Source organism: Peromyscus leucopus, chromosome 19 (assembly GCF_004664715.2).
Source record: "Peromyscus leucopus breed LL Stock chromosome 19, UCI_PerLeu_2.1, whole genome shotgun sequence".
Taxonomy (NCBI): domain Eukaryota; kingdom Metazoa; phylum Chordata; class Mammalia; order Rodentia; family Cricetidae; genus Peromyscus; species Peromyscus leucopus.
In genome coordinates this window covers 40761640-40905818 of record NC_051079.1, presented here as the reverse complement: position 1 = coordinate 40905818, position 144179 = coordinate 40761640, and the positions used below count along the sequence as shown (strand labels likewise).

The window sequence follows — 144179 nt, the reverse complement described above, 5'->3', positions numbered from 1 at the left end:
TGACATACTTAAAGGCATTAGAATGTTTTGCTCTTTTAGATAAAATTTCACTGGAGGCTTCGAACGAAAGTTTTCCCATCTTCAGGATTAATCTTCACCAAATACATTTCTGACGGAGAGTAATATGCTGGCATGTTGCTCCTATTATTTATACGACTATTTAAAGTCCATAATTGTGTTTAAGTAGACTCTTTACCCCTGCCCTGGGGAGCATTCACTCAGTTGCTGGAGAAAAAAGAAAAAGAAAAAAAGAAATGCTTCCAGGAAGAGGGTGGATAATTCCAGCCTTTCAGGGGATTCCTTTTTTGAAATGTCACCACTTGTAGGTAAATCACATCGTATTATTACCCTATTCTTTCCCAAGTTCAGGATTTCCATGTTCCGCTTTGAGAACACTAGGGCTTGATCTGGTGTTTAGTGGAGAAAGAGGAACTCATTAAAAACCTAAGAGAAAAAGAGACAAAGAAAGCCCTGGGGTGGGGGCAGTTAGCATTATTTATGTGGCAAGAGCTGAGTGATTTCACTTTGCTTTTGCACCATTGTGTTATACAGGTCCAGGAACATGACACCAGGGTGTGGGAATGTGAGCGCACAGATTTCACATCTGCCTGGCCATGTGAACGTGACCACACTAGGAGTCTCGATGTTGCTGTCCTTCACAGAAATCATGGTGAAGAGAATTAGCGCCTCAGTAACTGTAAGGAAGGTTCCAGAGGGGGCATGCTCAAGAATGGCTTAGAAATTATAGACCAGATCACCCCACTGTCATAAAGCTATCAGCAGTTAATAAAATAAAGTTTTCTTTTCATTGAAAAATAGTTGGCGGTTCTCCCCCTTGGAAAAAAATATTGACGTTGGAGGCATTTGGAGCTGTGTCTAAGCTTCTTTCTGCTGACTTTTTCATTTCCTGTTTCTTTCTTTCTTTTTTGCATACAGTGAGGCCTTGGAGACAAGTTCCAAATATGCTCAGAACAAATGTACATTCCCTAAGAGTAGTGTAATGTCAATGTCGCGGCTGCTCCTAGAGTCCTGCTGTTACAGGGTCCACTGAAGTCTCACACGCGGCACCCCCACCCCAAGGATCCCAGGGAACTTAGGATGTGGAGACATTTGTAGGAAGAGTTCCAAAAACAATGAGAATGTTCTGAATGAAAAGCAAGTTTCTAGCAAGGAGGAATCAAATGGTATCTGTAGAGAGCTTCGTGAGTGTGCTTGGTTAAATGCAATCCTTGTTTATCCTGACACAGGGAAGGAAGGGGCGTTAAAAAATCCAGAATGGCTACCCACTACAATCTCTGTCTCTGTCTGTCTGTCTGTCTGTCTGTCTGTCTGTCTGTCTGTCTGTCTCTCTCTCTCTCTCACACACACACACACACACACACACACACACACACAAATATCCCAAATTACCCAGCAGTAAGATGTTATGCTAGAATTTTATCTAAGATGCCAAGAAAGTCCTTATGAAGCCACCAAGACCCATGCTGTGTACCTGTAACAGGTTGACAAAAAAGACATACCACCACTACGGTTCTGCGGAACTTACAACTTACCCAGCACATAAATAGTTTTGAATAAACACAGGGGATGGGAGGAGAAGTAAGGGTATCATATGAGATCACAGAACAGGAGATCCAGCTGTCCAGGGAAGTGTTTTTAACTCTAGTAAGAGTATATATAGCAGGTAGGCAGGTGGAGAAATGGATGGGGAAGAGTTTTCCAGGACCTATGTATTTGAAGACTCTGAGTGAGCAGAGATCATAGCGGTGCCCCCAAGATGACAAGAGACATTTTGACTTGATCATAAAAACAATAATAAATCGGGGGCCAGGACCTGGGAGCTATGAGTTTTTTGGAATGTTTCAGCCTTTCTCCCCCGCACCACCCTCCACTCACACCCCCCTCCCCGTATTTTTCCTTCATCATTTTGCTCTGCAAACAGATATGTGACTTTAGTTTTTATTACTTCAAAAGCAGTATGTGTCAAGGAAGAAGGCATATGGTAAGAAGATGTACATTGTGAAAAAAAAACATTGGGCCTTGATTTCCAAAGTTCTTAAGGGAGCACGGAAATTAACAAAAGCAGAAAGGGGATGTGGAGAGAAGGTGGGCAGAGGGTCTAGTTAGAAAAATAAAATCCTTTGGAACTAGGGAAGAGTGGAGAGTGATGGTCCATCTTTGACAGATATAAAACTCTTCAGGAGACAAAACTTGGTTCATACAGTAAGTGCACTAGGGAGATTTGGGAACCCATGGTTTCACGAGGAGAAAAACGAATCAACACAGATCCACACCATGAAGATATCCATGCCGACTGCCCATAACCAAAGAACTGAGCGTTATCATAGAGAAGATATGGTGCCTATAGGTTGAGAAGGCTTGAGTTGAAACCCAGTACAAATACCTGACTCTAACACAGTGGTGGGTATTGACCTTTGTACATCAACATTGAATAAATATCATGGTAGTAGGTGAAGGTCACAGATGTGGGCCCTTCATAATTTCCAGTGAAACAGATGATAAAGGATGCCATGTAAAGCAGGTGATGAGCCCTGGCAGTCTCTCCTCAGTGGTTGGCATTTGTCCTTAGGACTTTCCCTCAGGTTTACCACTGCCTAAGTCATTCCTTACTCCTCTGCCCCTGTCTCTTCCACAACTGCTTCTTTCTGAGTCGGTTTCTCCTTTGACTATTTCCTCCCTATAGCTGTCCCTCCAGTACTTCTTTTCTTTATTTCTTCTCTATCTCTTTTTAAAAAATGAATTTATTATGTGTGTGTGTACATGTGTGTGCACACACGCAACTTAGTATGTGTCTTAAGAAGTCAGAGGGAGTCAGTACTCTCCTTCCATCCTGTGGGTCTCAGGCATCTTCCGTTTGAGTCTATATTCTCTTTTCTATGACACTGTGATCTATAGGTCTCTCTCTGTCTGGAGGACAGTGGAATTTGGAAGCCCTAAAGAGGAGTTAAGCACTTCCTGGTCCTTGCTTTAGAAGCTGACGGCAGAGCTGGCAGGAAACAGCGACTGTAGGAACCGCCATTCACAGACTCCACCCCATTTCCTGCTCACAAGCCTACCAGCCACGCTGTTCACATGCTGTCACTCCAGGCAGGATTGTTTATCCATCACATAATGTTAGTCTATGTTGTGTCTGTTAGGGCTTTGGCGAGGACTCTGGCTTGGATTGGACAGTTGGACCCAGGCACATGGTCAACACAAAATACGAGAGATCCATATTTGGGCATGAGCAAGCCTTAGACATGAATAGGGGTTGGGACAACTGTGGCCCTGGAAATCCAGCCCACAAATCAGGTCACACATCAGGGAAAATCAAAACAGAATTCAGTTGGCTGCTTTTTCTCTGCAGAGACTTGAGAGGCATTCTGTGAAGCCTTTTTTTTTTTAATGTTCAAGTCAGTTTTTGGCATGGCTAAATGTTATCAGCGCCCTATTTTATACAAGTTTTTCTCACACACCAATGAAAGAGTTCCAGAAACCCATCCAAAGCATGGATTCAGCCGCAGCACACAATCAAATGGAATTTTCTTCCTAAAGAGCGGAGAGATCCTGCTGACTGGGACAACACACGCATTGCTTCCCGGGGAATGGACAAGAAACTACCATTGCATAGAAGGACACAGATCTCTGACCTCCATGGCTGACATTCCTTGGACTCTGAAATTTAGAATCTTTCCGATTTACCCTTTTCTGCATCTCCCGTGAGCTCAAGACTTCCCTGCAGCCCGCTCTTAGTTCGCCTGCCTTTGTTTCTGGATAGCAGTTAGGATGATCGTTCCAGTTTCCCACTGTTCTTCTACGAGTCATCCTTCAAGTCCTGGGTCATAGTGTCCAAATGGATCTCCCTCACCATCTGGCTGCCTCTTTAAACCAACTGTGTATTCCAGTTGTGACCTGAGGGAATTCTGGTTTCCCTAGAGTTTCTTGCTGCTTCCAACTTGCCCCCCTGCCCCGCCCCCACCACCATCTATTCTTTACCTAAAACACAAACTTTTTTTTTAATCTATTATTGGTTTGAAAGGAGAGGAAATGTTCAGTGGGACTGGAAGGAGGAAAACGCAGCAACAGCTCAGGAACCTAAACCTGAGTTCTCTTCCAACTGCGTGCGCAGGCTTGCATGCCTAATAGCCAATTTAGGGAATTAAACCTTTCGTGCTGTCTAGAGACAAGTGCAGACTTAGAGGAGATCGTCATGGTAACATCAGACACTTGAGGCAATCTGGAAAAATCGGGAGACTTGCAGACCCAAACTCCAGAGCTCTTAAATAGGAACCGTGGACAGAAAGACTCCCCATCCAGCAGATGGTGAATAAGGCTGATAATTATTTAAATTCTGAGACCTCTGAGTCCCCTTGTAGTCCAAAGACACAGTGTTGAGAACTGTATCCATGCACATGTTCTGTTAATTAAACACATTTCTTTACCCAAGGTTAGTACGTGTTGATAGTAAGGTGTGGAGAAAGGAAGACATAATGGTATCTCGGGAATAGGCAGACCTTTGAGTCCTACCTGGGAGATGACCTCTAAATGCTTGAAATTGACAGAGGGATAGGAGTGTCTTTGTTGTTCTCAGTGGGTCCTTGGAACCACTTAGAATTTATGCCAATGAGATGGCTCAGCGTGGGACCATCATACAGAAAGACCAACCACGTGGTTAGTGGGCTGGAGCTGTGAATCACAAGATGGAAAGCATGTGGACAATGAGTCAATCCGTCATGCTTACATGGTCAAAATGCAGTAAATGTCTGGATTTTGAGGTTGTGGCACGCTGGTCTAATTGGCATTATTCTGCGTATTGTCACACATTGATGTGCTGAGATGGTGACACATGCCCAGATTTTGCATTTGGGATCCTCTCAGATCTTTTCTTGCACATGAATTGTTTTGGCCGATTCTAGTTTTCCATTCCTTTGCTATCTAAAATTGTACTTGGAGCTGGGAATGTAACTCAGGGATAACAGAGTACTTGCCTAGCATATATAAAGCCCTAAGTTAAATTCCCAGGGCCCCTCCCCCAACAAAAACCCAAAACCCTTAGAATATATGAATAGCACTTCCCTGAGTTGTAATTTGGAAAAATATCAAATGTGAGGGGATATTGGGAACCTGCAGGTTTAAAGCCAGTTGGTCATAAATGTGCAAGTTCTGGGACTCCTGGGCTTCAAGCTCTTGCCTAAAGTGAGGAAGTCTCGTGGAGGGTTGTGCCCTGTGGGGTCAGGTGTCCTTACAGCAGGACAGCAGATATCCCCAAGGCAAGATTTGCTCCTCAGTGACCTGGGTTTCCAAGGAAAGAGCCGGGACGCAGTGAGAACTCCAGGCTTGCATATGCCAGCGAGAGGGCTGTGTCTTCCACAACCTTATGGCTCCAAGTATAGTTAGTATGAAATCTTAATTTGTGTTTGTTGAAAGAAGAAATTGCGTGACTAACACTATTAAAAAAAAAAAAAAAAACCCTAGTTTTTGCAGTTTTGTACCAAGTTGTGTGTTTTCTATGCCAAAGTTAAAAGGAAGTAAGAAAGAAACGAGTGTATGCCATGAAATATCAACAATGCTTTGGTTCTGTTTGAACAGATGATATATCCCAAAGCATATATTACTTTTTTTTGCACTTATGTTTGCTTATCTTATGCTTTGCTTTTATAATCTAGGAAAGTAAGTGAAGAGGGAAATCCAGCAAGCTTGGAGGAAGGAGAGATGGTTGCCAGAGACTGGAGAAGGCTCCTTCTAGACCTGCTTATGCGTAACTTACATCATAGTAGTTTTTTCCCTGTGGGTATCATTTTGGCTCAGTGGTCTTGGAAACATCATTTCACCATATGTTAAACTGAGGCTTAAACAAGATGACTTAATATTTCATTCCATTTGATAACTGTCAGTGTACCTCTAAAGTTTATTAGTTGTGTTTATTTACCCACATCTTAAAAAAAAATATTCACAGATGTTGGAGGTAAGGGAGCAGGGTTCTGAAATAGGTGAGCCCTGCCATGGTAAGATTTGCATAAAGCTGATTTAGCAAGTGAAAAATGGACTGTGACAGATGAATGCTGGGAGACGTCGTCTGCTCAGTATCTGGCCCACACAGCCTGGTCTGATCAGATCTTCAAAGTCATATGGTCCCTATTTGGTTTTACAATAAATAACTCAGACTTATGAGTTAGACACCAACTAATGGAATCATCTAGCCTAGAGGAGCACAATCCTCCTGGGCAGTCGTTTGCAAATGTAGCCCATTCATTAGGTTTGCCAAGTGTGCCCCTGGTACAAATAATAGGATCCTGCCCAATGCCACAAGACCTTTGCTCTGAAATCTCCCAATGGCTGCTGGGGAGTCAGGGCAGGACTGATACAGATTCACTAATGACATGGGGTGCTCTCATTTTAATCAGAGGGTTGACTGGATAATGGGAAGTACTTAGGCTACCTTGGACAAGGGACTCCTGCTCAATTACATTTCCTTACTCTGTGTGCATGCACACATCTTGAAAGGCTATAGGATCGATTTCAGGTAAGAAGCATTTTATAAACTACTTTAGGAAGCATCGTGTTTCTGGTTGGGGAGAAAAAGTATTGATGTATTCATGAATATTGAGAACCAAACCCTCCATGAGTGCTCAATAAATATCAAGCAATCAATCCATTCTCCAGCCACAGAGATGCTTCCTGTGCCAAATATGTAGTCATGGAAGGGAGGTTGGCCCAAGACCTACCTCTCTCTTCCAAATGATGTGACTCCAAACTCCAGGGAAAGTTCTGGGTGTTCGTTTCCCTCTCCTTTATCCTGCAGCACCTGATGGCACAGTCCTTGGTATTGCTGGAAGGAGCAGTTACCAAATCAGACATGGAAGCCATGGGATCCTGCTACAAGATGGTCAACCATCTACAACTACATGGAAATATAACCTCAGATTTATCCAGGCAGCTCACTGGAAGTCGCTGTACCTTCTTTCCATTAAGATAAATGTGATTTTGAAAATGTAGACCTATTGTATGGAACTGTCCAGCATGGAAAGCACCGGCTGGAAGACAGCCACTCACTGCATTTATTTGGGTCAATTTTGCATCAATCAACATGCCTCAAAGGTGACAGTCTGCATTTCTTTAAATTTAGTAATCCTTATAAATTTCTCCTCTAAGTGTTATGAAAGAACATTTAAAATGCACTCTCATGGCTGACAAGTAGCTAAGAATTTTTAAACAGAGTTACCATGAATAATTACCACTGAGGTCCGATCTGTTTCCACAAATATGAAATGCACTTCTGGGGTTCAAGCTTACCCTGTCCTTTAAAATGCTGCATGTTTTAATGGTTCCTTGGACACGTATGATTTGTAAGACTGTTTTAGTCATAATTTTACAGATCTTTCTATGGGCCGTTGCCTTTGGCTTTAAGGGATCTAAAGTTACAGGATCATTTATGTTTTCTATTAAATAGCCACGTGTCAAATATCTACACAGTTATTAGCAATACGGGATAATAATTTGGTATATTAGTCATGTGAGGTTCTTTTTTCTTGCCTTGTGAGTCCAAGCCTCTCCCCTTAGGACTGTCAGACATACAGCTTCCATGGGAAGGCTATTTCAGAGAAGACAGGTGAACAAAAGACACATTGTGTATTTTTAAATTCAAAAGCTGATTTCCCTGGAGTGTGACAGAAGAGTAAGGAACCAGTGTCCCTGGGGTTCCAACCCTAACCTATTCCAGTGGTCCTCAGAGCTGGCAAATGAAAGATTACTAAGGATTTACTAGCAGTCAAAAACTGAGGTAGATCCTTTGCCCAGGTTGGGAAATGGATGGAGTTTGTTTTCCTTTAGGGGTGCTGAGAGATGACCAACCTTCACAGGATTCCTTCTTTCACTGTGCCTCAGGAAAGCAAGCTAGATGAGGTGCAGCCATCACAAATATGGAAGAGGAAGGAAAAAAGAAAGTTTCAGGATGTCTTAAGGCAAGGGTAACTAGTCACTGAAGGCAGGGGGGTCATTTAGGGTGTCCAGCCAGGGGTCTAACATGGCACTCTTTCTCACAGTACAAGCCAACTTTGGCAGAGTGGCCAAGATTCAAATAGATGGCACATCCCACAAAAGCCAGCAGATATGGACAGAGAGAGGCCTTGTGCTTCCTGATCCCCGAGTTGTCCACCCTCGATGCTCATTCTAGCTGCTTTGTTGATAAAGAGGGTACCTAGATGTGTACCACATACTTTGTCAGAAAAGATGTCCAGCTGAAATCTATAAGCCCTCACAAAGGAAAGAGAGAAAGAAGAAATGCTCAGGTGAGCGCCCTTAATATCCAAATTACAGATTAAAAAATTGGTGGGGTAGTTCAGTGGGCAGAGGTGTTACATGGCCAAATCTTGTGATCTGCGTTCAATCCTCAAGACCCACGCAGTAGAAGGAGAGAACTGACTCCTCCCACAAGTTGTCCTCTGACACCCACAAGTCTGCTGCGCGCAAGTGCGTGTGCATGTGTGTGCGCGTGCACATTAATACATTAAAACTTTTAAACCAAGAGTACAATGTTAGAATTAATCAGATCATGTTTGACGAAGAGAGAAATTAAATCCAAGGATGAAGCCATGATTCTTCCCAGTTTGTGACTTGACAAATGAACATTCTTGGTGTAGCGTAAAGCACTTTCCTTATTGTCTGCCCAAACATAAATAATATACCCTACAGTCAGGAGGCAAAATAAACACTGGGTTAGTAAGGTCAGGTCATCAGCTAAAGTTTGCTTAGAGCATAAAGAGTCACCAGAAGGATCAGTCCCAGTCAGGCCATTCAGAACCTTAGTGAGCAAATTTACATACGTCATTGCTCTTTCTGTGCTTGTTATCTTATGTCAAAAATGGAGATAGCATTGCTCTGCTGTGACTCACACAAGGTCATGGTAAAAGTCAAGTAAGCCGAATACGTGGACATGCTTCTTAGATGGCAAAGCATTGCAGAAATGCGAAGTATCTTGACCATTTCTTTCTGGTGACAGAAACAGAGGTCAGCTCTAAGAAACAACCTCCAGCAGACAAAGCAACTGCCCTCAAGACCTGAGCTATGAAAATAATTCTTCTTAATGGGTATAGAAGGACATGGCTGGAAGTGTATGTTCAGACACATCTGAAAGACGATTTTAACCATGTCTGAATCCAGGAAGTGTGGTGGGCACAGCACCTTCTCATCCACACGTGGAGAAAAAAACAATCAGAATTTGATACAAACTTACTTGCTTTTGATCTAAACTTTATGTTCACTTTTATTTTACGAGGCTTGTTTCTGAGTCTATAATACTGATCCTTTACTCCAGAGGAATTACTAGATACATGACGACGACTCTAATTAAAACTGTAGATTTTCTTAGGTTTCATCTCTAGGAAAGTAAATCAGAGGCCAAGAAGCTACAAGATCCAGCAAAGCAATGAGAACATTAAGAACGGGCCCCAGTGGGTGGATAAACAGACTCTGGGGGTGAAGGTATGTGAATACAAAGGCATTATTCAGCACTGGCCTGGTGCCTGTGTGGCCATGCAGTCCCTCTCCGGTGAGAGGAGACCAACCATACACATATACACTTAACTTACAACATCAGCTTAGCTACATATATTCAGATGGAGTCTACTCATCATGTCATGCAATTAGAAATATTATAAATTGTTTCTTGCATATGTAATATTTATTATGCATTGCCTTTTCTATATAATTGAGATTTTTGTATATGTATATATATATACATATATATAATATATATTTCTGTACTGTGTGCTGTGAGGGTTTATAAAAATAGTTGCATTATATGCACTTATTTCTATAAATACTGATCCTGAAATCAGATCTATACAAACAATGGCACTTCATTACATATCTTAGTAACCATTTCTCACTAAGTTAAACAAATTGTTTTACTATGAAAGAATCATGCGCAGCCCTAAGACAGAGTCATCCCATCCATAGCTACCTACCTTTGGGGATAGACACCAACAAATAAATTTCACTCCAAATTGATTTGGAAGTAAACACCCACACTGGATGTATAAACCTGAAGATAAGATTTGTACCTCTTTGGCTAATCTGTTTATTTTACCCACAGCTAACCAATTCCAAGAGTAACTACCACTGTATTTCTAAACTCCATAGGAACTTGGCTTTAAGAGGTCCTGGCTTTAGACACGGGACAGCAGGTGACTAATCCATCACACACTCAATCCAAGACCCAACAAGGGGCAGAAGTATCTGATTTTTAAGCGAATTTATTTGAATCGCATCCAAACTTACAAATCTAGACATGCAGTCCTCATAACAGGCATGCAAGAAACAAGGAAAGACTCTTCCAGTGTTCCCGTCTGCTTTCATTAACAGTTTCTGGAGACACATGAATTTGTGTTCGGAATAATCCCATGAATGAAACCTTATCAAATTATGACTGGCTTCTTCAATATTCAAAATTATAATAAAATCCTCTTTTCCTATTCCTTTCGGACTGGGTACCTCAAAACATCAGCAGACCCGGAAATGAGAGTGATAAACAGTAGGTATTCCAACACAGGAGAGATTGTCGAAGAGTGATGTCATCATAGCCTTGTGACAGTGCTGTTTAAAGTCACCACTGAACTGAAAGGGAAGTTGTAGATGATAGTAGCTGTAGAGATACTCCTATTGATAATATCATTCACAGCCAAGCCAGGCCTCGAGTCTCCGTCTCCATCCCTGCTTGGAGCTCTGTTAGCTTCTTAGCAATGCTTGCCAAGGATGCCTGGTCCAGTGTTTCAACGGTGATTAGTTTTTAGAATAATTTCCTAGAACGCGCATTTTCATCCTCTGACCTCTGAAGCCCTGGTTATTTCATGGGGTGAATTCCGGTGGGGTAGGGGAGAGCCCTGGACTGAAACATTCCTTCTTGAAATTGTTTTGTGTATTACAATCTTATGATTATGTTTATTTTTATTTCCACCATTAGAAGAAAATTTGAAAAGTTCTGATTTAAATAAACTGCAGTCCCCAGTTAGGTGAGGTGGTAGACACTTTTAATTCCAGTACTTGGGAGGCTGAGGCAGGAGGCTCACTGCAAGTTCAAGGCCAACTTGGCCAACATAGTGTGATCTTGTTACAATTAGGTAGTTAAAAGCACAGACTGCAGTCAATATAATTCTTTCCATGTATATTCGGAGCTAAATAATATTTCCGGGGGATGAAGTTAATGACCCATGAATAGTAATAGGTGTGAATCAATGTTTTTATTTAATTGATCACTGTCTGGACTCGAATCATGAAAACAAACCAGAAACACCTGCACTACTGTGTGTCTTTCAGCACCTGTCCCTCTCTGACATGCCTTACCTGATTAAACACTGTTCACCAATTTCCTCTCACCCATCTTCTGTATCCTTTTGCTGTCTACATCATTTTGTGTCCCTCTTGTATAAGACAAAAAGGTAGGCTTTTTGGAATACCTCTTCTTGCTGGTTGGCCTTGCTGTCTGGAGCCTCCTTTTTTATCCATTCTGGATGGAGAATTAGAGCAAGAAGGGAACCGTGGGGCTTTGTGCATGCAATGTCATTCTGGTGTTTGACGTTGACGCCAATCAGTTGTGGGCCAAGTTTTGACCCACTGTTAGCTTTTAGTTCCTAACACGTTCACTGCCTGTGATGCGTCATATTTATTGTTGAGTCTCATCGTTTGGCTGAGGGACCTAACGAAAGCCAGAAAACTTGCCCTTAGAGGAGAGCTTCATCTCAGGGATTCAGAGTCTTATAAAGGAAATGCTTTCTAGTGTTCGTGAGGGTCATTTGGACTTTGCTCGGAACTAAGTCACTTAGAAGACCCATGCCCTGGGTCCTCTTCAAGAAGGTTTTATGCCAACTACCGTAGGAAGATAAACCAATGGACTGTCCACAGCAGGTCATAAGGAAACTAAAAATGTGGTGGGGCAGTTGAGGAGGGATACCTATCACAAAGGCCCCTTGGGTGCAGTCAAGTACATTTGCCTTGTTGATGAACCCCAAGCCTTTCAGGGCCAAACCCAGCCCAAACCAGGTCTCCTAACTGTCTAAGAGGGCCTGGGCAGAGAGACCCCACGAAACCAGAAATGTAACACCCCCAGTGCCCTGCCAGTTACCAAGATGATCAGCACCTGAGGCTCTGCAAGGACCACAGATGACAAGCTTCAGATATGGTTAAAAAAAAAAAAAAAAAAACAAAAAACACTGAGAGGAGGCTGGCCCACCACCCTCCAAAAGCCAGGCTTCTGGCCTTATCAGAGACAGAACCATCCAAGTTCTTTCCACCCACCAGTCCAAACCCAGAAACAGCGTTTGGCTGGACGTGGTGTTGAGTTTTCCTGTTGTCTTCCCGTGTTGATCCACTGACCAAAGACGATACCCACACAGCTCAGGATTTTTGTAAGTTTATAATCCACACAGAAGAAACATTGTTATATAAACCTTGCCAAGACTATAGGCCTTTTAAATTCCCAACTAAGAAGCCGAAGAAATTCATGACAGCGTTGCTAGACGGGGAGGCCAAGTAAACTCACAATGTTGATCTTAGGTCTGTTTAAATTTCTCTTGCCTCCTGGCACTTTAAGTAAGAGTGGAAAGAAATCATTTACTCCTAGGAGCATTAAGCATTTGGAAACACAGGGTACCAGGGAAGGGCATTAGGGACATAATTGATGTGTCACATTGTGGTCCTGGCCTGTGGAGGGCAGGATTTCATTCCAATGTTGTAGCCATTTGTACCCCTGGTGACATAAGAACCACAGGGTACCGTCATGTAATAAACAGTGAGCTATATGGAGGCTCAGTTTTCCTTGACCATTAACCCATGTGAAAGGGCATGATGCTGAGAGAGAGAGAGAGAGAGAGAGAGAGAGAGAGAGAGAGAGAGAGAGAGAGAGAGAGAGAGACATCATGTAAGGACAATCCAGTTGGCTCCCAAATACAAGAAAGGAGTGGATTTTCCCATGCAGGCTTCCTTTGGTCCTCTGAAATTATTTCTGGTTCCTCTCTCATGCCTTTTCTGTCTCTGAGGACTGCAGGATTCACAGCAGGAGTCATACAAATTCTGACCCTTTTAGGACTGTAGCCGGAGGAGAATGAGTCGATCCCTGAAGAGAAAAATCAGCATTTAGCATAGGGCCCAGACTTCATTTGCCAATCACGTGCTTGTGGGAGGGTGTGGGATCTGATCAATCATGACACCAGGTTCTTGCAAAGTGTTATGATTCTGTGGAGGCGGGTAAGACAGAATACTGTTGGAATCTCCCCTCCTGGGGAGAGCCGAGAAGGAGAAGAGGGAGCCGAGGTTTCCTCTCCAGGGCACTTTGATCTAATTTAAGATGAAAAGCAATCTGATATGCGCAGTAGTAACGGACTAACAGATGACTCAAGTGAAAAGACATTTTAATGTGCACTCCTGGACGTGATAGATAGCCTTCTGGGGAGCTGCTAGAGCCGCCCCTCTGGCTTGTGTGGCTACGGGAATTTTCCAGAGGTGATGCCTACGGTTACCTCCCCCCTGCCCACCACCTCCCCTTTAGTGCTTATGCGTGTGTGTAATCCGAGTCCTGTAGACAGGAAAATCTGGCTGAAACTGGAACTGGAGAGAAACACGGCTTAAGACAATTTATAATTTAACAAGCTAATAATTCAGACTAGAATTTTTTTTTTGGAATAACATCTCCTAAGAACCCTCCATATCCCAACTTTCACAACCAGTAACCTGGGTCTTTAGAAGAAAGAATGCTTGACGTTGTCCTTAAGCTGAAGGAGTGAAGGAGTTGAATGTACTTCGAGTCTCTAGGGCTCTTTATAGACGCTGTGAATGATGAAGGAAAGAGAGCGGAGGGAGGGAGAGACTGGAAGGGAAGGAAGGTCGCGCTTCCCACTTTCCCTGCACCTGCACCCCTGCACCGGGAATCACTGGTTTTGCCCCCCCCCCCCCCCCCCCCCCCCCCCCCCCGCTAGGCTCCACCCTTCTCCCATTAAGTTCTGGGATTTGTGTATCTTTCGATGCAGACACTCAAATGCTCTCTTTACTCAGGAAGTTATCCTCCTCACGCCTTGTGAGGTCTTGGAACAAAAATTAGTTCAGAAAGAAACAACTGCTTCTCCTCTGTCCAGGAAAAAAAAAAAATCACATTGCATCCTGTAGCTCAAAAAAGCTGGGGTGTTTGTGGGGGAGATAATTGGCGGGGGTGGGGGATGGGGGGTGGATCTTATTCCCACATGTGTCATTTTTCTCCTTAAGGGAACACAAGAGCCAAGAGGCAATGTCTGCTAACGTGGTTTAGAGGAGAACAGAACAGACATAAATAGAGAGCATGTAACTGGGGACAACCTCTTAAGCCACGATGTATAGTGTTGATCCCAGGAGGATTGTACTCAACTTCTCTCTCTCTCTCTCTCTCTCTCTCTCTCTCTCTCTCTCTCTCTCTCTCTCTTCTCATTTCTGCCCACCATTCCTAGTTCACACTTTGACCCCTAATGCTAAGGCTTAAAAAAAAAAAAGCAGAAATATTTAATTAAAAGTACTTTTCACACCCAGAGAGCTGATAACTCACTCCCGTGAGTAAGGGAAACTGTGGTTTGGGAAAGCTCTGTTTATTGATCTATAAATCATAGTAGCCATGTCTGACCCAGCTGCTAGGGCGGTTGGGGTCAAGGAAACCTTTCAGGGTTAAGAAGCCTTGAAGCCTCTCTCTTTGCAGGACTCTCAATCAACCGTCCCAAGGCATAAAGAACATTAAACAACCAAGACCCCTGAGCAGGAAGGATGGGACAAATGAGCCCATGTCTGCAGGCTAAGAATGTCTTTGAGATTCTTCCTCACTGTGAGCCAATGTTTCCCAGTTATTTGGAAGCAAGACTGTCAGGAGACAGCAGAGATCACCGCAATTAACACCAATGGTTTGAAGCAAAGATCAAAGACAGTGACTATCATCATCTCTTGCCCAGTCCCCTCCCTTACAGTAGAGATAACCACTTCCTGGTATCTGTGACAGGACCCAGGGGACAGGGCACCCAGGCCCAGCATAGTGGCTGTCTTGTCTTGCTACTCAGTTTGCTATAGTGAGATCCTACTCTTTCAGACTCCATTTCTCTTGTTTATAAAACGATAATAATTGTAGGACTACTTTATAGCGCTGTTATGACAATTTAGTGATGAAAGGCACACAAGGATCTTGTAGAATAGTATGCTATATGGTATAGGCTCAGATCATAACTGTTGTCAATTCCTCACATGTCTAGACCCATCACTAAAGCTGGTCTCCCTGTTTGCAACTGTGGATCAGATAGTATGTTCAAAATGAAACAGTAATGAAATGCCCATAAGAACATGACTTTTAATGTCATTAGATTTGAGTTCAAATACTTGCTTATCATTGTCTCTGTGACTTTAGCCAAAGAGTTTCTCTCTTCCCTGGCAAGGCCTAGCTCACACAGTAGCTATGGAGTCAACATCAGAGACCTACATAGAAACATTTGATAGTGCTGTGTGGATTAGAAGCTGGCAAAACCCAAGAATGCTAGTTCAGCATTCACAGGGTCTGATAACAAAAGCATTTGCTACATTCTCACCATGCAGGCCTAGGCCAGAAGATACAGAGGTAAGAATCATAGAATCTTGCTCTCAAGGTAGTCTAGGGAGGGAAAACACTTCAGTTTCTTCCTGTGTGGTTCCTACCACGGTCAAAGCACACTAAAGAGACTAAGAAAGGCTTGGTGACATGGTATTCCCAGCCTGATGTATCCTCCTCCAATTCTCCATGGGATCCAGTTCTCTTCACCCTTCAGCTTTCAGAAGACACTTGCCAAGGCAGCTTCCTCAAATCTCAGGGTGATATACATATATGTGGGCTTAGGTCATCATATTGCCTCTTATCTCAGCCTGCTAGTGTTTTCAGAGTTCCATGACTTCATTCTCTTTGAATATGCAGTTCACACATTTAGCATAGGAAGAACAGATGTGTCCCCAAAGCTTCTCGTGGTCCAATGAACTAATTCCAAGAGGTAGGTTAAGTATTGTAGGATGCTCTGGAGGTCTCTTGTCTAAACTGTGGTTGACAGGAGCCAGAAGTGATTGCATGGTCGTTAACACATTGCAATGGGTTAAAGAGCCTAGAGCCTAGACATACATCTGGGGGTATAATTCAATGGAAAAATACATGTTTAGCATACACAAAGCCATGAGTTCATCCTCCCAAACACACACACACACACACACACACACACACACACACACACACACACGAGAGAGAGAGAGAGAGAGAGAGAGAGAGAGAGAGAGAGAGAGAGAGAGAATTAATTCTATAATATACAGTCCAATAATTTTCAGTAAGGATTCCAAACCCATTCAAGGGTGGAAAAGATAGTCATTCAAATCACTGTTGCAGGGAAATCTGGAGACCCACATACACAAGACTGATATTGGACTTGACCTTCCATCATATACACAAATTACCTCAAAATGGATCAAAGACACATATAAGAACTAAATCTATAAAACTCTTACCAACACATATGGGAAAACCCTCATGATATTGGACTTGGCAATAACTTCTTGGATCTGACACCAAAGGCAATGGTAACAAAAGAAAATAGATAAATCAAACGACATCAAAATTAAAAACTCTTGCACATCAAAGAACACTGTTAGCAGAGTGAAAAGGCAAACCGTGGACTAGGAGAAGACCTGCAAATTGTACAACTGATATGAACTTAATATCCACAAGATATAAAGAAGTGCAATTCAATGTCAACAAAACTAAAAGAACCCAATTTAAAAATGAGCCAAGAACTTGGACAGATGTTTCTCCATGGAAGCCTTAACCAATGTCTAAAGGATTCACAAAAAAATTAAGGGAACACAGGAAAATGAAAGCCACAGTAAGATAGTACGTCACGCTGCTAAGGTGACTTAGTTTTATGTCAACTTGGCACAAGCTAGAGTCCTCTGAAAGGAGGGAACCTCACCTGAGATCTGGCTAGGGGGCATTCTCCTAATTAGTGATTGATGCGGGAGGGCCCAACTCATTTTAGGTGGTACCTTCCCCGGGCTAGTGGTCCTGGGTTCTCTAAGAAAGCAGGCTGTGCAGAACTGTAGCCACAGGATCTCCATGGGTCTGGGCAGTAGCAGGATATCTGGGAGGAGTCTTAGGGAGGGTCCAGTACCGGTGGTGTAGCAGAAGCCAGAGGCCTGAACCAGACCAATGCCATGCAAAGCTGTTTGGGCAAAAGGGTATTCTGCGTGACACACCACCCCACCCAAGCCATTATGACAGACATATATATGATGGAGAGGCAGGAAAGACAGGAGCAGAGTGGTACACATATGTCAACAGCCATGACTGGTGTGAGAGAAGCTGCAGCTGATGGAGGAGCGGATCATTGCCCAGAGGGTCAGTGAGATGTGCTTTTTTTTAGTATCTTAATTTTTTTTTAATTTTATTTTCTGGGGTTACAAGAGTAGAAGGCAGATATAGAAGGACTGGGAAATGTGTGGGGTTGGGATGCATGATGTGAAATTCCCAAAGAATCAATAAAAAAATACGTTCAGAGAAGAAAAAGAAAGAAAGCAGGCTGAGCAAGCCAGTAAGTAGCACCCCACCATGGCCTCGACATCAGGTCCTGTCTCTAGGTTCCTGCCCTGACTTCTTTCCATGATGAATAGTGATCTGGAAGTATAAATCAAATAAATTCTTTCCTCTCCAACTTGCTTTTGGTTATGATATTTCATCATGACAATAGAAACCCTAAGTAAGACAGTGGCTATCATTTAGAAGAAGGAGGAGGAGGAGGGGGAGGAGAAGGAGAAGGAAGAGGAGGAGGAGGAGGAGGAAAGAAACAAGTAGATGATAGGAAATAAGGCCATAGAAAAATCAGGATGCTTACGCAATGTTGGCAGTAATATAAAAGTGAATACTGTGGAAAAATATGAATATTCCTCAAAGAATTAAAATTAGCACTATCTCATGATGTAGAAAGATCACTCCTGAGAACCTACCCAAAGATGTCAAAGTAGAATCCTGAAGCCAAATGTGCGCAGCTGTGTTCATGCCTGATGCATTTACAACATCCAACAGGAGGAAGCCACGAAGAAATGGATGGATAAATAAAATATAGCAGACTCATACAACAGGATTTCAGTAGCTCTCAAACAGAGGAGGGAAGTCTAATACATTTCAACATGTACCTGACTCAAATACATCATGCTGAGTGACAAAAGGAAAAATACTATATGATTTCATATACTAGGGTCCCTGGAGAAGCAACACCAACTAAATCAGAAAGTAGAATGGTGTTGGCCTGGACTGGCGGAGTGAAAACTGGGGTCACTACACAAAAGTGCCAGTTGGGGAAGATTAAAAAGAATCTTCTAGGGATGGGTTGGTGGGTGGCTGCATAACCATGCATTTAGTACCACTGAACCGTGTGTGCAGCTACGATGGTAATTGTATGTTCTTTCTGTGTTTCCCGCAATTACAAAAAGAAGAGAATCGTTCTGAACAGAAGCCAGTTGGTAATGAACAGTCCATGGCTCTCACTGCAGGACTGAAGTCTGAGGTGTTCTTCCCCAGTTCAGTTGGGGTTCTCTGCAAGGCTGAAGAGCGGCAACATTACCGGTAGAGGGAACAGGCAAGAAGGTGGGGTGCTGGGTCATGTTTGAAGCTGGGGAAAGACTCTGGCCTGCTTGGCTATGTGTATTTAACTGAAAGTTCTTTCAAGCAGAATTTACTCCCTTTTCTTTGGCCACCATCTTTTTGGAAAAATGGCGACCATCTGGGCTTAGAGATTAGTATGTTTAAAAAGGTTGCTTTGAAGAGCCTTTCTCAATCCCTTCATTTTCAGTCAAAACGGCTTCAAGACTGGCCAAGAGTTCACACAGCCAGTGAGAGCAGGCTTTGTATCTAAGGCTCTGGCCTGTGGAGCTGAAGCCCATCCAAAACATGGCTCAGAGGAAGGGGGCTGTATGGAAACGCTTCAGAATGAGCTCTGCACAGTGCCAGTTACCTAGAACGTGAACTATGACACACAACTCTGATTCCTTAGGGATCCTTCCAACAAAAGCAGGAGGAGGCAGGAAGGCTGGGATCCAGGAGGGGCCTTATGGCTATGTGGCTCATGCTCTCAGAGACACAACTTATAGAAGAGTGACATGTCTCACCAGGCTCAGCCCCCACCCCACCCCCAGGTGCGTGTGAACATGCCTTCCAGGAAAGCTGACTCAGATGGAAAAAGCAGCTTCAAGTTGGAGGAAGACCAGGATGTAAGAAGATGCTCTTAGCCATGGGAGACAGGGTTTGAACAGAAGCCGAGCCAAGTCTGTCCTGCTTCTTCTAACCTTATTCTGAGAGATTCAAAGTACCTCCACCCTAGATTCAGTCTTCTGGCCTCATCTGAGGGTTTCAGTATCCTTCTCTTCTTATTTGGCCCAACGCAGAGTCAACAAAGGTGACCCTAATCAGTAGCAATGGGAGATACCAAATGTACTTGCCTCATGGATAGTGTCAACTTTTAGAAAGCAAATGGTTTGCAAACCTGGAAACAGATCTCCTCCAGCTGTGGATTCTGGCCCATTTCCATATGGATTCATTTAAGAACAATCTCTCTTAGACTAGTTTCTTGTGGTCTGTTTTCTGTGGGTGGTGCTCTCACATTGGACACTCTGCATTGGCTCCTTCCCTGCTGATAAGAAAGGAAGGCCCAGGCAAAGGATGCTTCAAGTGCAGGGCCAGGCCAAGTCTTCCCATGACAGGTCTCTGAAGGGGAACTGGCAGGAAGGCAGAGTGAAGAGGGAACGGTTTTTCCAGGTTCACGTACAAAGTTTTCTTGAACAAGTAGCAGGGCCGTTAAAAACAAAACAAAACTAGCAATTAATTTTCTAAGCCTCAGGAAAGGCTGAGTGGACCTGAGGCTGCCAGAGAAGAGCTGTTCAAATATTCTGTGGCTTCAGAGCAGGGAGAGTGCACAGTCTTAAGGGAAACCAGCATGGCTGTCCTTAGCTTTCAACAAACTTCAACCAACTCTCCACTTTCCTTTGACTTATTTGTGAGCTCTCTTGGTTCTGACACTGTATTGTTTCTCTTACAAAGGCTTAAGATAAGCATTCATGGATGGCGCAGAGGTTAGCATAGGAGATCTTTAAGATACCATTCAAGAGACTGAGGAAGAATAATTTCAATACACACATCACAGAGGAATGTGTCCGCAGATCTCCGGTGGTGCTGGGAATTCTATGATCCTTTAAATATTTAGCCCAGAATTCTTGGTCTTTCTTCTCTAGACAGGTTTGTGGTGGCTTCAACAGAGAAGGTATGGTGGGAGGGGTGTTAGAGATTCCCCTAGGGTTGCCATATTGGAGCAGCCATGGCTGAACACCCTGGTCCACAGCCCCAGCTCAGCTCTCAGCTAGAAGAGGATCAAATGCCAGCTGCACAAGAGGGCTAGTTATTGTAATTGCTGTTGTTGACGAAGAGGGAGTGAGGGAAACAGGGAGGGGAGAAGGGTCGAGGGAGAGAGAGAGGATCTTCATTATATTGAATGCATAATACATACTGAAGTTTTATATTGGTTTCCAATTACGCCTTCTAGCAACTATTGAACAATCTCTGGCCCATTTTCTCTTCCTTTGAATGTTGATCTTAAGGTCTGCTGATCCTCTTATGTTTTATGCTGTTCTTTCCTTCTGCAGGAATATTACAATGCATAGGTCCCTGTGGAAGACTGAGGCAGGGGTCGGGGAGTTACCTTGGACACCCAGCCCCACTGAGCTTTCAGATGATCTGGCTCCAACCAACTGCTCTGGCATCTGCTTGACAGATTCTGAACAAGAACCATCCAGATGAGCTCTTTCCAAATTCCTTATCTTCAAATTTTGAAGAGAACACGGAGATTGTTTTAAGCTGTTAATTTGGGGAGTAATTGGTCATACTGCAATAGCAACCTATGTGGTCTGTTGTAGTTTGTGGTTTCCAAAGAAAGGGTCAGGAGAAAACTTTGTATGCATGTTACAAATTGGATTTGCAAGTTGAGCTTGGTTATGGCTTTTCAAAATTCCCATTCTGTCCTTGACAGCTATTATGTTCTTTAAAAACTGTTTTTAAAAGATTTACTTAAAAATCATGTATGTAGGTGCATATAGTGCCTGAGAGGCCAGAGAGGGTGGCATTAGAACCCAAGGAAATGGAGTTAGAGATGGCTGTAAACCACCATGTGGGTGCTGGGATTTGAACCTAGGTCCTCTGGAAGAACAGCCAGTGCTCTTAACTGTAGAGCTATCTCTCAAGCCATGCTATTATGTTCTTAAAAATTACTCATGTGTTACAAGGATTCCGGTAGTCCTGGTTAGCCTTCAAACAGCAGTCTTCATTATGTTTGATTGTTACTATTTACAATAGTTAAATTTCACTTTTTATTTTCCTACACATATTTTCAAATCTTATGTGGAAAACATTGACTAAGCACCTATTATATGCTATTATTTTAAGTGAACACATTTAATCTTCACATCGATTATACAGGATAGGTGTTATCACTGCTAATCTCATTTTATAGATAAGAAAACTGAGTGAGAAAGTTAAGTACAAATTGAAATGTCAATGAATATGTAGTAAGAGTGAATATAATATGTATACATACGTGTATACAGGTCATCATAATTACAGGTGTTGGATTTGGGATTGACTACAGACAACCTGATGCAAATCCCTCAACCTTGACCCTCTACTGCCTCTCCACTTTGCAACATTTTACCTCATTTCTCGATTTTCTTTCACACACACAAATGGTACACTGCAGCATGAAAGGAGCAAAAGTAATGATAACAATAAAATAATTAATGTTTTAAGTATTAACCAGAAATCACATACGAATATAAAATATGAGCCTGTGTGGGCTAGGATAAGTGATTTAGTATATAACATCTGAAAAGTAGATGTGGTAAGATTATTTACCCATCACCCATCTCTTACAGATTATGTTATGAAACTGTCACATTGGGTCAAAAAGCATCTTACGCCTTCCTCTTATTTTTAAACACAGCATAACCACACTCCTGATAAATCGACAGACTTTCTCTAGACCAAGTACAAACTAATACTTTCCAATTAAAGCACTTGGCAAGTTGTGTAGCTAAGACCAAGAGTGTGGAGATGTGACTTGAAGTGTTGCTCTCTACAGTAAAGCAGCCACACCATTGCCAGTTGGCTTTGGAAGCCAGTTACGTGTTTGCTTATTGGCAAGAAAGCCCTTGAAGCCATTTGAGAATCTCCTTTTCCAAATGGCCCTGTCGGTGCCGCCTAACCACCGTGGCATGACGTGTAGATGAGTAATTACTATCCTGTGTCATGATTAAGAACGTGGACCCTGGAGCCAGAAGGCCAACATCCACATCCCAGCTCTGCCACTCGCTAGCAAGGTGACCTTCAGCAAGGTTCTCAGCCTCTCAAGGCCTCCGTTCCCTCCTGTGTAAAGTAAGGGCACTAACAGAGCTCACCATAGAGCTGTGGAAGGAACTCGGTAAATCAGCGTTATGAAGCACTTAGGACAGTGCCTGGCACAGGGAACCGGCTGTATAAACATTTATCCAATAAGTAAATGAAATGTGTTACCAACAGATATTTCATCCTGCGGTCATACACAGCCACCGGTGTATAGTACACAAATGCAGAATGCGAGAAACATATACGTCAGAGGAAACGTGGAAGGATTTTTATGCTGATGTTGGGAGCTAATACTACAGATGAGATATTTTTAGGTTATTATTATTGTTGTTGTTGTTGTTTGTTTTTTTCGAGACAGGGTTTCTCTGTGTAGTTTTGGTGCCTCTCCTGGATCTTGCTCTGTAGACCAGGCTGACCTCGAACTCATAGAGATCCGCCTGCCTCTGCCTCCCGAGGGCTGGGATTAAAGGCATGTGCCACCACCGCCCAGCTATTTTCAGGTTATTTTGTGAGCTATGATATGAATGGAAAAAGTGAGTTCACTTGAGCTTTAGCTCGGGGGTGGAGCAGGTGCTTAGCTGTGCATGCAGCAAGAATAAAAGAGTCAGATAATGGTTCTTAAGAGTCGATGCACACACTGTATGACTTTCTGCACTGAGCTCTGTCTGGTGTGGTTCTGATTGCCTATGGTTATAATCACTCCTGTAGCCAAGAGTCACAAAATCTTGGGGGTGCCTCAATGCATGTAAGGCTCTCGGAGCTGGGATTACTGCAGGGTTAGGCAGCTCCTCGTGGCTGTGAAACAGTGGCAAGAGAGAAAGCAGAGATGCACAAAACTTCTCGTGGCTGTGGTGGAGAAGCAGGGTACTGTCACTGCCAGCACAATTAGCCAAACCAGTCAGATGGCAGCTGGTATTCAAGGTGAGAAAACATGGGCTCTGCCAGTTTAACGGCCCGGACTTTAAATTCACACGGCAAAGGGAAGGGCCACAGAGGCTAAAACCAAAGACTAAGCCCATAATCCAAAACACTTGGCCAAGGTTTTCTTTTATAGTTATGCATTTTAAAAATACATCTAAGGGTCTTGAGAGATGGCTCAGCAGTTAGAGCACTTGCTGCTCCTCCAGAGGACACGGGTTCAGTTTCCAGAATCTTTATCAGATGGTTCACAACCATCTGCAACTTCAGTTCCAGGAGATCTAATGCCCTCTTCTGGCCTCTGTGGGCACCTGCACTCACATGTATACACACACACACACACACACACACACACACACACACACACACACACACCACACACACTCACACACACAATTAGAAATAAAGATATTTTTAAATAAATAAATAATACCCCTAAACCCAGTGAGTTGTATTTTGTATGAATCACTCATAAATAGACTCTATGTTTGCTTAAAGGTTTGAGAAGCTGATTCCATAATCAGCACTAAGGAGGACACGGTTGTTAAGATAAAAACATTTTTCAATTTACGTTGTTGTCATTGGGGTGGGACACACGTGTGCTGTGGCACATGCATGGCAGCCGAACAGCTTGGTAGAGTCAGTTCTCTCCATGCACCTTTACACGGGCTCCAGGGGCCGAACTCGGGTCCTCAGGCCTGTACAACAAGCACTTTTACCCACTGAACAATCTCGCTGGCCCATAAGACAATGTAGTCGTTTATAAGACCCACCCGGAATGCAGAGAGTTAGCTATTAGGCTTTTCTGATATCTGACTATTTCTTTATTATTCACTTGAGAATAATAGCAATGATGTACTGTCAAATACATTTTAAAACTATAAGAATACACTATGATGGACCTGGAAGAACTGCCTTCCACAGTCAGGTACAACAAGAATAGATTAGGAAATACTGAGTTCTTAACTCCAGAAATAAAAGGACAACTTCCTAACTTGGAAATGCTGTGTGTTCTTTGGGCTAGTATCCGACAGAATGCTAAAAGTATCCCCTGTAACTTCAGGGTTTATATCTAGTCTGAACCTTGATGACATGCGCAGAACCATGAAACACAACACCCAATAGCAACAACATAAAACTAGAAATGGGGGGCTGGAGAGATGGCTCAGTGGTTAAGAGCACCTGCTGCTCTTGCAGAGGACCCCGGTTTGATTCCCAGCACCTACATGGTGGCTCCCAGCCATCTGTAACTCCACTCCAGGGAGATTCAAAGCCCTCTTCTGGTCTGCTCGGACATCAGGCATGCACATAGTGCACTCAGACAAAACACTTATACACATAAAATAATAAATTTGAAAAAATTAGAAATGGAGTTGGAAAGGAAAGAAGGAAAACAGTAGGAACTTGAGGAGACGAGGAAACAGATTTACAGTCCAAGGTGTCAATCATGGAGTCAGGTGACAAGATGACTTTCAGGAAGACAACTCAGAAGAGAATGTCAATACTACCACTCCTATAATTCATACAAAAAAATAGAATTGGGGTTAAATATACTATTTCTTATTTATAAACTTATTATGACTTATCTATACCTATGACTAGCAGGCTACATGTGTGTTCCTTGCTAGCATATGCTCTATAGACAATGATAATTTTCAGAACACGTAAAGGTCAGCATTTGGGCTAGATGGTATATTGTCCCCCAAAGTCATATGTTGATGTCTTAAGCTTCAGTTTTGAGGCAGGGGCATTAGGGAGTAATTAGACTGAGATGAGATCATAAAGTTGGAGCTGCTTCTGTGGGTGCCTTGGTCTCAGACTTGCTAGCTTTCAGAACTGTGAGAAACCAAGACACGCTTTTTAATCTGCCAGGCTGCCACTTCATTAGAGCAGCTCAAGAAAACTCAAGGAGTCTTAAGTGTATGAAAAGGATCCTGTGAAAACAGCTTTTTCCCCGAGAGTCAGCGGGACAAGTTCATCTGGACGAGACCCTTGTTGGTCACATTTAGGACCAGATTTCTCACTAGGGAATGTGGTCATTCTGCATTAGAAAAGGAGCATGGCCACCCTTACTGATGAATGAGAGTGAGCAGAGGTGAAATTATCTCAATGGGGAGAATGCTCCTAAAAAGGGAAATTATTTAAATGAACTATTGCCCTCCTGCTGATTGCAAGCTGTTGAATTATGAATTACAATGATGCATTAGTTTTCTCGGACTGCTGGAACAAATGACCAGAGATTGGTCTTATAACAGCAATCATTCTCATACTGGTGGAGGCTCTGTGGGTCTGAAATCCAGATGTCAGCAAGCCATGCTTCCTCAAAGGCTCTACAGGAGAAATCTGCCATTGCCCGCTTGTCTCTGGTGGTTCCAGACCACCCTTGGCACTACCTCCACATGGACTCTTCCCCACCCAACTCCCTCACCCCTGTGTCTCCTCTGAGGACCCCACGGACTGGATTTAGGACTTTCTTGCACAATCCAGAAGGCTCCCAGGATCACTAACTTACTTGTGTCTGTAAAGACCCCTTTTCAAAGCACAATCACATTTACAGATTCGGAGTGAATATTTTTTGTATTTTTGATGGGCCACGGACCATTCAACCCTCTGAAACTGAAAAACAAGAACAAAACAAAACAAAAAGGCTAAAAACTCAGAAGAGAATCCAAACAATGGAAGGTTCAAATCTTTGTGTTCAGGACGTGAAATGTAAAAGATGTCATTATCTTTTCTAAAGCGCACATGTGAACCATCATATGTGAGTGTATATGTCTCTGTGTGTACCAGCCCTAGCTCCCTGACAGGAGGGAAAGCTGATAGGAAGACCCCATAAGAGCTCTTCCTGTTTTATTATATGGTAAGTTCTGTTCTGTCTGGTAGATGCCATAATCTATTTTGCTTGTGCTGGGGATCCTAGGTAATGAGTATTCTCTTACAGTTGGGTAGAGGCTTGCATAATTTCATACACCGATTTTTTTTTTTAACTAGGGGATGGGAAAGACGATGATGACCAAGTAGGGAGGATCTGAGTTTGCTGTCAGCTGCCTTGCTAAGAGACACCCACTTATGTGAAGACAAATGTTCTAATGTTCTAACCTGGGCTGCCTTTTCTTCTGGGTCTCTACAAGCCTCCTAATTAAGAAAAATAAAGCTCCTGGTTCCTCAGCCCCTGTCCCTCTTGCTACATGAATATGAGTCCATTACCCTTCTTTGTTTTCCTCATTACTTAGAATTTTCTTGTAAGACGATAAATAAATATCTGATTTTATTATCCACTGGGACTTCGTTATTTTTATCTCCACCTAATCTCCCGAAGATAGAGTTGATATCAAAAGGTAGTTTTCCAGTCACAAGATCTAAGAGTCAGGGATCTTAAAATGGAATTCAGGTCTTTTCCTAAAATTCAATGTGAATTTTGTTGAGAATTTTTCTATAGGATGGTCTATTTTTTTTAGCACATTCCCAAAAAACAATTTTTTTCTTTGAGAAATTCTTTAATAAAATCGATAACAGAAAAAATTTAATTTAAATATGAGACAAATGTCCCAGAGAAGGCTTCCTGGAAGTCCTCAGTGCAGGGGCCCATCTTCATGTGAGCCCCAGTGGGCGGCTCCTGGTGGTGGAGGTTTTGTATGTGTGTCTGTTTATTTAACTCACATCTCAGAAAGCAGCTTCTGACTTACCTGGGCTTCTCGGGTAAGGACTGAGTCCAGTGTGGGCTTCTATAGCCTCTATATTTTAATTGACTACATGTCCTTCTTTCCTTCCCATTTCTTATTTCTACCATGTCCCATTCATTTTTATATAAGCATGTGTGAATAAACGGATGAAGGACAAATACTATGGGTCTGTGGACTTCAAGCTTCATTGAAAGTCCTCAGAATACCAGAAGGCTGAAAAATACCCACCATCCAATGTTTTGCCTGATTTGCCGAACTCGAGACGCTGACTGAATCTATAGCCTGATCAAGAAACAAGTCACATAAGAAGAGCCCATGCCTAATCCCAGAACCCCTTTCCCTACAGGATTATCTGGAATGGAGACTCAGGTACCAAGAAACATTTGCATGTTGTTCCTGGGCAGTGGGCTCTCCATGTGCTGTACCAGAAGAAGTAGGCTGAGTCAAGCTGTGTGAAGGTGGTCTTAGTCACTGAGCTTCGCCACATTGGGAGGAACAGCAGGCTAGACAGCTAGCTGCCAGTGGTGCATGCTCAGTCACATATTCATTACACTGAGATTGTCCTGGTACTCTGGATAAATAATCTCTAAATTAAATGTAAGCATGAAAACTCAATGACACCATTTTTTCCCATTGATTAGACCAAGAAACCCGAAAATCATTATCCACTCCTCTTTTAACCTAACATCCAACATATAGCCCATCGGCAAATTCACTACTGTCTATCAAAATCCAGACACAATCTAACCACTTTCTACTACCTTTGCAAGTATCATTGTACAAATGGTACCATCATCTCTTGCCTGCTTGGAGATCCTCCCTGGCCATCTGTCACCAGCCCATGTTCTTCTACGGTCTATTCTCTCTCCCTTTCTTCCTTTTCTTTGTTATCTTTTATTTCTGAGACTGGAATTTAATTATTGCATTTCTCCCTTCCCTTCTCTCCCTGCAAACCCTCCCATATTCCCCTTCCCATTCTCCTTCAAATTCATGACCTCTTTTCTCACTAATTGTTATGGCAAACATATGTGTATTTGTATATTCATCTATGTTCCTAAATATAACCTGCTGGATTCATATAATGTTGCTTTCTGTATGTTTTCAGAAAAGCAGCCAGAGGATTGCTTTCGAGCAGAACATGCCCTGCTTCTACTCAAAACCAGCCTTTCCCACCTTCCGGAGAGGAAACACTGCATTCTCATGATGCCTTTCAAAAGCTCTGCAAGGTCACCCTGCTTTACCTCCCTACCATCTACTCCACCCTGGAAGCTCACATACTTCTCAGTCAAGGAGAACTTTGCTCTCCAAAGTGATAAGACATAAACCACATAGCTGACTCAAGCCATTTGTATTCGATGGGAAGTTGAAGACGATCCTATTTCCGCTCCATTCTAGACATTAGTAGGAAGTTTAAATTGCTGTGGCGCTCTGATGGGATCTGAACGCCCTCCTTCTGCCAGCACACTGCAAAACTGAAAGCCTTCCCTTGATATGACAAACTAAACTAACTCGGGGACCTTAGGCCCCCAGGAATTTTCACCTGATCGGAGCTAGTTTTCCTCAAACCTTCACACTTGCACCAGGGGATTCTCTCTCATACCAGAACTGAAACGTCCAAGAAGAATTTGCCTCAGGTCTTTTCCTATTTCATTTTCTCTGAGTTGGGACAAATAAGAGAACGTAGACGAGATTCTTCAGGGAGAGTAAAGCTACAGGTGTTGACTGTGTTCGCATTTGACTGTGTTCGCATGTGGACTAGCCAGGACTTCAATGTGGGTGTTTGGTCTGGAATGGCCGTCCTTGCCAACATATGGCAATCACCTGCTGTGGCAGGATTTCTTTTCCTTTTTTCTTAAAAGCAAAGAGTTCTGCTGTGGAAATGTATCTCCAGCTTGTTAAGTTTATATCAGGATTGTTTTTTGTTGGGAGTTACGTGCCAAGCTTTTGGGAAGGAAGGCAGTAACAGAGATGTTTTTTGCGAGGCAGGAAACAGGAAATACCAACTAGGAGTCTGCCATGTTCAACTGGCTTGGAGACACGTCCGTTGCTTTTAACAAATGTCCCTGTTAGGATCAGAATGTAGGTTAACACGGCACACATTGCTTTCAGTCAAGAATTGCCTGGTAATAAAGCCAGCTCGTGAAGACTCTTGTAAACTTGCTTTTGGAACCAACTTGACACACAGCTTCATCTAGATTACACCAGGAAACTGATCCGGACCCCGGAGTACCTCCTGCCTAGAACTAGAGTATTTGTACCTGTGACAAATCTGTAATGACGCATTGCTCTAAAGCCAACAGGCTAACCGCACATAAGCCATGAGCCTATATTCTTCATGGACAGAGCTGCACCATTGAGCCATGGGTACCCGACGAAAAGTAATTTGGTTAGCATCCAGAAAGAACAAAGAAAGCCCTGCTTCCGCCTAACTTCATTCAGGATGTTTTTCACTTGTCAATGGTGCTCAAGTCTTCCTCTTTGGGCCAATCTCTCAACCATCACACCCCCACCTTGCCTGTTGACAATTGTCCTGTGTGAGTCCCACACTTGAGAGGGCTGTTTTCCCCCCTATGTTTGTTGATATTTTTTTCTTTCTGAGACAGGACCTCACTATGTAGCCCTGGCTAGCCCTGTACTCCCTATGTAGACCAGGCCAGCCTCGAACTCACAAGATCTTCCCAAGTGCTAGGACTGAAGGCCTGTGCCGTCACACCTGACCACTTATTTTTTTTTTCTTTTACTGTGGAATTTCAGTTGCATGTTTAGAAAAATTAGTGTCTGCCAGCCATGAGGTGTTTGGAGATTATGCTAGTACCCACTGTGGTGGCAGGAAGACCTGGCGGCAAGGGTGAGCAGGAGCCATCACTATGATCAAGTATGTGGTGAAGAGATGGGAGAGAGGATGGAGCGGTTCATGTGTCGTGGAGAGAGGCAGAACTGGAGATTTGACCGTGGTGAAGAGCAGGTGAATGTGAGTAGCCTGCACCGCCTCCTGAGGCCATGTGAAATCCCAGCCCATGATGCCACCTTGTCTGGGTCTGTGGCCTTAGTGCAGGTGGGGTCTGTGTTGATGTTCATGGCCTGTGTTGCCACCAAGAGCCATGTGGATGTCCATGGTCTGGGCTGCTGCCTGAGGCCATGTTGACGTCTGAGGGCTGTGCTGAGCTGACCCGGCCCCTCATCAGCCACCGCACTGCAGAGCTGGCGGTGACTGTGTGAGCTGGCCCACCCCAACATCTACTCCATCTATGACCTGCTGGAGCATGTGAAGGGACTGGTCCTTTGGAACCAAAGCAGCAGGATCTCCATGACTCTGGGCAAGAAGAGGATATCTGAGAGGAATCATGGTGAAGGTCCAGTATTGATAGTGTAGCAGAAGCCAGAGGCCTGGAACCAGTCCAATAACTCATGGCAATGAACATTTGCAAGGAAAGCTGTGTGGGCAAAAGGGTGTACTGTGTGTGTGACAGACTGCAGCTTCCAATGATACTACAACAAAAGGATGTGTGACAGAGAGGGAGAGGCAGGAAAGAGAGAAGAGCGGAACAATACCTGCACAGTGGAACTGGAGAAAGACAGCCATGACATGTAAGAGAACGCCTCGGGTGATGAAAGATCAGGTCGTTGCCCAGAGGGGTCTGCGAGGTGGTTTTGTTTTGTTTGGGGGGGGCGGTGTTTATAAGTGTGGAAGGCAGACATCAAAAGACTGGGAAAGGAGTGGGATTGGGGTGTATGGTGTGAAATTCCCAAAGAATCAATTTAAAAAAATATGGAAAAAAAATAAGTGCAGAGAGAACAACTATTGACTCAAAAAAAAAAAAAAAATCACCCACTGCAAAGATTCGTATTTGAAGAATATTTTAGCATTGTTCTCAAAAACACATTTTATCAACAAACAATATTTATATTTGTTAACTTTAAACAGTTCTTGTTCTGAAAAGAAGCTTTGCCCATGGAAGCCCCCTTCCCTCTTAAAAAATCACATGAGTTTTGGAGTGGAGGCTGGTGAAGCTGCTGAGATAATATTGTTAATTATGTACAAGAAAAGGATGGTGAACATTTTTGTCAGAGAGTGAGGATAACCTTGTACAGTCCATGCTAAGCCCTCAGAACAGTGCCTGGTATGGTTATACAATGTGAGCCATGACCATCGTCATCATCATCATCATCATCATCATCATCATCTTCCTCAATGTCTGAGGGAAGCAGCTCAGAACAGCTTTATTTTCCCATGAACCCACACTCAGGAGTCTCTTTCCTAAGTACCAGGGTAGTCGCTTTATCACTTGGGGAAGACAGTGCAATAGTTTCACATCTTTGCTCTATTTTCTAACCTTTTTTTTTTTTTTTTTTTTGCCATTTTGTAAATTAATCCAATGAACCATCTGACTCTCTACTTTAAAGAAAAAAAGCCCTTTATGGGCCAGGGCTATGGCTCAGTGGTAGAATACTTGTCTAGCCTATGCAAGGCCCTGAGTTCAAACCCCTGTATCACCCCAACAAACAAATACAAAGGTCCAGGCACAGCAGTGGCATTTCTAGAACCTACTGCTATTATTTACAGACGCAGATCTCTTAGAATTCTTGAGGATTTGATGTCAGGGACTAGAGATGACTGTGGAAAATCAAATTAAATACACATCAAAGAGTTTATTTGTTATTCCTGGCCTGGTTTCTGCGGGCCTGTGTAACCCTAATGGACAGCAAAGAATCTGTTACTAAACACAAGGCTGCTGGATGGACAGAGTGGCCCCTGGACCCACACCACTCTGGAACTGCCCCACACTGTGAGATGTGTCGTGTTCCCAGTTACGCAATCAACAGCTACTTACACTTGATTAACTTTACATTTGTGCAATAATGTAAAGCAAGCAATGACGCTATTTTATGAAAAACAAATGGAATATTAGCCATACTAACCAGTCATGGTAATCAGTTTTGCAGTGATACACCAGAGCGTTGGAAGTCCAAATATGGAGTCACTGAACATCTTCCAATTTTAATGCATAAGAAATTTGACAGCAAGATTAAAATACTGAAACCATTGTTATTTTCAAGCCATGGGTGAATATCTACTCTAGTCAGTCACTTAGGAGGAAAATATTATTTTCTCATCAACAGTTAATATTGCTTATAGTGAACACCTACAATGAAGTCTTGCCACAAGAGTTCAGTATGTGCTGAATGTGTGAATTTAACACTGAACCAATCATCCCAGGAGAAAGCTAATGAATTGGTAAATGAATGATATCTTCTGAGGTCAAGACTAAACATAATGTGATCCCTGGGAAGACAGAGGAGAGACATCATCATCTTTTTCTGCTGTGTGCAGGTTTCCAACAAAAATATATTTAATGGAAATGTAATAAAAAGTTACTAATGAACTAAATCATATAAATTATGCAGGATTAAGCTCTATAACTTTAACTATACAATCATGTTGTGAAACACGTCTCCCCTGGAAAAAAGTTAATATTTTTAAAGACAAGGACAAAACAAAATGAAGAATGAAGAATGAAAAAAACGTCAATACAACATGAGAATTGTGGGTATCAAAATGCCTGGAAATTTAGACTATCCAATTTTCTATTTTTTTTTTTTTAAGCAGAAGATATTTTCTGACCAAATTCAGGTGAAGATACATGAAACAAATCCATAATAACAAAAGTGATAATGGAGTCACTGAAGAACCCTAGAAGGGAGTTTTGGTATGGCTCACTGCCACATGCAGTGGGAGCTGGGGATCAGCTGGCAAAGCCATCAGAGCAGCAGCAGAGAACATTGTTCTGGAAGGTGCCCCATGCCAGACATGAAGGGAAGAGTGCTCATCAAAAGCTGGTGTATTGCCTGGTATTCAACTGGGAAAGGAGGCAAATCGCTAAGCTGATTTTTCTCACTGGAAAAAAAAAAGTGAGAAACCTACAAATGAGTTCATCATTATATTCAGAAAGCTCAGTCAGATATTTCAACTTGGACGCATGAACATTTGCTCCTTTGTGGGGCAGACCTGTCAGTTTCTCAAAGGTCTTAGGTCTATATGGATGCGCAGTCTGTTTACCTTTCCCAGGGATACACATTGGCAGATGCCTCCCTGCCTTACAGGAGGGAACTGTGTAAAGCAGAAGGCACTCCCACATACCAGAGAGAACATCTGACCTCCGTGACAAGGATACAACAAGAACTGGGAGAAGATTCCGGGTGAGTGACTTGAGCTGGGAAGCCGAGGCCAGAATTAACCAAGTTTATCTTTGTGGCCACAATCCAAGCCATTATCATAACTAGAGACACAGTACACTTACCTTATGCTATTCTATCTTATTCTCCTCTAGATGAAGCAGCTGAGTGGTAAGGTATAGAGAAAGAGTGAACTTGAAGAGAGGAGAAAGCGGGCCAGAGAGATGGCTCAGCAGAGGAGGTCACCAGTTGCTCTTGTAGAGAATCTGAGTTCAATTCCCAGCACCCACATGGTGACTCACAACTCCAGTTCCTGGGAACCGGACGGCCTCCTCTGGCTTCTGCAGGCACTGTATGCATATAGCACGCATATATATGCAGGCAAATTACATATAAAATAAAAAATAAGATAAATGTTTCTCAAAAGAGAGAGAGAGGAGAGCTTTTTGGAGGACCAAATATACCATGATATATTAAACAGAGCCATACTATTCCTTTCTGAAGTTACTCCATGTCGTGTGTGTGTGTGTGTGTGTGTGTGTGTGTGTGTGTGTGTGTGTGTGCGCGCACCCGAACACGTTTTCCAGAGGACAATGAGCAAGCTTGGAAAATGAGGCGCTCCTTCAAAGGCTGTGCTTAGCCACCAGAAACCCGCCACAGAATTACTATGACGCATTCCCTCGGGCTGCTTATGAAAACGGGCTGCAGGGTACACTCAGGCTCTGGGTTCCCACTGGGAGCTAATGGACCAGAAGCCACACACACTAGCATATTTTCCCAATGCCAGGTGGGTGCATAGACCTTGATCCAATTATGTTGAGCACCATCACTGAGCCACCACAAGGCCATGGAAAGTGACGCTATTCCAAGCACTCAGAGCACAGCGTGAGTGTGTACACGATTCTTTTTCTTTTGATTGATCGATCAGGAGAGAGGAAAAAGTAATCCCTATTGATAACAGCAGCAATTCCTGGTGGCCTTACTATGCTACCGTCTCCCAGATGTTTGCCTGTCTGGCTGCTTTTCCTTCCTATTTCAGTGGCAATGATTTTGCCACACTCAGCAGGGAGTGGAGGAGTCTCCAGGGCCTCCCTGTGTTCCAAACTGAATCTGTCCCCATCAGTGCGGCTGAGCGAGCAAAATGGCTCATCCACCCAACTCCTGCCCAGAAACAATGACAACAAAAAAATCACTTGAAGACTAACACCTTCGGCTCAGCCTCAGACCAAAGAACTTTATTTCTGTTTTCATTTTTCTTAAGCTAAAAAACGTTACCGGAAACAACATTTCCTCCACTAGCTGCTTCAGGACGATATATTGTACTGTGAAGCGCCGTACACGGTAAAGGTTTCTGACATCCGGACAGGACAAAGCAAGCCCTCCACGCTCGTCCTTCGACTTGGCCACCTGAAGCCATTTTTCTTCCTTTCTCCAGCATCAGTTCCAGGCTGGCGGGTGGAAAGGAGCCACAAGAAAGTGCATGAAACGTGAAAACTACAGACATGGGCCGACGCCGAGGCTGCAGGTGGCGTCGGGCTAGCCAGCCAGGTTCTCACTTCTGCCTCAGCCATCCTCGATGGGGTCACCCACACCGGGTGGGCTAGGCCTCGACAGAAGGAGGAAGGCCGTACAACGGGTCCCCTTGAAACATGCTACTACCAAAAAAAAAAAAAAAAGAAAAAAAAAAGGTGCAATGAGAACCAAGTCCCTGTGCGTTCTTTCTCACAACTGTGGGCAGAGGAATCCTCCCTTTGGTATTAAATAACAGGTTTTTTTTTTTTTTATTATTTAAAAAAAGCTTTTTTAGAAATAAAGCAAACTCATGGTTGGACTGGAAATGCTAGCCATCCCAGGTGAGTTGTCCACGGAAATCAGTCTCATCCCTAGTCATAAATAAATAATCTCTTTCCTGGTCTGACTTCCATGCCAGGATCAATATCTCTTAACATCTTACTTATTTTATTACTGCTTTTGGTTTTCTGGGACTGATTGAAAGTTGCTCCGAGGAAATCTTTGGTTTTGCTTAAGTGTCCGTGACATTTAATCATGACTTTCCTTGCAGTTTAATTCCAGCCAGTCAATCAGTTAATCCACTTCGATTGATTCCGGGCTCTCGGTTATTGGCTTGCACTCGTTGGGCATTCGCTGGTGTCGACTCAGCTGCGTGGCCTGTGTGAAGCTTCTCTCACACCGCTCACACCTGGCGGAGGCAAGAGAGAAAATTGAGACCAGGGAGCGGGGGGCCCTTCGGGGTGATGGGCTTCCTCTCATCCTGACTAATCAGAACAGACACTCCAAAGTGGCTTCAGATTTGACTGCTCAAGAGGTTTAATTGGTGGCTCCTTCCAAGGCCTGGATGCCTGGGATGGGACAAAGCCCGTCTGATGCAGAACAGAGGGACCTGTCAATAGGCAGGGGGAAGGTGATTTCTCCAGAGAGCCCTGCTCTGCTCCAGCTCTGATCACTGTCAGTTCAAATAGATAAAGAACAAAAAGAGATTTTTAGGAGTGAGCCATCAGAGCAGGGCCTCTGCCGCAGTTTTCTGCTCTGTAACCCCAAAGAGAAATTGATGACAAATAGAATTTCACCCGCTGCTAATTTAAACCCCAGAATTCTACTCCCCTCAGCAACCACAGCCAGGAAGCCGATCATCTCAGAATTTGGAAACACATGGAAGCAATGCCTTAGTTTCCAGGGACTATGGGGAGGGGGTTGGGATAGGGGTAGGGGATGGAGGTAGGGGTGGGAGTGGGGGGGAGGAGTGGGGTGGGAGGATCAGGTAGGTATAGGTGGCTGGGTTTTTTGCAACCGCTAATTACAACGTCACAGTCAAAGCAAATTTAAGGTTAAAATAATTTCTAAAATTAGTGTTTGCCAATGTGGAAATGGGATGACTCATAAAAAAAACTGGGAGCTGGGGTGCTGGGGTGGTTAAGAGGGGAGCCTCTTAAACCTGTGGGCCAGGGTATCTGAGAGAAGAAAACAAGGATCTCTCTTCTACTTAAAAGAAAAGCTGTGACCCAGAGAACCTGGGCCAGTTCCTGTCTCCCACAGAAACCACACATCAGTTTCATGGTTACTTAATCTGCTAAAAATGTCACACACACACACACACACACACACACACACACACACACACACACACACGGCAGCAACCTGGGCTACCTCAAGCATGATCAGACTGGGCAGCCACACTGACCATCCTTTTACTACAACCTCCTCAAACCTTTGAAGGAAAAGGCATTCAAGAGGAGTGTCAATGGCCGTCTTCGGAAGTCCCCAGCTCTCAGAACCCTATGCTGTTGGAGCAGAAGCACAATCAACCTGGAGAGAAGGCTGCTGTCCTGCCACAGACGAGGAAGCCGCACACCCCATGATCTGATGAGCATTATTCTTTCCCTTCTCTTCAGGAAACTGTGTACAGAATTAGCTAGAGAAATAGAGCACAGCCATCCAGTTTGGAGATTCTCACATGCCTGGGAATGTTGGGAAGCTGGAGTTTGGTGGCATGCTTTAAAGCAGTGGCTCTCAACCTTCCTAACGCTGTGACCCTTTCATACAGCTCCTCATGTTGTGGTGGCCCCCAACCATAAAACTATTTTCATTGATACTCCATAACTGGCATTTTGCTACTGCTACGAATCGTAATGTAAATACTTTTGGAGATAGAGCTTTGCCAAAAAGGGTCGCAACCCACAGGTTGAGAACCGCCGCCGCTTCCAAGTTTCCAGGCTCCTGTGCCAACTGAGTGTGTCAGGATGAAGAAGTTGTGCTTCTTTGATTGTCTTTCAAGGAATATTTTTAGCAGCCTGCCCCACTGTTAAAAACTGCACGGTGATCTTGACAAATGTATAATGTCAGCTTTAATGTATCAGACCCATCAGCTCAATGAAAATAACTCAGAAGTATTGATCACCTAATGATTTTTGGTGTATTCATTAACGTCCATGAGCAGCTCATCCCCTCTCCAGAGCTACTGGCGTGCTGATGACATGGCTCGAACTGCTGATTGTTTATTAGAAAACTGATTAGTTACTGGATTAGTGTGTTCAAATATACTACCTTTCACTACTTGACAAACTTCCAAATTATTATATTTCTTTTTTTAATTTTGAAGCTGTAGGATCAATTTTAAAGAGAGAGAAAAGGTTGAACAATTGTGAGGGATGAAAATTTACCTGGCTCTCCCTTTGCCCTCCTCATCCTGTATATTAAAATGTGAAGGATTCACGTGCAGGAAGCCTGGGTGCTTTCCATAAGGCTGAAGTCTACATCTCTATGTGATACTCATATGTCCATGCTGGATGACCACAGCAAGAGAAGAATCACATTCTTCTCAAGTGTTTGCTTGAATGTCTCAGTGAGATTCATATACCTAGAGCGATCTGTTATAATTGTCAGAAAATTCTCCCCATCTATGATGCCTAAGAAGACCACTCCTGCAAAGATTGTGTCTAGTACCATCTTCTCTCCAAATAGAAGGAAAAATAACAGGCAGATGTGGGGAAATCACTTGAATTTAGATCCTATTCCCAGGAATTATCTCCTCTTGGGAAACATGGATTGTTAGATATATTAAGTATGATGTTTGGGAATGATAAGGATTTGTATATTTGAGGAAGTAAATACATGTAGATAGAAGACTATCTTTAAAAAAAAATGAGACTAAGACATGTAGATAGAAGACTATCTTTAAAAAAAAAATAAGACTAAGGTTTCAGTTTTATATCTAACATCTTAAACTCCAGATGAGAAATCTCTACAAAATATTTTCACCGTTTTGTGGAACTCATCAGAAAGACCTACTCCATCATGTACCTTGGTTCTGGGAGGTCAGAGCAGGGTTTCAGTTGAGCTGGCATTTAACCCTGAATTGCAATCTTGTGCCTTCCCTTGGCATGGGCACTGATGTCACAGCCTTGAAGGGGACATCACGGACACAGGCATGTGGAAAGTCTTCCAAATGCTTCAGCACACACAAAGTCCCCAATTCCTACAGGTATGAGAGTCTGAATTAGCCTTGGTTTCCCTTTTTAGTTTGACATCCTTCTTCTGTAACTGTAGGGGCTGATTGAACAGTGTGAACTGAAACATCACAAAATGATGTAAAAATTCTACTACACAAAAAACCTGCAAGAATATTTCTGTGCATCTGCCACGTGCCGTAAAATACTTGAACTGGACCAAACTGTCTAGGGCTTTGTACATGGTAAATGCTTGGTGTGTCTTTTCAGATTTACTCTGAGTATTGTCTATGTCTTGCTTAAATATTGGACTACTTTGGATTTTCTTTTGTTTCTTTATTCTGAGCCAAATTCCCTTTATTGAAGGCAAAAACATCGTGATGAATATTTTCCCTGGCTTCTAAAAAAAAAAAAACAGTAGAGGGGATCTCCTATGGTGAGTGTCCTGGCCTGCCCACACAGCTTCTCAGGTCGAATAGATCCCCTCCCTCAAACCTTATGAGATCTCATTTAGCACAAGTCAAGGAGAAATGAGTCCTCATTGCTAGCCCTCCAACATCTGTACCAGCTACCTTTCCTGCAGTACAGTGCCTAGCCATTGCTATTAAAAGACATGATCTCTTGCGTCTGCTCCTTGTTTCCCATGACATCAGTCTCATAGAGCAAACCCAACTCCAAAGCCTTTGGTGCAGTCTGATTTTGTTTGTTTTCTTGTGGGTTGCTGTACCTTAGAAATCCCACTTCTTCAGTCTCCATTAGCTGTTGACAGGCTCAGGGTCTACCTAGAACTTAGGACATAGGTTCTTCTAGGAAGGTTTCAGCTAATCAGATAAAAGGCAAAGCCCGCAGGCAGGCAGTCTAGCTCCACAATACCACTGCTTATCTGGCCGCCGTGGGAGGCCAATACTCTTTGTGTCCTTCGAGGCAAGTTCTGAGCAGCAGAGGTAAGGATGATAAAAGAGCTTTCCTTGACCCAACACCTGGAGATTTTGAGAAGAGTCAAAATCCCTGGGTCAAGGAGACAATTTGGTGATGGAGACACTTGGGTCATCTTCTTGGAAGTTGCATTGGGCGCTCAGTTTAGGTTTGCGCATCTTTACAAGATTCTTTTCAGCCTCTGCAACGTTGTTTAAGCCAGTGCCCATTAGTTGAAGTAGTAAAATTAACTGTAGTGGGGAAACCATTTTTATTGACTAATCTGCAACAGAGAGTTTTTTAATGTTTGTTTTATAAGCTTGTAAAAGGATATCTTCATAATATTTACAAATGTCCGTGGGTTGGATATCCATGGGCTGGGTTAGAAGATTCTCAAACTTCCTTGCAATAATAGAATCCCGAAAGACCTTGTGTACACTAAAGGATTTAGCTTTCCATTTCCTAGAAGATGTTTAAACCTTGCAGTTTCAAAATAAGCATACACTCATCTCTCCTCTGGACATATATATTTGATCATTTTAAATGCCTCAAATATGAGAACATATGGCTATTTTGCTAAAAGTAAGATGAAAACAGCCAGATAGAATGTTATCCAACAACCTGGTTGCTTTATGATCTTTTGTTCAGTTGTTTTTTCCAAATGAAAGCAGGCATGGAAGAAACAATACTGTTGGAAAGGAGGAAAAACACGACCACTAAAACATTTCAAATATTAATCTGATGAATTAAAGTTAAGTTAAGATGGCAACTCTATTGGAAACATGACAAAAACAGAATGTTAAAGAAAAAATTGAGTGGAATCAACGAGGTTACACATAAGTAACACCTTAACATTAATAGAAATCTATTTCCCATCTTGACCCTGAAACCGCTTCAATTAATTACTAAAATCTATTTACACTGCAACAGGATAAAAATCAATCTGATTGCTGGCACTGAATCCATTTGGCTGCCCTCTCTAATATGAGGGACCAATGGGCTCCTCGATCCTCCCAAACTCTCAAAAAGGCATAGTTACCTTCTACTTCCAGAACAGTGACAAAGACAGAATCTGTGAGCCCCTGGGAATCAGACCTGAGTGTGGTGACAACATCCATCAGGCAGTTCACAAACACCCAAGACAGGAAATTTTATAGATAGGGACAAGCCAGCTGGCCCCTCAGAAAGATGGCCTCTTCGGACTATTGCAGCCTACAAGGATAGAGCTTGGTTGGTATATTGTAAAGTTGATTTTAGGACCATCCTGTCCCACTTAGACCAAAGACTTTATGTGGTAAACAAGCACACAGACAAGAATAATCACTGTTTTTACTATTAATATAACCAATCAAACCATTAAGGACCATAGTTAACAATGATGAAGTGGCTGGAAAGATGGCCCAGCAGGTAAAGGTGCTTGCCACCGAGACTTGACAACCTGAATTTGAGCCTCAGGACCCACCCGCCAGAAGGAGGGAACCAACTCTTCCAAGCTGTCTTCTGATCTCTACACATATGCCATCCAGACACACACATAACTAACTAACTAACTAATTAATTAATTAATTAATAATTTTTAAAGGAATGGTAGGTAGAGGTAAAGATGGCAACCTTTTATGAGCCCCTCCCTTGTTTGACAGGCCATTGAGGCAGGCAGGACCCAGACCAACAGGTCACTGTTACCATGAGCTGTACCCAGCCTTAGGATGGGCACAGAATGGGAAACTACTTGGCTGAGTCTGAGCAAGTAGTTTATTCTCCTACCGACAGAATGATTTCCTGCCCTGCTTTAGGTGAATAAGGCTAGACATCCGTGTTTTTTAATTTTCTTTCCCAAGCAGGGAAAGCTAGCACAGCAAATGAGTAGAAATGTAAAGGCACAGGGGGAAAGAGCTCATCCGGTCAACTGTTCTGAGACCAGCAGCCTGATGTGTGCAGGTTCCAGGTCTCTCCCTGCCGTTTGAACTACTGGAAACAGCCTCCTCTCTCTTGTATGTCTGGCAAACTCCTGCTGATCCTTTCCTATACCTGTTAAACATTGTATCCCCCACAGATCTGATGGTAACATTTCTCTGATACTCCTCGACAATGTACATACATGTCTTGTCATACTTTTCATCCTTTGTTATAATACTGATTGATTGGACTTCCCCTTAGAGTGTGAGGTCTTCAAAGTCAAGATGGGAAGAGGCTGAGTCTCATTCACCTTTGTATCTCTTTGTGCCTAGCAGGATGACCAATGGAAAAGCAGGCATTTATTCTTATTGAATGAACACATATGGATGGATGGATGGATGGATGGATGGATGGATGGATGGATGGGCCATTTGCATAGTTCAAATATCTGCTGCTTTGATGAATGGACTATATGTTGAAACAAAATCTTGCTCAAATGCCCTTACCCACAGTCTCTGTATACTGCAAAAGTCAATATGCCCTTTGTTTTTGTTTTAATTTTCATTAACCTGATGAAATAAGAAGTAACATTCATTAGAATTCTGAAGGATTCATACTCTCCAAAAGGATTACTCAAGCATCCTAAACTATGACCACCTTTCTCATGGTTATGGGAGCTTGCTGATAGCCATGAGATCTCGGCATGACTCCTAAACAGAGTTCAGATTTACAGATCCACAGGTAGACTACTAAAGTTAGTTCATTATACCTTCTTTCTTTACTGATGAGAAAACAGGCCCCAGAAGATCATCTCATGTCTGAGATTGCAAACCTTGGGCCAGGACCAGTGTACAGCTTTCCTGACTTCATTGTCCAAATGTCAGTCACGAAACCCAAGAGAGTCTCTTACGGCGTGAACACCAACCTTATAAGTAGCCTTCTCCACCAGCTGGGCTGAGCTGGGAAAGGTGTGCCCATGTATCGGCCAGCACCCAAGAAAGATAAGGAAAAGAGGGTGGACAGCTGGCCACGACTTACTTGAAGGGCTTTTCTCCAGTGTGGGTCCGGATGTGATTGTTGAGAGTGGTGGCCCCAGCGAAGGCGCGGCCACAGTAGCCACACTTGAAAGGTCTGTCGCTGGAGTGGGTGACCACGTGGTTCCTCAGTTCTGACGGCTGGGAAAAGGACTGGGAGCAGTGGCCACACTGGTAGGGTCTGCAACAAACAGAGAGTGACTGGTCATGGTGTCCTGTGTCGGTCAGCACTGTGGGGGAAGGGGGCGGGACTGTAGCGACATTCAAGCAAGGACTGAGCTGAGAGCGCTGGCCTCTGAGTTCTGCTCCTTGCTGCCACGGGGACAAAATTCACAGAGCTGATGAGACACATCACAAGCGAGCATTCCCTTCCTGTGTTACTCATCCTGTTTCAAGAACGGCCATTTGCTTGTCTTGATCTCCTCACCAGCAAATACCGGCGTATTTTTGTAAGCTTTATAGACATAAGCATGGGATTAATTAAGGCAAACAGTATAAAAGAAAATACATAATTGTCTTTTATGGTTCCATAGTATCCTTTCCTTTTCAAAGTGCTTTAAAATCAATTATCTAGTTTAATCTTTACAGTAATCCTCTGAGTGGGGCGTGGAAAGCCGTTGCTATTTTCATGGTTTTGGCACAGACAACTGAGGACAAACTGTCCTTAAGGGATCCGAGACGTTGATGCCAAGGTCATCACAGGGTGTTTGAACCTTATTCCAAGTGTTAGGGAAATATGGGCATATGGCCAAGTTGCATGCACGCTTTAATAAATGCTAAACTGCCTTGGAGTCTACCTAAGATGAACCCAGACCTGCCAGATGGGTCTCTTTGAAAAAGAAATCCTGACTTCTCACCTATCCCATTTATCCACAGAGTCCTGTTTTTCTGTTTTATTGTTGTTGTTGATGATGTTGTTTTAATGTGTATGTTGAGTGTCGCGTGTATGTAGTAGCCACATGTGCATCTGATGCTCATGGAGTTCAGAAGAAGGTGTCAGATCTCCTGGAACTGGAATTGCAGATGGTTGTGAGCTGCCGTGTGGGTTCTGAGAACCAAACCCAGGTCCTCTGCAAGAACAGCCAATGCTCTTAACCACTGAGCCATCTCTCCAGCCCTGTGAGTCTTGTTCTTGAGTCTTACCTCCTCTGCTGAATCTAGTTGCAAGGAGTGACTGACGGCAGCAAGGAATGACAACCGTCACTGTGCTTGCAGGGAGGTGACTGTGATGCAAAAGCCAATGGGAGGAAGCTGGGACAAATACCTGGTCATTAGCAAGATTATCAGCGCACACACTTCTCAGCTCATGAGAAGTAAATCAGTCGTGGGTTTTCATAAAATAGATTAAATTTCCGTCAGAAGTTCTTCTGACTACTTAAGCAAAATCCAGTGAGTGGTAGGAAACATGAGCAGTTGTCCCTATTCAAAGCTACTTCACATCATCTCCTGACAGGGTTCTAATTTGTGTCTCAATTTTTTTTTCAGGAAATTAATAATCTGCCTTGAAGGATCTCCACTGCATTCACGAAGTAAGCCCTGGTGTGCCGCGTAGATGTTGTTGGCTGCATTTAGGAAGCCAGTGGCAAAGACGGACTTAATTGCTCTGCCATTAGCAAATACAGAAACTCCAATGTCCAGACACCCAACTGAAGAGTTGGGAGACAATGGTGACCGAGCATGTACAACAATTCAATTAAGTGCAAAATAAAGTGTACCCTCTCATTTGTCAACTGAAGTGCTTAATTGCGGCTACTTGCCTCACTGAACACAAATACTATTATTTTACCAGGCTTCAGCACGCTGAGCACTGATTGTAGAATTTTTTAGCTTGATTAATAGTCCAGCATTGGTCAATAACTCAATACTATACAATTTTAATTACTTACATTTAGAAATCTATCTAACTGCTCTCAAACAGGTTTCAAAGAAATACATAAGAGCCCTTGGAAAGGAGTTTATCAAGCTTGACAAATTGCACATGCATTTTATTATAATTATAAAATAATGCTTTGAAGGCCATTAAAACTGCCTGCAGAGGAAAATATCCTCCTGGCAAATCTATTCTTGGCAGTAAATGTTGACCTTAAAAAGAGTTCTCAAAAAATAGTTCTCTAGGGATGAAGTTTTTTTGTATGCTATTGAGGACCATAAACAAAATAATATATTAATATATGCTATATTCACTGACAATTGATTTTTCTAATAGTGAAGGGACCATTAACATTTATTAGCCTCTGGTTATCTATTTTTAATAGCTATCACTATAAACAATAAGCCACTAAATAAAACCAATTAATCTTTTCCTTTTTTTTTCTAACCTTTCTGTCAAAAGTTGGGGTGATTTATTTCCTGCAGTCAGAAGTCAACCCGTCCTTTTTATGCTGTGGCAGAGATTCACAGAGCAGATTTGAAATGCTGATGTCGAGTTCTGTCATCAAGGGAAGATGGTGGAATCAAAGAGCATCATTTCTGCCCAGGACCAGCCGGAAAGTATTTGCTAGGGATCCAGTGGCTTGTGTGAATTGTCTTTGAAAGTTATCACTTGAGACGTGTGTGTGTGTGTGTGTGTGTGTGTGTGTGAGTGAGAGAGAGAGAGAGAGAGAGAGAGAGAGAGAGAGAGAGAGAGAGAGAGAGAGAGAGAATGAGTCTGGACAAGCATCTGTGGCTGCCATCAAATTCCCTGGAGCTGGATGAGTGACAGTCATTTGTGAGCTATCCAATATGGGTGCTGGGAACCAAACTCGGGGTCCTCTGGAGGAGCAACCACTCTCACCCCCTGGGTCATTTCCCCAGCCACTGTGACTCAGTTTGAAAAACTGCGTGGAACACACCGTGGCCGAACGGAAGTGCCTGGAATAGGAAAGGTGAGTCCAACTTCAAGCTCTGGTTCTAGTCAGCTATGAGATGCTGGCAAGTCCCTCAAGTTCACTGGTCTCTCTCCTCACATTCACTTAGAAAGGGGATAAATTCACCTGGGTGCTCTTTCGCATACCATCATATTTTCCTGCTACTTGAGGGAAAAATGACCGACGTCCCCCAAAGATGCTTGTCAATTGCATCATCAGCTATGTGATGCCTCCTTGCATGAGGGTTGCAGCTAGCTCCCTGCACATGGAAGATTCCCACTCTTCCTCCCTGTCCCTCTCCCTCTCTCTGTGTGTATATACTCTAAAACGTGGACAATCTTAATGCTTTGGTAAAAACTTGAGAATTTTTGAATAACAAGAAAATCTTGTATCAAAATGTAGGCACAAACTCTGATTTAATACATTTCACAAATCAAAATTATATCCTTTTATGTTTAGGTACCGTACAGTGACTTCAGAGCATTTACTGACATTCATCTTGGCAGACCCTAATTCTATTAATATGAAGATTTGGATCTTAAGTGAGCTCTTGCTACTGTAACAGTCTCTAACAGTCTAGAAATGTGTAGAAAGTGGAGGAGTCATAAGGATAAAAGTTGGGCCCGGGCTACACAGGAAGACCTTGTCTCAGATTAAAAATAAACAAGCAATACCAAAGAAGTTGGGAGTGGTGGCACACACCTTCACTAGAGAGACAGAAGAAGGCCGATCTCTGTGAGGTCCAGGCCAATCTGTTCTACATGGCGAGTTCCAAGATATCAAAAAAACAAACAAACAAACAAAAAAAAACCCCAAAAAACCCACAGAAGGTACCTAGTTAGTGGTTGATGGTCTTGTTGTTGAAGCCTTGTGTTCTTCTATTTTCAGATTTTCTTTTAAAAAAAAAATGACTAAATGAGGACGGACCTGGCATTTCAGGCCTGTAAACACTGCTTCTTGTCAGACTGATACAGGAGGATCATAAGTTCAAGATCTGCCTGTGCTACAGAGCAAGTTCAAGACCAGCCGGGTCAACTTACTGAGATGCTGTCTTAAAAAACAGTAAAATGGCCAGGGATATCAGACAGGCTCTTGTTCAGTCCCCAATACTCGTGAAGGAGCGGGGAAATGATCAAAAAGTAATTTTAAAAGTGATCGTAGTTAAGATTTAAATATGGAGATAGGAATAAGTTACAAATAGGAACATACTTTCTAAGGAAAGAATCTCAGGACATTACAATTTCTTTTGGAACAACTGGCCACGGGAGATTAGAATATGGGTTTATATTTCTAAAGCCATATTTAAGTTATACCAGAGGAACTTCAGAACAGAGTAAGTTGCCATTACCAACATTTCCCTTAACTCTTTGGAAGGGGGTTGTGTCCGTGTGTGTGCATGTGGCAGACTGAGCTCAACCACAGGTGCTGTTCTCAGGAGTCATCCGTCTTTTCTTCTTTGAGGTAGCCCGCCACTGGTACCCAAGCCTCCCTGATTAGGCAAGGCTTCAGTCTTTGCCTCCCTAACACTGAGAGAATGGCGTGGGCCACAAGGCCCAGCTTTCTAGGTGGGTGCTGATGATGGAGCTCAGGTCCCCACACTTACATGGCGAGCACTTTACTACCCGGACCCCAGCACCTCCATTAATTTCCCAAAGCCTGGCAAAGTTAAAGTTATCAAGCTTTTGGATAGACTCCATTTTAACTCTAAAATTGCATCTCCGTTGGATGGATCATACCAGAAAAACACATGTGGATAGACATCCATGGGTGTTGTGGGCCACTGGGTCCAGGATCTGACATCACTGCATTTGGGAAGCATATTTCAAACGCACTTGGTTCTCCCAACTCATCATGCACATACAGCCTCCCGTCATTTTCAAAGCAAACCCAGAGGGATAGCATCTCACAGTGCACAGCTCTGTGAGGCTGGGGGGCTGCGCGGGATCTAAAGCCAGGAGGTCAAGAGTGGAGACTGTCTAAAGCTGCATGAACTAATACAGGGCCGATAGCTATGAGGAGCAGCTGAGCATTTCAGTGGTGACTAGTGCATTATTTTGCTTCATTTCCATTAACAGAGATTGAAATAGCTTCATGTGGCTAATTCCAAAACAGGAAAACTCGAGCTTTGTGAAAAGCTAGAAAGTGCTACATACACATTTATAAAATAACTGAAAAGGACAACGTGTGGGTGGATTTACTTAGCATAAATCAACACTGGTGGACTTTTAAGCAGAAAGAAAGCAGTGAGACCATTCCGTTCATCTCCTGACGTTCTCTCTGTCACTGGTAGCTCCTCTGCCAAAGATTACGCCAGTAAAATGTGCAATTCATTTGCTTTGAGTCTGTAATTGGTTTGGTGTACATAGGGAAAGGATGAAACATTTAACAAAATTAAGCGTGGTTTGGTTTAAAATTATTAATCCTCCTTTGATTTTCCTTTTATAGCATGAGAAACCTCTAGGATAAAAGTTGTTCACTCGGGGCTACATCCTCTCCTTGCTCCATGACAGGCAATCTTAAGTTCAAGTCTCACAAGACTTGAGAGGGGCCCTGCTTAAGTCACTGCCAGCCATGTGGAGGCAGAGAGAACAGTCGGGAAAGTGTTAGAAGTGTACAACCAAAGAGTCCACAGAACACTGGAGGGGAGAAAGATGACCTTAGCACTTGCATGGCAAGGGGCAGAATACAAGAACATGACACCCTCGGAGACACTGTGGTGGTGACGTCCAGGCTCCTCCCACAAGGCACAGCCTTTGAAACTCATTTTCCCATCCAGCACCATCCTTTGCATTATAGCCACTGGTGCTTAAACATAGTTGTGAACAGCTGATGGTATACCCAGGAGATAAAGGCAGCCTTTCTCCCCTGGGGTACAACAATCAAAAGAGAAAAACAAAGGTGTAGAGAAAAGAGAGACAGCAAAAAGCAAGAGTGGTATAAAATAAAGATACACACTATAAATGCATTTTCTGTGAAAACAAGAACGTTCAGGAAATAATCAACTGTGATCAAAGGCTTTGCTCACCCATTCCTGGAGTCCCCTCCCTCCCAACCTTATTGAGAGTTTCTGCAGCAGAAAAAAAAAAATCAGAAGAGAAAGGGGATGAGAACCTCCTGGTCCCGGCAACAGTAAGCCAAGTTGCCCTGGCTCGGGCAATATGTTTATATGGAAACTCAAATGCTTACAAACTGTGTAAATAGAATCTAGGTTGGTTGACATTGCAACAACTGCTTACCTGTGGATCACCCACGGACGTGGGGAGGAGTTGGTAGCCTGAGAAAAAGAAGAAGATGTGGGGATCTGTTGGCTTCATATCAACAGAATGAAATCGAGAGAGCGAGCAATCCATGGCTCCTGGACCTTCATGGATCTTTTTTATCCTTTGCTCTGACTCTTATTTTGCCAGATCAAACTAATTTTTCTCCTGCATTCACTATGTGTAAGTCAGAGATGAAAAAAGATGCCAATACCACTGGGTAGCCACAGACCTCCTCTTTACACTTTTGGATGGTACCCCACGTGAAAACGATCACAGATATAGAGCATACATTCTCTTTGATGAAGATTCAAATGTCTGACATTTCAAGGCCAAATACTCTGCAGATTGAAAAATCATTTGGACCATGGATGCAGAGACCTGCTCCAAATTTGGACCTGTTTATCTTCTGACTTTGTTGTCTGGCCTCTGTTCCTAGTGAGATTTTTTCCTTAGAGTTTTCCATTGAGTTTTTGAGGAGTGGGAAAATTGTTTCTGTTAAACTATTTTACTGTTCAGTCGGCCCTCCCTATATGTGGGTCTCTAATCAACAGAGATAGAAAACTACTCCAAAAACATAATGGGTCTACATGGAATACATGTAGACTTTTCTTGACAGTAGTCCTAAACAATACAGAATACAAATCATTTACATGGTATTTACAAACTGTTTGGGATATTATTATGATTGATTTAAAGATAATTTAACTTATACAGGAGCATCTGCATAGGTCATCTGCAAATTCCACATCTTTTAATGTAAGGAACTTGAGCATAGATTTTGATATTTGTAGGGGTTCTGCACAGGTATGGGGGCCATCTGGCTATGGATGAGTGGGCACAACCTGCCCAAGGCAAGTGCCCAGCTGTGAAGCTAGTCACCAAAGAATATATGCCTATTTAGCAGAGCTGTGCCTCCACACACATAGCAGGTAAGTTTCCACAGTCAGCAACCATCAGGAACAAACATGATATCCACATCACATTTATGGAGTTCTGGACATTTCTCCTATTTAGCTTTTCCTTGTGTGGTTAGAGATTAATTGAGAGCATCTCCCTGTCTCCAAAGTCTAAGGGTAAAAATAAATTATTCATCTTGCATGAAATTAGCAGATAAAATGACTAGGCATTTCCTTCTATTTCATCTTCAAAAATCATCTCAGTTGATGATGTAATTCAACCCCCCCATGGTTACTAAGAAACATTGCACTGTATTACGCTGTCCTTAAAAAGTCTCCCTTTCTTCAAGTCATGGCTCTTAACTATAACTTATTAATTAATGATGTCAACTACCTCTCATGTTTTCACCAACAAAGCACAGGAACGAATCAAGAACCCACTTCCTAAGTAATATGGTCACTCTGATCATTAGCTTTGATCATAAACAACTATTATGTCACCTCATCTGAGACTTTCCCCCACCACTTCATAAGTCACATGAACCCATCAGGATCTAGCACAGAAGGGGGCTCATACCACCTAGGGATTTACCAGCCACACTGAATTTGCTTACAATCATCACTGGCCTTAACAATCTCTCTGGGAGGTATTTTGTGCAAGTAATTGTTTAGATAGTTTTCATAGATGTATTAAATTATAGTGCTAGTATTTTACAGGACAAACTTTAAAGAGACTTAAACCATACACATGATTTTCTGGGTATAACTTGGGTTACACAAAACAGGCTGTTGTTAGTGTCTATTTACCATAAAATATCTTCATCGCTTTTGTGATATTGCACACACAAAGATCCAGAAACTTGGACCTATTTTTTTAATCTTACTGTGCTCAATTAGTTATGATTACAATAGTCCTTTGCAAATAACACACCCAAACACCTGAACTTACTTTTTATGAGAAGACTTTAAATGTATCTTTGGTCTTGAAATGATGTATAAGCTGAGAAAGACACATATTGGGGCTATATGTATGCCTGCAAACTTTTAAGAAAAGCCTTTCTGCATGGGAGAGAAATAGAAAATGTTCCCGTTTTTATATTTTACCTCCACAGCACGAGTGTATTGCTGAGCATCTAGACACAGATGTCTTAGCCCTACAGTCAATGTTTCCATATTGATTAGTTATGGTAATGCTTGAGGCTAGGCAACGAGTCCCTAGAATGGCACAAATAAAAATGTGTATAGATGTAAATGTGTACAAATACCCGGAAGCTAAGGTTAAAATATGCCCACCCTTTCTACCACACTTCCACCCCCTTGTCCTTTCCTCGGATCTCCCAGGCATGATGCTGTGTGCTGCAAGTGAAGAGGATCCGTTGAGTGTATGTATTATGAGGCGAACAGTCGTGTGCCTTGCTTTATTAAGGTTCTTGAGTGGCAAAATTAAGAAAATAATTCAGGAGAAAAGAGTTCGGGAATCCTGCTTCCAAAGGTCCAATCCTTGCCCTTAAAAATTATTTTTGGCTTTTATATTCAAGGTGAATTTTTTTTCTAGGCTATTCTTGGATATTTTGGTTTTAATTAAGTTCTCATAGGATGTGAAGGAGAGATAAAACGCAGGCTGCCTTCTTATTGAATTAATTTGATCTTTGTCTTTTACGCTCCCCGCTATCGAGACTGTCAAATAAACCAGTTTTGATTCATAAATAATAGTTCCATTATATCTACTGGGCCACTCGTCAGAGTACCTGAAATTTTAATTCACTTGTTCAGCTAAATTTCATCCTCAGTTCATGGCCATAAAATTCCGTATTGACAAACTTTCAAGCCAACTTTGACTCTGAGGTATCTAGTCAACATTTTTCTTCTGTGTGGATATTAGTTTATTGAATAAGTGGCATCTGTTTTCCTCCGTATCACTAGCCGAGTGGGTATTTCCTTTTGACAGGTCTGCAGGATTTATGGGTTTGCATGCTCCGAAGAAAAATAGTACTAAGCAAAAAATTCCAATTCATTACCTCTTAGTACTTAATTAAGATCATACTCACGGCACACTGGAGGTGAACTCTGAAATGGCTGTGACAGCCGTCCGGCAGCCAGCTATATTATCTTTGGAAGACAGAGGGGATTCTGATTATCCTGACCTCATTTTCCACCCCTGATATTCATAAACGTTCCTTCTCTTTTGCTCCCTCTGAAACTTGGACGTCACTGTTGGGATAGTGAGCGCAGTTGCCTCTCGGAGGCCACCAACCTGTCTTGTGCAGCCTTCGAAAAGGATGGAGGCACCGCTGAGGCCTGACACAACTCTGAGACCTTGCAGCCTGCAGGCAGGCATCTCTAAGCAGCGGCTTTCCCCCAAGGTGCTGCAGGAAGGCAAGCCCTGGGCCTCACCTGTCCGGGTTCTGTGTGCAGACGTGCATCTGCAGGAGGATTCGCTGTGTGAAAGTCTTAAAGCACTGGCCGCACTTCCAAAGGTGCCAGTCGCTGAACTCCGAATGCAGCTGGCTGGTGGAGGTTGGGCTGGCTAGGACCCGCTGGTTCTTCACGTTGATTTGGCTAAATCCTGCCTCAATGGGCCCAGATTTATCCAAGAGGGTGAAATTCCTGCTGCAGGGAGTCTGTGGGAAAACCACCGAGCGCTGCTGGCCGGAGGGAGAAAGCTTACTGCTTTTGCTGAAGGGCTGCAAGGCGTCTTGTCGACACATGGCTTCCATGACTGTGGAAGGGACGTTCACTAGAACAGTGAGAGTTCAAGAAGGTCAGTTTCGCCAGCTCTTAAGTAAACGCAGTCACACATACTTCAAACACATCCCTAGCAAACAAACATGTGAAAGCGCGTTTTCCTGGCCCCCAATTGGTATAATAAGATCATGCGAGGGGAGAATCAGGCTTATCAAACGTTAATAACTCAGCCAATGCCAGTTTATTAAGCAGCTAGTCTACGCTCAGTGCTGTTCTTGCATGACCTTTGCCTCCAACATTCTCACAGTTGTGACTTGAGATATATGAGACTCCACACCGCACCCTGCTCAGAGACCTTCAGATGTGAGAGACAGAGGGTGAGCTGGGAGTGCCCAGAAATGGTGGATCCCACTGCATTAGGTACAGAATGCCAAGGCCTCCCTCCAGGCCTTTCCAGAACAAGACAGGTATTAGCCATGGAGCTGACTGAAGGGCTAAGAGGAGGAGAGCTAGCTACCTGGATACAGGAGAGCCTGGCAGCTGAGGGCATAGAAGGAGATAGGCTGCCCCAGCAGGTGGGGGACTCTGGCCACAAGTGTTGGGCAAGGGAAGAAATGACAGATCTCAGAGTTCCTTAAATTTGCTTTTAAAATTATTTAAGGCCCAGATAATAGACAGAGGCTGGTTTTGAACAGAGGAGGATAAGTCTACTCAGGTTTCAGGGAGGGCTTGAGAGAGGCATGGATAGATGGCTGGAAGAAGAAGGGGTGCGAACAGCTGTGGTGCTTGAGGCTGAAGCCTTGAAATCAGGAAGGCCTCGTCTCCTGTCTGGACTCTGGCTTTTATTAAAGATGGTGATCTTATCGACCCTCTGTGCCCTCTTTCCCTAGAGGTAAAATAAGGACAGTGGTAGCAACACTTCTAAAAATAATAGGCACACGGCTTGGTGATTGAGATGGCCTAGATTCGAACTCCACTATTTCCGAGCACTGTGACTGTAGGAAAGCTGCAACATCCAAGCCCACGATGCGGTCCTGGGGAACGCATGAAGTGGTCGCTCTGAGGATTGGGTGAGATCACGCGTCGATGACCTTAGGAAAGAGGCCAATATCCCATAGCAATGTTGCTCTGGGGGCCTGGGGTCCTCATCTTTCAGTCTCCTTTCAGGAGGCCAAGGTGTGATGTAAAGAGTTCATCACATGACCTGCTATCAAGAGCAGTCACCATACTTTGGGTTGTAGGAAGAGACAAGGTTAGAATGAGGGAGGCAGTCCTTGCCAGGTAGTAGAGTGGAAGAGAAGGAAGACATGTCAAATAAAAGGTTTCTTTACGGGAGAAATCTAAATCCTTGAAGCTTAATGTTCTTTTAAAAAAAATTTTGTTCTATTTTATTTTTGACAGGGTATCATTCAGTAGCTTAGGCCTGGCCTCGAACTCACAGTGATCTGCTTGCCTTGGCCTCTAAGGTACTAGGATTTCAGGTGTAAGCCACCATTCCTGGGTTCTCTTTTCAATACCTTACAGTGTTAACAATATTTATCCAGTATTAACTGGTCATTCCACGGGTCTAAAGGTGATTAGAATCTATGCAAAAGGCTTAAACTTTTAAAAAAGTAACTACTAAGTCAAGAATATATCATTATTGCTCATTTCAGGAGTCAACGAGATTAACAATTATGCAGTAATCAGGAGATTAAGATGAGTGGTGGTAGATGCTCTCTGATATATATCCCAGCACCTGGGGGGGGGAGGGGGTGGCCAGGTGGATCTCTGTGAGTTCCAGGCCAGCCTGGGAAACACAGGGAAAGACCTTGTCAAAAAAAAAAAAAATAGGCCAAATTTTGAGAATGATTGGCAAAAAGATTGGTGAAGGCAAGAAACAAAGCCATGCATGCTATAGTTATTGATAGGAGTATTGACCACTGGCTCAGAACTGTGGTGGGAAACACCCTGGGAGCTCGCTTGTCTTCAGCACAGCCATAGCTAGGCTTCCCTCACAACATGAGCATCCTCAGCTCTCAAAGACAGCGGTAGAGGTGTGGGAACCAGGAAGCTCTGGAAGGAGACAGGTGCATCACACGTGTGGGTACAACTGTGTCACTGAGTTTCTTCCACAGAATCACGTGACCAACAAATCTAGCACAGTGAACAGTCCTGTCTACAGTAACTGAAGCGTACCTCATCTCATCCCAGGGAGGAAAGACACAGCGCTTGGAGTCCTGGAAAGACCCTGGAGCGTCATTCACTGGCTCCTCAGCAGTAGCTTCACAGAGGATTTTTAAAGATCACACAAATCTCTCAGACGGGCCTGAGGTGTGGTCAGGGCTGAGACTCACTGAACTAAGCTGACCCTCCCTCATTACAGGTGGCCAAACGGTAGCCCAACAGGACCCAGCGGCTTGCTTGGCATGATGTACCTGTTAAGGGCGGGCCTAAGCCACAAGCTCTAGCTTTCTGAGTTCCAGAGAATTTCACTTTTGCTTCATAGCTATAACCTCTCTTCTCACTGTGTTTCAAACAGAGAAAGGGCACCTTATGGGTAGTACAGTGCTTTGTATGTGTTTCATATACATCAAACTATACACGTTACATATATGTGTATGCCTGTATTCAAATTATATGTAGTCTATTTCATATGTAAAAGTCATGTATCATTTGAACTTCTGAGGCAAAAATCAATATGGAGTTCGTAGACTTTTTTTAGACATAAAAAATTCTTTCTTTGTGTTACATCTTAAGCAGACTCTAAAAGAGAAGGGGAAATGCGCTGCCAATTTTAAATGAAAAGTAAGAACAGGAGCACTGTCAGAGGTCAGGTGGGGCCCACTCATTTGGTATTTTCATCACTAACGCAGGAAGGGCAGAGCACAGAGAAGCCACGAGTCTCTGGTAAGAGTGTGCTCCCGCTGGCCAGGATACTCAGAAGGAATGCAAAGAGGAAGGATGATGGCATGAAGGGACTATAGACATGTAGAAGAGCCGCGAAACTGGCCCAAGCTTTATAGAGAAAGAAACAGATTCATAGGCCAATAAATTTTTATATTTGATGGTCAAGGTCAAGGGAAAAAAATCAAATCTAAATCTCTAAAAGTTTGTATAATAATCAGAGATATATGTATCTGGGTGAATACAGTGTAATAAACAACATTTGGTAGTAAAAATGAAGATAACTGGAATGAGATTATTTCCACTTGTTACTTTATTTTTTGAGATATCATAACACAAATCTGAAACGCTTCCTGGCTGTATGTAGGTGGTAAACACACTCCCTATTCTGTCCTAAGGGTGGTCCTCCATTGTGTTTATAAAATAATTCAGTCTTACTAAATGAAACTGAGCAGATGATTTACAAGAGAGGGGGAATCAAAATTTTTCACAAAAGCGATCATATTTGAAGTCTGGCCATTCCGTGGAGTCCTACACACTTCCACAGAACCCTCGATGTATACAATTTGTCTTGAAAAGAGAACGTTTTAGAACATCCTCCCGAATGCCAGCTTCACTGGCCACACCAACGAAAAATACTAACAAGAAAACGCATCAGCAGGGGAGAGGGGTAAATCGGAAACACTATCTCATGGCAATCCAAGAGAGGCGATTTAGATGAGGCCTGAAGACAGCAGCTAAGTAACCTAACAAGAAACATAAGTGGTTTCTGCATTCGAGGACACTGAGCTAGAGAGTCCCCTCAGTCTATGAAGACACAGATGCAGAGAGGGGTACCTACAAAGATGGAGCCAAGCAAAGACATCAAACCATCCCATCTGGATAGCTAAAACACCAGACAGGGAGTTTGGGGGGGATTCAAGATCCATAAAATCAAGTCTTACTTCACCCCACCTGTAAAACACTGAGCATCTACTACACACTGACTGGTGGGCGTGCAGGGGGGACAGGCAAGCTCACTGTCCCTCCCGCTGTGACATTTTGACAGATAGGAAGGTGGTATTTTTACAGGCATTTACTTGGTTTCAATTCTTAAGTTCTACTAATTGGGTCGTTACAGTTGTAAGGCACTGACATCCAGAGTTAGAGCAAGAAAATATGTTCATTCTAGGAGTGAGAAGGCACAGGGCTGCAAGAAAGAAAGAAGGGATGCCAGGAAGTTGGGTCCCTGAGCCCTGAAGGGACACATTCGAGGGTGTGGAGGGGAGGAAGGGACAGCGAAGGAAGCTGGTACGGCAGCAGCCGCAGTCTGTGTTGTGTGACAGGGAAGGAACTGAGCGCTACAGGACCCGAAAATGTGTCAACATGGCAAAAGAGGGGACAGATGTGAGGCTGCACCTGAGGCTGGAGAGAAAGGTAGGTACTGCCTGCCCCTGTGGGAACTGGAAATGGGCTGGGCTACTGGGCGGCCAGGGGTCTCCAGCCCACTAAGGACAGCTTAGCAAGGCTAAGCTCTTGGGGTCTTGGGGAGACTAATCTCTTAGTTTAGTTTGGTTTTGGGTTTGAAGCTGGGTCTCGTTAGACAGTCCTGGCTGGCCTGGAACTTGTGACCATCCTGCCTCTGCCTCCTGAGTGTGGGGATTACAGACATGTGCCACCACACCCAGCTGGATTTTAAGGAAAACACCAGGTGTGCAGATGTCGCTCAGTTGGTAGAGTGCTTGTCTAGCATAATCAAATACCTAGGTTCAATTCCCAACCCCCTAAAACTGGGAATGGCAGCACATGTCTATATGCCCAGCCCTGGGAGGTGAATGCAGGAGGGTCAGAAGTTCAAGGTCATCCTCGGCTACATAGCAAGTTTAGACAGCTAGGGCTACATGAGACCCTATCTGAAAATAAATTAATCAGTATGTGAGTTGGAGACTATGTGGGGCTCCTAGCATTCCATACTAAAGAACTACTTATTTAACGGAAGAGCCCTTGTAAGTCTAAAAGAGCTTTGAACCAGAGCTGGAAGGGACCAGATGTTTGCTTTCAGGGTATCATCAATCCACATTGACCAGTGTGTACCATACGCTGATAGTACATTAGCAAAAAGCAGACAGGGAGCCAAACATGGTGGTGTACACCTATAATGCCAGTTACTTGGGAAGGTGAGGCAAGAAGATCAGTAACTTAAGGCCAACAAAGTCTTTCTTGGAGAAGTGGAGACAGAGGGGAGAAGGTTGGGTGAGGAACAGATGAAAATCAGAGAGAAAAAAAAAAAGGAGAGAATGTGCTTAGATGCCTGAAGAGAATACAACTATATTCCTGGAAGAATAGCTAAGAATTTGTCAACATCCCTCATTATCTCTTGGCTAGAGATTTGTATGCCTATAATACTTTTTGGACTTTGATCTACAAGCCCAAACTATCTGTTGATAAAACAAGTGGATAAACTGGAATTTTAAAAAAAGCAAATAAGTGAGATTTCACTGTGACTGTGAGGACACCGAAGAGGTTACTTCACAGTGCAGCCCTGAGTGGTCTGTGTAACCCTGGTCAGAAAGGTGGCGACAGAGATGAGGACACATGAGAAACACACACACAGGACCTGGTGATAGAGTGTGAGGGTGATGTGTCAAGGTTTCTTTCTAGCACAGTCGGATGGCTCAAAGTGAGCCCTGTTAAACTGGGGGGAGAGAGACAGATGGTGGGAATGAGCACAACAGCTTCAGTCACAACACACTGAGGGGGAGCATCCTGTGCGGGGTGGACGTGAAGCGTGTTGAGAAGACCATTGCTTAGCGAGGCTGGGAGTCACCCAAGTCTAGGTCGAAAATATAGGACCCACACACACACACACAAAAGAAAATACAGACCCAAAGGACCTGGGAAACAGAGTCTGGAAGGGAGATTTGGGGATCTGTGTGGAGACCTCTTAGCCTTTAGGCTGAGATCGAGTGTGGAGTTCTGTGGGGGAGAGTGTGACTGGGGAGTCTTAGGGGGATCAACATGCGTTAGAGAGTGAATGACGTATGATAGGGGCAGCTAAAGACGGAGGAGCTCTGGGGCTGGAATGCTTTCAGAGCCATCCTCTCCGGGTAAACGGCCAGTCCTTCATGCCTCGGCACTGAGCAGCCCTTGCACGTGGACCCCCATCCAGTTCAGAGTGCGCTACGGTCAAGGGTGCAGGAGTTCTAGGCTGCTGTAGGTGCTGCAGAGGAGCCCATCGGAGAGATGGCCCTCCCACAGGTCCAAGAACGAGGAGAGTGGGCGATGATGTTACACAGCAAGCTGTGCTAAGCGGGCACAGACCACTCCTGGGCGCCAATAAAACCACCTGTCTCCGATATGTCCCTTCCTCCTTCGTCCTTCTCAGGGGTTTTGTTGTCTCCCTTCCGGTGGGTGGCTGCTGCCTTGGTTAAAGAAGAACAGGAAACCCTGTGTGCATTTCGTGTGTTTTCTAGAATTCTACAGGTTTCTTAAGTATGTGTGTGTGTGGTGTGTGTGTGTGTGTGTGTGTGTGTGTGTGTGTACACGTACGCACACGCACATGGAAGCTAGAGGACAAACTTGTCTATCATTCCTCGGGTGCCATCAACCTTTTTTTTTTTTTCCCATCACCCTGAAGCTTGCTAGACTGGCTGGCCAGCAGGTCCCGTGGCCTGCCTTGTCTCTGCCTCTCCGGCTCTGAGGTGACAAGTGTGTACCATCTTGCCCAGCTTCAAGTGGGGTCCAGGGACCTCGCTCAGGTCCTCATGCTTGCAAGGCCCTGATCCACCTCCCCAGCCTGTGTTAGGATGGACCTGGAGATTTTATTTCTGGCAGGTAGTAATAAAAATCAAGGCCTACACCATTTTATGGCTATAGCAATGTATGTACTGTGTGTCACAGTGTCTCAAGATGGACAGTTTCTTGGCCTCTTGGCTTGGAGTCCACATTCTTCTAGTCTCCATTCAGACTTGTGTAAGGAGCCCAATCCCAGTGTCTCTCTGTGTAGGGAGGGGGTAGATGCTCTGGCTCCTCTTGACCTAACACCCTCAGCTCGGGGGCTCTACCGTAGCTCCCCCAAGAGGTGCCTTCAATGAGTTTTGTGCTTAAGTTGTATGCTCATGAACCTGTTTCTAGCCTCCAAAGCTGGTAGGGACTTGCGTTTCTGCACACCATCACAACGCTTCCTTTCGGCCTTGCACACGCAGATACAGATACCCCTGTTGGATTAAGTGGTATCACGGTATCCTAAAGGTCACACAGATAAAGGATCGCGCAGGGCTTCTCCTTAGGCTGCCTTCCTACTGTCCCTAAGGACAGAGGGGATGAGAGGCCCTGTGCAGAGGTGACCCTTTTGATTGGCTGCTCTTTGCAAATCAAGAGGAACAGGCCTCCTCCAGGCAGGGTCTAATCCAGGGCAGCTCCCTCATGGCCATCAAGTCTCACATTCGGCCACCTCGGCTTCATACGCCGAGACAGAACAAGCACTAGGAAGACTTGTTTAACGTTTATTCCCAGGCCTTTTTTTTTTTTCTTTCTCTCTTTTAATTTCCTCTGAAAAGAATACGAACCACTCGGGTCTTTACACTCTGCAGGAGCTAATCCCCCACTGGAAGCTTGGGGCGACCTCGCTCCTGCTTGCGGATGTGATCTGTCGACACAAGCCTTCCTTCAGGCTCCTTGAAAGGCCCACGGCGGAGGGAGAGGCTCTCTCTTCTGGGGCTCTCTTACATTTTTGAACTATAGTTTTTTAAAAAGAAAACAACACAGGAATTGCTTCCAGAGCCCGGATGCCAGTGTGGCGTACTGTCTCCTCTTTGAGGGCAGGCGGCTTTTGCCGGGCGGTTCATGTACCCAGTGGCCCCACGGCTACATGCCGCTGACAGAGGCGGGGACTTACTGAGTCCCTGGTCCCACTGCACATGATCAATGGGAAGTGTGTGTGCTGCATGTTGAAAGAACCCTGGGAAGAAAATGACACTTTTATAACTGAAAGTGCTTAATAAGTACTATTCACTAACTAAAATCACATTTTCCTTGGATATCTTAGTTCAGTGTCCGTTTCATTAACAAAGGGAGATCTGTCTGAAATAATTTCTAACCTCCTCTTATAATTGTGATAGAAGGTCTCATCTTTATCCAGTGTACCTTTACTTTAACTCTGTGTGTGTCTGTGCGTGTGTTTATGTGTGTGTATGTGTGCGTGTGTATGTGCGTATGTGTGTGTATGTGTGCATGTGTGTGTGTGCGCGTGCGTGCGTGCGTGCGTGCATGCGTGTATGTGTGTGTGTTGTGTGATGTGTGTGTGTGTGTGTGTGTGTGTAAGAGAGAGAGAGAGAGAGAGAGAGAGAGAGAGAGAGGCACAAGTGTCAGAGGACAACTTTCAGGCATCTGCTTCTCCACTTCCACCATGTGGGACCTGGGATGAAATGCAGAGATCCACCAGGCTTGGTGGTGCCCTAACCTGCTGAGGCGTCTCCCCAGCCCAACACATGTAATGGCGTGCTTTGCACACGGCACTATAAACAAGTATGTTTGACGAGAGAGGCTTTGATCTCAAGGAGCTCCTTTTTGAAACCTAATTCAGTTTTTCACCAGCAAGATGTGGTAAAAATCATCTTCGACTTGCTGATCTGTTGAGACGACTTGAATGACCCGGGGTGAGGAAGCCTATCTGTTAAATTCCCTGCCATGCCTCTTCATACATCTGCATGTCTAAGTCTCATGACTATTTTCTTAGCACGGAAGAAGGAACCCTCATCACAAAGTACTCCCCGGCCTTTCTGTGATCAGATGGAATGAGACTCTACCTCAGAATTACAACTGAAGTCATATTTATCCCCTCACTATCTGATGAAGCCTTCTGCTAGTTTCTTGGGTGGCCAATCCCATGACAGATATATGGCTTTGAGACAGGAAGTGAAGTAAAAATTCCCATAACACCCTTAGGGGAAAGAGACATTGTCACCATTAAGCCTTTTAGACGATGACTTAATTCTCTTTAAACTTCCCTCAATCCTTACTGAGAACTCGGAACTGATTCCTGAAAGGGGCAACCTGGCTTTCCTACTGAAGCCACAAACTGTACACCGTGGTGATTTCAGGAGTGAAAATGGCATAACACGCCCTGGCAGAGTTCACTTAACACTAGTCAGAATCCTCAAGAATGCTTCACACAGGTGCAGCTGCAGGAGAAAGGCCTGAAAATGAACGGCGTGCTGCTCCGAAGAGCACATTTCTAACGGCACTATGGCCCTGAATCGGAACACCATTTGGTACACTCAGATCGCTGCCAGGTGGTGGTCAACGGCAAACAGACAGCAAAATGCCCTCCCTACCCGCAACCCCAGTCACCCCCATGCATGTGGTGACAACAATGTATGAACATACGACTTCTACTCCAGAGGCCCAAGCAGGCATGGCAATCCCTATGTGGCCATCCCACACTTTCTATTTAGATAGACTAGAAGACTCAGTTATCCTAGACACCTTTTACTGGGTACCTAAAATGTCAGAAGATGCTGTTGGCCTTACTTTCAAAATATGCCTCGTGTCCAATTACTTCTCACCACCTCCATCACTCCCACGTTGGTCCACACCTCCATCATTTCTCCCCTGGTTTCTACAAGAGCCTCTGAGTTCTACCTCACTGTTCATGCTGCAATCTGCACGCAAGAGACAGAGGAATCCAACTACAACTTCAGTCAGACCACCTCACTACTGCACTCCATTCCAGACCCATCACCAGGCTCACAGAGCAAAAGGCAGGGTCTTCACAGGGAACCACATACACGCCCCCTCATTTCACCCATACCTGACTTATCCTCTGCCTCCACCATACCCGGACCAACTTCTGGGATGCTCTTCCACATGCAAGGGACATTTCCATCAAGAGGCTCTTAGGGGTTTAGTCCAACAGCCTGTAATACTCTTCTCTAGAGTAGCATGTGACTCAATCCCTCCCCTCCTTAAGTCTTCCGTCAAAGGCTAGCTTGCCAGTGGGGACCACTTCAAGTCATTCCCTAAATCCGCAGCCCCAAATGCCTAGCACACATCCTTTTTCTGCTTTAGTACCTTCACAACACACTACAGTCTGTGTAAATATGTAAACATCTAATTACATATTTACGGCACCCTGTCCCTAGACATAAGCTCCATGAGGGTAGGGTTCCCTGACTGTTTTCTTCCTTCTGCATGTGTGGCGCCTAGCGAAGACTGGCCCACGGTAGGTGATCAATCAACATAGGAATTAATGACTGACTGAACGACGAGCCGTACTTCAGAACTCTGGGCCTTCCTGGGCTTACAGCCACACATTCCTCAACGCACAACACGGCATCTTCAGAGCGTGTAGCGGGTTGTCGTCAAGGAGGAATGAAGACCATCACAGAACTCCCCAACTTCTCTCGGCTCACCCTCCACCCATCAGGAGCTGAGTTTGAGTCAGGGTTCCAGAACAGAGAAAACCCACAGCACCAGCTTCTAGTTCTATTCACGAGGAAGGTAGACAGGGTGTCACGCTGGGGAAGGGAAAACATAGAGGCCGCCATGCTTCTGTCTGCTCTAATGCCAACCACACAACCATGCCGCCAAAAGTGGAGATTGCCTCCACTGAAAACAGACACTCCCTCCAACAAGGGTATTGCAGCAGAAAGAACAATTTCTGGGGGAAACTCCACGAGTCGGGAGAACGCCATGATCCATGTCTTCATTGGAGCTTGGTTTGAATTAGGGTAAAACAGAAAAGTTGATAGTAGTGTACTCTTTAAAGATTTTCTTTTTTTCCCCCAAAGGAATTAAAGACAACAGGGACAAGACCAGCACTGTGATGAGTGGTGTGGAAAGCTTTTGCGGGATGGGTGCGTGAGAAAGAGAGAATGGAGACGGAAATAGGAAAAGACCGCTTCTTCCAAGACGAAGCTCTCCACCCATCAACAAACCCATCTGTTGTCTCTGTTCCTTTCGTGTAGCATATCAAATTATCATTTCACAGAGGAGGCAGCTTAGTGACAGGAAAAATACAACATCATTGAAGGTAGTGTTCTCCCTGATGCCCACTGGGATTTGCCTTAACCTTTTCCAAATATGGATAGCACCTGGACTGCTTCCCAAGGATCACACTTGAACTTGAAGTAAGTTCAAGTCGAAGTTGCTGCAAGGTCACATCAGCCTAAATAGTCTGTTATTGTTTTCAAGGTCGTGTTTGGCAGGATAACAAGGGTATCGAGAAATTTTTGTGGTTCTAGACATGGTTTTAAAGAAGAAAACATAGAAAGACACGAATTCCACAGTCTTCTACCTATAGCTTTTACTCCCATCATTGAAACGGCTATCCTAATTCATAGTCAAATGGCTGCATAGTCTTGACTGAGCAATGTTTCTCTGTTATTTTTGTTTGGAGTGTGGCCCCAACAAGAGCAGGAACTGGCATTTCCCCTCTAAAGGTGGCTAGCATTAGAGCAGACACACAGTGGGTGCTCTGTAGAGACCTGCAGACTCCACACTCGGTTTTTGTCAGCCATTCTTTAAAACTCTGGCAAAGGCTTTGAAACTATGAACAGGCAAAGAGCTGGCTAGGAAAGGAAAAACAGTGGTAGAAGGACCCATGCATGTTTGCTTTATGTATCACCATGAACCACATTTTAGAAGTTTCCAAAAAGCATTCTTCGAAAGTGAGCTTTGAAACAGGTTAAGTTTTTTCGTGTGAATTCAGAACTAAAGGAGATTCTTACAGTTTTCATCCTGGGCAATGCATTGTAAGGGGATCCCAAAGAAAGACGTATAGCTGTCGTTGTACCACACCAGAAGCTCGGTGCCCCTGGGGATATCTATACAGGCTCGGTAGAATATATTCGACCTATTTAAAACAAAAGAAAACCCAACTTAGTAAGACGTAATGCTCGAATGTCCCGCCGCATTTTTATTGCCCCCAAAACATTCTTCCCAGCTCCACCTAAACAGTTTATAATAAATCTACACCCACTTTATTATCCCAGGCAATTGAGGAGAGACTGTAACTCAGTATGATAAACAACGTATAGTTTATTTCCACAGTACCCCTCCAGAGAGGGTCTTGAAGAGACAGATATGTGGCCCAGGGGAGAGCAGAAAAGAAGAGTTCATTTTAAAAAAATAAAAATTCCATCTCACACTAATGAGAAAATTCTTTCTGGTGGCAAACTACATAGGCAATTGAGTGCTGCCCCAAACTCATATGTAAATTAATATTATTTACTTCTTATTTTAAGAACAAGCACTCAGTATATTCTGGCACCTTGGTGTTGGGAGTCCCCAGATTCATAATAAAATAAAGCAACTTAATGATATAAGGACTAAGAGAATGAAAAACCTTCCTATCTGCTCCCCTTTCCAGCCCTAAAGTTTGATGTAGGAGAAGAGAAAAGTCCTCTTGTGTGAAATGGATGGAAATTCAATAAATACAAGAGGAGCACTTTACTCGGGCTGAAAGATTACACCCTGGATGATGGAGTGAGGGTCCCAAGAAATAAACATTTTTTATAGCAGCATCTTTGGTGCCATTAAGAAAAATCTACAGATTTTTGAAAAGAATGAGGGTGTCGAGACTGGTTTCCTCAATGAGGGATTGTTACAAATATTAGCCTCAAGTTCCAGATAAAAGTGTTTAGGGTTGGTGGGCCTTAAATTTTGCCTTTCTGGGAGGAATTGGCTGCAGCGGCGTAATTTGTCCTGTGTAGAACACTGCCGACATAAGGGGAATCTTTCTCCACATTTTTCACGGCAGTGAGATATGCACTTGTCAACATATTTTGTCACCACAAAGTGGCTCTTGGCAACAGGATCATAAAGATCAATAAAAAAGTGCAGATTCTCAATATTTTACTTACAGCTGCAAAAATTTCATTTATCTTGTTATTTTCCTAGCTTACTGCCGTTCTGTCTCACGAGGGCATGCTAGCTAAGCAGGATGGGGTTTTTTCCCCCCAACATTCTATGAATATCTGACAAAAACTGCAGCCACTTGTCCAGCCCTCGCTGCCCTTCCTGCCTTGGCACCTCCAGGAGCTGCGCGTTTTATTAATTTTTTCCACTGCTACATAAAAAAAAAAAAATCAAAATTGGAACCGAGTTATAAATCACTGACATCTCCTAACTTGAGAAAAATGGAGTCTACTTTGTACCTCCCCCTTGTAACATTTCATCTCTGGGTTTGCCTTCCCTTAGTATAAACACAGCGCCCGGCAAATGAGTGTGCCGAAACCCAGCGACACACTTCGCTGCTGAAAGACCAGGACTGTTTTCGAGCGATGGGTGGTCTTCTGAGGCACAGAGTAGGCCGAAAGAGGGGAGGGGGGAATGTGTAAGCGTACACCACTCCTTACAAGCACCCAGAGCTTCCAAAGCCTGCAGAAACCCCGGCATGTTGGAGCACATCAAAGGGATTTTTCCCTTTTCAGATAATATTTCCTTTGCTGACATGTATTTAGTATTGTGGTTGGATGACTCATAAGGATAGCCTCATGGCGTCCCAACGCAGTTGAAGCAGAACACATGCCAACAAACATTATTGTCAGCCTCAAAATAAAAACAAAACGTTCAGCTAAGGGTCAATCAATCAAGGGCGCTTTGAAGAAAATTCCATTTAGATATTACAAATCATAACAGAATGAATTTAAACCAGCTGACTTTTTGTGAAGAGGACATTCATGTACAATAAAAATTAGGCTGGCTCTTCGGGGTCCAACTTTTCTCTTTTCTTACTTTTGGACGTGGTCACTCGTGATGGATGCCAGTTTTTTTTTGTTTTTTGTTTTTTTTTATTCTGTTTTTGTAGCTCTTTGTATAAAGATCTGCAGTAATCCAAAACAGATCGGCCGAGAGTGAGCCCGTAGCTTCAGCGCCCTCAAGAAAGGAGAGTTGTAAAATCCACTCACTATTGACAGGTAGGTAATGGCTTACTCATGTCCCTCTCCCCTAAGGGGTTTCTTGTCCCAAATTTAGAATTTGCCTCAAGAGCTCCCTTGGTATTTATTACAGAAGTGGCCAAACTATCTCTTGCTGACCCGACAAGCACAACCTTTGCTAATTGTGGAGCTCGGAGTTGCCTAGAAAATTCCTGATAGCAAATGCACTGGGCCAGGTTTGCACCGATGTTACCCAACGGCCTCCTGCGCTTTTTCACGTTAAACCATTACTTAATAAAACTGCATGGGAAACCCAGGCAATGAGTCAGACACTGACCAACCATGTTCTTTTTAGAACTGGAGACCTTCGGAGAACAAGCAAGCCAGATTTGTGAACCCTCTAAGCTATAAAGAAAATTTTTAAAAAAAAAAAAGACTTCACTAAAAAAAGAGAGAAAATAAATAGCCCCAGGCAGAACTCCAAGTTGCCGAGCACAAGGCTCTCGGCTTTGATGTGTCTGTGGTGCCCAATAAAGCTAAACAGTTGCTTCTGCCTCTGAAGGGAACATGGCTGTTTATAACTGAGCTCATATATTTATAAGGCACATGTTTTCGAGGGATTCTAAAGGAAGAAGTGGGGGGGGGCTGTTTTTCTGTTCGAATGGTTTCCTGCCTTCTCATCTTGATTCCAGCCTTTCCTGGGAACAGGGGTGGGGGCAGCAGGTGCATTGGGAAGGGGTGACTCAGTGCCCCATCCCTGTGTGACTCTGGGAAGTGAGGATCCCTCTCCTCGGACCTGTCACTCTTTGGACTCTGCCCATCCATCTTAGGAGACAGTCGTGGGGGTGGGGTCTCCCTTTCTCTAATTTGAAACAACCACATCACCTGGGACACAGCTGAAATCATCAAAAGGCCAGACCCAGCTGCTCTGGAACCTTCTGAGAGAGCAGGAGAGGTCGCCGTGGCTCAGTCCCGCTGCCCAGCATGGCCGGTTTGGAAAGACTGAGTTCTTGGTTTTCCAGACCTTTGTGCAAATGAACCCAATTCTGTCTCTGAGAGACAGACTGATGGAGACTGAGAGGAACAGGTCTGGAGCTGAGTCTGCAAGCTTCCATTTATATGTATGTGTGTGTTCACACCTGCTGGGGGGGTTCACCCCGATTCGGTGGGGCTGTCAAGCTCATTCGGGTCCGTATGGACATTCAAGTGACCACGCAGAGTAACGTCAGCCTGTGTGTGGAGTCAGAGAGGGTCTCTGCTAGCGCCTTTATTTCTGAATGTCCATGAACTAGGGCATTTCAGAAACCCAGAAAAGACAAACAGCTCTACGCGGAGTTCGGCGGGATGTTTTCGACCGCTTCTCAGCAAGCCTGGGTTTGTATTTGCAAGTCAAGGGGTTCCAGCAGTAAACCAAGTCATACTTTACCTGTACTGAACTACTGTTAGATTCTGCTCTCCACAGTGCCTTGCACATCGGATATACCTCATCCAGCTCGACTTGCTGGGCTCCCCACCATCAATAAAGTGCTGAAGTGTCCCATCTTGATCATATATCTAGAGAAGAGGTCAGAAGGTCAAGTAGTTAGAACGAATCATCAGCAATCCTTCTCCCTGTTTCCCTTGGTGTCTTTCCACGTCAGCCGCGGGGATTTACGGTCCTTGGGTTCGCTAGTGCCTATTGATGGCCATGGAAACTCAGCCAGGGCAACAGGAAAATATTTTTTGGTGGGGCAAGTCGATCACGTTTCTCTTATCAAGCCAATCTTCCCTGTATTAAACATAGTTGTGGTGTCTCAAGGATGTGACCAGATTTCCCAAAGAATATTTAACCTATTTTGACAGGCTAGTCTTAAATAATGAGCTGCCGGATAAACAAAGCAAGCTGAAAGAAGAGGCCGCACTGACATGGTTGGAACCGGCACGTAAAAGGCCTCGGTCTCTAGCATGCAGCCATTCGAAAGCCTTCGAGGAGGCAGCCACTGTCCATCCGCCCGAGCTGGGCGATCCCCAGCAAAAGGCAGCTGGGAAGTTGTAGAACTGTAGAGAACTGGTTAAAAAAAAAACGGACTCTGGGAAGAGAAAAAGGGACTGTCCCCCCACAGGAGATGTAGGTCTCTGAAGCCCTTAAGGGAGGGGTCATCCCAAAACATCCCCAGAAAGGGGAAGAGGAAAACAGCTGTCTCCTACGGAGTTTACATTTCTCAACCAAGGTCACTTTCGTCATCATTGCCTGAGGTCAGCCCTAGCAGATTCCTCAAGATAGGAAAAAGAAAAAGGAAACCCACTTCAAGCCAGTCAATAAGCACAGGACACGTCCCGATCCCCGCTGCCCCCCCCCCACCACCACCACCAAAAGAATCCTTATTCCAGCAACTTAGCTAGACACAGAGTGAGGGCTGAAAGTAGTCACTAGTGCCCCTCCAGAAACCACTTTGGTTCCAGGAACTTCGTGTGACATGGTGTCCAGGAGCAGGAGATAAGGCCGTTACACATCCACTAAACAGTAATTTTCTAAGGTTTCCCCAGACATCGAGGCAGCCAGGAAGCACAAGGCAGTTCAATAGTTCCTTGGAGGTCTGGGCAGATAGTTGAGTTGGCAATGTACTTCCTGCAGACACGTGAGGCCCTGAGCTAAATCCCCAGCACCCACATAAAGAGCTAGGCATGGCTGGACAGGGTGGCGCACACCTTTAATCCCAGTACTCGGAAGTCAGAGCCAGGCGGTTCTCTTGTGAGTTCGAAGCCAGCCTGATCTACAAAGTGAGAGCCAGTACAGGAACCAAAACTGCAAGGAGAAACCCTGTCTCCAAAAAAAAAGCTGGGCATGGTAGCACAAGCTTGGAATCTTACTGGGGGGGGGGGGGCACGGACAAGCAGATCCCTGGGGCTTGATGGCCTATGAGCCTGCCATGATGATGAGTTCCAGGTTCCCATAAGAGACCCAATATCACCAAACAAGGTAGATGGCTCCTGAGGACCAACACCTGAAGTTAACCTCTGGCTTCCACATGCACGTGTACTCACAGACAGGTGGACACACACACACACACACCTGAACATATACGTACATACACATGTACATACACACAACTAGACCTTACAAGGACACTAGGAGAACTAAGTCTATTTTGAATAAAGTCAGTACAGCCTCCCGGGAGCTGCTGAGGAGTTCCCCAGGGCATCCTGAGAAACCACGCCTCTTTTTCTGAGCCCTCCCACTTTTCCTCTCCAAGTAAACACTCAGAATAAATCTTCCAGAGAAACCCTCATTGTGTGGCCATTCATACTGATTCAGATCAGTGTCTCGATTCCGGAGGACCCTGGGCTTCCTGTGAGTTTCTCTTTTACTTTCACCCATTATTTTAAAGCCTTGATCGGCCTGATGTTCTGTCTCCTCCTCCAACCTCTCCACTGCCCCCCAGGAAAAGGCAAACATCAACCCAATAAAGGAAGTCATCTGAGAAGCTAACACTTGATAGCCATACCGGGACCATCACAGCTGATTCTCAACTCAGCCCGAAAGGAAGGAAAAGGTCCCTGGACTGTGGTACAGTTGAGGCTAAATGCTTCTTCCAATTCCTTGCTCTGGGTTAACAGCAGAAAAAGGAAACATATTACATGGTAGCGCCACCTGAGCAGCAGCAATCGAAAGGCAGACAGCATGTTTAGGTGACATTACACTAACTGATTTTGTCACTGTATCTTTTTTTGGGTTTTGTTTTGTTTTATTTTTTTTTCAAAGACAGTCAAACAACACTCAAGAATCTCACCCCATGAGACTGAGGTCACCAGCCAGAGAGACTGAACAAGACTATCCTGTCCCCTCAACACCACTAGTGATAATTAGTGGGATAACATTTTTGGATGAGATCCCTTTTCCCTTTCCATACAAAGACATTTTGCATAAAGGCTGCTGGTAATAATTACCACAAACACCCTAAGATGTGATCACAGCAGTCCACTTTACTGCTCCCAGCCCAGATCCTCATCATCAAGCGACTGTAACACTGTAGACCAAAGGGCCAGCCTGCGTGTGAGCTCAGCCGAACACCATGTGCTCACGAGTCCAACCTGAAATGAGTAGAAGAGGATTTCCTGCTCTAAATAGATATGCCCACAAAGAAACCCACAATTTGTGTCTCCGACTTGCCTTGAAGAAAAAGTAGATCATCATGTGTCAGGAAGTATATTCTCAAGCAGCATGTGGCATGAGGCCAGGCCTTCCAGGCTTTGGCCAGTACTGATTGCAGTATTTCACAGAAAGCTGTGATGGTCCTGTATGCTTTCTTCAATCTCATAGCTGCATGTCTAGGGTTGAAGAAACTCATCTGGCCTTGACTCTGCCCTCAGTCTTGGAAGCACAGCTACTACCATACACAAATCTCCTTCCTAATGGCTTTCAGGTGCATTCAACTCTCTCTCTCTCTCTCTCCACTGTTAGCACTGGACATGGGACAAGGATCCGCTTAACCCATCTTCTTTACAGGATCTCTAAGATATTATCTAAACGTTAGCCTTTGTAATCCTTAAAACATAGATCTAACTATACCTGTAGGCACAATACCTCTGGGAGAAAAAAAAATAAACCTTCACAAATATTATGCATTTCAGGTCAGACTACACATGTAGGGTTCCTCAAGGGAGCTTACTACACAGATATGACCAGCATCTCCTTGGTAGTTACTGAGAGCCCAGAACCCAGTGTTTTGCACTTGGCCTCAAGACAGTCCTGAGCTCTTTGTAGTCTGTGCTGTTAAGAGCCAACATTTAAACGCAGCCTTTCTTGCAAGAACCAAAATGAGCCAGAAAATTTGGAAGCCTATGTTCTTTCCTCAGTACAAAGAGCATAGAACGGGCAGGGGGCGGTGCAAATGTGGAGTGCTAAACAGAGACTAAAGGCATCCCCAAGAGATGTAGCTACAAAGGATGTGCTTTGCTATTCACTATGGTCAGTTGGCTTTGTCAACATTGAAGAGCTTGGTTAAGAAATCTGCATGTAGCTTATCTCCCAGACAGCAGCCATTCTCTTCTAGGCAGAAAGAAGGAAAAAGGAACTGCAAATGAGATTTATCAACTGCGATCCCCCAGAGTAGCAACTACAGTTACAAGTACAGGAAGTTGTTCTGGAGGTGGACCTGACACCCATATTTGTGGGACATTAACATGAAGTTTTAAGATGGATACCTGATAGCCCCCCCCCCACCAGACTCAAGGAATTTTGGAGATGAGTTATGCCAAGACCTGGAATTACTGGTTCTTATTATCTACCTTTCAAAAGATTTTTAAATAAGCAGGAAACATTTTTTAAATGCTCAAAGTGTTTGGACAACTCCCCGAGGACCTGTGAAAGTGTTGGAAAAGTCAGAAGTTGTTTATTCATTCAAGTGGGGAGCATAAAGGCATGCGTGTTAACTTTCGATTAAGGAAAAGATTCATTCTGCCATAACACCTAACACAGCACATTTTTGGCAGAAATGGTGTCCTTGATTCTGGATGAAAATGAACTGCGTTTTAATATTTTCTCTATTCTTTCCCAAAGTGAAGCCAATAACTCTCAAGGTGGGAGAACTGCCTGAGAAGAAACACACAGGACACCTGGCCAGGGGTGGGTGGGGTAAATTCTGTAATGGAGACTCTGAACTGGAGAATGGATCATTTAGTGTTTGTTACGTAAAAGCCATTTTGCCCGTTGCCAAAGTGAAGTGTGCTACGGCACAGCCACATTGGAGGACACCTTGACAATATCTCAATCAACTTGAGAGTGGTTATCTCCTTGGTTTAGCAGTTTCACATCTAGGAAATTACCCCAGTGAAATTCTGCTGAATTCAGGAGACCATCCATTCATGGAGGGGCTGCTTGGAATGGCAAAGAACTAGAAATAATGGGAACACCTCATCATTGGAAGAACAAGTTGTCTTAGCCACTCAAAAACATTTGTTTAGCACATTTAAAATTAGTGAATTAGATCTGTTTGTATTAGGAGATCAATACTAAAAACATAATGTTGACTGAGAAAAAGCAAGTTGCAAGTCATTATGCTACCAGTTGTTAAAATACACAAAATAATACTCTAAGTAGTGCATGTGATGGCAGTAGCCATTGCAATGTCCAGAAAGCATATGCAAATATACGCAGCGGAACTCTGAGGTGCTGCATGAGAAGGATCCCTGACCTGCTCCTTAGAGAGGGCGTCTTCAGAAGCGAAGACCATCGAGCAAACAACGGGATTCCACTTTAGAAAGGCTTCATTGCTTTGAATAAAAACCTGACACACATCCAGCAAGGTGCCGATCACTGGTCAGTGCTTTTGGTGTATAAATGGGGATCTGTGCAGTGACTCTTTCTCTCCATGCCCCCCCCCCACCTGTTTTTCTTTTCTGTTTTCACACTAGACCTTAAACCCAAGGACTCAGCTCCAACCCTAGACTCTCTCTACTTTTGCTTTCTGATCAAAGAAAGAAAAATATAAACAGAACATAGAAACCTGGGTCTTTATTTCTTGGTGTTTTCGGTGTGTGTGTGTGCGTGTGTGTGTGTGTGTGTGTGTGTGTGTGTGTGTTGTGAAGACAAAGAGGCTGCCTGTTGCTGGAGGTCAGGGGTGCCTCAATGCACCCTCCTGGGAAGATGCTTGTAATATGTCTCTCTAAATGATCAGCCTCTGATTTTCCTCTGTGATTGTCACCGCTCTTTTAAAACGACTGCCTCTGGCCTGTGCATCTCTTCTATCTTACATCAACAGGACTAGCAAGATGAGTAATGGGAGAGCTAACTGTTACTTTTAAAGGGGATTTTAAGTTTTCGATCCACAATACCAGCTGTAATCGCTGTGTATAAAGACCACACAAGTTCTCTCACTTCAAACCACGTGGTGGCATCGACTGAAAACCTCCACGAGAAAGAATTGACGCACCTCCCTGGCATCTGAAGGCCGTTCTCTTCCATGTTTATATTTTCCTAGAACAGAACTCCAAATGAAAAGAGAGGGAGTAAGATGTACACCAGTGTTGGACGGTAATGATTGGTGGGTAAGAGTAGCTTGAGTACAGACCGCTTAGCCACTTGTGAAGGTTGCCAGCTTGTATTACCTACAGTGAGGAACATAAGGGACAGCCAAGCCAGCCATGGATCCATCTTATCACGGATAGGAAGACACCACCTTCTGAGTCATAGGAATCTGAATGAACAGTGCAAAGCAAGATCTGTGAATGAGTCACTCACAACTTCGTTTTGCTTGCCAAGTGTTTAAATTTTCTTTTTTTAAAATGTGGCCTAATTTGATTTTCAACTCCTCTTGAAAGATCGCAAAGCAGGGCCCCCATCTTGCTGAGGAAAAGTGTCCGCCTCCAGTCTTCCTAATTCCCAGGGCCTCTTACTGGCTGGTGGGCCACTGACTTCACAATGCTTCCAGGAATCTTCTTAGTGCTTGGCCAGCCTCCTCCAGCACTTACTGGCAACCACAGCTACAGGGGAATGGGCGCTGTCACTTGGACAAGACCTTGAGGTAACAACCTAAAACCCCTGCAAACATCCGTCACTCCTGCGCTCCTCAGAAACCTTCATCCTTCCAGAACAAAGGAGAACATGCCTACACACACACACACACACACACACACACACACACACACACACGCGCGCGCTCACACACACATGCACGCACACACACACATGCACGCACACACACGTGCGCGCACAGACATGGTAGTGCATGCCTGTGATCACAGCACTTGGGAGGTTGAGGCAGAATAATGCAAGGTCAGCTGAGCTACACGTGAGACCCTGTCTCTAAAAAGGAAAAAAGGGAGGAAGGAGGGAGGGAGGGAGGGAGGAGGAGGGAGGGAGGGAGGGAGGGAGGGAGGGAGGGAAGGAGGGTCAATCTAGGTCAGATAAGGGTTAATACCAGTAGCATTGCCCTGGCTGAAGAAGGAAGGCTCAGTGGAAGCAACAACATTGTCCCGGGGACACCATTCCTGGGGTGTCTGTAGGAATCTTGTATTGACTGGGGGGAGGAGAGCCCTGTATGGAAAACCACAGGGAGAGCATTTCCTGTGGAAGAGAAGGCCTCCAGGAAGATGAAGCGGTTCTGCTAGACGGCTTGAAAAGGTACTTAGCGTGCTCAATCTAGAGCCCAGGGAACTCAGCATCCCTCTGTCAATCCAGTCAGCGGCACAAAAGGAAGGAAGGGAGGTCTCCCAAAGCTAGTGACTTAGCACCACATGAGGGCTGGGCAGGCCACCTGACAGTTCTCCACCTCCCCACCTCTCCCAGAGTGTTTGGAGGCTGCCTCTTCTTTTTTAATTCTGTGAGTGCCCTGAAGAGGCCCAGTAGCTTTGAACTAAAGAAGCCTGAACTACAACTTAGACTCAAATTCATTCCTCTCATCCCTCAATACCCGTGTTTTGTCTGAGTAAGGAATAAAGGTAGTCCCTGGGTTGGACAGTAGGACTAGTCAGTTTTCACAGAGACATTCTTGATTCCATCTCCTTGTCCCCAACCCTGTCCTAGCCCTGCACCGAAGGCCCTGGACCCTGGCATTTGGTTGTTCCCTTGAGTTTCTTTCCGATTTTCACCAAGCAGCTGAGAGGAGGGAACATATTTTAGACCCAAGCATCCAACACAGGCCCCAGGACCGCCACACTCATGAGAAGTACAGCTTCGTGAAGATCTTGGCTCTTCCTCGAGGGCTCAGGAGAACTTATTCCCAAATGCAAAGAAACGGACTGAAAAAGTACTAACAACTCAAGCTCAGAAGCAAATGGTCATCTTGAAGAGCCCTCCTGTGACTCTCCGAAATGTAGGTGAACTTCCTATGGTGGTTGAACGAAGTCAGGAGAAGTCGGGTGCGGCCTGCGTTTCCAATTTCTTCACAGCTGATGGAGAATCCAGAGAACAAAAAGTGTGTGTGTGTGTGTGTGTGTGTGTGTGTGTGTGTGTGTGTGTGTGTGTGTGTGTGTTGGGGGAAGAGTCCCTAAGATTTCCTCTGTCCATTCTCACACCATGTTTTACAGTTACCCATCTTTCTGTAAGATCAAAAATTGGGGTTTTAAGTTAAAAAGTTAAGCATATGATTTGCCATGATAGGTAAAAATGTGTGCTCTGAGATTCCACCGTGTGTCAAAAGGACAGCAGACTTGATTATTTTGACCGTGAAGTTAGTCATCAGAACACCTTTACTGAAAAGTAGACTTGACTCTCAACATGGAGTTGGTAGAGGAGCTCTTACATATCACAGGTAAGAATGTATTCTATGAGCGGGTCTAGTTAGTGGCGATCACGGGGGGCACACCCACAGGGGTCAGGCCCAACAAGTGTGAGTTACAGTCATGGCTCCATCAAGAGTGGTCATGTGACATTGGGCAGTTGTCCAGCCTCAACAAAGCTGAGAACTGGGGTGGAGGGAAGGTACAAATAAGGTCCCTACTCTAAGAACCGAGATGAAAATCAAATAAGCATGTAAGTGTGTGTGTAAAGGCTCAGCACCCAGGGACTGCCCAGAGAACATTAGTTATCCTTAGACCAACATTATAATTGACGTCTACCCAGGCAAAATGTAGTGGCCTGCCAGTGAGCAGCAGTCATGATACAGGTGGAGCAGGCTGGTGTCTAGCTTGGTGATAGAACATTTATCTAGCATGTGTGAGGATTTGGGTTAAAAAAAAAAAATTAAGACAATATCTATGTTGGCATATACAAATGCATTACTCCTAAGATGACCAGACCATACACTCATTGAAGGCAGAAATGCATTTCATCGTTTTAAAAATTTAACCATTCACATTTTTCACACACGAAAAGAATGAGGAAATGATTTAGGATGTCAAATAGGGTATAAAAGTCAATCCATTGTTTATATTTTATCATTCAGGTGAGATCATTTAAAAGTAAAAGTATAGGAGGCTGGATAGATGGCTCAGTAGTTAAGAGCACTGGCTTATTTTGCAGGACACAGGCTCCATTCCCAGCATCTTGTGGTAGTTCATAACTGTCTTTAACTCTAGGCCCAGGGAATCTGATGTCCTCTTCTGGTCTCTGAGGGCATTGCATGCATATGGTGCACAGATATACTTGTAAATTCAACATAAAAAATAAAAGTACGTATGACAGGGCTGGAGAGATAGCTCAGCGGTTAAGAGCACTGACTGCTCTTCCAGAGGAACTGGGTTCAATTCCCAGCACCCACATGGCAGCTCACAACTATCTGTAACTCCATTTCCAGGGGACCCTCAGACAGACAGACATGCAGGCAAAACACCAATGCACATAAAATAAAAATAAATAAATCATAAAAAAGTACATATGACAACAGAAAAATGTTTCACTAATTTAACTACTGTCTAGAAAACAGTACACAAATTTGTCTTCAGGCCTGTAGTTTGTATTCCTAAATTTAATTATTTTAAGCTTGTTATTCACACCCACATCTTTAAGAACATTCCTGGGACATATTTGAAACTAACAGGTATTGATCACAAATGTTTTAATTAGTGGTGGCTTTGGGAGTCCAATATCTCCCTCCCTGTACATCAGCTACAAGGCAGGATAACTGATCACTGATATATTGATCACAGGAAGCCCCAGAGCAGTATTTTATATTTCCATGAATTCATCCTATTCAAGGAAAGCAGCAGTCTGTATGATCAAATATACCTGGGAGCAGGGCCATGTGGAAGTTTCAGCTCAGAGCCCCAAATGCACAAAGATTTGGCATAGTTCTCCACTCTAAGGAAGACATCCAGATCCCCACAAGTGTGACTCCTAATCTCCTGTGTGTTTGTTCATGCTCTCTTCCTTCCCAACCCCTCTCACGTGTGTATGTGGGGGAGGTATATGCACACACGTGTGGCAGAGTGTGTAAACTATAGGCCAAAGGAAGTTATTAGGTGCCCTCCTCCACCACTCTCTGCCTTATTGTTGAGACAGGGTCTCTCCCTGAACCTGCAACTCATACTGTTTTGGCTAGACAGAAGTCAGAAATTCCAAGGGAGTCTGGTCTCTGCCCATCAATTCTGGGGTTCTAGGTAACCGCAGAACCGCTGAGCCTAGTCTCAGCTTGTAACATGGGTGCTGGAATTCAAACTCTGGGCCTCATGTTTATGTATTAAGAGGTCCTAACTACTGAGCCATCTCTCCAATGAAGCTACCTCAAAGCATAAGGAGAGAGGTTACAAAGTCATACAGATTGAGCACCCATCACCTGAAAATTAAAAATCCAAAACTGTTCCAAAGTTTGAAACTTGTTAATATCGTTAATATGGAAACACTTCAAAATGTTTCAGATTTCAGAGCATTTTAAATCATGGATGCTGGATTAGGGATGCTCTGAGAGGAAACCTATGTAAAGATTCCCAAATCCAAAAGAGCCTGAGATCTCAGCAACTTCTGCTTCCACACACTTCAGATAAGGAAAGTCAACTCACTCCTCTGAAATGTATGAAGACACCTTCACCTCCATTCGGAGGAAGAAGAATGCAGTCACTTACCAAGTCATAAATCTCACAGTATCTTTGTCTCTACCTCCTCTACCACACTGACTTGATCCTCACATCTCACCTATGAGGAGGGCTGAGACATTAGTCAGTCTTACGGATAAGAAATCATGGAAGTTGTCCTCTAGCCTTCACATGTTCTGTGACATGCACGCATCTGCAAACACACAATTGTGAATGTGCACACACATGCAAGTGTACACATGTACACACACACACACACACACACACACACACATAATGACATTTTTTAAAAGTTAAAAAAAATCTTGTGCTAAGAAAGGTGCATGACTCACCCACAGCCTTCTGGTTGATAGAAGGTCACTATTGTTGTTGCTTTTTTCTTTTTCTTTTTTTTTCTTTAAAATCATATCCCACTTGTCCTATCAGGGGGAAATGGTGGGGCTTTTTCTTTAAAAGCATCTAAAGTTTTCCAAATGAGGGTCATAACTATGTTCACCATGATTAATAATGCCATTCATCAAACAAATCCCTATTTTCAGAGCAAATGTCAATTTAGTGAAAATTACTTAATCTGTTAGTAAAATTTACACACCCAGAAACTGTGCAATAGATGAAGACATAAATCCCCAGGCCTGGGTAAAACCACTCTCCTTCCATTGGCAGGGTGCCAGAATGGCCAGCGACATTAGAAGAAAAAAAAAAAGGCAGGAGAATGAGGTCGCCTAGTCTGCAACACTAGCTTCTACATCAAATACCAGCTAGTGTGCTCATATTTTTTGTGCTGTTTTCTCAAATCTGTAATTCTGTTAGTGTCCTTATTATGACACTTTCTCCCCACGTCTTCCATTACAATTAACTTCTACTGTTGTTGTTTCTAACGGGTAACACACGCCCCGCTTTGTTTTGGAATATTCTGGAATGTCTGGAATGCCACGATTTTGAGACAAGACTTCAAAGGTCAAGTAATAAATGCCCCCATAAAGTAAATGAGTAATGATTCTACACACCGTGGCTGGATTTTCAGTAATGCTGGGAGAGGGCTATATACTGTACTTTGTCAATCCACATTCATCACGCCCCAGAAATATTAGAAAATCATTACAGGTTTATGTTGAGTTTGCAGATAATACTAACATATAAGTCAAGACTGAAATATGGAAATCAGAAAGACAGTTGAAAAGTGTCGATGGACTGTAAAATGCTGGTGGTGGTGGCACTGGCAGAGCCTTCTTCATCAGAGAGCCACCTGGCTGGGAGAGGAGATGGAAGTGGGTATTTTGGTCACAACATGGGTCAGTGGCTGCTAAGTGTCACTTAGCAGAGGAGATGGTGATGCTCAGGATTAGGACAGGACGCCAGGGATGGCCTGAGAACCTCCAGCGTTTGGTGACTCCCACTTATCTCCGAGGACAGCGGTAGCCTGCCACCCATCAATCGGCAGTCTTCCGCAGACATCCCCCGTCCGCCAATCAGAGCAGGACTTAGGGGAATCAGGCTGCTGTTATCAGGACTTTGTCATGTGAACAAGCCACCGGACCTTTAACTTCTCGATTGGGCAGAAGCATATGGGCTGGAAAAGTCCTGGCAGTTCATTCATTCTGCTCCATCCTGGAGCCAGCCGATGTCTGACTGGGGAGACCCTCCCTCTTTGATGTTCCATTCTCGCGAGAGCGCCCCGCTGAGAAAGAAAATTTTATCCATCCAAATTAAAGAGGGATATTTCTGCATCCAGCTGTTAGCTCTGACATGTTTGCCATTTTTCAGGGCACTCACTGGCTTGGTGCCATCCTCAAGCTCTACTGCAAACCTATCTTTTCCCTGCTCCTCACGATAACAGTAATATCCACAGTGCACAGCGGTCTCCAGTGTCCACACCACAACAGCTCTAGAAAGGAGAATACTGGTAATCGCACACTGCTAAGAAGCATGCAGCAATTTCCCTTCCTTCCTTCCTTCCTTCCTTCCTTCCTTCCTTCCTTCCTTCCTCTTCTTCTCTCTCTTCTCCTCTCTCCTCTCCTCTCCTCTCCTCTCCTCTCCTCTCCTCTCCTCTCTTCTCCTCTCTCCTCTGTCTCCTAGTATCAGGGTTAAATAAATGTAAAATCACAAATGTAAAATTCTCTGCAATGATACACTCATCTAAAACTTGCCTAAATCCAGTATTTATTTTAAACCCAGTTTTAATCAAAACAGCCAGTCAGTCTTGCTCTCGGCTAAATACATTTGCAAATGAAATTAACTTGGGTCCTATAAGAATCGGATCCATAGACTGAGTCCAAGGTTTTAAGTGACACCCATTCAGTAGTGAGACCTCTGTGTAGATGGAAAGTCTCCCGGAAGCTGGAGTGAACACTTAGCCAGAAGCCACCAAGGAACTCTTCACCGTCAGTTTACTGCGTAGCATCCAGGAGCATGCCATCCACCACTGCCATCTCATCCCAGGACTCTGCTGTTCAAAGCGCAGAGTCACACACCCCGGGTCCCACCCTCTCACCCCTTCTAGTCTGGCTGTCTCCTGTCTCTCCTTTGCCCCGTGGTTGAGATGGGAAGGGATCTGGTAAACAACACTACAGCACTCCATACCAGGGAATTCCTGCTTGTGGCTGATCTCAGCCTGTGACTAGCAGGCAGGAATCACTGCTTGTGGTGTGTGTGTGTGTGTGTGTGTGTGTGTGTGTGTGTGTGTGTGTATGTGTGTGGGGGGGGCAAATTTTGAAACAATAAAAAAAGAAACAACAAAAACATGTTATATGTGAGAAAGTATGAATTTAGGAAACTAAACCATGGAGGAAATTTGATTCTACATTATCTCACATTTGGCAAAAAACAAAGGCCAGGTCTTCACCAAACAGGAAAGGGGATTATTATTTTGTTACAGTAATCCCACAGCGGATACCAGTGTAAACTGATGAGATTTTTCACACTACACCTACCAATGTACCAAACAGTTCTGCCCTTAAGACCATAAGGCAGTGGTTCTCAACCTGTGGGTCTCGACCCTTTTGTGGGTGGGGCTACATTTTCACAGCAGTCGCCTAAGACCATCAGAAGACACAGATGTTTACATTATGATTTGGAAGAGTAGAAAAGTCACAGTTATGCAGTGGCAATGAAAATAATGTTATGGTTGGGGGGTCAGCACAAGAGTGAGGAGCTGGAGAACCACTGTCGTAAGGTAACACATTGAGCTAATGCAGCAATTACAAAGCCCCGCTGAAATCCCTGGAGGTCTCTACAATGTGTCTCATGGAGTACTACTGAACCTTTCACTGTAGCAGGAACATTTGACTCCAGTGTTCTAGTAGGAAGACACTAGATAGAGCTTGGTGAAACTGTTACTGATTTTACAACCTTAGCACAGTGGTTACTAAGGAATAGGTATCTTATCTAAGGACTGAGGAATAAGGTTTCCAAGGAGTATCTTGGGCCAATGTGTAGTGCAAATGGCTGCATTCTGTGGGAACCATCATAAGTGTGTACAAAGCCCTGAGTAAGGAGGTTTGTAAAGGGACTGCATATCAAGTCAGAGGAAGGCCGGACGTGGTGGTGCATGCCCTTAATCCCAGCACTCAGGGGGCAAAGGCAGGCTGATCTGTGTGAGTTCAAGGCCAACCTGGTCTACATAGCAAGTTCCAGGATAGTCAGGACTGCATAGAGGGATCCTGTCTCAAAAAACAACAACAACAACAAAAAAAAAAGTCAGAGAGACACCACCTTTCTATCTGTAGACACACACACACACACACACACACACCTTGCCCTAGAGCTCAACTCTCTTTTTTTTTTTTCAGTGAGGACTCAGTGTTTATCCCAGTGAAATAATGGTTTCCTATGGTTTCACTTCTTTTCAAAGCAGCTCACTACTTTATTTCTTTGCTGAAATGTGTCATTCTTTAAGTTATTATGTTTTTCTAAGTCTACAACATTCTTTTCATAACCATACCAATAAAGTCTAATTGTCAGACACACTTTATTAGGGGAAGGGGGTTGTCTGTGGAGGACAAAAAAAATATTCCCAGACCTTAAGTAAATGAAGAGAAATTACTTACATGGAGTTGAGCCAGTGCCCAGTATACCCCCAGTTCTCACTGGACACCATCCTGCTCTGGATCAGAGGACAATGGCAGACATTAAGCTGGCTCTTGGATTCAGTGCAATCAAGAAAGCTAAGAGAGCCCTGGGGTGCTCTAAAGCAGCCATGGTCCCCAAGGAATGTCCCCTGAGGTGACTGCCATTCTGAGATATCTACTTTGAGGTAAAACTTAATGGGATTCCAAGTTATCCCCAGAGGAGGACAGGAGGAGACTTGTGAGATGCATGGGTGGCTTCAGCGTGTACCAGCCCTTGTCCTTGAAGGTGTGTAGAGGGTCTGAGCAAACACATCAGAGGTCACCAGTCTCCGACTTAGGAGGCCAGTGCTATAGTAAGGGCTGAGGCCACTCGTCTTGATTCATCAAGACCCAGAAGACCAGGTAGCAAAGACAGAAGGAGATGGTACTAACGGTGGGTCTCAGATCTTGACCTTTTACCTCCTGGTTAGAATTCTTGGGACAGACATTTGGTTAGTAGCCACCATGTGCCAACTGCTGTGTTTGAGGTAAGCCATTAAAAAACATAGGTTCAACTTCTACCCTCAAGTAACTTACAGTATCATAGGAAAGAGATGTGAGTGATACAAATCAAGACATTTCTTATGGTACCCAAATCCATAGACGTTCCCATCCAGTCTTTCTTTGCATCCTATTTAGAATGGGTTCATAGGTAATTTTGAAAAAAGGACACCAGTACTTAGAGAGAGAGAGAGAGAGAGAGAGAGAGAGAGAGAGAGAGAGAGAGAGAAGGAATGCTAGTTATTTAAATCCATCTAAACCATGAAGGTAGCATGAAACAAACATTTGATTGAAATCCGCCAGAATATCACATCAATGAGAAAAAAATAAAATCTAACAGTGACTTGTAGCGTTCAGAACAATGAGATGCCTGGTGTTCAGAAAATGCTGTTTGGTTGGTTGGTTGGTTGATGTATGGATAGGTAGGTGGGTGGGTTGGTGGGTGGATGGATGGGTAAATGGATGCATGTTTTGATGGGCAGGTGGGTAGATGGTAGACAATCAGGCGAGCGCAAACAAAAGGATAGAATGCCCTGTAATGATTCACGTGCTGAACCCTAACCAGTTCTTTCTGATCTTTGAGTGGACCAACATGTTTAAGATGAATATCCACTCAGAAAAATGTCAAAGGAAACAATAGTTGCTCTTTCAAAATGTGCCTCGTCTCACTGGCTAAAATTCACCAACCGGTCCTTCAAAAGCTTGCAGGAGTTTTTGCAAAGTTGAGCTGAGCGAAGCGTCAAGATGTTGATTTTAATTCACGGAGTCCAAAGACTGCTCAGAGTAAAGTGGACGCCTGCCCCTCTCCCAACATCTGTTCTTCCTTGCCTCCAGGCCCCAAACTGTTCCTTGCTAAGGGTTGCTGTTACCATGCCTAGTCTTCCCTTCTGAAGGCTCTCCAGCCTTCCATCCCTCTTCTGCGCCCCAAGCTCCCACTCATTAGGACCCTGGTAGGTAGGATTGACTCCAACAGTGAATGTAGATCCAAGAACTACTCACGAAACAAAAATCCTCACTCAGAACTTGAAGCGAAGCTTGAGAAGGAGCAATGAATTTTTAAAAGATTCAAAGTGCTGATACCACCCATCCTTAAGAGAAGACAGGGACCGTTGTGGCGCCCTTCCTATTGGGCAATGCTGGTTAGATCTTTGTGGAGGACCAGGGGACAACGGTTAGCTGTGCTGCTGAAGGTACAGAAGAAGAGCATGGGTTCCCTCAGAAGGAAGGAGCGAAGGGAGAAGGCAGGGACTTCTGGAGAAGAGACAATCCCAGCTCATCCTCCAAGCTTTCTACGGCAACTCTCGAGGGAGGCAGTGGGGTCTTTTAGCACCACTTTCATAAAGACTCTTAAATAAAGAGCTTTGAAGCTATTTCCAAACGGGGTTACCCATACAATCATAGAAGACAGGATTCAAAGAAGGAGCCTCACTCTGAACAACTCTGAACTCGGGCTCTATGACTGGACCACACTGCCTGTCATGAACCATAAATTAACATTTTTATAAATCCTGTAATTAACTTATGAATGGCACAATTCTATGTTTCTAGTATTAAAGGCATTAAGTTGTTAAAGGTAAACATTTAAAGTATACCACTGTTTTCGTAACCCTGTTTTGGCATCTCTTCATCTCTCAATATATCAAGAGCCTTGAAAAATGGAAGTGGCCCAGGCCTCTAAACAGCCCTGGTTTGGGCTTGGTAATAAAGCTCCTTTCACAGAGTCGGGCCAGAGGGCTGGCAAGTGTACTGTGCTTTCTACAGAGGTCCACCCTGTGTTTCTGGACAGCCATTTGAGTCCACATGGTATGATTCCCTGGGAACTGAACCAGGAGATCCTGTAAACCTCAATAGCTATGGTTCAAGGTTTGCCAGTTGTCTGGTTAGCAGAGGTTATGACTAATGTCAACCCCAAAGAAAAGCGACCACCTAATTAGCATGTGTCTATAAAATCAGTTTCCTAATCTTTAGGCCTGACTGAGGACTCCCTCTTTCCACAGGAAACATCTGTGGGCTGAAAGGGAAGAATGGAATGGAATCTCTTACACTAGGTCCACGGAGAGGCTCTGGGCAAGGCTGCAAACACCTTGAAACCCTGAGAAAATGATGGATGTTCATGAGTAATCTTCTGGGAAGAAGGGTGACAGTTTTTATTAGCATCTCAAAGGGGGCATGTGCACACACACACACAGGAGTTAAAAAGGGTTGCCAAAGCCCACACTTCTAAATAGAAGGAGAGCAGTGAACAGAGACATAGAGAAGAGACTGTCTGGTGAGGAGCTAGAATTCTCAGGGTATTTTTGAGGACATTCTTCTCAATGGTGGATGGTGTTTTTGATCTCTGAAATATCTCTGTCTCTCTGTCTCTGTCTCTGTCTCTCTCTGTCTCTCTCTCTCTGTCTGTCTCTCTCTCTCTCTCTCTTTCTCCTCTCTACTTTCCTCCCTCCACCCCCCCCATGGGATCAGAGACCCTGGGCTTCCTATAGGTTTTCCCCCCGTACTTTAATTTCATATTTGATTGCAATCAAAGATGTTTTGATGTGCCGTTCTTGCCTAGGTCTCTGACTACATTTTCAGGACCACTGAAGATGCAAACGGAAACAGAATCTTCAGGTTGGTTATTTTATAAGGCAGATATATTTAGGGTAGAAGTCATGTGAGCCCAGATTACACTGGGTGGCTCAAGGTTTGAGCTTTATTTAGCACCATCTGTTGCTGGATTTAGTGAGTCAATGGTTATTAATACGCCCCAGCAGTCCCTTTCAGCCTTGAGAAAAACCCTAGTGCCACCATTTTTTCCAACTGAAATGGAAACACATAATTTGAGCAATTAGTCAATGCAATAGAGTTGCTTTTAGCAATCTTTAAAATCATTTGTTATTGGGGAATGAAGAGATGATGGCAGTTGAGAGCTCTTACTGTTCTTGCAGATCTAGGTTGAGTTCCCAGCACCCACATGGCAGCTCACAATAGCCTATACCTCTAGTTCCAGGGGATCTGATGCCCTCTTCTGACCTTCTATGGATCCTTCATGCACATGGTACATATATACATACTTAGGCACACACATTGCACATGAACACACACACACACACACACACACACACACACACACACAAATAAATACTTTTAAATAATCCGTTATTTATAAATTAAGATTCTTTATTATTTCTGGCTTATGCCCTTATATTTCATAATAAATTAGTTAGAATACCTACAAATTAATGATTATATAATACATACACATAAATAGTTTAAATGTAGTTAACCTATAATGGGCCAACAATGCTCCTACTGGACACTATAGCATAACACATAAAAAGCTGAGTGCCAGGAATGGGCTATCTGTTTTGGAGTTATTGCCAAGTGATGTTGCATAGACTCCACCAAACATTACAGGCTACAGCCAATGCTCTTGGTTACCCTCCAGAACTTCACAGTAAGAATCTACTACTAAGCCGGGCAGTGGGTGCACTCCTTTAATCCCAGCACTCGGGAGGCAGAGCCAGGCAGATCTTTGTGAGTTCGTGGCCAGCCTGGACTACAGAGCAAAATCCAGGACAGGCACCAAAACTACACAGAGAAAACCTCTCTCAAAAAACAAAACAAACAAACAAAATAATAATCTATTGCTAAAGACATCATATGTTTGAATCACAGAACAAGGAGAAATCAAGTAGGTACTCAGGTGGAGGCTTCATCCCTATTGGCTAGTTTTGATAGTGCTGGAAGGTGCTACACACACTACTGGAGGAAAAAAAAATCACCATTCTTACCCAGCTCTGAGCCCAGGCATCTACAATGACTGTCCTGGCAAGACATGCTCACTGGTATAATAGTAGCGTGAACATCATAAGAGTAACCAACCAGCATGTGCTAGGATTTAAGGTCCACTTCATACCTAGCAGTATTACCTGAGCCAAGTACCTGTGGCTATACAACTCATAGGCCCTCAAGGAAAACAGACTACTATTACTCTGCTAAATAGATATAGGATTAAACTGATATACTGCCTTGTTGCTATATCCATAGTTTAATGCTTCTCTCCACCCTCACTCAAGAAGCTTCTTTTTGCAGTAGACAGCAACTAACACAGAGACACACAATTCATTAAGGTACAGACAATGAGAGTCTGCAGAATGTTCATCCTTAAACAGGACATTTATATCATTCTCCCTCCTTCCAGGGCTCAGAAATCACTGCAGAGGAGGGAGTAGAACAAGTGTCAGACCCACAGGAAGTGGGTGGCTATAATGAAACAGTGTTTTCTGGACACAGCCGGACAGCTGCATATATGAATTCACTGAAGTCGAAACAGCGTTTCCCAAGACTTGCGCAGACTCAGGACAGACCAAATTCCAACACGAAGAGAGGGCGTGGGGATGAAGTCCCACTCTTAGTTAAGGAGCTATTGGGGACTGATAGCTGCTGCTGGGAGAGAGAGCATCAGGTTTTTCAAAGATGCAGCCCTAATGGACTGACTGCCCTCCAGTGAAGACCAGCCAGCCAGCCAAGAGTATATAGGCTGCAGAAACTATACTGGTGGCGAAAGAAGAAAAAAAACAAGAAAGGAGGACACACAGTTGGGTGGGCAAGGGGGTGTATCAAGAAAAAATGGAAGAGGGGTGCATGTGATAAAAAACGCATCATGTGGCCGGGCGGTGGTGGCGCACGCCTTTAATCCCAGCACTCGGGAGGCAGAGGCAGGCGGATCTCTGTGAGTTCGAGGCCAGCCTGGGCTACCAAGTGAGTTTCAAGAAAAGGCACAAAGCTACACAGAGAAACCCTGTCTCGAAAAATAAAAAAAAAAAAAAAAAATGCATCATGTGACATTCCCAAAGAAAGAATAAAAAGGAGAAAAAAATAAAAAGCCTTAAAAGTCTGAGCCTAAAAGACAAAGGAAGAATACTGAAGTTGGGATGATGAGCCATACCTATAATGCTTGCGTTTAGGAGGCTGAACTAGGAGACAAGCCTGGGCTAAAATGAGACCTTCCCCTCACCCCCACCCCCACCTCACTCCACACAGATAATTCTGAGCACTAATGTGCCTCTGGTAGCACTGACCTGGGGCTTTACTAAGTCGCTTCACCTGAGTCTCCACGCCCTGCAGTGATTCTCATTCTGCTGCCTAGATTCCATGACCCTATGACTGACCGACTGTGCAAATGGGTGTGAAACGTAACTGCTTTGCTGTTGAACCCCGAAAGATAAAGCTCATAACGCAACCATTTCAAATCCATCAAAAGATTCCAGTGCTCATCCCGGGAGATGTAACATGACTTAAAGCAATGCAATCATGTATTAGATCTATGCAAACGCAATTAGAAGTTAGACCTTCTGTATAGTTTGAGTTAGCTCAAACACAAACTCTTCAAAAAGTTGTATTTTTTTAATCCCATGTGATTGAAAGTGAATTCAATTATATGGACCTGTGATCTCTACACTGTCATTTAAATTAACGGAGTAGTAGAGTGGTCCAGACAGCCTGTGTCTAAGCAGTTGTAAGCAGTACCAAAGACTTGTTTGTAAGATGAGGCCACTCTTACTGCCAACTTCAATGGTTCCTATGGGATGAAATGAGATCATCCATGTAAGTACCTAATGCAGAATCAGTGCACAGTAAACAGCACACTACCATGGTTTATGATTGGAGGATTCTGATTTTCCTTTTTCAATATTCCTACTTCTACTTCATTATTTTCCTTCTACTTCAATATTTCTGGAAAAAAAAAAGATAAAACTGTACAGAAGAAAATGGCACAGAAGTTTGGACCCTCAGGTCTCTTATGTGAAGCAGAATTGCATAGAACAGGAATCAAATCTCAGCTGTGTGACATCAGACAAGTGACTTGATTTCTCCAAAAGAGTATTGGCAGTCCCAGGGTGTATCAGATGAAGAGAGATGTGATGTAGAAAGGCTAAGAACGGTGTCTGACATATAACCACAGATGGGGGGGCGGTCCTAAAAACTCTCTTTCCTTTAGTTCAATGACCCTGTTGCTATAAATACTAAAAGTACCTTTCACAAATCACGACACATATAATCGTTTTGTTACATAATGAACAAGAATGTAAATGCCTGGGAGACATCGTATTCAGTGGTGTAGCCACTGGTAAGCTGCCCACGGGCCAGTAAGTAAACCCTGACCTGTGCTTAAGCAAACAGCTCTCAGCTCGGTCTATCTCACACTGAGGAGACAGGAAAGTGGAAGGAGACTTGTTGGGGGAAGAAAGAGTTCATTGGGAGGTAGAGGGAGACAGGTGAAGACGATGGGGTGGATATGTTTAAAATGTGCTCTATCCATGTGTGAATGACCCATATAGATATATAGATAGATGTTCAATCATTAAAAATTGAATATTTTTAAAATTAACTAAAATACATTCACACTTAAAAACATGTATCTCACTGACTTCCTTTTAAGTGAAAGTCTTAAAGGAGAAATCATATCACTGCTATACTGTCATAGCAACCAGAATTGGACACATCCATCGTAATGAAAAATTCTAAGATTGGGATACAAAGACTCAGAATTCATTTGTCATGATAAACTTCACAAAATTTATATTTCTCAGCTTGTTTTTATAATCACCATTGCAACAATTACCAATCTTCACTCTAAAATAAAAACTGACTTCATTTAAAAACTTTTAACTTAAAATCTGAGTTTCAGTTTAAATGTGGAATGTCTGATGAAAAATAGGCCCATACACAAAGTTAGAAAGGCTAGAGCCTATGATTAAAATCTATTCAAGAATTAACAGCTTGGCTTCTCCTGAGTTGTAAGCCATTTTGCAGAGCCAAGTCACTGAATACAAAGAATTTATTCTCCCTCGCAACCACTGCTCAGACTTTTGTAAGATTTTCATCATAAAGCAAAGATGCAGAGCCCCACTAAGATAAGTGCCCTTAGTTTGAAAGATATGAGAATTTCTCTATGATTGATCTCTGAATTTCTTTTGTAATAAATTAAATACACATCAAAATATAGATGACATAATTAAAACTCAATAAACAACTTTTTCCCCTTTAAAATTGAATCATTTCATCCTGCTGAGACATTGCATAAATCTTGGCTAGTTTGAACATTTTTGCTTTCAAGGATGTAATGCAACCATGAGAGCTGTTACATCATGTAAATAAATTTCAAAGATGGTATTAATATAAAAAGTATATCACATAACCCTAAAAATTTAATATACTGTTATGGCAATAACCAGATCATTTTCCCAAACAAATATATATTCCATCATGTCATTTTGAACTTTTTCTGACCTTTTTTTTTTTTTGAAGAAAGAGAACTACAATTGAGACCAAATGTTTTATGAAAGAAAATATAGGCAAGCTGATTTGGCCGAGCACAGACACTTTCAGATTAAAGGTGTTATTATAACTTAAAACTTAGTCCATTTTTTTCATAAGCCACAGTAAGTGTGATATCATTTAGGAAGTCTACAGGCTTGCAAGAGTGCTTATAGTGTTTCTTAATAGTTTAGTATAAACTATGGCTACCAGCTACAGTTTCTTTTTTTTTTTTAAATCAAATTCAAAGTTGACGATAACTTGAAATAAAGGATACAATTGTGTTAGCATCATTTCACAAAGAAATTGTAAAAGGAAATATTTATACAGGACTCTACCCTTACCCCATGTTCCAAGAGTGGGCACCTCAAACCACACACAGTGCTAAACCCTACATACACACTGTTTTTCTATACATACACACCTATAATAAAGTCTATAAACTAGTCATAGGAAAAGGATAAACAAGAAAGAGATAAATAATAAAATAGAACGAATTACAATAGTATAATAATTCAGTTATATGACCACAGTCCTCTCTGTCTTTCTGTCTCTGCATGTGTCTCTCTGTCTCTCTCTTCTCTCTGCTCCTCTTTCTATCTCTCTCTGTGTCTCTCTTTCTGTTCATTCTTTCTCTCTGTCTCTCTCCATATTCCAATCTCTCTGTCTGTCTGTCTACCTCTGTCTGTCTCCCTCCCTCCTTCCCTCTCTTTCTGGGCTCAGTATCATCTGCATTTGCCGACAGGTAACTGAATGTGTGGATCAAGTCGTCTAGCACAAATCGCATGGCAGCCACTCATGCAGCCTCTTTTTTGTCATTGTTCCGCAAACACCCCAGCCCATCCTGCATGTTCCTCTCTCTTAGTCCACCCTACTTCATTTTAGTTCCAGAAACTTTGTCTTCTTTCAGTTCTGATCGGTAATCAACTCAAAACTCTCAAATACTTGGTTTCAGGCAATGATAAGAGCAGTCAATGAAATCTAAACAGCGGGCAGAGTGACCCTCTAGAAATAGCCACCAGGTAGAGTAGCCTGCATCTCCAAGGACTGACTCTCCAAAGTGACTTTCAGGAGTGGCTGGTGACTCTGCACCCCACTACACACAGTTTCCTTCCTGGAACACATCATTCCAAACTACAAACAAATACACATGCACAGACTATGAAAACTGAATGCAAAACCACACTATAAACTATGAAATATGTCCTTCTGAATGTTCTCATATGATCAAATCATAGACTATCTTAAATAAAATAAAATAAAAAAGGGCCAGGCATGGTGGTGCATGCCTTTAATCCCAGCACTTGAGAGGTAGAGGCAGATGGATCTCTCTCTGTGTGTTTGAGGTCAGCTGGTTCTACATAGTGAGTTCAAGGACAGCCAGGGTTACATAGTGGGATGCTGAAGGGAATGGGTCCTATTCCTAATACAGAACCTGCCAAGCAATTATGTATTATACTTTCATTTAAAGCTTACTTCAGCCATCTGAGATCTGTTTTGAAGTCTGATACACATCTACTCTTAGTTTTCTTTATCAAAACAAACAAACAAACAAACAACAAAAAAAACCCCTGAGAATTAACATTGAACTTTTCATTTATTTAAAATAATGACCTAGTATATTTAAAAGGAAAGATTGGGGGAACAGGGTGATTAGGAGGGGCCGTATGTTACTCCCTTCCTTTAGACTAGATTATATTTGCAGTGGCTTCCTTCTGTGCCTTCTGAAGCAGAAAAAAACCAGCTACAACACAACCAAAAGTTGTTATCTACTTTGCATAAACAGGGAACATTCTCTGATGACATGATACACTAAGAATGTGACATGTGAAAATCCAAATTTATCAAAGAAAAGTGATTTTGCTTGAAAGCAGCCTTCATTTGTTTCTCTTTAAAGAAAATACGCATACATGCACACACACACACACACACACACACACACACACACACACACACACCCTAATGTAGGACTCAGAGAAAAGAAATTCAAATTACATTTTTAAAATACTGCTACTGTGTGAAAGCAAGTTTACCTGTGCTAACCCAGATAAGGAAGGGAAGTGATAGGCACTTAATCTCGGCTGAAAGCAAATGGCTGGCTGCTCACATGCATGTGATAAGATAGCCCACTATCAGAACTACTCCTGACATTTTGGTTTTCATATCTCCTTTTTCTTCCAAAGTACCTTTCACACTTCCCTCAGCATGATGGCCAACAACTACTGCTTCCCTTTGCACTTAGGATTCCAACACAGTATGTCATAGGGTCAATCAATTCTTACTCCAGCACTTTCTAAAAAAAAAAAAAAAAAAAAAAAAAAAAAAAAAAAAAAGGAATAGAAAAAATCCTTAGGCCTAAGTCCCTTTTAAATTTTAGGTCACAAAGCTATGAATGAAAAACATCTTACATCATAGAAATCAAGAGGGCTGTTATATAACCTTGGTCTCTGTCAGTATCTGAATGGGATTGGGTAAAGTCACAGTGTCTGAAGAGAGTGGGTAAAGACATAGTATGCAGGATTTCCCACATCTCAGCATGAGCATTCGTGAGTTTTGCTCTTTACAATACCCAGACCATTGCATGTTTAATATTATTCTTTTCATGACTTTAAATTGATCTGTTCATGCTACCTCGACCCAACAAAGTCAACAATATTTATAAAATCACCAGTCTGTAATACCAGCTACACTTAGAAAAAATTTTCTTCAGACTACTGAAAAGTGATTAGAATATGACGAGATGCCACACTTTGGGAAATGCTGGCCTAGGATGCAAGAGGACTAGGCTGCTTTCTGAGCCGACTTTGCCCTGCTGTGCTCCAGTGAGTCATTCTAAGTTCCAGAGGTCTCTTGCTTTGTTAGTTCCTAAACAAAATTTTGGATAATCGCAGAAGTCTCTAAATTCTAAAAAAAATCAATGATCCTAGGCTCCAAGAACTGCACCCCCATCCAGGAAATCAAAACATCATCAGACTCAGAGCTTGTAATTCTGAACTCCCAGTTTGGTACTTGAGTTTAGTAGCCCACAGCCTACTATTTCTCCCAAGCTTGGCAATAGTATACAATGGAAATGACAGAAAACACAGTTCTACTGATTATTAGTCTCTTGTCAGAAGGCTACACCATCATCTCCCTTCCTCACAACCATCCACTGACTCTCATAGGCAGGAAACTGAGGCACGAGGAGAAGTATCTTGTAAATGATTATTGGGATAGGAAATGATACGTCTGGAAATTAAATCTCTCAGGGGCTTGCCAGCAGAGGGTGGGCTTCTACCACTAAAACACACAGCAAATTTGAGGGGCTTCTCAGTTCCCGAGGTTTCTAGGCACACATACCTGAAATTGCCAGGAGGAAGCAGTGGAGAGAGAGAAGGAAAACAAACAAACAAACAAACAAAAACTAAACCAAAAAACAGAAAATAGCGGTGGGGAAAGAATTCCAGTTGGAAAACATCAAGGAAACCAAGCAAAAGGTTCTTCCAGGTTTTCAGCATGAATGAAATCAGCATTAAACCTTTTCTTAACACTAAGGGCAGATTAGAAAAACATACAATGCAAATAATATCTGCAGATTCTGGCCTCAAAGGAGGGGGCAACATTAACAAAAGAAACTGTAGCCAAAAGGCTTCAAAATGAAGTCAAACATGCTAAAATAATACGTGTGATCTCTTAGACTGAATGGCTGTTTTCATTCTTTCTACAAAAGAAAAGAAAATAATAACAATAAGGACCACTTTTCCTGGCCTCTTGGGTACCCATTTTGTGAAAGAGTCTACTGGGTGAATAATACTGTATATCTCCCTGGGGGTCTAAGTCAATATGAACTCGATAAACACATTAAATGGCCAGGGCAGAAATAAAATAGCCGTGGTATGGGTCATCATGGAATGTGCCAAAGAATACAACCCACGCTGTGGCCTTACAATCATTGTCTTAAAACTCACAAATAAAATGATTTCCAAATGAAGATAAAAGGCTGGCTCCAGAGCACAATTGGGACAAACTATAATCTTGTAATTGAAATCTTCCTTCCAAACCCTCATGCGAAATGCACTCCCTCTCTCTTCACAGAGACCTCTGAGAAACTGTGCGTGCCCAGCACAGCAGTGAGAGTTGGCCTAACAAGAAAGTTTCGCTTTTATGGTGAGATCTTAGTGTCTGAGACCATCTGTGAGCATAATTTTAATACTTTAATTTCCTTTACTTTAGTAAGAGTGAAAAACTAATAATTTTTGAAAATAGCCTAAGGCAATGTGACAGTTAACAAAACAAACTAATGAAATGTTAGAACAATTATGTTGATCTTTGCTGTCCAAGCGGCTTGGTCTGGTTATTTTAATATTTGTGTATCGTGGACAAATATGTGTGTGAGGGGTGTCTATGAATAGATTCTTAGGAATTTAGAAATTCATCCAAAATTCAGCAGTTTTAGATGACTTAATGAGTTTGATAATGGGACACAGAAACTTTAATTCTTAAATCATTTGTTTTATTTCAAAGCAGTCAGGGTTGATTTATCGGCTTTAGTAATAGTGGAGGGGTTTGGATGCAGTTCCCCAAGCCCTGGGCCAGGGAGCTGGCGGGTGGGGAGGGAGATTGTGTGTTTCAGTACCAGCATCCCATTGCTAGAGATTTCTGAGGGACATGCCCTGATGTTTCCTTAACCCATGAATGGGTCTTTGGCTGAGCTGAAGCCATTCACAGAGTGGGGCCACCCTGGGGAGAATGCCTCAGTTCACCCTTGCAGCCTGTGATGCTTGTCTGCGTGTGTGTGTGTGTGTGTGTGTGTGTGTGTGTGTGTGTGTGTGTGTGTGTGTATTTGTGGGAAGAGCCTTGGCAGCAGGGTAGATTTCAAGAGCTGCATGATGCCGTCAAGATTTCCTACTACTTCTTGTCTGAACCGCTGATCTCTTCGCCTTCATCTGAGAGGACACTAAATGTTTTCAAAGCACACAGGCAAAAGCAGCTTTGTTCAGGTTCGGAAGATAACGGTTTGTATTTGTGTAAGACTCTTGTTGTTTTCAAAATACTCTGCTTTCCAGTACATGCCAACCATCTAAGAATTGCTAGCTCCGAGATAGCCATGGCATTTAAAATGAAGGAAAACAAAGAGATAATCTGGTTTCAGCCAAAGATTTTAACTACTTAAAGAGCACAGGGATCCGTAAATTTTCTTAAAAGGATTCTCTTCTTTGCTTCATGCATTATTTGATAAGATCTGACTGCCCTTAAAGCCTGTGGAGGCTGACTGTGTCCATTCTTACAAGGTGTCTTTGCACTGTGATGTGACTGGCTGCTTAAACCCCGACGTCTTACATGACATCCATCACACACCTCTGCCTGTGGAGCAATAACTTGAGATGATCCGTTGTTGAAATGAGTGTTAATTTCTAGGACTAAACCACAAATGGCTCAGCAGGAATCCTTCCTATCAGGAAATCATGGGTGGCTATGTGAAGTGAAGTGTTTTCTCTGTTTACAGTTATTCTTGCTTAATTTTGTTCAATGAAGCCACTATATGGCAGACATATGAAAAAGTACATTCAAATATGCTCATAAGCTGTATCTGCCGCTGGAATTTGAAGGTCTACATGCTTCTGAATAGGTGGTGGGAACCTTAACATCCAAACCCATGTGCTCATATCAACTCCTAATTCATTACAGACTGTACCATCGTTCGACTTTTCGTTTCCCTTTTATCTTGAAATTGCAGGAGCCTGCCTGGTTTTATTTCTTCTACACCAGTGGTTCTCAACCTGTGGGTTATAAACCCCTTTGTGGTCGAACAACCCTTCCACAGGGGTCGACATTGGAAAACACAGATATTTACATTACGATTCATAACCGTAGCAAAATCACAGTCATGAAACAGCAACAGGGTTGGGGGTCTCCACAACATGAGGAGCTGTATTAAGGGTCACAGCATTAGGCAGGCTGAGAACCACTGTTCTACACATTTCTAAGCACTAACATAAGGTTGTATTTGATTGGAGCTCTGATTGTTACTTCCCCCTTCCATTGAGGCGTAGATGTGTTCGTTGTCAATTTTAGATTTTCTTATTAGCCCATTTGAGACATCATAGGCGTAGCTTTTCCCAAAATTTTAGGAAGATGCAATCTCACCAACCAGATACATATTTCTATGGCTCTTAGAAAATGCTTTCTGCCTTCTTACTATCCACAATGTTCCTTGGAACCTGACTCGCAGGGTTGTATTGTGGGTTGTCATTCTCACGTGGGACTTGGCACAACACACAACACCCCCATTAGTTGTTGTTGTTTTTTGATCACTTTTGCTCTTTTTTTCTAGTTTTTTTACTTTGGATTAGCTGTATATTCTTTGTCAATGAACTTATTCATTGAAAAGTTTTTTTTTTCCTTTAGTGATATATAGAGTACACCAAGTAATGAGAGGTATATGGTGTGCTTTGAGTTACAAGAAGTTAGGCTTTCCCTCAAATTTTACTCTAGCCATCAAATTGCTAAACTACTGAAATCATGTATGTACAGTAACATTAGACTTAGATGAGCTTGATTTGTTATGATATCTTATAAATAACTAGTGACAGTATATGTACAAAACATAGACATAGTGTACAATTTTACATGTAACAATAATTAAAGAAAAAGAGGCCGCTTGGCCAAGAATTTGGAGAGTTTGTGAGATTTTGTGAGTAAGGTACTTGGAAGTAGTTGCCGCAGGGAAGATAATTGGTTTACCAAATGATCCCCGATGATATTTTTATCGACACAACCCCTTCAAAGGGTTGGTTCGAGACATGAGAGAACACAAGAAGATATATTCACCATATTATTACCCTGCCATAACCGCTTAGCGACATAATTCACAAGTCTCATATGGAAACGCAGCAACAGGTGGGGTCTCCACAACATGAGGACTTGTATAAGTGCCACAGCATTAGGCAGATGAGATAGCCACTAACACTAAGCACTAACATAAGGTTCTCCACTGACAGCCTTAGCTGGGGACAAACCTCTTATTAGTAACAGTTACCATTTAAAGCAGTGTCCAAGCCTTCCTGAGTGCGGCCTCTTTCAAAAGTATTAAGATATGGTGGTCAGAACTAATCCAACTTCCCAAATCCAAAATAAAATTATTATTTCCCTTATTATGTAACCATAAAGACTTTAAATATAATTCTACATAATTGACCATCTATGACTCTCTTATGCTACATCACAGGTGTATGGATATAATCGTAGAAATGAAGAAGGTATAGTTATGACATGTATTATATTTTCATGAATGTGTGTCTGTTATGAGGGTTGATCCTCATTTTGACCCACACTATAAAGGCGAGGAATGGTTTCAACCTCCAAACTGTGACGTCGCTCTCAACAGTAGATCCGAGACTTGTTTACTGAGACACTTCTCGCTAGTACAATAGCTCTTTGCAAGGCCTGAGATATATCGTGAAATATACTCTGCTCTAATAGAGAACATCCCCAGAGTATTGGATACTAGTGCCCAAGAACTTTGTCTCTTACTCATTCGTTCTCAATATGTTGATGATATAGCTCTTAACTGTGTCGTGTCTTAGAGCTCTTATTTTTGGCTCTTATGGTTATGTTTAGCGTACATAACGTCCTAAATTCGCCACTCTCAAGCAATTTCCATATTACTATTTTTGATAGACCACCCTATCGACCACATCCCTCCTCATTTGGACTCATTATCCCCATCATCGCAGACATATAGTCCTCGAGTGTTACACAAAATTCCTTCCAGTGTATCATTTTCATTCTCATTGTTGAGTATATTAACCATCCTGATCACACTGATTGAGATAGGTGTTAATAGCGGCCACCTTTCAAGTATATCCTGGCATGCTTATCCAGCATGTCACTTCCTACAATATAGACACCACAAGTTTTCTTAAAAATTAGAAGCTGTAGAAGTCATAGCTCGTGAACAGTATGGAATATTGGATATGTGGTCTCTAACACTGCGCCCACATTTTATTTTTCACATCTATAATTTCAACTATCGTGTAAGAGTGAGTTATTTACATAGTTGTCGCGAATGAATGCTTAGCTCGACAACGTTCCTATCCTTGGGTGTTCTACGATGGATATAGCAACTCATAGAGGTGAGAGTAAGAAGAGTAGTTCTAAGAAAAAGGACTCTATATAAGGTTTGCTGGAGATCGGTGCTTCGGAGGCTACATAAACTCCTCATCATTATACCGTACAGTAATAGAATACGTCTTCCCAAGAATGTGATGTCTGAGTATAAACTGATTACTTCACACTAGAGTTTGATATTTAAATACGTAAAGGAATGTATAAGGATGTAGAGTGAAGATTGAAAGGCTAATCCCTATAGAAATTGGAAAGACCTCAAGGGCTCCATATGTTGAACACTAGCTGTACCTTGATATATATGACCAAGCCTCAAGACAAGTGTACACCTAGTGCAAATTGCTGCTATTTCTGTTGTGAGACAAAGTGATCTTTCTCCATGCGTAGTGCACATTTGTCATCTAGCTCAACTGGTTTTTGCTCTATTCTTGTGTTGGCCTTATAAGCTCAGATTTTTTCTCATTTAACCAAGATCATGTGATGTTGAGAAGGGGCACACCTCTCACCGTGAGTACATCCTCCCTGAAGATTTACTTTAAGTTGGTGCTCTCCTCACCCCTCCAGTCGTCGATTACTAGGTTTCCTCCCTCTTTCTCAGTATGTACTACAGTCGTATGCTGCCTCCTCTCTTCTCGTCTGCGTCTTCTCATGCTCGTGTGTGCTCGTCGTCGCTCCCTTGATGCCTATTCGTTCCACCTCTGACTTACAAAGTGAGTCACTCTGAAGATGATTTATATGATTGATTTTCTAACAAGTAACGTACACATTGCAACTCTTGTGACTCCAGTAGTGGATAATACTATCGTTACTGTCAACTCCCACAACTCTCCTCCCGCCACCCACTCCCACCCCTCCCCTCTCTCCCTCCTCTGCCTCCTCTCTCGTCATTCTTGCCTTGATATAGTGTTCATAGCTAATATTTTAAAAGATCCTTCTCGATTACGCTCTCTGCTATAACGTAGAGCTCCATCGCGCAATGCACGTCCTCATATTTTTTTTATTAAGTCTTTCTTTGGACGCTAAGCATAATCATTATGCACACTCATTAAACTTAACATTTTCAGAGACATCACCTGTGTGGACATTCAATGAATGGTGTAGCCTCGTAATTCCATCTTTATAAGATCTGAAACATTATAAAACTAAATCGAGCATCCTCATTTGACGTTTGACTAATCAGGAATGTATTATAATATGCTGGAATTGATCTGCATCTGTAAATTATCAAAGTCACTATTTTCTCTACTCACAAGACTACTACTGTATGACATATCTAAGGGGTATACACTCTCTTTGTGCTTTATATTCTGATGACATAGGCTTCCGTAGAACAGTTTTACTACCTCTCAGGACGCATTGATCCTAGCATGACTAATTAGCTAAAATTCCTGCACTTATTAATATAGTAAGTGTATGATCATCAGTGCAATAGTATAATTGAGTGCTCGAGGCTCATAATTGATCGCTGCTTTCTGTGTTGATCTCCCTCTTCTCGTACTTGTGCGTGATTGCCACGCACCAAAAAGCATAATGGAATAGCTACTTTGAGGGGATGTAAAAGCACAGCTATTCTGACATGTTTCTGCGTGTCATGCTGTGATGATACCTACTGTTACATGTCAACATGTATTTGCTCATATTGGTTGTCTATTTGGCAGTTCCCATGTCTTCCATTGAAGTCCAATCAGTGTGACGTGTTTGATACTAACACACACGACGCTGCAGGGATGACCAATCACAGCTACCCAGGGAGCGCATAATTCCTTCTTCGTGTGCGTCGTCTGGTGCATTAATCTCTCTCTATGTTCTAAAGTCTTGCTTCTCTTTCATATCAGTACATTTGCGTTCCTTGCCTCCTCCTTCTTTTCCTCTACTTTGTCTTATTCTCTTATCACCTCCTTGGTTCAATTCTATCTCGGTCTTCTCACTCTCTTTTTTCTTTCCTTTTTACTGTACCCATCATTCCTCTTTTTCTTAACTCTTCTTACTATTTCTATGCCTATACTTACTTCATTACTATCTGCTTACATTCATGTAATTCGTTCTTACTCGATTTCTCATTCATCTTCTTCCTACCCTTCTTACTCTGCGTACCTCCATATGCACACCATTGACTCACCTCATACACTCATGGTTACTTGCTCTGCTCTGATCCATATTACTTTTTCTGCTTCGTTTCTTCCTTGACTATGCCCTCGAGCTCCTATGCGGGGTGCCTCCTCATAGCATGCACTGTTCGAAATGAGCATTTTCGCTCGCCATCTCTCTACAGACACAAGCAGAGTGCTGTAAGTGACACCTCACTCAGCAGATCAAACAGATAAGTCAATGTGTATAGTCTTTGTGAGCTAGAAATCGTTCCCTGAGTCCATGAGGTGACACACCTCAGTTAGATCATCCTAGCAGTCCCGGTGGTGTCGTACAGCACAGAGTCTCTAGAGCTGTGTTTTAATAATTCTCCTTCTGCTAGCCAAGGTTTCAATTGCCCAGCGCTGCTTCGTGCACAATGTCGGACATCTCTGAGTGACTCAGGCTACTAACTCCAATTGGATCGTGACTACAAGAAAACGTTTGTCTCACAAAAATAGATTAGTAGAGCCAGTGACACTTCTCTTTGTTTTCCATGTTTTGGACGACGACTTTGTTTCTTTATGAAGAACATTAACTGAGATCAGTTTTGAGTAGTACGTATGATGCAGAGAGTTGTAGAGTGAGAGATAAGATATAGGAAAAAGATCATAATAGGATATCTAACCATTTAATTATTCTTACTATGTCCTCCCTCATATATCTAAGACAAATAGTGAAAACAACGTGCTATATATATTGGAAAAAAATACAATTGTACATGCATTTTAATAACGGTGCAGCATAATCTTATTTCTACCTCGTATTTGTATCGAAATAACTACATCCAAAAGATAGAGGATTAACTGGTATAATCTTAGCATACTTGAGTGAAGTACTTACCTAACATTTTAAAAAATACTGCGCATACTATACAAAAAAACTACCTGAGAAGTACTATATAGGACCAATATCTTCTTGTGTCGAGATGGTCATAAACAGTTAGGAAGAAGGCTGAGCAACATGAAATACTTATATATAGCACCTGTTACATATGGATCTTATCGCATTGTTATGGTCCCAAATCACTCACAGGAACTTTTTTGCTCTGGTTACTCTAGTTTTAGTGTATATATTCTCTCTCTTGTCGTTTAGTCCTGACGTATGATGCACAGAAGGAATCCCAGTAAGTGATTGCCAATAGGGCTAATGGTCTCTCTCGTTGTAACTCTATGCTCCCTAATACGCTGGAACTCTAGATTAGCTCATGGAGCTCTACCTGCCTCTGCTGAGTGCTGCCGATTCAAGGTATGCACAACACTCCCTGGCAAAATTATGTCGTGTATTTGATAAACACTTAAGATCGAACAGCTAGTTACTCTTCTAATATCTGCAAATACGTGATTGCCTTGAGAGGGCGAGACTGTGTAACACCATCGAGCTGTTGCACATGTGATTTAGCTCTATGTGTCGCATATTTGAGTCGCATAGACGTTTTTGTATCCACTGCGTTGTAGACAGAGCTCGACTACGCTGGCGATGATACTCACGAGAAGTATCCACACGTGCACAGAGGAATACATATCACGATTATCATCAAAGTTCCCAGATTCATCTCTTCTATGATCTGATCATGTAGCATCAGATGACATAAATCATAAGCAAAAGAAGAAAACAATTGCATAAATTAAAAATAAGGCTGTTGCTGTAACAATAAACTTCAGTGTATTAATAGAAGCCCTACACTCTTAGTGCGCTCAAGCAGAATTCTCGGTATGTAGACAAGGATATATCATGTCATCAGCTGTTACCACATATATAGGTGACCCCAACAAGCATCTGACAGAATTCGAGATAGAGTAGTACAAATTTATGAACTCTCACTTATTCTTCCTTCCAATCCCTCCTGCTCGCATATACCCCCAAATACTCGATTACAAAAACAATCCCATTTACATTTGCTTATGAGAAATTATTCATGGTGTAACTCTTCTGCATTATAGTGGGCTTATGATGCATCCTTTCCTTTTTTCCTAACAGCATAATTTATGTGCAACAATAGATTTTCTCTATATCTCCATACTAATGAGTGTGACATTCTGAGATTTATAACAGTTATTCTTGTGATACTCTAAGTCGCATCTTTCGTTGAGAAATGTGTTACACACCCACCATCCCTTCTCATATAGAGATAACTCTCATGACTTTAACAGTTTTGAATTATCATGTTCATAGCACGTAGACACATATAACAGCTATGTCAAGTTAGACTGTAACTTAACTAAATTAAACTTCCATACTCACACTCGATGATCAAATAAAAACAATCTAGTAGCAAATGAAGAAATGATGAGAGTGTGGTCCATATTATGTGAAGTGAGTCATGTACTTATCTCGTGACTGGGCGATACACAATGGTGAGAGCATTCTCATTTAGCTTATCGTAGATTACCAATTAACAGTTTATTCTGTTTAGCAGACATCTTTTGTTTCTTTGTCCTCTATGAGAATCTTGTCTCAGAGTCTCCTAAGGATACACAGTGGTCTATTGGTAGTAGAGTCCCTCGAGCTTAAAGCAAAGACACCTGGTTATAAGCCAGATGTGTACTGAGAGAATCAGGGAAGATCACTTGGTGTTGGGTAGTTGTTGTGAGGCAAGCTCCATTTAACGCGCTCCTATATATTTTGCTCATAGTAAGACATAAATCTATCTGGCTGTGAAACATGCTGAATTAGAGAGCCATGTGTAATAGATTCGCACTGAAGGAGCCAAATGATCGAAAAGGCAATTTTTGGCTAGAGCTCATCGTCTCGGTATTGAGATCTCTCCCAATCACCCTAATCCAATTCAGACGACCATAGTAGAAGAGAGCTAGTCATTCATCTCACTAGAGCATTCTTCTCGAGAGTTCTTCTCTTCCGTAGGACGACACAGACCGGTATGCTCACAATCGAGCACGGAGTTATCATGTTTGCACTCATATGAGTCAGAGCCAGCAGTGTGGAGGAGAGGAAGGCACTCGCAAACGAGAAAAGTCTATATATAGATAGGACAGAAGAAGTAGCAAGACATCGACAGGATGGTCAGTCTCTATGATACTTCAGGAGGAGAGAGGTGTAATCGTACTCAGCTCGAGAGGACGTAAGAAGGATACAATGCTAGGATTTGTGACTAGGGATCGAGTGCGGTAATTTAAACCCCCATCTCAGGAGCAACAGAAATGTATCAGTTGCCCAATGATTGTCAAAATAAAAAATTGGTACTTAGCACTGCATGCAATTTTTAAAGTCTGCTCGATCTCTGGGCTTTTGAACTCTGCATTTGGCTCTGTGTTTCTTATTTAGTGAGACCATTCAGAATTACATCTACAGTTCATACGAGTTAATCACAACCTTGCACCTCAAGTTGAGTTTACTCAATTTACCGAGACAGATACTCAAGTTTATGAATATAGTGTATCATGGCTGCATAGCAAATACATCCTGTTGGGGACCCAGTTTTAAAAACATATTTAAGAGGAATAACCAAATTGCCCTCAAAAGGGTGGCTCTAGGCAAAGGTGAGTACATAGAGCCCACCTGATCTGTGGTGAAAGTCACCAATGTTAAGTGATAACAGTAGTGTTTACCATAATGAAAACAGTGTGATGGTGACAATGTCGTGTGCTATTTAGAATAAATGCACAACTGTACCTGTGTCAATTTTTAGACAAACTCCTCAGAGTTAACACTTCTGATGGGCTGTTATTTGACTCAAATATAACCTTTAAATTTCTTAATGCTATAAAAATCTTTAATTGAATAGACGGACTTTGGTTTTTTTTATCTTGAAATAAATGTCAAGTTTTAAATAAAGTTATCACAAACACAGATCCCTCTCTGCCTGGTTTTAGTCAAAAGTAATACATGCTTTTTTGCATGTACAAATAAATGAACGAGCCAGGCATGAGCGGCACACACCTTTCATCTCAGCACTTGGGAGCAGAGGCAGGTGGATTTCTGTGAGTTCGAGGCCAAGCTAGTCGATGCAGCAAGCTCCAGGCCAGCCAGGGCTACATGAAGAAGAAGAGAAGGAGGAGGAGGAAAGAGGAAGAAAAGGAGCATGAGGAGAAAACTATTCCCCATGCCTGAGAATTTCCTGCTTCTCCAAGATAGGTCAGGACTGGCCAGCAAAACAGCTCAGCTGGTAAAAGCATTGCCATCACGCCTGGTGGCGTGAGTTTGGTTTTCCCAGATTCCACGTTGGTGGAAGTTGTCCTCTGACTTCCACAGATGTGCCTTGGCATGCGGGCACCCGCACACATACACACAATAAACAAATAGATTAATTGATTAGTTAAAATTTTAATGTGTCAGAAATAACCGCTGTGGAGAGAGGGACAAAGAGAGGAGAGTGGATTTGGGGACGAAGAACTGGATTTTCTGGTTTTCCCTTGCTTATTGCTAAGTGGGATAGAACTTCATGCTCTCGGGCTTTTTCAATACAATCACGGTCCTATTATATGATAGGCAGTGTGCTATTGAATTTATAACATTTGGTTTCATTTAATTGTTAGAGAATGAAGTAGCATTGGTGTCCTCCATTCTTCAGTGGGAAAAAGAAGTTAAGGAAAGTTCCAAGTGACCTGCTCCAGGTCACATGAATTGGTGTCGCTGTAACTCAGCCTACGTGGTCACTGAGAGAGTTCTGCTCATCATCACATCACCCCACAGGGCTCTTTCCCCAGGAAGGATCTCTGTGTATAGGACTGACAGGTCGCTGGATACTTGGAAAAAACGACGTAGTGACTGTCATCTGATGTCCCCAAACTTCTGCTTGTGTGTAATGCAAGGTGCCACACCTACCCTTTCATTCACTGCCTTACAGATGTAATGGGTACTTCAGGACATGATCACTGAACCCGGAATTCAGGTGTGTACTTGCTAACGACAGCCTATGAGGCTAGTTCTGAATTCATACGTGGCTTGACAAGGCACATCAACGTTTTCTTCCTTTGTACGCCTGACCCCAGCATTTGGAGAATTGGTCCATTACCTCCCCAAAGAACAGTTCCAAGGAGAAATGAGAACTATCCTTGGCCTACTGTTTCCCTTCTTTTTCTTTCTCACCTGTCAGTGAGCAGGGACCTAAGAAACAAAGTGTTGGGAACAGGGGGTGGTTATCTCTGTCTAAACTTTGAAGCCAGGGTTCCCCATTGGATTTACTGCTAATTTATCTGCCCCCAAACAATGGTGACAACAAACCCTTACTCTACAGAAGCAGGGTGAGTCCTACCAACCATCACCATGTAATCCCAACATTGGTGAGTCTGAGGCAGGAGGGTTGCTGTAGCTTCAAACCAGCCTGAGCTACATAATGAGTTCCAGGCCAGTCTGACTACATAATTAGACCCTGTCTCTAGCTAGCTAGCTAGCTAGCTAACTAATCATCTAACTAACTAACAACTTATTTCTAACCCCCAAATTATCAAGGAGTTAGTAGCACAATGTAAAACACATTCTATTTATGTTAACAATTCCAGGAGCTAGGATCAAGAGAATGTCTATGTTTCCTCCTTGGAAACAAAAATAACAACAGTTATAAAATCTTTGGGTGTCCTTGCTATTGGGTAAGAATATTCTCCTGAAGATTGTTCTCGTTTCTTACATTCTAAGAAAACACAGGAATGTGTCACCTGTTGCCAGGAAGCTATATTTTGCTTAAACAGAGGAATAAAAGAATTCATCAAGGTAGAATCCAATGGGGCATCTTAAAGAACACTAAAAAGGCTCAGCTGGTTAAGTGCTTGCCTTGAAAACATCAAGACCTGAGTTCAATCACTAGAACACATGTTAAAAATAAATAAATAATAAATAATAATGAAAAAAAAAGCTGGGCATAGCAGTACACACCTAGAATCCCAGCCCTGGAGAAGAAGAGATGGAAAATCCTTGGGGTTTGCTGGCCATCTACTAGACTAGCCTATTTGGCAAGCTTCAGGCCAGTGAGAGACCCTGTCTCAAGGAAAAATGGTGGAGATCTCCAATTGATAACCATTGCAAACGGAAACTTAGGTTTCCTCAAGGGAATCTCACTGGGGAAATAAACTACTCTCAAGAGCAGGCCACATGCTAATCGGTAGATGCCAACAGAAAACAAACTCAATGGCATCTTGGCATGTTCTTCGTCTTATAATACATCAGAACTTTTTTAACTTTTACTTTATTTTATCCTACATGTTTTGCGCGCACACACACACACACACACACACACACACACACACACACACACAATGGCTTCTGGTTTTGTGTTTTTGTGGACTTCCTGAGTGTGTGAACGAGTGAGCCTCTGTGTCTGTCTGTGTCTTGCACCTGTTCTTCGGCTCTTTTCCTCCTGTTTCATTTATTCTGTCCTGTTCTGACTCATCAGTGTTTGTTTCATCTCATTACATTTTATTTTATGATTTTCTCCTAGATGCCTTTTTGTTTCTTAATGAGAGGCAAAAAAATGGGATGGATGCAGGTGGGAGGGGAGGTGGGGAGAGGCTGAGCGGAGCAAAGGGAGGGGAAGCTGGAATAGAGGAATCTGTTGGACGAAAAATATCTGCTTTCAGTAAAAGGGAAAAAGTGATGGGTAACACCTGAGAGATGACACTGGGGTTATCCTCTGGCCTGTGCGCATGCTTGCACACAAGCACAGGTGCACACAGAAAACAATTAACTACATCTGAGCTTAGGTATAAGGTGGCAGGACCTAGCACAGTGGTTCTCAACCTGTGGGTCAGGACCCCTTGGGGGATCAAATGACACTTTCATAGGGTCACCAAAGACCATCTGCATATCAGATATTCACATTACAATTCATAACAGTAGCAAAATCATAGTTATGAAGTAGCAACGGCAATGATTTTATGATTGGGGTTTACCACAACCCAAGGAACTGCGTTTGTTACAGGTCGAAGCATTTGGAAGGTTGAGAACCACTGAACTAGCAGGAGATCATTTTCATAGCTAACTGAGTGCAGAGAAAATGCTCATCCCAAACAGTACTGGCCATGGCCAGGGGTCCTGGCTTCTTTTCAAGATCTGTGAGAAAGGACACAATGCATTTCCTCTCCAGAGCCCACACAGTGGACTCAGCGTCTTTCAGGACACGAAAGTCTTTCTCTTTAGGGAGGCCACGTTGTGAAACTACATCTTCTTCACATGTCTGACATCAGGGATTCTTTTTTTTTTTTTTCCCTACCTTTCAAATCTATCCCAGAGAAATCACAAAACAGGCCAAAAAAAATTATTCCAAGTGTTGGGTAACTTTTTCCCCAAACACCAAGAATATTCACCTAGCTTGCAGCCCGCCTTAAACTGATCAGGCCCACGGGAGTAAAGATGGAGGAGGAGGGGCCGTGTCAAGCCAACTTTGCATTTCTGGCAACTGGTTCACTGTATATTTCATTTCAAAGGCCTAATTACGTCTGCATAAATAAACTGTGCTACGCAGCCTGATGCATGGCCATTTGTCATATTAAAACAATGGCACCCAGAGTAAATCCCCATTAACATTGTTTAACTTTAATGCTTTGGGGTGTTTGCTACTCAAATGATTAAAAAATGGAGTGATTTATGACATCGCAATTTAAATGAGGCAACAAAACAAATAAGACTCTGAGTCACCGAGACTTAAACTGTGCTAGGAGACCAACTGAGTTAGCTGCAGATAAGGAACTCATGGCTAAGGAGTCGCTGAACCCCTATCCTATAGGGAATGTGCGTGTTCCTGTGTGGTGTGTGTGTGTGTGTGTGTGTGTGTGTGTGTGTGTGAATACCGCTTCCAAAGGGTACTGGGAGGTTGTAAACAAGATGCAGTATTAAGTTTTATAAGTCACCCACACCCAGTTTCCTTAGACTGTCTGGCATCAAAGCTTTAGAGTATACAGAGCATAAATAGAGAGTAAGTATAAAATTTTCCCAAACCTAGTTGCACCATCATGAACCTGTTTTTATTCGCTCTGCTTCCTCACTTTCAGAAAACTCTATAATGCACCTTTATCTTATATAGAGGAAAAGTGCAGGGTTTGCAGACCATGCTCTCCACAGGCCGTAGCTGAGTCTTCTAAAGTAAAATACCTTACACGGGCCAATAAATTAACAAGTGACAGAATTAGCCTACTTTCCAAGTATTTCTGGTCTTAACCATAAATTTCTGGATGCAGCAATGTTTGATTTTCACTGCTGGCCAGCTTGTCTACTTTGCTCCCAGGAAGAACCATGTTAATCCTTATTCCCTGCCCCTAAAATGAGAGCAGTGTTATGCCACAGCTCTGGAAGACCAGAATCCCCCTGCTGAACACCAGCTCCAAGCTGGGCTGATGTTTGAAAGAGCAAATTTGGATCAGACCAGTTAACCATGGAGCAGTGAGGTTTTTGCTGTAGCCTTGAGAACCAAACTTCCTGTGTCTGTTCAATAAAAATACTTGGAGGTCTTTTAAAACGAAGCACCATATGAAGTGTGTCTAAACAGCACAAGAGTAAACTGAAATTTGGCCACGTTCATTCTGCCCGTGTGAGCGGCTCAAGTGAACAGCTTAAGAGAAAATCCTTTCCATCGGAGTCCGGGTTATCCTACTGGCCATCTATGCCGAAATAATTATTTAGAAAATCACCAGATTGGCTTTTCCTGTCCGGCGACATAAACACTGACTTCTGGTGTGGTTGCTCTACTGCAGGGCAGCCACAGCGAAACGCAAAGACGTGTTCAGCTCACCTTCCACGGAAGACCAGCCGCTCAGCCTAGCAGGCAGTCTCTAGGGCAGTGGTTCTCACCCTTCCTAATGCCGCGCACGACCCTTCAATACAGTTCCTCATGTTGTGGTGACCACCCCCCAACCATAAAATTATCTTCATTGCTACTTCATAACTGTAATTTTGCCACTGTTATGAATCATAATGTCAATGCCTGATATGCAAGATGGTCTTAGGTGACCCCTATAAAAAGCATCATTTGCCTCAAGGGGGTCGCAACCCACAGGTTGTGAACCACTGCTCTAAGGTCCAGCCTGCCCTGCACCAGATGGAAATGAAGCAGAGATCTGCTCCTCTCTGGCCTTCCTCCTCTTGCCCTGAGCTTGTTTAAAGGCAATAAAGAATCGACTCCAAGCCAGGCATTTCTCATATTTCTAAAACTGTTCAAATACTCTGGCGTGCCTTTTTCCTGCCCCAATCTCAGCTCTGTCCTTTGCTTCTCCGTTATTATTCTTTGTTTAGTCTCCCTGGAATGAGAGGCCACACAACTCCTATCTGGTAGATGAGGCTACACCAGTGCAGTCACAAGAGCCAGGCAAGACACTGGGGGCACAGCTAGGGTTCTGCATCAAGTGTGACCCACATTACGAACATTCCCGGAGCTTGGCGGTGAGGAGCACAGACGCCTATGTCTGTTCAGGAGGAGCAGTACACATGCAGAAAGAGATGACGACAACCCAGACGAGAAGAAGCAGTCAGTCTACAACTCTTATTTGTGCACACCTGGACCCTACGGATCCTAACGACAGCCGACAAATTTGTTTAGAATGTATTGTAAAACCTTCTGGTGGAATGCAGCCATTTCTAGGATCGGGATACCTTGCTGCCTCTTCCACAATGCATGATCTAAAAGTAAATGTGTGTGTGTGTGTGTGTGTGTGTGTATGTGTGTGTGTGTGTGTGTATCTGTTGAGGTATATATATATATACATATATATATATATCTGCCTGTTGAGGTATATATGTGTGTATATATACCTCAACAGGCAGTCACATGATTCTGAGCATTTTTAATCCCTCTCATAAGAGCCCTGGGTTCTAAATGGACTACAGGCAGCTTCGTAGACCTCCAAAGGCATTTTTCCCTAACATGAGGCAAAAGGAACAAACAAGAAATCAGCAGCGATGATAGCCCTCCAAAGCCCACATAAGGAACTCTGCTAAAAACAGCGAATGTAAGAAAGGAAAGAGCACACCAGCAGTTTACCACAGAAGGAGACCACAGTGTAGACAGGGGACGGCGAAGCAAACACTTTGTCCTGCCGTCAAGAAAGAGGCCGAGACACTTCTGAAGGTGAGGAGGTTGAATTAAAGGCTTTTAAAACGTGAAGTACTTTAACTCAGGGTCATAAAAAAATATAGCAAGGAAATAGTTATGGATATGTAAAAAAAAATCTGCAAGGATTTCATAGCATAGAAAATATTTAAGTGTGTCAAATACCCCAAATGAGACTGTATATATATATATTCAAGATACCAGGTAGTTCTTAAAGTGTTTATTCATTTTTTTTAATTACAGCATGTTGCCTTTCAAAAGTCACAAAACTCATAAGATTTTAAAATCGGTTTTTAAGAAAGTGTATTGTCATAGGAGAAGAATATGGGAAAAACAGACGTTACAGGTTCTTTCTTCTTCTCCATACAGCTCTCGCTTTCCACAACAATTATCTTCTGTCACCAGGAAAAAAAAAGTTTGCAAAGAGTCACAGCTATGACACAGCAAACTGAGGGACTGGAATAGACAGGGCACATCAGGAGGCAGGAAGATTGCCTGCAGCCAAGGATGAGGAACGGAAGTGAAGGTACCCAGAAGCCGGGAGCTGCTCACCTCCACCGTCAGCCAGAGAAGAGGAAAGACACACCGCTAAAACCCAACGGACACAGGCCTCACACTTGTAAAATGAGTAATTAGACAGCTAGAGATAATTATATTTAGAAAAGTTTATTCGTTGACTTAAAAAAAAATCATTCCAAAGGTGTTTAGAGTTTGCCTGTTTGATTTTGTTTGTGACTGGATCTCACACCATAGCACAGCTGGCCTGAAACTCAGAATCTTCAGGCCTTTGCCACTTGAGCCCCAGAACTACAGATACATGAGCAGCCACAAAATTTGTTCCTCTCTGAAGAAATTCCCAAGCTGTTTTGCTCATCAGAATCCCCTGTAAAGCTTTCTAAACTGTACATCATCCGACCACCTTCATGGTGACTCAGCTTCCATAGATAACAGGTGAGAATCAAGGGTACTTATAAAAAAAGAAAGAAAAAAAAGAAGGAAGGAAAAGGAAATTCTCCCAATTAACTGTCACACATTAAAAGAGTTGTAAAAGGTTAAAAAAAAAAAAAAAAAAAAAAACTATAAAAAGTATATGAGGAAAAATGAGGGCATATTGAAATTGAGTATTAATAAATGATTGTTCATATTTTCAGGTGATTATGTGGGGGATTTTATTTATATTTTCAAATCCATATCAGAGATAAATACTGAAATACCTGTAGGCAAATCATTATGTTGACTGGGATTTACATCAAAATATTTCAACAAAGCAGGACATTGTGGTGTATATCGGCAATTGTAGCATTTGGAAGGGTTGAGAGTGGAGGCAGCCTGGCCTCAACCCTGAATTTCAAGCTATCCTTGGGCTGCACTACACAGCAAGACCTTATCACCAAAACCAATAATCATGGACGCAAGTGAGGTGACTCACTGGGTAAAGGTGCTTGCCTGAAAAGCCCAATGGCCCGAGTTCAATCCCTGCAACCTATGGTGGAACAATAGAACCAACTCCCAAAAGTTGTCCTCTGACCTCCACATGCATACTGTGGCCATGATTACATGCTTTGGGGGTGTTTGAAATTTCTTAAAACCTTAAAGAAGAGGGTTAGGTCTTCAGTGACTTGAGACCACTGCCCAGTGAATCCAAGAAACTCAGCTTTCAGGGCTCAAAGGTAGCTCAGCGGCAGAAGGAATACTTCCCTTATGTGAGACCCCAGGCTTGATTCTCAGAACCCCAACCCCAACACATTCAGTTTCTAGCTTGAAAAACAGGAGGGCCCTAAAGCCGCTTTTCAAAACCCACTACTGTGGAAATTTAAAAATGTTACAGTTTCATAAGGAAAATGTAATCCATATCTAATAAACACCTATTTATATAACTAAACACTTTGAATAACCCTGCAAGGGAAATAATCCATAATAGAGAGAGGTCTGAGCCACAGTTCCAAAAAGCTGAATAACATGTACAAAAACTCTCACTAATCATAAAATTAATAACTGCTAGCTTCACTGTGAAATGTCTAGCAATAAGGAAATAGTAAGCAAATTCCAACTTACATGTTTGGTGGACAATACAGTAAATATGGTGACTGCAAAATATTATTAATTACACCAGGATGAGTATAGATAATAGTTTTAAGAAAAAAAATATTTTTAACATAATAGAAATACATAAAATTTTTAGGAAAAATATTCAGACTTTGAGAGGTTTTCTATAGGTGGTGAGCTTTGAGAATTAAAAAAAAATTATGTGTTTTCTGAACTGTGGATAAAGAACATTAATCACGAAACAGCATTGTTTACTAGTCAGCTCTGTATCATGGGTGGAGACTGGGGTCCACAGGTTGGGGCAAAACACCCATTATGGTCACTCCAGTTCCATTGTACAGACAAACCTCAGACATCCTTCCTGGCAGGTAACTGGGTCAAAACAACACAATTTGGATGCAACACATTCCGGCATCAAGAATAGTTTTAAATTATGAACATTTGTTTCTCTTTAAAGTTTTCCATTTTCATCTTCTCAAAATATTTCTCCATCTCTAAACTTCAACTTTATAAGATATACTCAAGATCTTTTTGGAACAAAGCGAATTGGGGATAAATAAATAAACACATCATAAAATGAAAAAGCAGACCAATAACTACAAAATATCTACTGGATAGCAGAGCATTGAAAGATAGTGAGGAGGCGGGGAACACATTTTAAGACATTTGAAAACTCAAACTTTTTAAGTAAAAAATATGCTGAGATATAAATTGAAATGTAATTTTTAACCATTTTTAAAACTGACTTGGTTTAATTTGGTAGCATAACCATGGATGTATTTGAATTTACAATATCTCCTCTTAGCTTGCCTGCTCAAATTCCTTTCTGTTGCTTAATTTCCAAACAAGAACCATTACTGCTCATTTTAAAGGGGTGAATTTTCTGAGATGGGTCTGTCTGACATTGCTGACATTATAGTTCTAAAAACAGAAAATTATAGATTATCAGAGAAGGAAGTTTAGAAGTATCAGCTTGGAGTCTTAAGCATGTCTTGTGAGGCCACCCAAAAAGACAGCTTTCCTAGGAGTCCAAGCCCTGGGCTCTAATCTCCAGCCCCACGGGCAGATGCATTCCACTAATTCCAAGAGGGGGCAGGGCCAGGCATCAGTACCGGAGCTTCTGGTCACCACAGTAGTGCATGATGCTGCTGAAGGCAGTCTCCAGGAAGAAGGACCAAACCTGTCTTGACTGGCACCTGGCCGTCACTGCTCATACCTCCATCCTTCTCTTGAGATCTTTCTTCGGCTCAAGGGCTTCTCTCTGGAATGAACATCCATCATCTAATCCTGAGCTCCTACACAGGTTGAATCCTTCTGAGTGTCTCTGTGTTTCCTCTATCTCTGTGCACAGCCCAGTGCCTTTTGCTGAAGGACTAGAGCAGTGGTTCTCAACCTTCTGAATACTGCGACCCTTTAATATAGTTCCTCATGTTGTGGTGACCACCCCCACCCCCAATCACAAAATTATTTTCGTTGCTACTCCATACTTGTAATTTTTGCTACTGTTATGAATTGTAATGTAAATATCTGTGTTTTCTGATGGTCCTCGGGGGTCGCAACCCACATGTTGAGAAATGCTAGACTAGATAAAGGGAGAGAAACTTGGATCTTGAATCTAGCAAGAAGTATGTATTGGCACAAACCTGTGCTGTTCCTCTCTGCTCCCATGAAAGACTTTATAACTAACTATATGGTACCACTGTAGTCTCCACTGGAAGAAATAAAAGAGGGAAAGAAAAAGGGAAGAGAGGGAAAGGGGAAGGGAGGGGGCAGGCAAACAAAAGCCCCAGAATATCTTCCAGCACAAATGCTGGCTCTCATACAGGAATGCCTGCTTCACTTTGGAGCACTGTCAGACTCAGACTCAGTGCCTGGCCACTCTCAGACCATCACAGGAAACGGCTACACCCCATGCCCAAGGCATCTGCTCTCCAAGTCCTTGCAGTTAGTACATGATTCACACCGATGGAGATCAGAGGACAGATCTGTGTTCCCTCTTCCCGTCATGGGTTACAGGGACTGAACTCAACTCACCTGGCTTGCAAGGTCAGTGTCTCTGCCTGCTGAGCTGTCTCTCTAACCCCAACTTAGTCAACTTCTAAGGACAATTTACCCAGTCATCCTTCTGGCTTTTGCACTAGCTGTTTACCTGACTTTGAATTCCATCTTTCCTGTTGGTTTCTCCGTCATGTTCACTGACCTGGAATCGCCACATTGCAAACTAACTTCCAAAGGCTGGAAATGATTCTACCCCCGAATGGCTCTTTATTCACCTCCTTATTACTCCCTGCACGCCCGTACTCAGACGTTCGATTATACTCACTGAAGATGTTTGACATACTTAAGATAATAAATCTCTCTTTTGAGTATTTGACAATTTCCTCACGAAGTATAAGCATTTCCGTGGCACAGACCAGATCTTTCTAATACAGCTCTCTTCCTTCATTCCACATAGACCTGGCACATAGAGAAATGTGCCAAATAGAGGTTGGATCACTAAGTACATGGCCCATCAAAGCACACACCAGGAGCCTCTCCCCAGCTGGAACCGCCTCTGTCAACGCTTCACACACCTCCACCCTTTCTGATCTGGCTCTCAGCCTGATGTCACCACACATGCAGAGGGAACACTGCCTGGGATGGCATCTTTATCCCTGTGCGATTCGATGCACAGCTGTCTTTAACGAAACCCCTTACTCCTTCAGCTTCAGCTGGACTAAGTAGAATACCCATCACTAGAGGGATACCAATGCCAGAAAAAGCCCATCTGTGGCTCTGACCAACCACGAGAGGAATGAGGGTCGTGGAAGAGAAGTCCATCTTACTTCCTGGTTACCATCTACTGCTTCTAAAGCAGCCACTTTAAACTTTCCAGGCACCCACTTGCCATGCTCCTAAGTTAAAAAACATGAAATTTTCCATCAGGGCCAGGCCACCAAACAGAGTTCTCAGATGCAGAAGCCACGGTTGTCCCACTTTAGCTAGGAGAGAGGGGGGAAGGGCCAAATACCAAAGGTACCTCAAATGACCCACTGCCTTTCTCCAGCAGGCCAGCCTTGGCTGTGACCACATTAGCCCTGTGCTCCCTAGCAGAGACGGCTGGGATACTGGTGTGTTTGCCTTCTCCACCCCACCCCCCCCCACCCCCGGCTCCAGGCCCCTTCCTAGGAGCTCTAAGAATTGCCATTGCATAACTTGAGAGTTGCTCTGGACCGGGATCCAAATTTAAATGAACTGTTAGGTTGCTGGGAGGCCATGGCAGCCTTCTGGGAAAAGACATCAGAGCCCAAGTTCTGCTGGGCTCCGGCGCTCCCTGGCAGGCAGGGTGGCAGTCCGCAGTGGTGTGCATAAAGGCAGGCGGCAAGACAAGGTTTGCAGCAGAGCCTGGTAGCTGAAGAGCTGATTTATTCGAGGGACAGAACACAGGAATTCGCCAGCTCCAAAGAAGTGAAAAAAATGAAGAAGAACCGGGAAAGTGACTGGCTAGCAGACAGAGTTATTATGGAGAGCTGATTTAACTGTCCAAAAATTTACCCTGCATTTATTCTCAAAATTATCCAAATATTTCAACAATTATCTGTTTATATGGCTGTTGTCTGGACATTTCCTGACTGTTCCTCTCCAGACTTTCTTACAGTGTGAAAATTGTTTGCTGGTGAAACCATTTCCTCAGTTCTACCATGACTGGCACAACCTAGCCTATCTGTCCTTTAGCCTATCTGTCCTTGCCGGACCCAAAGGATCTGGACTTGAGTAGGATTTTTCAGCTAGTCTAAAGCAAATGTCCTGTAACAGGAAAAAAAAAATCATAATTTTTTTTACTTGTGGTACATAATTGAATTTGAGTTGTATATTTATCCTCTCCAATAACCACTGTGAACGGTGATCCAAATGTGTTGTATAAAGATATTTCTGTTTTCTTTGATACCTCCAGACCCGGGAACACCAGATGTGGACCACTGTCTTGCCTTGAGACCAGTACAGTATTATCTTGACTGTGCATATTTTGCCTTTCCATGTTGTGCATTTTGGAAAACAGAGCACATAATAACAAGGACATGAGTCATTCACATGGAGGTGACTTACAATTCAAATTGAATTAACTGTAAATGCAAGCAATTTGAAAAAAATGAAGGCCGTATGTTCAGGGTTGTCACAACATTTGTTAGGAATTTCATCACTGTGTGGAGGCGTTTAGTTCCAGGCTAACATTTGGACAGATGGAAAGCTCCCCCCAACCCCCAGCATGCAGGTCAAAAGAGTCGGCCCAGCTCTACACTGCTCTGCCTGGAGAAGCTGAGTAGACAACCTCTCTGGATCACAGCTTCCCCATCTCAGTCCCACCCGCATGCAGGTCAGAGCACTCCCTGCAACAGAGGGCACCACCCCCAAACCAGCCCCCAGAGCCGGTTGTGAAATCCCTTGTAAGCTGAAAGGTGATGGATAAGTGTTCACCGTGGTTCCTGATGCCATTAGTGTGAAGGGGTTTCTCTGGGTGTTTTCTCCTGCAGATATTTTGGCAAGCCTGATTCAGTACACTCACTATGTCAAATGATTAGGGATTTTTTTTTTTTAATAAGAGGAGAGAAAATAGGGAACAAGGGAGAGACTGATGTAAATGTGCAACTATTTGTTGAATCACATTAAGTAAGCCACATTTAGCATATGCAGAATAAAATTATGTTCACAAAGAACTTTCAGTATGAGGAAAATTTTTTTTATGATTTTAAGACATAAATAGTATGTTTTCATCTATATCTATAAAGAAAATACTAACTTCAATAAAAAAATTATAGCAAATTAATTATGGCTCATTTCTCTTTTTAAAGTACATTTCTACATGTTCCAAATTCTCTTTAATAAATGATTCACCTTTATTATCATAAAATAATTAACATAAATATTAAAAACAAATAACAAAAGAAATATTGTAAGAACTGGGACCAGCATGCGCAGGTGTCTGTCCATCTCTGCTGGAACATGCATGTGTGGCCAGGCTGGCTCATTGGGGGATTTTTGGTAGAACATTTAGGTTAGCGATTAAGTCTCCCTCCCTTTAGGAAAGGGTTTGGTATAGGTCTCATCCAGAACATATAATGACTTTATGGTCCTCAGGTGCCACCATATTTAGAAGTGGCTGCATCATTCAGAGATCACTCTGCCTCAGTGCGTGGTCTGCCAGGGGTACAAGCAAAACTACTTCATGATTGTCCTGGGAGGCATCCACTTACCTACATAGTCATTGGCCCACATTCAACCTACAGACTCACGCAAAGGCTTACAGAACTAGACATAACCTCTGCAGCTTATAAAAGTTCTACCCCGACCCTCTTCTCTGCGGAGCTCAAGGAGTCCTGTGGATGTAAATAACAGCCATACACACTTGCAACTCCTCATTTATTCCTCCAGCTACAAGCTATGCTGAGGTCTCCCACCAGCAACTATGCTGGCCCGCCCACAAAAAGATGCTCCAGCCCACATCCAAGTGGTCTTTTGAAAACAGGTCAGCCCATGTCAGCACCCCACTCAAAATCGACTTCACTCCAAACGAAATGCAAAGTCTTTGCCATCCAACTGCTCAGAGCCTAGCTTCCTCAACCTTACCTCTCACTGTGCTCCTCCAAACTCACCTGGCTTTAAACATACTGGTTGTCCTGCCTAGCAACAAGACTGTATTCCTTCTTACATCACACCTCTCCTTGGTTGCCACCTTACTTTTAAATCTAGGCAAATTTAGAAAGTAAAAAGTCTGTGCCAAGCATGAGCTCACCAAAGGACCTGAGGCTGCAACAGTACTAGCAGGGCCACAAAGCAGAACCCAACATCGTGAAGGCCATAGTGGAAGAGAAAAGAATGCTGAGTGAGATTCTTGAGAGGCGAGCCTCTTAAGATGTAAAAGACGTGAAATGAACTGACCAGAACGAGAAGAGACCACATTTTTTTCCATGAAGGAATGACTAGGTAAGATCAATTCGGTGGGAATCAGCAAGACCCCGGGAAAGAGCAGGAGCTATTGAATTAGCTCAAATGAGAGAGCTAAGTGAGGGAACAGAGTAAGTTTTGCAAAGGCAATGGAGCCCACTGACAGCTAACCCTGTCCAGGAGCCTCCTTCCTCCCAGTCCCCATTCTCCCTGGATTTTCCACGTGTGACCTCCAGATCATACTCTCCCTCCTTCCCAAATGATGGTAGCAGGAAGTCAGCTCTTCTTCCTCTGGGAGCCCCAGAAAGTTCTCCCCTACGTACTGCCTACTGAAGTTGCCCACACTCCTACCACTTCATAAGACATAATTCAGAGAACATAATTTGGAGACTATTATTCTGGAACACAACGGTGAGGGTTCTCGATGAAGTTTGGAATGGACAGCGTCTAAGAAACCACTGCAGTTTTCTACCAAGAAGGGAGAGATCATATTCAGACCCAGAGATTAGGGTCAGTGAGATGGTGAAAGCTGTGGCAGAAACGGTGGCCCCACAGCTTCATGGGAGTTTAAGTGAGACAGCGAATAGACAGCAGGCAGCAAAAAGCAACAATATCAAGGACTCTGCTATGGCTAAGGAAAAATCCTCCCTTTGGTCCATCTAACCCTCAGCAAAGCGTCTCACTTCTTGGCCTTTGCCTGGAAATTTCATTATCTGAAAAAGGACTCATGAGTCCTTAACTCATTGGGTTATTCTGAGGATCAATGAAGGCAACCCACGTAGATCTGAGGATGTAGCTTCGTAGTGGACAACTTAATGAACATGCACAAAGCCTTGGGTATGAACCTAGCATGACAAACGAATACCTGTGAGGCTCTTAGCAGAGTGCCTGGCATATGGCTTTAGATCAAGTACGGTAACCCATAGGACTGCTTTCAGATCAAAAGCAGTTACTAAGTGAGCTGAGTGCTAAGTACTCTGTTGTTGCTGTTACAAATATCTGACCAAAAAAAAAAAGTCATTACATTAACTCCAGAAATTTGAACTCATAGGCTGAAAGGACTGTAAAATAAAGATGAAGAGATGTGCATTTCAGAAGCTCTCAGGCAGGGGCAGTTTGTGAACTCAATTTGAAACAACGTCAGGACAAGAGGGGATGTCTGTCCCACAAGCTTTTAAGCATAAAGGATGTAAGTGGAATAAGTGGCTAGGTGTAGTGGTAATTCATTTATTTTTATTTTATTTGCATTGGTGCTTTGCCTGCATGTCTGTCTATGTGAGGGAGCCAGATCTTGGAGTTACAGACAGTTGTGAGCTGCTATATGGGTGCTGGGAATTGAACCTGGGTCCTCTGGAAGAGCAGTCAGTGCTCCTAACCCCTGAGCCATCTCTCCAATCCTGGAACACAGCTTTAATACCACCACTGGGAGGTACAGTCAGAGGGATCTCTGAGTTCAAGGCCAGCATGGTCTATCTATTGAGTTCTAGGCCAGCCAGGAATACATAGAGAGACCCTGCCTCAAAGAAAGGGAGGCGGCGGCGGCGGTGGCGGTGCACGCCTTTAATCCCAGCACTCGGGAGGCAGAGCTAGGCAGATCTCTGTGAGTTCGAGGCCAGCCTGGTCTACAGAGCGAGATCCAGGACAGGCACCAAAACTACACAGAGAAACCTTCTCTCAAAAAACAAAAAACAAACAAAAAAAAAAAAGAAAAGAAAAGAAAAAAGAGAGAAGAGAGGGAAAGAAAAAGGTGGGGGTGAGCATAGAGTCAGACAGCCTTCATAATGAATGAATAACAAAATAATGAGGACCAGTGAGCTCTCTGGGTGTCAGAACAGGCCGTGGACTTAGAATACCTCTCAGCAGGGCAGCAATGGGAAGCCAAGGAGGAAGATGGGAGAAACAACAGTCAACCAGTAGATAAAGTTGGCGTATAGAAAATTCCAGGCTGCAAATCGCAAGGAGCATATGGCCTCTCTCTATGATACAGGACTTCCTAGAAGAATCTGGCAGGAGACGCAGAAAGGACAGTGTAACTGGATGGGCCACTGCTGGGAACCGGGGGGTGTACGGCGGCGTCCTGCACATGCTACACAGATCAGACCCAGAGAAAGCTGGACACACTGAACGCCTTCTGGTGGGCACCTCCTCCCGCAGCACACCTGGATTACTTAGGAGGTGATTACACTCTGCAGTCGGCACGGTGTAACGATACCCACCCTTCTCACTGCTTCCTTCTGCCTAGCCATGGAGAGATCCAAAACACAGAAAAGATGCAGGCCAAGGGAGGTCATTTGGCTTCGATGAGATTGTTCTGTAATCTTTACCATCTATCATTTTCCTTCTGACTCTCCACCTACCTGCTACATCCGGGGGTGGGAGCAGGTGGTGAGGGAGAATGAGATGGTCCAAAGTGGAGTAGCCACAGTGTAGGAGGGATAAAGAAGGGGGGGGTGTAGAATGTACCCAGGATAGGACCAGACCAGACATGAAATTAAAACAGAGAAAAAAAGGCTGGTGAGAGAGAGTGAGAGTACCAGAGACAAGGAGCAAGCAAGCAAGAAAGGCGGCAGTCACAAGGCATGGGAAGGTCAAGCCTGGCATTTTGATTTTTAATCCCAGTTCTAGAACACCTGTTTGGAAAGCGAATCCCCGGCCCCTAATCCCGAGCTGCTGAGGCACATAGGTTTGGTGCCCCAGACTGAATGGTGCTTGGCTCCCTGCTCCTGGAGATTCTTAGAGCCGCTGGACTCTAGTGCACCGGTTCCCAATCTGTGGGTCGTGACCCTCTGGGGGTCAAGTGACCCTTTCATAGGAGGCACATAACCAGATCTCCTACAAATCAGATATTGACATTACAATTCATAGCCGTAGCAAGATTACCGTTATGAAGTAGTAACAAAGATAAGTCTGTGTTGGGGGGGGGCGGTCACCAAAAACCATGGGGAGCTGTGTTAAAGAGTCTCAGCATTGGGAAGTTTGAGAACTCCTGCTCTAGCGATAGGAGTCTGAGAAGTTCTGACGTACCTTAAAGTCACTGGAAGCTCCAGGTTTTAAATGCACCGAACGTAAGACTTCTCACCTTAACTAGTGCTCAAAAGCATGGTGTAGTAGTCTATACGTAGTACACGTGGTTTCTTTTATTGGTTTAAAGACAGGGTCTTTCTAGCTAGCCCAGGTTTGTCTTGAACTCAAAAATCTTCCGGCCTCAGGGAGTGTTAGAAATACAGGTGTGTGTCACCACACTTGGCTCCACACATTATATTATTATTATTATTATTATTATTATTATTATTATTATTATTATTATTTGGTGTGTGTGTGTGTGTGTGTGTGTGTGTGTGTGTAAGGCCAGAGGTCAAGCTCAAGTCTCATTCTTTTCAGACAGACCTGGGGCTCTCTGATGAGGCCAGGCTGGCCAGCCAGTGAGCTCCTGTCCCACAAATCCTCCTATCCACCTCCTCAGCACTGGAATTAGAGGTGTGCACCACCAAATCCGGCTTTTTACGTGGGTGCTGGAGAATCAAACTGAGGTCCCCCAAGTTGTGCAGCAAGCACTCTGTGGACTGAGTTCTCTCTCCAGCCCCTATATTGACGCCCGTGAGACAGTATCTTGCTACATAGCTCTGACTGGCCCAGGATTTACTATGCAGACCAGGCTGGTGTTGAATTTGTGACAATCCTCCTGCTTCTGCCTCCCAAGTTCTAGGATGGCAAGTGTATGCTGGATTATTCTTCTTGGTATTTGTTTGCTAATAGTTTTGCCAAAGGTTAGCCAGTGATCTGAGATTCGGAGCGGACACCCAACCCACAGAACACAGATAGTGCTGCAAGCAGCTGGGCTCCTGGGTCGGGGTGGAGACTGGACCACTTGAGATGTTTTTAAATTAGACTCTGGGGGGGGAGGGGCGGGCACATGCATGGTGGTCAGAGGAAAACTTCCGGGAGGTGGTTCTCTCCTTCCGTCATGTAGGTCCCAGGGGTAGAACGTAGATGGCCTGGTCAGGCTTGGTAGCAAGGGATTTAAACTGCTGAGCCATCTTGCTGGCCAAGCTGAGACATACTTGGATTGTCTGCTTGGTTTACCATCAAAGTCTGGTGATCTATTGTGTACCCTAATAAACGTTGCCTGAAGATCAGAGGACAGAACAAGCCATTACATTAAACATAGAGGCCAGAAGCGGTGGCACACACCTTTAATCTTAGCACTCGAGAGGCAGAGATCCGTCTGGATCTCTGTGAGTTCAAAGCCACCCTGGACTACATGCGAATTGATTCACAGTCTAGGAGAGAAACAGAGTCAGGAAGTGGTAGCGCACACCTTAATCCCAGCACTTGAGATCTCATGCCTTTGCTTGTGAAGCACACGTGCCTTTAATCTCAGGAAGTGATGGCTGGGCAGAGAAAGATATATAAGGCATGTGGAGACAGGAACTAGAGGCTCTTTCAGGCTGAGGAGTTGGTGAGATACTCCTTGCTTGCTCTGCTTCTCTGATCTTCAGGTAAGTTTTATTAGAGTACACAATATATCACCACATCAAAGTAAAGACTGCAAGTACTATAATCAAAATTATTTATATGAGATACATATATATATTAGAAAAATATTGATTTTAGTCCAACTTTTTGCTCTCTATAATGTGCTTTGGCATTTAGAATTTTTATTCAAAATTTCTAGCTACAGATTGTCACTTGGAGTTATTGTTTTTGTCTATGGTCAACACTGATGGGATCTGTACAGTGTGCTGCTGATGGGTCCATATTTACTGATACATAGCGGCATGCATATTTTTATAGGCAGTGGCCAATGTGCCCCTGGGATGATCTGTTATTTAATATTTATTGACAAGTAACAGTGTGCTGGGTATTGAGATGTATTCAGAACACAATACCAGTGCCAAGCCACCTAATGAATTGCCCCTGACCTGAGGTCCATGGCCAAGCAGCCTTTGCACCTTGGGGTTTCCTTGTGATCCGGATGTCACTAAGCTGTTCCCACCACATTTCATATTCAAGCTGGTTCGTTGCTGGGAGGACACTGAGTTCCTGAAACTATGTATGTCTAGAACACGTGTTCTGTATGTTCCCAGTATCTGCATCCTGATTACCCTCTAGTGGAAACAGAGTTCTAAACATGAACTCATTTTCCTTTGGTGGGTGGGATAGGGAGATGTCCGTGATGGACTGACTTACAGACAAGTGGGAAAAATATGTTCCAGTGTTCTGTTTCACAACTGGATAGCTTAGATGATCGCATTGGACTATATACTCCAAAACAACTAGAAGCATATTGAGCATTTTCATTGGAAGTAAATGATAAATGTCGGAGGTCATAGATATACTACCCTGATTTGAACGTGACAAATGTATACATGTATCAAAATGTCACATGACACATCAAAATATGTATAATAACATGCATTAATTTTAAAAGTAAAAAATATGAAATAAAGAGAGCAAATGCCATCTAGCAATTTAAAAAATGTCTACGTTGTGTGGTATATCTCTTCAGTACATAATGTTTACCTTGTGAGCAAGCTTGAACATTGCATTGAAGTATTATTTAAACCTGATTTTGTTATAAGTAATTAAATCCAAGATGTACATTGTGGCCGGGCGGTGGTGGCGCAGGCCTTTAATCCCAGCACTCGGAAGGCAGAGCCAGGCGGATCTCTGTGAGTTCGAGGCCAGCCTGGACTACCAAGTGAGTTCCAGGAAAAGGCGCAATGCTACACAGAGAAACCCTGTCTCGAAAAAAAAAAAAAAAAAAAAAAAAAAAAAGATGTACATTGTGGTCTAGTGTATATGATTTTTTTTTTGTTTTCACAGGTAAATAATAAAATTCTTTAGAAAACTTTATTGGCGTATATGAATACATGAAGTGATGGCTCCATAAAGCCATTTTTATTCAAAGGTACCATCCTTTGACCTTTTACCCTGACCAGGCCCAAACGACCTTATATCTATGTAGAATGTACTAGAGATGAAATTTACTACTAAAATACAACTGAAAGTGAGAGAAATTCTGCATTGTTGCACGAAACTCATATTTTCTCCTCTCTGTAAAGCACTAAGCTATTATTCTAATTAGCACACAGGGAGAGATTAAGTGGTCTCTCTCAGGCCTAACACAGCTGTATAAATTCAACTCCTCATATTTTAAAAAGGCATTTCAAAGCATCTTGATACCTTTGGAAATAGATCGCTCCCCTCCATGAAGGACCACTACAGTCTCCCCAGACGCCTGAAAGGGCCTCTGGTTTTATTAAGGACGTGAGCTCTAGAACATATTTAAACCTCAGAAGCATTTCTGTAATATCAACGGGTCTGCAGACTGTTAACTAAATTTTCTCACAAGGTACAGCCATGGGAGCGTGAGACTAGAACCACAATCAAAACCTGCTCACTGAGAACCCAACTGAACCGTTTGCCGAGAAGCCTGTGGGAACAGTCCTGTTCGTGTGCTGCTGTAAAAATGTTGTTTGAAGTATCAAGGCCATCCTGCAAACATCCCTTTCTACAACAGTGGTTCCATAGAATAAATGTGTATTCTCATACTTAGCCCTCCCTCAGAGGCCATGATGAAAGCCATCATTGCTGTTTGTGGTTTTATATCATTTGAATTCTTATGATGTGCATTAATTACTTTTAATAGAAAAATCTATGTACACTATCTTAAAACTTAATAATGAGACCTTTCCCTTTTGTAGATCACTGGAGTGAAACATTGTATCACAATGGGCTGATGCTTCCCTTTGTAGTGTAATTGTTTTTAGGTCACTTTCTATCTATGTGTATATATTTTACATCGCAGGTTCCAGAAGCACTGTATCCTAAATGAAAATCTACAGGGCTTGGGGGCTGCCTACTCCTCTGTTGTCATTGTGGATAGACAGAAGACTTAGCACTGCCCCTTTGTGATAAACATTACTGTTCCCAAGTAGGCTAACAAGCTTCTGGTGCTTTACAAGATGCTGAAAACCTGCCTTGATTGCATTTAATTTGATTCCAATTAAGAAGCACTTAAGAAGTTTCTACTGAATTAGATTACACTGGGTGTTTCTAAAGAAGACACTTCATTATTGGAGGCAGCTTTAATCTAAAATAATCACAGAGTAAAAAACACTGTTCATTTTAATAAAATGAGCTTAAATCCCATGACATCATTTCACAGTTGCACACTGTAGATTATGGTTTATTAAATAATAATAGTATGGGGGGCCCTGAGAGAATCATTTAAAACACCGAGCGCCTCATTCACAGTTCACCCGAGACAGGGCAGGTCACATTGCTTTTTTAATACCAGACAGAAACCAGAAACGCTATGGGGGAAATTTTATTTAAGTGAAAATAAGGAGATAAAGCCAAGGCACTGCAGTGAAAATGTTGCCTTTTCACCAAAGTTAAAAGCAGTGAGTTTTCCAGCTGACTGAAATGAAAATGAACTTCTGACTTAACAGGCAAATAAACAGAAAGTGCCACCAATTTCCTTAGCTCTTTGAAATGTAACATTGCTCCTTTTAAAATAAAGAACTACTCTGACATAAAAATGTTATGCATTCACAATCAGGACAAAAAAAAATCAAGCCCCCCTCCCTCCTTTTTTTCTAAGTCCAGCAGTGTCAGATATTTTTTTCAGAAGTTATTATTTTACAAGCCTTGGTTTGTGTTAATGTTTCAAAAGAGAAAAATGATGATTAAAAGCAAATGTCCTAAAGTCGGTTATTTCGTACTAAGCAGAAACCACACAGCTAGCTTTCATTGGATGAAGCCCCGTAGACACATTTGGCTTGCCCATCACTGATACTTCATGAATAAAAGCAACTTGTGGTTTGTGGTTAGTGATTAAGCACCAGTGAACTGTGTGCACGCTTGTATAGAAAAATCTGCTGCATTTTGAGCATTTCACACTTTTTAGCAACATCTTTATTATACCTTCCAGGATTAATTGACCTAAAACCCAGTGACTCTACGATATATCTATTGGATAATTAGAAGTCTTAGGACCAACAAATAAAACCCATTATTGACGTTCAGATCTTTAGTCAAACAAATACTTTACAGCTGCAATTTGCAAAAATTATTTCCTTTGAAATGGGCATCATATCAAAGACGCAGGCGGCTAGATCTGATTCATATGGGTGGTTTCAATCCCCTCTCTAAAACAGATTAAAATCTAAAACTAATGCCATGAAGTCAGGAGGCTGAGGTAGGAGGCATGAGTGTCAGGTTAGGCTAAACGACACACTGTGATGGTGTCTTGAAAATAATTTAATAAATGGACAACTCTGTAACCTTGAAAACAACCTGCGCTACCTCTCGCAGCCTAGGTGGGTCTCTCCCGGAGATAATTGAAGCTTCCTAGCAAGTCTGCTTGACCTTGAGAGCAGGAACAGCAGGGTGGGGCACAGTGACCTACTTTAGTGATCAGCAGCTATAGATATCAGACAATGTGCTTGCTGTCAATGATCATTGCTAAAATCTGTCTATACCACACTGGAACAATCAATGTTGTAAATGATTGCAATAATCAAGGAAATCGCCTAATTTATAAATCCTTGCATAGGGCATTTTAATGGATTCCTCCATTTTAATGCTGATGTCTTCAGAGCTCAATGAATTGTTGTCTGGGCTGTCAGGACACAAAATGATAAAAACATTCCGTCTGGTAGGGAAACCACATCTCATGGATATTCAGACCCTCAAGCCGTGATCACTCATTAGTGACTTCCACAAAAGTTCCAGGCTCCGGAGGAGCCTCACAAGGAGCAAATGAACAGGGCGTGTTCATGTCGGCGCGTTTATGAAATCCATTACAGTTTTGGAATCTGAATGAATGACCTTGTAACGAAATGGAACTGTGACACAGTGGGAACCTCTGACAGCCCATATCACGACAGTTTCTCTCTCCTTTCTGCCTAAGGCTGGGTCGGTTTGTTTTTTTTTTTAACCACCAAGTCTCAGAGTCTGGAGGCTCCACCCCATGCTAATCTCCCAAATAGTGAATCCCGCCAGTGAGGATGCTCCTGATTGTGCTAACGTCAATGTCTGCCGCCCCAATCCTCACTCGCCCACTAACAGGTGGATCTCCCGCATCCACCTGGAAAGCCAGGCTGCACACTCAGCACCCTTCTCCCCTAAGACCTCCGCACATAGATTACTCGTCTTGGTTAATCCTTGGCCAATTGATTCCGGCCAATAGTGTACTGTCAGTGCCTTACTTACTGCTCAGTCTCACTAACCTGACATTTATGGTGCACTGATTGGCCTCTGTCAGTGGTGCTGCTTGTAAATTCACTTTGAAAAGCTTTGTGTTAACAGCCTTCAGCCTGGCTCCGAGAAGAGTACGAACAGGCAGCCGACAAGCTTGACCTCCTGCCCTTATTACAGTGAGTAAATCAGGGTTTGAGCCATTAGGCTGGAGCCTGGGGCCTGCACAAAGAGGACTGACATGACAAAAGGTCAACCTCTGTCACACATGTGTAACAATTTGGATAATGGAATTCTGTAACTTATCTGAGCGAGGTGGTAAACGCTCACCAGGAAAAGGATACGGGGGACCTGGCTGCTCCGGCTTTATTGCTAAGTACTTACACCAGAGTCTGTGTTTCTTGTGTAAATACACAAGGAATGTCTGAATGCATGAAATCTTGGAGCATATATGGTTCTGAAACAGAAAGAAAGCAAAAGAGAGGCAAGCTCCTATTTTATATACAACTGCCTTTGGAACATCTGCACGGCACCAACGTCTCACAGGCATTGCTGGAGAAAAGAGGACCTCCCGACTGCGAGAATAATTCCCCTGCTAAATAAGGTGCAGGATTTCCCACTGGATCGAAAGTGTCTAACCCACAAAACCACACCACCACTGTCTGTGACTCTAAGGTGAAACATTGCTTCTCCACAAACAATTAAAATTGCTGTAATTTGCACAGGGGAATGAGCTGGCATCCCTGTCAGTTTCTGAGGAGAATGTTTCCACCAGATCACCTGCTAGCATGCTGTGTGATGGGGAAGACAGATTCCATCTTCAGAGCGACCTCTAAGATTCCCATTTTGCTTTCTACATTCTGCTACTAAGGCAAAGAAATAAAAAATAGTATGTGACAGAAGAAGATAATGCCGTTTAGGAGCAAGAAATACCTGTGAATCTTTTTCTTCACATGGACAAAATGCTGTCAGTAAAAAAGCCAATTTCCAAATAGTAAATAAAATGAGAAAAATAGTCCTGCATGCACAGAATACATCAGCTTTATAAGGTATTTACTCCTAACACATACACCATGTCAAATGCATGTTTAGATGAAACCTCGCCAATGCGAGGATTTCCAAGTAGGTTTTTAAAGTTTTGTTTTTTAAGCTCAGTCTTTTAGAGATTTGGAAAATCAAGGAGAATCTGAGGCCTCAACCTAAAGGGCTGTGACTTTAAAGAGACTCTGTCAGGGCCAACATGAAGTATTACATCTTTGATTTCTTAACACAATGCTGGAAACCATTCCAAGAGGCAGCAGATGGTTTTACAGTTTACGTAAAACTACAAAACTCTCTCACTCTATCAAATGGGCACCACTATAAAAGACATCTTCAAATCAAATGAGGCAAAACCAGGGAGGTATGCCAGCTGTTAGGATGCATGATTGGAAACACAACAAGGACATAGCAGTAGTTTATTTTTAAGGAAGAAATTAGTTGAATTTTGTGAAATTGACTTACTTACAACTAAATTGATAGGTGGAGCAGTATACTAAATGATAAATTGCTGAAAATACGATTTTCACTTCACTGTAACGTGACAGCCACAAAATTTATAGAACCTGTCTTCCCATGGTGTCTTGTGAATCGGGCCAATATGAGACAGTGTGTAACACAAAATATGGCATATACAGTTACAATAGTATCACTGAACAATTTTAAGTGATTTTTAACTTAATATAAAAGTATTGATTCAAAATTATTTTTCACACCTAATATATATGTATGTATGTGTGTATATATATATATATATATCTGATAGAGTCATTTATAAAAAACATACACAGCACGTTAAAAAAAATAAAATCAATCCATTTCCTTCTGGTACCAATTACCTATGATGGTTTTGAAATATAAACATTTAGCAGCATGAAATATATGTTCAATAATGGTTTTCACTAATATTTTTTGACTTAAGCTAAATGGTAATGATTAAAAATTAGACAGTTTACTTTAAGCAGAACTCTTATTGTGTCTAAAATATTATGGCACAAAATCAAACCACAAAAAAGCCCAGGTTACGCTATCTTTTTTGAGTTTTCAGAAAAAACAGCTAATCCTTCAATAGCATGAAGTGAAAATGAAAGCTTCAGACTTACTCAAGCAAAGGGGGAGACGGGTTGTTTAAAATTAAATTCCCCTCTAGCACCTTGACTGTAATCCTAATAAACTACTATATTATCTCAATTAGTGGGGGTAGGGTGGGGGGCGGGAATTAAGTTGAAAATGGGTACAATTTATTTTGTCATCGTTGCTAAAATTTCTTGTCAAAACAGACCTTGAGTTGAAAGGTATAATTCTAGCTTATCTTAGATTGTAACTTTATTTTAAACTTCTGTATTTTATTCCAGCAGAATCTTAAGTATACACTGTGTGCATTCCTCAGGTCTAGTCATATTAAATTCTGATGTTAAGCAGAAAGAGGAAACCATATACAACTAGATTAATTTCTCTCAAGGGAAAAAAGAACACATTAATAACCAAGATAATGTTTTCATAAATGTTGGAATCAAATGTGCCTTTTCACTTCTTCATCAGAAAACACATTAGGATAAAGTTATCTCACTTCCATCTCTGAGCCCTCACTGCTGAGAAAGAGTCTGTTTTCACTGAATGGTCGGAAAGATTTCTGCCCAGAACATCTAAATAGAACTAAAGCCTGTGTCCAGGTCTTGTGAGAATCAATGTATGTAACTGAAGGGCTGCTTAATGTTCGCTGTAATGTTTTTGTTTTAAAGGATCTAAAGTTGTTATTTTTCAAAACATATTAAAATTATAATCCTAAAAGAAACTAGCCAACTGGAAAAAAAAAAGAGTAATTTGGGGTTTTTATTTTTTTTTTATTGCTAATCTCTTTAAACTGGAAAAAAAAGTTAATAACCTTAGATCATTAGCGGAGGGAAGTGGGGGTGGGGGGAGACCTGAAGAAAAGAAAATCTCTCCTCATAAATACCTAAAGACTCAAATCATGCTGAAGTGTGCAATGGTGCTTAATGTCTTTAAGTTGCTGCATTTTGAATCATTGGAAATATACATAATGAAAATGGTTAACCTAGAAAGTGACAGCATGCTTACAAATTCTCCATGGTAATGCACATCATACATCTGAAAGTTCTTCTATGAATGAAGCTTTTTATGAATCATCAAAAGGAGCAACTAAGTGTGAATCTATTTGTTTGCATCATAAACCTCCATGTGCACCATAAAGTATGGAAGCAGAACCAACCATACGATGAACTGTAAACTGAAACAAAAACCCACCATTCACTTAGAAACAGTAACAGGGAAATCAGCAACCCATTTACTGTACTGAAACGAAGACAAGCAACCCTGGTAAGAGCTATCAGGACCTAAGAATTGAACTCTGAATACCAAAACATTCCTTCAACAAATGACTCAAAAAAATACTGAGAAGAATAATGATTACAGCTGACTTTTAAAACGAAAGAACCATGATTCATGTCAAAATCTGACTTAGGTCACCCAGATATCCAAGAAGATGTCTAAAATAATATTTAAGGGAATAACTATTTTGTGAGTCATTAAAATGTTATTGCAAAGCCTTTCCTGTGAAGATCTATAGTGTAGACCAATCACGAACTCTATCTGATATAAACAATGATTAAACTTTTTCGGGATAGATTGCAAATTTAGAGTCTAAAATTTAAAGGGCAATTTAATATTTCCTATTATTGAAAGTGATTTGATTCAAATAATTGTGTCTCATAAATCATGATGCTTAAATTTTTAAATCATAATTTATTCATTTTTTTTACTATTTTGTTAAGACAGGGTCTCAAATAGCCTAGGCTGTCCTCAAAACTCCTATGTAGCTGAGGCTGACCTTGAATGCCTGAACCTTCTCCATCTCCCACAAAATGCCTAGTTTTATGCAGTGCTGGGAATCAAACCAAGGCTATGATACATGCTGGATAAGCACTCTGATAACCGACCTACATTCCCAGCCACTCATACTTCATATCTTAAAAGTAATTGTACTAATAAAAGTCTATACCCTATTTTAAAAAGTGTTCTGTCACCACAAATAGTCACTGCCACTAAATTACCCCAGTCAGAAACATTTTTTTACCATCTCTCAGGAGACGTTTTACATGGTTGAAATTTCAATATCCCTCCAGTCCCCCAAATGTATGTCATTCTAATTATTGTTAGAGAGGGATGATAAAAAATAGATTAATTATGTTCTGAACTAGGAGTAGGAGCCTATAGATCATTCAAGCACAAACCTAGTAGGTCGGTTAATGCCAAGCACTAATATATCTTCCTAATATATCCAACTCACATACCCCAAACAAAAGGTGAAACTCACTTTAAATCTATGGAAGTATCAAAAAAAAATCAGTCATAATTACGACAGAGTTTTTCCTTCATCATGTAATAATCAAAAGTGTAACAAAAAAGTTCCGTAGTTTTTCATGTTATTATGTATTGTTGAAGCCTGTATGTGTAGTGGCTTCTTGCCAACATCGCAATCACTCAAAGCCTTCTAGGAAAAAAAAAAAATGAACTATGGGATTCTTTTTTCCATATTTATGGCTTTGTCCTCTAAAGTCTAAAAATAGACAAGCCTCAGAGGGCGGGATCAGATCGCTTTCACATTTTCAGATAGAATAAATCTGTACACACACAACTACTTTGTGGGTTTCCCTGGGAAGCTCCGGGGGACCTTTAACAATGGGATATTAGAGGCCTTAATAACGCCACTGAAGCGTGAAGAGTGCGTGGATTCCTGGACAGACTTTCTAAACTTGAAACCACACTGGAGGTTACAACTGAATTATCGAGAAACAAAAAGAACAACAACAAAAACCAACTAGGAAGGAGGGCGTCAGAACCAGATGCTTTCATTCCCCCTGCCCGTCAGTGCGGCTAAGCACTGGCTCTAACTTTTGCTTCCATAAGGTTTCCTGCCAAGCCACTTCCGCCTGCCTCTTTTAGACGTCGAATTTCTGAATTTTTACTGTTGTTTTGTGTTTTTTGTTTTGCTTTGTTTTTTAAGGAAAGTCTCATTCGGTGACATAAATATGCCCACCCCTTCCCCCCTTGCTCAGGGATTCCATCCGGAAAGACAGAAATGTTCAACTGCTTTCCAGCAACTGTTTAGGAGTGAGTGATAAGGGAACTGGAAGCTCGTGGATAACTATAGCGCAGGCGGCTCATGGACGTCCCTGTCCTCACCTTGGGCTGCTGGGCTGTAAGCTCTGTGGTCATTCTCCATCAAGGGAGACTTTGCAAACACAGGCCTCAGGCCCCTGACCCCAGTAGTCACGTGAGGGTTCTGGACAGTAACTCTGTTTGCCACAGCCCTATCTCCAGGGCCCAATATGAAGCTGGCCAAAGAGAGCTCAGTAAATATGTAAGTGGATTATTAAATGTTGTAAGTTTTATGTAGTGAATTGGAACAGCTCCCCACAAAAAATGATCACATTGGCAAGCCATTGAGCCATATGTAACCAGGAAGCACGCTGTTGCTGAAATAGCTCTATACTGGAGCCCTAGAGTCCACATGAACAATAAGGCCCTGACAATTAAGAATCTTACCTTTCTGGTGGCTCCTCCTCCATCAGTTCACCTGGCTGCAGATTTACAGCCTTTACGGTTATGGCCTCTAGTATCTAGTATTTCATAACTAGTTTTCCATGGGGTGAGAAAGCTAAGACGAGTCAAAGGATGATCTAATTATAATCCTCTTTCAGGAGTGGACCTCAATAATCGAGCAGGAAGCTCTGATAAGAACTTTTCAGATATGGTATTTCTAAATAATAGCTGGGATTAACTTATACCAAAACGTGCTTTTCTCATGTTTTAATGATCTCCTTTGTTGAAAGTTGTATAATTTTACTTTACCAGAACAGAAACTTTTTTAAGTTTTGATTTATATATATAATTCATGAAGGGGTTTGAGTACTTTCAAAGCTCTAGAACGTATTTTTGGTCTCTCATATTCAACATTTACCAAAAAAAAAAAAAAGTTTTAGATGACCTAGAACTGGCCCCAAACTTGCTGTGTAGGCTAGGGTGACCTTGAACTTCTGACTTTCTTACCTGCACCTCCCCAGTGCTGGGATTACAGGTGTTCACCATCATTCCAGTCCAGTGACACAGAGACCAAGCCCAGGGGTTTCTTAGGAGGCAGGCAAACACTTTACCTTATCACCACAAACTTGTTTTCATCTAAGAAAATCACCCTGACTGCCCCCCTCGGCTTCTGTTGCTCCAGGCACAGAGACCTGTGAGATGAGCCGGGAACCTAGCATTAAGGTCCCCTGGTTATAATTGTAACTCTTCCTGCACCTAGGTTGTTTTCCTCTTATCTTCAAGATGGGGATGGGGGAGGGGTGCTAATCCTTCTCAGTTTGAACCCAGGCGGGTTAAGGTGGCTCTGACTTCTGCAGCCCCCAGGCCCTGTGGCAAGCCACGCTCTACCAACGTCCTCACTGCAGGAACTTCAGAAGCCAGCCCTCCACAGGACAGGGGAACTTAGTCCCCCGATACATCGGTGGGCTTTCGCCAAGGCTGCGTGGCAAGGCGTTCAGCTTAGGTCAGCTTACCTCCCAGAGGTGCTGCGTGTTCCTCACCGCGCCGGTCTGCACTTTCTCCGGGGGCAGGAGCACGCCCTGGAAGGGCCCAATCCAAGTGCCCTGCTGGATCCTTTGCGCCGCACAGATGCCGTACGCCAGGCCGGGCACGGTGCTCGTGCACAGGCACACCTCCCGCGGCAGGTCCCGCAACCACTCGGGCAGCTCCGGCGGGGGTGCCGCGGCCGCAGCGCTGCTGGTGCCCACAAGCCGGCGCAGCGAGTGCAGTGGCCCGTGCATGGGACACTCCCCGTTGCGGTTGTCCGCGCACATGTCGCAACCTGTGGGAGACACCGGAGAAGGAGGGAAAGGAGCGTGTTAACCTGATCTTTTGTCTAGGGGTGGGAGGACGACCCTCGGGTAAACGCCCTAAACTGCAGCAGGTAAACCACCTGTTGAGGAGGGGAACACCAGAAGGGCTTCTAAGACCATAGGAGGTCGGAAACGAACTCGCACCACACCCTGGGAATTTGCAACACTCAACTTTGTCTACTGGGTTCAACGCAAGGCTTCAGGGTTGGGTTTGGATGGGTATGCTTTCCAGGTTCCTAACGCTCGCGCCTTTTGCTTCCGGTCCAGGTTGCCTGCATTTCAGCTTCTCTCTCTAACCCTCACCGGCTCAGGCTCGTGCGCCTTCTCCCTACCCCAGCGTTTCAGGGTGTGGTTATCCTTGCATCCTCGAGAAGTCTGTCTCTTGTCCAACCGGTTATCTCAGATAGTCGCCTGAGTGTTTGGTTCTGCTCTTGGGCTATCAAAGCGGGAGTGACAGGTACAAACGTTGGACTCCGCAGCTTCCTAGTCTACCGCCTGAGCACAAGCACCAATCCCCGTTACGGTCCCAGTCTCTGTCCAGCGCCCACTCCAGGGACTCCAGCCATCAAGGATAAGTAGAAACTGGGGCATGAGTGTGGGTATCAGTAGCGATTGTACGTGCAAGCTATCCCCAGAGGCCAAACCAAATAGGAAGCTTAAGAATCAGGCAGGGTAAAGGGTCTTTAATGATCGGGATAATGATTCAATGAGCAGGCTGGAAGACTGAGCCCTAGTTAAATGAGATTGTCTCATTAAGTGAAGCTGCTCCTAACTTGCCCCAGGGCAGACAGCTCGCAAGGGGATTCCTACCCTCCAGGCGTGCCTCTCCAGAGCACCCAGTGTCTGTTTGATTCGAACTGGGCGGAAAGGGCCAGGCAGACACAAGAAGCTAGGCTTTCAGGAATCATGCTGTCGGAATCGCAGAGCCTAAGGGTTATTAATGGGCCTGGCGGAGCCGCTGTGTCTGCTCCCTGGTGCGGCTAGCTTGCTCAGAGGACCCCCGCCTGGGCAATTCTGCCTCCTGAGTCCAGCCTCCCTGGGGACCCTCAGAGCCCTCCTGCAGCTGAGCCCTGTGGCACTGCCCGAAGCACTTGGTACTCCTGTACTGGTGGAGATGGTAAGAGCCAGGCATCAGGGTACCTAAATTGCCCTCGGGGCTTGTTGGCATCTGCCCCTTGCCTTCATGGCAGCTAGCCCTTGTAGATCACTCCGAATGTGCCAGATCTGTGCTGAAACTGCACAACCACCCCCAGATACTTGTGACAAAGCAAATCAGTGAAGAATTTTCCACAAGGAACATTCAATCACAACCCAGAATGGAGCCAGAACACTTGGCATGCCAACTGCTTGATAATAGTGGTTGGATATGTGAGCATCCTATCCCACCCGAGGTGGTTCCAGTCAGCTGTGTCCTCTCCTCAATGAGCAGCCACTCTGCTCCAGCTAAGATTCCTCAAGGAGTGAGGAGACCTGCTGGCTGCAACTTCTCAGCAGCTGTCCTCAAGCCTTCTATGAGAAGCAACATCTTGTTTCTGCAGGTATGCCTTCCTTAACACAAAGATACTCACTCCCTGCCAGCAACACAGGCTAATGTGAGGACTCTTCAAGACTCCACTTTTGACCCAATGGCCCAGATGAGAGCGCACTGCCACTCACTCACAAGTCAGCCATTCAGAAACACGTGTATTTCACTCAGACTCTCAAACTTTCACTTGTGAACAACAAACAACAAAATCAAGATATTGCAGAAACAAAAATGACAAAAAATGTCATCCCTGAATGCCTTCTGTGTGTCCTGCATTTGCCTTGCAGCAAGCTGCCACTCTAGTATCTAAGTACCACGATTCCCATTTTGCAGACAAAGCAAGACATTTCAGGGGCACAGAAAGAGGACCAAGGAAGGGCCAAGAAACTAGAAAGAGACAGTAAAAAGATTCACATCTCAGTCAGCCTGACCCTGAAGCCTTCAAAGGCAGAGATTCTGAAAGACTAATGAAAGTCAGGAGAATTTTATATACCAACTCATGACTCAATCAATAGAATTGAAAGAGTTTACTGATGTAACCATTTGGGGGCCACGAAAAGAACTCTGGCATGATTGAGTTACAGAGTTACAGGGATAGCACTCTCTCTCTCTCTCTCTCTCTCTCTCTCTCTCTCTCTCTCTCTCTTTCCCACACTCTTGAGCTTGAAGAAGCTACAGTATAATAACAATAGGGAAATACATAGCCACTGTCCATAATTTTTAATGTGTCTGACTTGGCAGACATGTTAAATGACTTTTCACCACCTAAGCAAAAAAAAAAAATAGCTTTTTAAAAAAATGACAATAAAAAGGGCAATGTGCCCATGAAAATAAATATAAATCACCCCCAGGAAATGCTTAACTGATAATTCCTTTCTGGTTCATTCAATTAAGAGTGAAAGAAAAAAAAAAAAAAAAAAAAAAAAAAAAAAAAAAAAAAAAAAATCACTCACAGCCTAATAGCCTATGCCAAAAATTCTATCAACTTCCCCCTTGTCTACCTGGAGCATCATGTCATCTATGTGGATAAACAGATTAGAAGCAATTAACTCCAGCCACTACCCCACAGACAAGAAACACACTTCAATAGTATTTGGAATGAATGGCAGCTAACTCATGTCTCAATCCCACTTCAACTTGTTAGGTTTCATTTTTCTCTACAGCATACTTTAAAAGTAGCATTTTTTTGTAGAGTATTGGAAAACTGGGGGACCCCCCCCCCATTCTAGAAGACTATATCCTAAATTCACTGAAAAGCAGCCAAGTCAAGTCCATGATAATTAGTTCACTTAATATGAGTCTTAATAAAAATGTAAAAATATTCCTCCCAGAAAAGTTGACCAATTGCCATCAAAATAAAGTTATGTACAGTCTCCAACATTTTTACCACACAAAATCTCTCTTGGACTGAAAATATTTATATCTAACCTGTCTCAGAGTCCCAGAGGAGCCTGGGGAAGTTTTGAACAAGTAACTTTTTTCTCAGGATTGACAAATAGTCACAAGTTGGCACACATAGTATTTTCTAGCCAGTGAGCCACAAACACACATATAAAAAGGTTTGAAGGAAAAGCCAGCTAGATCTTCAAACCTCTCCCCACACCGCATTCCAGGCCTTTAAAAACCAGGGATTTTTGTACAAGTTTACAATTATTATTCACAAGAGTAGAGAATTATAGCAATCTAGGTCTCCCTTAGAGCCCAGTTGCCTAGGCTAGGGTCCATGATCAAGGAAGAAGGAGGCTGTGGTTACAGGCTTGCCCACCTACTGACCTCAGAAGGCCAAAGCAGGCCTTTTGAGTGGAGAGAGATCCTTCACTCTTGTTTTTCACATCTTTCTTATGGTGAGAATGTTCTCAGTTTTTGTTGTTGTTTTCAAGTGCATGCACTATTTTTACCACTTTAAATGAACCTGCTAGCAAAACAGGCAATGGATCTATTTTCTAACATTTCACTTCTAATTCTAGGAACGGTGAAATATAAAGCACTTCAGGGTTTTTTGCTGTCTGCTGAAGATCTGAGAAACAAGTGTGGGTGCTGGTAGGGCTCTACCCACAAAGCTTTGCCCAGGAGTACCTCCACACTAGGCTTTCACTGTGCAAAGTCCCTCCTGCACTCACAGCCTTCTGTTTAGCAAACCACAGAGTAACTTGGAAGCCTGCTGAGCGGGTCTCGCTCAGGCTGTAAATCCTTCTTGGCGGCAGCAGACAGGGTCGCAGTCCTCAGTCCTGTAGGCCAAGCCCTGAGGGGACGGGATGCATTGATCGGTCCCCGGGAGTGCCACCTTCTGGCAACCCAGAGTCCAAAGCTCCCAGGGGAGAGTAAAGTGAACTGAGGATCCTAGGGCAACCCGGCATGCCGGCCACGAGCCTCACTCTGAGTTGCTCCCCAGGGCTCCATCACGCCCTGCTTTCCGGTGTGCCGAGACTGGGTGTCTTTGCCTCCAAAGGATTCGGTTTAAAAGCCTTACCCAGCTTCTAGCTACGAAGGGCTCCCAGGGGTGGCAACTGCCAATATATTCGGAAGACCCAGCCATAATGGACACCCATTGCAATGGACTCCTTAAAATAGAGAATCGCCTAGCCTCAGTCATCCTCACCCACCCCAAAGAAAGTCTAGGCGGACCAGAAACCAAGCAGCCACCAGGAAGAAAAGTCCATTGTGGCGGCCCAGCTCACAGGGATGCTCTGGGGATTCTGGCAGCCGGCAACACGCAGAAACCCGGGGCTTTCTCAGCCTAGCCTGCTGCCTTGGCCCAGGGACCAATGAAAGAGACAAAGAGGGAGGGAAAGAGGGAGGGAGGGAGAAAACGTGGATTTTATTTGTCTCCTGGTGACTGTATTAATAAATTAAATGAGAGCGCCAGGGTGTGAGGGCGAGAGAATATTGCACAGAGATAAACCTGGCCGCCCTCTGCCCCTGCGAGGCCGCCATATACAAGGCGGAGATGATGAATAGGAGCTGCGAGAGGAGATCGAAGAGGGTCTGGGCTGGCTCCACTCTCTCCTACAAAACTATAGGGCAATTAATTGTGGCTTGTCCCCTCATCCTTCATCTCCTGGTGGCACATATCGATGGAGATTACTGCTGATGGACCATTTTATCACCTTAAATAAACAGTCGCCACCTCTTCTAACCTCAATCTAATATATGGCTCTATGTTCAGTTTCAGGGCTCTGGATAAAGAATGATGTAAAATAGCTAAATCATGTGTGTTACGAGGTGGGGCTGGGCCTGCACATAACACGTGAGAAAAAGAAAAATAGAACAATATAAAAAGCCGGCACACCAACACTGAAGTCCCTCCCCCCTGGGGACCAGGTCTGAAATCTATAATAAATTGCTTGCTGGTGGTCGTTAACAACCAGATTCGCTGGACGGGAGTGGAGCAGAGGGTGTGTCTCCTTGGCACTAAGATCCCGCTGGCAGGTTCTCAAGAAGTACCCCCCAACAAAGAAATGAGGAGAGGTTAGGATAGAGTCAGAACCCACGACACTCCCCAGTTTCTCACACACACACACACACACACACACACACACACACACACACACACCTTACAGCCCCCTGCAGCCCCACAAACACCAATCCTTCCCTATTCTCAGTCCCTTCATTGTGGCACTGCCACCAATGAAGCCTGCAGCCCTGCTTCCACGCCCATGGTCCCCCCAAAACGGTTCCCTGCACGGGCAGTGCTTTCCTAAATCGGAAGGGTCAGAGAGCAGCACCCCAACACTGAGGAGGTGTAGGGTGACCCAAGTCTATGCCTAGACATCAGAACAGGTTCATTTCCAGCCTCCTTCTCAGTAGGAAGCCAACTGTCTTCACACAAAAAAAGATTATGAAAAGTTAACTCTGCTGAGATGACTAGGACTCTGTGCACATACTCCGGGCATGCCCAGTAACGACCTCTCACTATCCTCCAGGAGTACTGATGGGGGTCTCAGGAAACACATCAGCTACCCAGAATTTGAGAAGAGGCCACAGGGATGCAGCCCCAGGGATCAGGCAGCCCAGCAACAAGAAAGGGCTGTGTGTGTATTGCATGACACAGCCCTTGACTTTTAAGGGAGAGAGCGGCAGCGGCTGAGCCTTGAGAGCTTTTTGGTGGGAAGTGTACCTCAATCACTTGCGGGCAGTTCAATGATAAAAACCTACTGAAGGAGCTCACTTGGGCTAATTTGTGTTCCGTGTGTTTGAAAATCTGACAGGAAAGAGCTACAAGTTTATTCGCTGTGGCATCTGCCATACATGCCAACAGGGTCTCAAGGTGTGGCTGAACAGTGGTGGCGTGCATTACTAATCACAGGCAAAAGGAAGGGAAGAAATGAAGAGATTTTATTTTATTTTATTTTTTTGGCCTAGTAAGAAAAAACGAGAACTGACTTGACACTCTTTTAACACAAAGTCACAAAATGATGCTATGCTAAATGATCACGAAATTTCTAGAGAGAAATGGCAAAAGAAAAAGGAAGGAAAGCTAAGGAAATCTACACCTGAGGAATTAAAATGACTTCCTTCACTCCCCCACCCCCACCCCGCCTCTTCTTCTCACCCCTCCCTGCACGGAACACAAATGAGAGGAAGCTTTTGTTTTCAACCTCTCAGGGACCAAAATACCAACACCCCAAGCCCCTGGCAAGTTTTAAGTCTTTGCATTTCGGGTTTGTTGGAAACGCCTAGTTAGATTAAACCCATTCACTGCTCATCTTTAAAACACACCACACAGCGTGTGGCTTTAAGAGTCCCAAGTTTACTTGCCCCCGACCAGGGGCCGTTTGTTTTCTCGTTACCCAGAGCTACGGTTCCCTTTCTCTGTTTCTCCCAACCGTCCCTTTAATTAGCAAGCAAAGTGAAGTGTACCAGTCTAACTTGCTTCTGTCTTGTCTCCTACACTTTAAACATTGAATCAATTCCATTTGACTCAAAAGAGGATACCAGACGATTAACAAAATGGGAATAAATAAAACCACAAATCATTCTCTCTTACACAAGGTGGGGGAAGCTATCTAGATAACAAACTGGTTTGTACACATATGTCAATTAGTGATCGGTCCTGATCCTTTCTCTGATTGGTGGGTGTTTTCTCTAGTGAAAATATGTTAGAGCTCACTGCTGCGTTGTAAAAATCATACATAGCACAACACAAAGCCAGGGTTAGTATCTTTTCCAACCCAGATTTCATATAGAGAAGTAACTGCAAGCTTGATAAGGTGTTCCCAATCTACAATGATTATATTTCGCTTAGCAGTAAGAACTACTGCCAAGTTTTCTATTTCACACTTAAAAAGTACTGGTTGTAAGACAACATCTGGAAGAAATTCACGAGGAAACACACATCTTTGAACATGATTAGGACAAAGCAATTTTATAAAATGTTCTGAAACCCAAAAATACACGAGTCTTTTTAAATGCAGCACCAAAAAAAAAAAAAATGGAATTGCATCTCCTGTCTTAAAACACTATTTTACCATGAGACGCTAGAAAGGAAATGGTAAACAGCATTGCTTCTTTGGTTAGCAATTGCTGTCTCCAGCACAATAACTATTTCAAGTAGAGTGATAAGCCCCAGTTATGAGGCTAATAATATCCATTGTTTTGTTTGTTTGTTTGTTGTTTATCAAAAACAACAGCCTAGGAAACTTTAAATTACTATTCTAATTATATTATTTTGTTTTGGTAAGAAGTCAAGAAGTTTATAGTGTGATAGGCATTCTGCAGGGAGCAACTTATTAAAATAGAATAGAAGTAAATAGTCAATATCTACGTTTCTTATACAGAAGCCAAATGAAGAATGGATTGAAGAAAACCGATGGATATATGCTGCTCTCAATGTGACTCTCACTCAGTTGCTTTACGGTTCGGTCCGAAGTTTTCGGAAAGTTAACACATATGTCAAAACCCTAGGTGAAGTTAATCTATCATAACTTTTGAAATTACCAAGAAATGCAGATGCACATCAAAACACATTCTTGATCCTTCATCGAGGATTTTGTTTCAAAACACCAGAATACAACTGTGCTCAGGACAAGCGTTTGGAATTATGACTACAGAAAGCTTGGGAAGTTCTGATATGTAGCCAGTCACTCCACCGCTTACTTGAAAAAAGAGGTAATTTTTTTTTAATGAAATTGCCATCAATATTAACTTAATTTTTTTTTCTGTTTAAACAAATAAAGGAAGATGGGTTGCAAACATTTGCAGGATCAAGGATTGCTGGAGAACGCGGGATCCGCAAAGAACGACACTGTCCTGACATCGGAAATTTTCTTCTCATTTAGTGGGCTCCCCACTTCTTTAGCTTCTAAATAAATAGTAGCTTACTTTTAATACCTACCTGCAGGAAAAAAAGCCTGACCCACTGCTACAAAAAACAGAAAAGAAAAGAAAAGAAAAGAAAAAGAAAAAGAAAAGAAAACTCTTCGACATTCACGGGGCCCAAAAATGAACTGCCACCGTTAACTCCGAAGATTGGAATAAAGACCGAGAAGCAAACGCTGGTGTCCATGCTTCCTCGGAAACCGGGAGAGTCCCTCCCTCGTCCCGATCAGGGCAGGCTGGGTCCACCCTTGCAATCCCGGCCGCCAGCTGCCAGTACCCGCCTGTCCCGGAACACTGGGCGGCAGGAGGGCGGAGGGCCACAGGGGTGGTAAAGCCTTGTGGCTGTGAAGCAGGGTCCAAAGAGAGCGGAGGGGCAGAAGCCCGAGGTGACACCCGGGCACCCGTTCCTTCTCAGATGCCAGAAAAGTTTTGCCACAGTGATCTGGGTGGCGGGGGACAGCGTCTTGGACCAAGATCCCCCCCACACACACACACACACCCTTCACCCGTGTCATTCTCCTGGGACCCCACCCGCCTCCTCCACCCTTGCCTGCTGTCGCCCTCGCCCGGGGCAGAGCGGGCGAGCTTGGGCTGCGGCTACGTACGGTTGTTGGGGTCGCTGGTGTGCTGGTTGAGCGGGATGATTTCCATGCGCTGCTGGCCGTACAGGTAATAGTCCAGCTCCTCGGCGCTGCAGCGGAAACGCGGGACGCCCCGGCTGTCCCCCGCGCCGCCGCCACCGCCGCCGCCACCGCACTTAGCGGGCCCAGGGCCCGAGGAGGCGCCCAGGCACAGGTCCTTGGGGGGCAGCGGCTCCGCGGCCACCGCAGCAGCAGCTAGGGGCGCGAACACCGGCATCTGCGCCACCGGCAAGGCCGAGAGACCCGCCAGCGCGGCGGCGGCAGCGGCGGCGGCGGCGGCGGCTGCACAGGAGGAGGCAGAAGAGGCGGAGGTGGAGGAGGGAGCCGGGGTGGACGAGACGGACGAGAGCGAGGCGGGCCGCGGCCGCAGGCCGTCCGGAGGAGGCTCGGCGCGCTCGGGAGGCGGCGGAGGCGGAGGCGGCGGCGGCGGAGGCTGCAGGGGTTGGGGCGCGCCGAGGGGAAGCGCGGTCCCGCTGCCTTTGAGCGGGCCGCCGCCGCCTCCGTGCGGGAAGAGTTGCTGCCAGTGCTGCAGGTAGGCTGGGTCCACTTTGAGGAAGGCCGAGCCACCGGGGTCCCCCGGCTTCAGCATGTCCGACGCCTCGAGCTGGGGAGGGGGAGCAGAGGAGAGCAGGGAGGAGCGCGGCGTGAGCGAGAGGGACCCCGGCCTGGACTAGAGGGGTGTGCGGGAGGACCGCGGGGACCTGGGTGGAGCACGAGAGTCCCACACGGCTCCGGCAGCACCGCCCGCGGCCGCGGCCCCAGCTTCCCAACTCCGCCCGGGCGCAAAGTTTACTCGCAAGCCGCGGTGCGGCGCAGAGGTGGCTGCGGGCACCGGGCGCTGCCTTGCAGCCTGCGAACCCGGCTCCTACCCTGCTAAACTGGGACCCCCAAGACCTGGCGCTTTTCCGGCTCAACTCCAAGGCAGGACGTCGCCCCCGCCCTCAGCCAGCGCCTTGGAGCCAACCCCAGGCGAAGTGGCGCAGCGCTGGAGCAGCGCTGGCCCCAGGCGCCGGGAGGCGGGACAGTCTCGCCCCCCGCCCCCTGCCCCAGACCTCCAACCTCTCGGTGCGAGGGGCCCACGACTCGTCACCCTAAGCCAGCCCCGCCGTACCTGGGAACCGAGAGCAGCGGCCAGTGCTAGCGTGCCTGCGTTCCGGAGGCCGTGTCGATGCAGGAGCGGAGAGTGGGAGCCCCCGGGCGAGCTACATGACCCCAAGGCGGAGGAGGTGGAGGGTCTTAGAGACCCCGCCGCCTGGAACCCTCCCGGGATGCCAGCAAAAGACGCCGAGGCCCGCCGAGGCCCGCGGAGGGCGCAAGAGCAGCTCCGCTGAGAGCGCGGGAGCGCTGGAGGACTCGGGACCGAGCCGCCTCGGGCAGCGGCGCTCGGTCGCTTCGGCGCTTCGGCTCTGCTCTGGCAGTCCCCCGGTTGGACACGTGGGTTTTACGACAGCACCAAATACATGTGTGTGCGTTCGTGTGTGTGTGTGTGTGTGTGTGTGTGTGCGTGTGTGTGGTGTGTGTGTGTGTGTGTGTGTGTGTGTGTGTGTGTGTGTACCCGCGCGCGTGTATGGAGAGACAGAAGGAAAGAAGAGAGTGGGGGAGAGGGAGGGAGGGAGGGAGGAGAGAGAGAAAGGAAAGGAAGAGGAGAGCAGAGAAGAAGAGGGGTGAGGAAAGAAGAGGAGCGAAGAGGAGAGGAGGGAGAGGAAAGGAGAGGAGGGAGAGGAGAGAGAGGAAAGGAGAGGAGGGAGAGGAGAAGGCGAGATCAGGCCAAGGGAATGGAGGGGAGCGGAGCGGGAAGAAGGAAGTTCAAACTGGGCTGGACCCGCAGACACCCCGGTGCGTCTCCGCCTCTCCAGCACCGACGCCCGCTCTGACACTCACACACACACACACACACACACACACACACACACACACACACACACACACACACACTTTTTAAAATGTATTTTTTTGACGTGAGGTCTCCGGCTTGTTTGTGGTCCTTTTTCTGTCCGCAATGTATCTTCTAGGTGCGGGCTCAGTGCCCTGATGCCGGAAAGCGCTGGAAACGCACAAACCAGACAGGCACCTCTGGGTCAGCTGGTGTCTGTTGTGGAAGCAGCGCACACCGGGGCGTCAGGGGATCGGGGGGGGGGCTTTAGACCCAGTCTCCTGAACGAGTTTGCTTTTCAGCCCGGTTCAGATTTTCCTGGAATTCTGTTGGGTGCCAGAGTTGACTCGCCCGCCAAGCAATCTCTAACATAAATCCTCCGGAGAGAAAAGTTGGAGGTGAGACGGGGCACGCTGTGCGCTGGCCTGAAGCCCTCTGTCTGCAGCCTGAGCGGAGCAGGAGGGCTTGGGAGCGAGGGTCTCTAAAGGGCAATCCGGCCCCGGCAGGACTCCAGCCTGGCCAGGGGTAGAGAGGGAGCTGCAGCGGAGCCTGCACCTAGTGCCCAAGAACCCCCATTCCAGGCTTGCCTTCCAGGATTTCCCACCTCTCCTTGATGGCACCTCGAGCCTTATCCGTGTCTATGGAGTTAC

General features: G+C 43.6%; 1 protein-coding gene across 1 annotated transcript; it reads right to left on the bottom strand.

Moving 5' to 3' along the window:
* Positions 1–34427: 34427 nt before the first annotated feature.
* Prdm6 (PR/SET domain 6) lies at positions 34428–142369 on the bottom strand. Its single transcript, XM_028871836.2, has 7 exons — positions 141621–142369; positions 132834–133141; positions 66887–67014; positions 63310–63434; positions 51425–51767; positions 42033–42209; positions 34428–35419 (listed from the first exon to the last, which is right to left on the bottom strand). The coding sequence occupies exons 1-7, from the start codon at positions 142243–142245 to the stop codon at positions 35305–35307; spliced, it is 1821 nt and encodes a 606-aa protein (XP_028727669.1). The 5' UTR covers positions 142246–142369; the 3' UTR covers positions 34428–35304.
* Positions 142370–144179: the final 1810 nt, after the last annotated feature.

Bases quoted from the DNA above. Each gene is read 5' to 3' on its own strand.
- Prdm6 (XM_028871836.2), bottom strand. From the start codon at position 142,245: ATGCTGAAGCCGGGGGACCCCGGTGGCTCGGCCTTCCTCAAAGTGGAC. The intron at 133,142-141,620 runs GTACGTAGCCGC...TGTCTCCCACAG, and splicing joins CACCAGCGACCCCAACAACC to GTTGCGACATGTGCGCGGAC. The intron at 67,015-132,833 runs GTAAGCTGACCT...CCTCTTCTCTAG, and splicing joins ACACGCAGCACCTCTGGGAG to ATATATGATCAAGATGGGAC.